Source organism: Beauveria bassiana, assembly GCF_000280675.1.
Source record: "Beauveria bassiana ARSEF 2860 unplaced genomic scaffold BBA_S00018, whole genome shotgun sequence".
Lineage (NCBI taxonomy): Eukaryota > Fungi > Ascomycota > Sordariomycetes > Hypocreales > Cordycipitaceae > Beauveria > Beauveria bassiana.
Genome location: NW_007930853.1, coordinates 109,992 through 245,791, shown reverse-complemented (window position 1 = coordinate 245,791; position 135,800 = coordinate 109,992). Strand labels below are relative to the sequence as shown.

Sequence of the window (135,800 nt, the reverse complement as noted above, 5' to 3'; positions counted from 1 at the left end):
ACCCCTCCATCGTTTCTGTGGGCTTCGAATAGACCGACATTTGTCGACATTTGTAGACTCCGATAGAACGTTCATCTTACGCTCTCGAGTCTTTTTCTTATACCCTCGGTCCTCCAGACTCGAAATATTCCGCCAACCTTAATCCCGAAATCCACAATCATGTCTGAGAACGCTCAGTCTGTCAAGGTGCTCGACGAGCTCTTCCAGAAGCTCACCGTCTCCAAGGAGGCGGCTGAGATCAAGGAGTCCTCCGCTGAGCTTGCCTCTTTCATCAACGGCCGTATCGAGGACCAGGCTGTCCCTACCAAGTGAGTAATCTATCATTTCTTTTAAGTTTTGGCCTATTGTTGGAGCGCGGCGCTTGCAGAGCAGCTCAATGCTCAATGCCCCGCCACATGCCACTGCGGGCACAAAATTTTTCGCTCTTTTGCGCCCACCGTGGCCACTTGGCCAGGCAACCCCGCCACATCTTGTTGCAACAGTGCGCGATAGCTCCAACGCCTGCTGCCACGAGGCTGTCTGAGAATTGTCTCTCCGCTTGTGTCATGCAGAATATTTTGTTCTCTGAGATTCATGTATTTCTCTCGGTGCGCATAGCTAACAGACACTTTACAGGGTCATTGACGACATCACCAAGAGCCTCACCAACAAAAAGGATGCTGCCGCCCGTGAAAAGGCTGCCGTTGCCATTCAGGCCATTGCCTCTCACTCCGAGGTTTCCGCTCACGTCGAGCCCTACCTTGTTGTCCTTCTCCCTACCCTTCTTGCCGCCGTCGGTGACAAGACCCCCGCTGTCAAGAACGCCGCCAGCGCTGCTGTTCTTGCCATTGCTGGTGCCATCAACGCCAACGCTGTCAAGTCCGCCCTTGTCCCCATCATGGAGTCTATCCGCAACGCCCAGAAGTGGGCTGAGAAGATGGCCGCTCTCGACTTCATTGACGCTCTCGTGACCGGCTCTCCCGCTCAGCTCGCCGTCCGCGTCCCTGAGCTCATTCCCGTCATTTCCGAGGCCATGTGGGACACCAAGAAGGAGGTCAAGGATCGCGCCTACAAGGCCATGGAGCAGCTCTGCCAGCTCATCGTCAACAAGGATATTGAGCGCTTCATTCCCGAGCTCATCAAGTGTATCGCCAAGCCTGAAAATGTCCCTGAGACTGTTCACTTGCTCGGTGCCACCACCTTTGTCACCGAGGTCCAGGAACCTACTCTTGCCCTTATGGTTCCCCTTCTCGACCGTGGTCTTGCCGAGCGTGAGACTGCCATCAAGCGTAAATCCGCCGTCATTGTCGACAACATGTGCAAGCTCGTCGACGACCCCAACATTGTTGCTCCCTTCTTGCCCAAGATGATGCCCGGTCTCCAGAAGAACTACGACAACCTGGCTGACCCCGAGGCCCGTGAAAAGACCAAGCAGGCGCTCGACACCCTTACCCGTGTCGGTAACATCCAGAACGGTGTCATCCCCGAGGCCAAGAATGACGGTGCCCTCAACGTCGTCCTTCCCAAGGTCAAGGACGTCTTCACTCCCAAATACGGCAACTACCTTGCCAAGATGGGCCCCGTTGCCGAGCATATTGCCGCTATCGCTGGCCAGCTCATCGATGAGAAGGAGTTTGAGCTCAGCATCTGGGTCGAGAACCTCAAGGCCTACGTTGCCGTCATCACCGGCATTGACAATGCCGAGGCCATTGTCGACACCATCCGCAAGAAGACCTCTCCCGCTGCCGCTACCGAGGCCGAGGGTGAGCCAGATGATGACGAGGGTGAGGATCTCTGCAACTGCACCTTCTCTCTTGCCTACGGTGCCAAGATTCTGCTCAACCAGACTCACCTCCGTCTCAAGCGTGGTCAGCGCTACGGTCTTTGCGGTCCCAATGGTTCTGGCAAGTCTACCCTCATGCGTGCCATCAACAACGAGCAAGTTGAGGGTTTCCCCAAGCAGAGCGAAGTCAAGACCGTCTTCGTCGAGCACGACCTGGACTCGGAGGATACTGAAATGACTACCATTGACTGGACCATGAAGAAGCTTGCCGAAGCCGGTGTCAAGACCGGCCAGGCTGAAGTCGAGGCCCGTCTCAACGAGTTTGGCTTCACCGAGCAGATGGTCAAGGGTGAGATCTCTGCCCTTTCCGGTGGTTGGAAGATGAAGCTCGCCCTGTGTCGTGCCGTTTTCGAAGCTCCCGATATTCTCCTGCTTGACGAGCCAACCAACCATTTGGATGTCAAGAATGTCAAGTGGCTCGAGGAGTACCTGATTAACTCCCCTTGCACTTCCATCATTGTCTCCCACGACTCTAGCTTCCTTGACAACGTCTGCCAGCACATTGTCCACTACGAGCGCTACAAGCTCAAGCGCTACAGGGGCAACCTGATGGAGTTTGTCAAGCGTGTTCCCTCTGCCAAGTCCTACTACGAGCTCGGTGCCTCCGAGATTGAGTTCTCTTTCCCCGAGCCCGGTTTCCTTGAGGGTGTCAAGACCAAGGCCAAGGCTATTCTCCGTGCCACCAAGATGTCCTTCCAGTACCCCGGAACCTCCAAGCCCCAGATCGCCGACATCACATTCCAGTGCTCTCTCGGCTCACGTATTGCCGTCATTGGTCCCAACGGTGCTGGCAAGTCTACCCTGATCAATGTTCTTACCGGTGAACTTATTCCCACCCAGGGTGAGATCTACCAGCACGAGAACATCCGCATTGCCTACATCAAGCAGCACGCTTTCGCCCACATTGATAATCACCTGGACAAGACTCCTTCCGAGTATATCCAGTGGCGTTTCCAGACTGGCGAGGATCGTGAGACCATGGACCGTGCCAACAAGGTCATCACCGAGGATGATGAGAAGGCCATGGACAAGATTTTCAGAGTTGAGGGCACTCAGCGTCGCGTCATTGGCATCAACAGCCGCAGAAAGTTCAAGAACTCGTACGAGTATGAGTGCTCTTTCGCCCTTGGTGAGAACATTGGCATGAAGAACGAGCGTTGGGTTCCCATGATGTCTGCTGACAACGCCTGGCTGCCCCGTAACGAGCTTCTGGCCTCTCACCAGAAGATGGTTGCCGACGTTGATATGAAGGAGGCTCTTGCCTCTGGTCAGTTCCGCCCTCTCGTCCGCAAGGAGATTGAGTCTCACTGCGCCAACTTTGGTCTCGACGCCGAGCTGGTTTCTCACTCTCGCATGCGTGGTCTGTCTGGTGGCCAGCGTGTCAAGACTGTCCTTGCCGCTTGCTCGTGGCAGCGTCCTCATTTGATCGTCCTCGACGAGCCTACCAACTACCTCGATCGTGACTCACTCGGTGCTCTGTCCAAGGCTCTGAAGAAGTTCGAGGGAGGTGTCATCATCATTACCCACTCTGCCGAGTTCACCAAGGACTTGACCGAGGAGGTCTGGGCCGTCATGGACGGCAAGATGACTCCTTCCGGCCACAACTGGGTTCAGGGCCAGGGTGCCGGTCCCCGTCTCAAGGGCGATGACGACGATGAGGAGGAGAAGTTTGACGCCATGGGTAACAAGATTGTCACCACCAAGAAGAAGGTCAAGCTGTCTTCCTCTGAGGCCCGCAAGAAGAAGAAGGATCGTATGGCTCGCCGCAAGCGTGGTGAGGAGGTCTTCTCTGATGAGGACGACTAAACAATTCGCCCAAAAATTTACAGCGCGAGTTTGTTTTTGTTGTTTTTGCTTTTGCCCTCGTCATTCACCCCCTCTTTCATGCTTTTGAGCACATACACCCTTACATAACTCTTGATTTTTTTCCCTTTTGTTTTGTTATTTCACGCGGGTCATGGTAAAAGAAAAGTTGCAATGATTATTTGATGGTCTGGTTATTTGCATATCGCAGGCTACATCTATATAGACACGAAGTGACGGGAGACAAGAACACCAAGGTGCAAGGAAGAAACGATAGGGGCAAAAATGTCTGGTTTCATTGTTTATGAGAAAGGAATTGTTTGTTTGATTTCTTTCCGTCTTGATTCTGGTGGGAGTTGATGGACTTGTCAGCTCAGTTCTTTTTGATCTGCAAAGTGGTTGGAGGACCTCTTTGTGGATGAATAAAGCGAGGGACTGGGCACGCCGAGTGCGTCCTCCCATGGGATGTCAACGGAGGTAGACAGGAAAATAGGAAAGGAAAAAAATATATACATTCTGAAATAACTATGGGTGTCTAAGTTATTAGTGCATGAAATTTTTTGAGCTCAAGTCTTGGGCATTGAATCAAGTAGACAAGTCCGGAAAGGTCTCACATGAAAGGTACCAAACGCTATTTGGCCTACGGGATCTTGGGTGGCATCGGTCAGTGGCAATAGTTATTGTCCGCAAAGGTCAAAAGGTTGAGTGAGAGCTTGAGAGATCAAGAGTGAAGGGAGGTGAAGGGAGTAAACTGTAAACTGAATTGCATAATAATTTCATTCGTCATATATTTGGGTATAGTAAACAAGTAATAAACAAAACCTCAAGTCTTGATAGCCAAGACTTGATGCACGAGCAGGCTCTTCTTGTCCTCCACTGTTTCATGTCACTGCTCGCTCGTGCCGTCTTTCCAATGAAATATTTTCAGTTTGTAACCCCAAATCCAAGATTTGATACTTCAAGAGAGAGAGAGAGACAAATGCCATGCAAGATATATGCAAGTCGCTGCTGGCCTTGTCTTTACGCCAAGCGCGCAGCAATAAAGTAATGTGATGCCGTAAAAGGTACAATGAATCAAGATTTGAGACGAGCATCATGGGAGCCTCCAGATATGGCAGATTGAAAGAGAAATCTAAACACGCAGACAAGTCTTTTGAGATGAATTACCCCTCAATCTGTTGCACCTTGCTTTTTTTGTAGCCAAATAGGGCCAGCATCTCGGTCCAGAAGCCGACGGGGGGCTCGGTGAAGCGGCTTTCATAGGCATCGATGGTGGGGCGCTCCCAGACGAGGTCAACCTCGGCAGGGTTCTTGAGCTTGGTGCGCTTGATCAGCTTCCAGCCAAAGAACAGAATAGGAGCGAGACACTGCATGGTGTAGTTTTTGAAGAAATTTTCGGCTGTGATGGGGCGGGCAAACGCAGTATAGCCATAGAAGAGGATAATCAGCAGCTGGATGAAAATGGCGATGTAGGCACCGTAGGGTTGGAAACGGCCGTAGTAAGGGAGAGTTTTACGATCGAGACCCTGTGCCTTGCAGGCGCGGTAATAGAAGATGAAGGTGATGGACATGCCAATGTAGTCAATGATGCCGCCGGCGGTGATGAGTTCAACGAACCAGGTGACGACGATAGCGGAGCCCGAGCCGACCTGGAGGAAGGAAAGGAAGGGGAAAGCCATGACGACTATGAAGCAGTAGATGGGAACGCCTCGGCTGTTGCACTTGCGGAGGAAGCGAGGGGCGCGACCCTCGAGGGCGAGACCGTAGAGGGAGCGGGTGGCGCAGTAGGTGTAGGTGTTGCCGGCGGAAAAGATGGAGGTGAGCATGAGGGCATTGACAATATGGGGGAGGACCTGGATACCCATGGCCTGCATGGCAATAACGTAGGGGGAGGAGCCGGCGTCGGAGCTGCCGCCGTCGCCGAGCTGGACGTTGACGAGGGTGGGGTTGTCGCAGGCGAGGACGATGCCGACAGCGAGGGCGCTGCCAAAGAAGAAAAGGAAGAAGCGCCAGTAGATGGTTTTGAAAGCGGTCTTGATATAGATTCGGGGGCGCTTGGCCTCGGCAGAGACCATGGAAATGTACTCGGGACCGACAACGGCGAAGCTAGCACTCCAGAGGGCGCCGAGAAAGCCCTCGAATCTGCCCTTGGCGCCTGTGGACTTGTACTCTTGGAAGGCAATGTGTTTCCAGTTACGGAAACCATAGGCATCGTGCTGGGGGTTACCGCCGACCATGGTGATGAAGGTGAAGGCGAAGAGGATGAAGAGCAGAATGACCTTGCCACCGGAGAGCCAGAATTCAGCTTCGCCGTAGCCGCGGACGGCGAGAAGATTGAGTGCACTAGATGTCTTGTTAGTACCTTGATTCTCCACGCATCTTGTTTCCCTATGGGCGGAAAAGATTCCGACAAGAAGGGGAAGGGCAGGCAGCTTACGCATAGCAGATGATGACGGCGGCGCAGATACCAGCGGTAGGGCCAGGTTCTTTGATGCGACTATCCCAGAAGCCAATAACGAGATTGAGGGCGGTAATTTCAAAAGGAATGAGCAGGGCCTCGTATATAAAGAAGTTCCAGCCAATCATGAAACCGAGGGCATCGTCGACAAAGTGACCGGCGAGACGGATGAAGCCACCAGAGACGGGATAGAGAACAGTCATTTCAGCAATCGAGTTGTTGACGAGGCCGAGAACCAGAGGGTAAAGGGTAAAGGCGATGAGAAGACTAGCGGGACCGCCTTTGGCGAGACCGGCACCGATGCTGACGAAGAGAGCGGTACCGATGGAGCCACCAATGGCGATGAGCTGGATCTGGCGATTGTTGAGGCGGCGCTGCAGGCCGTCAGAGTTGTCGGCCATGTGAATCTCGCTGTCGAGGCTCGGGGGAGAGCCAGGCACCTCCATCTTGGAGTGCTTGTCCTCGTCGGTGGTGGCCATGATTGCGATGCGAACGGGGTGCGGGTTTGGTGGGGGAGGAAGCACGCGGTCGAGGTAAGTTGGGGACAAAATGGGACGGGATTGGAGGCGCAAAGCGAATTGCGCCAACAAGTCAACGGTGCGAAGAATGTCAAGACAAAAGTCACTTCATAAATATAAAATAAAGCAGAACTTTGTCTAGAGTGGAAAGAAAATGGATGGAGGGGGAGAGGGGAGGGGGAGAGGGGAGGGGGAGAAAGAGGTTGAGGATAAGAAGAAGCGAGATGGGAAAATGGGAAAATAAATTGGGGGTGGGAAGGTTTTAGTTCATATAAGGCAAGAGGCCAGCCAGTACAAGCAACAGACGCAGAGAGACGAGGAAATGAGTGAGAGAAAGAGAGACGGATGAGGTGTCTGTACACGGTCAAGCCGAGTGTGGAGCCGGCACGGCGTGGGATGCAAAGCCGGCCGTTATTTAGCATCCAGTGGCATTTTGTGCCGTCTACTCTTCAGTCATGGGCTTGTTCTAGTCTACTTTTTACTGGTAGGCAGGTGGGCAAAGAGAGGGACAAGGAAGAAGAAAAATCAGCACAAGAGCAGCCAGAACAACCAAGAGATGGTGCCGCAGATGGAATAGGATTGGCGGGCAACACCTGGGATTGCCTGATGCGGCTTAGCGTTGGTACAAGAGCAGCACCGTACCTTGCAATTACTTATCTGCAGAGCAGACTCGAATAACCATAGTAGATGTGTCTCTAAAGCATGAGTTGGCTGGAGAAAGGTGCAAGAGAAAATGATTATGAAAGGAAAAAAAAACTTTCTTCATTGTCGAGTTCCTCTAGAGTGAGTATTTTGGACGCCGAGGTACATGATAAGTTTACCTTTTGCCCTCACTCCCCCCCCCCCCCCAGGCGACGCCTTCGGGCGGTGGGCCGCATGCGCATATGGCTTGGCGTCGCTAGAGGCTGCTCATATTTAGGCAGTGGGCAGTAGCAGGCTGAGGATAAGGCCAGGGCTGCTAGTGGTTTGTGTGAGTGGGCTTTGTTTATTCCTTTTTATCTCTCTCTCTTTTCTTTCGTCCGCCAGCAAACTATCGCTGCTTTTAGTTCTAGGCATCTGTGTACTTTATATGCAGGCTAGTGAAGGTCCCTCCCCCATGCGTGGGGCGCGAAGAACTACCTGTTGGCAGCGCTGCCCGCGGAAACATGTTCTGTCACCTCTTGTCGGTCAAATTTGGCGGCTTTAATTTTTTTTTAAATCATATTTATTAAACTTTAGACTTGGTGAATCGGAACACTGCAGATCCATGTCGGTAGTGCGCTGTCTGAACTCACCGTACGTTACGCTCATCAAGTTGGCACATCCAAGTATAATACAGCAGTGAGGCTGTGGTGAGCAGAACAGACCCTTTTCTCTTCAGTCGAAACCCTGAATTCAATAGACGGGCTACACACAGTATGTAGATCTTGCTGACCATGGCGCTTTGAGCTCCAAGGTCGCTCGGTCGCCTCCCTCTCTCCCTCACAGCCTCACCACACAATCATCGCTAGGCGTGCTAAGCTAGTTGGATAGCCACCAAGCGCGCGCAACACTTGGTGGGTAAAAGCAGCTGGCCCTCCGATCACAGCCCGTCGAGATTGTCAAAAGGGCCGCCTTACAACTAATAAACCATAATATGCCCCCCGTAAGCACGACTACGCCTTACCTATCCGTAGTAGTACCTACCTGTCCAACAGCTACAACGCTTACAGGCAAGCATCAACAGGGCGGGTTTCAGCGATCCAAGCCTGTAAACCAGCCAACATCTCCCATCAAGCACTAATTGTCATTCACTTGCAGACATTCATCATCCGTAGTTACGAGCCAGGACAAGGTAAATAGACGACGAGCTGCTTCTCATCGCGCGGCAGACCACAACGTACCCTGCTTCCGGCCTCCTTCGTCTCCCCGTTCTCCCGCCTTACCTTAACATCGCTAGGGCAAAAGCTTAGCAGCGCCTAGCCAATCCGCAGAAACCTGTCATTACCAGTACAAGCAGTTGGCTAGATGCCAATTGGTTCTACGAAAACGAAAAGTCCATTTTCGCGATTCGCGCTTTAGCTTTGTGCAGTTCCTATCGGTTCTTGGCCGCCGGGAGCATTTGCATCGGTTGGCGACCTGTAACGCCGCGGCCAAAAAGTGTAAAACCGAATAAAGAGACGAGAAGGATAAAAGAAACAATCTCTCCTCATTCAAAAATGCCTATATATACACATTCACCCGTAGATTTACTCTGATTCCCCTTTCCGGGATGAGGCTTCTCTTGTCCCGGCGCGGCAGGCGATCGCATGCATTGGCGTCTTGTTCGACTCGAACAATAAATACATTTGTCATGCTGCTGGAACATGTTCACCATGCACCAGTGCTACACCAGCCAAGTCTCAACACTGTTGACTGGTAATGATGGCGCTACTAGTCAGGGCCAAGACAAAGGCTACCTTGCTGCTAGTTAGCTTATCCCGCAACAGCGCCCCTCGGCCTCTTGTTACAAATAACACTGTCCAACACAATAAAACTAAAACGACGCAAAAGCTGTCGCGCTGTCTCTCTCTCATTGTCCGTCTCCAACACTGCGACCCTTTTCCCCCAATACAGACCCTGAATTGCGAGTCCAGATTTAAGACGCCATGCCCACGCCATTCTCCAAGATTTCAATCTATGGTAGCATGGTGCCATGGAGATTATTAGTGGGCATGCCCTATATTCGTAATAAGAAAGAAACAAAGACGGTCTGGTCTCTCTGCCCACTGACCACTGACCAGTCCCTGCTCACCAACACCGTAATGCCGCATGGCCCCCCTGCCCTGTGAGAATTACGAGGCGGCTTGCGAGAGGAGTGGGTTATTGTCCAAACCAACCAAACAGAATATCATTAGGTGAAGAAAACAGCTGAGCGAAGAGGGCTGGGCTCCGCTTACGACTACATGGCTCCAGCCTCCAGGGATCCCCGCTGTGGGCAGGGTGGCAAGCTGATTGTCGAGATGACTCGCTGCTTTATTCATTTACGCAGTCTGTCATTCGCCTCTACCAGTAACATGATGAAGACCGACAGCATGTTGTGAAAGGCGGCTAATAGAACAACTCCGTCTCGTCCTTGTCCGAGCTAGATGCCACAGAGGAGCGGGTGATGACGCGGCTATCGAGAAACGGGGTGCGACCTTTTGACCATGACGATCTTCTGAGAGTGCGGCGACCAACTCGGGGCTGTAGTGTACTTGGAATTGTGCGCTAATTTGGACTGGTTTGAAAGAAAGAAATTAACAGGCCATTGTCACTTGTGGCGCGGTTTTTGCCTACTTTCCTGGTCTAAATCGGCATCCTGTCGCGTGCCTAGGCTCTCTATCCGTCCGTACCTTGACTAAGATCAAGGCGTTTTTTTTGACGGCGGTGGTATTTATGGGCGACCAACCCAAAATGGTATGCATGCCTCTGGACCAACGCGCCAGGAGATTGCCTTTTTCGAAAGTCCCGCCGTTTTGACAAGCGCAAAGGTTGTCGCTACGCGAATCTTCTGCTAGTCAGTCTATAAAGTAGCAAGGTTCCCCCCCGCAGTCGCGACAGCAGCCTGCAGAACGTGTTTTTGCTTGTGAAATGGACCACCAACATCCCTTTGTTTTCCCCAGAACCCTGGTTCAACGTTGACCAACCCACCTCTCTAAACTGAACCAGGGAAAGATGCGACGCTGTCTGAATACCACCGCCACTTTGGGGGTTTGGAACGAAGGAAAAAGAGCAAGTCACCACTCTCAGAATAATGCCTCGTCGTGCTTGGTCTCGAAAAAGCGGCGTCCCTTTTTTTTTTTTCTGTGCTCCACTCATGGCTGAGCTGCGGCTTTCTTTCTCTGCCATGACGTCACTATAGTTTCTAAACCCGCAAATCGCACATCGTCTTGCCCCATGCCAAGTCAAGTTGCATCCACAACTCCACACGTTTCTAACAAGAGGCGAGCGAGGGAGAAGAAAAAAGAGTACGGCATGGCCAAGTATTGACCGATAGCGTCGTTTGAAGTAACCTTGCAAGCGTCTTTTTCTTCTTTTCACCGGGCTGGCCTTCTAGAGGAGGGTCTGTTCCCTTGCAAACATCACATGGACTGCTGCTACCCTGCGCCAGGCCCCTGCGTCATCATGCCTCGAATCTCCAGCAAAATTCCATTGCAAGCGAATCAGCTGGCAATTCATCTTTGCAGCTAGTGATTCTTGGCAGATTTTACAAAGAAAAATTAAATAAAAGGTTAGTCCTGTCGAGTGAGCGGGAATAACCCCACTGAAGCGCAAAACTTTGTACATGTGATGATGCGTCGCGGCCCTGTTTGCTGTTCAATCATCATGGCTCTAACATTCTCGTAGTTTGTCACAACTCCAACGAACAGTCCATCGCACAGCACCGGGCCCGACTCGGCTTCAGCGACCATATGCCTTTTGCTTGACCTCCAATGCCATTCTTTCAGCTCAATTGGGCCTCGCGAAGCGCAACCGCGACAGACGCGTTGCCATCCTGATGATGCAAACACGCAACGCTATTACCGCATCGCTCTCGCTTCCTCTGCTTCCTATAGGTCAAACCCTGCATAATAGGGCTGCTTTAGCCACTCGATCGGAATCCTTTTCATCTATTTTGGACCTGCTTGCCGTTTCCCAGATCGCCACGCCCTTGTCTTGACATTCCCGCCTGCCACCCTACCTGCGCGGCCCGCGTCTCAAGCGCCAGTTCTTATTGGCTGCCAGGACGAGGCGGCAGATCCGTGATTGTTCTGAGGAAAGATTTGACGACATGAATAGAATAATAGTTGGCCATCTTCAGAACGATAGTTGTGGAAATGTTGAAGCAGAGCCGGTCAGTTTCGCAAACAGTTGCACCCCCAAAGTCCCTTTGCGCTGCACTCTCACAATTGTCTCCAGCCCGCCCCGCGTCGTATGGCATTATTTCCCCATTCAGCTGCATCAGTTGCAAGGGTCGCCGCGCGGTTAAGGCCATGGTTGATTAAGAATAGGTGGTGGGCAAAAACGCCATGGCGGTCAACTACACACGTTGACATGCACGACCACACCACTCTCGCTCAAATGTCACTACGGAGTACCCTTGTCTCATTCTGCAGCCACCACCAGGCAGCAGCTATTCAGCCGGCTGTATCCTTCAAAGCAAGATTCAACCCGGCCCTCAGCCTGATCTGCAATTGCCTGGGCAGAGATGAAAAGCAACGCCATGCTAATTAGATTGTCTTGCCCCGACTCACCCAACAGAGGCCCAAGCTTGCATATGCACATGCACAAGACTTGCATCAAGTTAAAGGCCCCGGATGCAATGCTAGACATTCAATGTTTCTGGAAAAGAAAAAGAAAAAAGAATTGCGGCCGGCTTTTCCTCTAACGTCAAGATGGGGGAGCATGCTTTGACGGCCGCCCACGCGACCAACCGGGAATGCATCCAAAGTCGCGCTACTTGTAAGCAAGTCATTGTCCTCTTCTCGTACACCACAATACACTTTTTCTCAGTCTAGTACTTTTTTATTTCTCAAGCAAGGGTCGACTGTTTCGAGCGCGCCCAGTTGCACTATCCATTTCTCGCAATCTACAAACAAGAATCTCCCAGAACGGAACATGGCCTATTAACGCCAGGCTAGTTTGGGAAAGATGTTGGAACAACTAGCGCAGCCATGTTTGTTAAACCCGTTCGTTCCCAGTGCCCGGCAAAGAGAGAAGGTGTCGCGTGCGACGGGCAGCGGGACACTACGTAATCTGGCTTCAGCCGCTCATCTGCTTCGGTTGACAACGGGGTACTCAGGCTGGTTGGCTGGTCATAACGACAAGTCCAGCCGCTCATTGGGCCACAGTCCCACACGCAGACGGACCGTCGTATCGACAACGCATTGGTATTCAACTGAGCAAGCCTCGTTTCTTTTTGCTGGGAAGTCCATCTGCTAGCGCTGTGTGGCTGGCTAGTTGGTTGTTAGTGTGCAATGCCCAATCACGCAGGTCTCTCAATCATATTGCCACGACTGGTTTCCTCAACACGACTCAAGCATGGGAAAGACTGGGTCTCTGGAGTTTTTTACGGCGTTGGGTGAAATGCTCATACTGAACGGGGGACCCATTGAAATGCTCACCAAACTAGTTGGCATCTCTCCAATCACATGTCTTCTGGTGCTGTGGACTCGAGACGTCCATACCCGGTCATCAGCTCCGTGCTCCGTCCTGAACTGGCCCGCCCGTCAGCAACCTGCCCTGGTTGCCTGGCTCCGGTGGCGCTAGCAGAAACGAAAACGCTGGCTTCATCAGAGGAGCCCAGCGACCCGTTTTTCATTTTGCAGAAACGCCGTATTCAAATGCCGTGGTCTTTTTTTGTGTGGGAACGAGGGCAGTGGTAGGGACTCGGGCCATTGGCCCAGGTCGGGTCAGTTTGCGGGACGGATTGCCCTGCCTTTGTGTTGCCCCGTCCACTCTTCTTGAAAACGTTTGCGACGGAAGGGTGCCAGTCTGGGTAAAACTCTATCACGCTGGCCGGCACGTGGACGGTTCGTCGGTACGGGGCACGGAGGACAAGACGCCGTACATGCCTAGCGGCGAAGCTTGTGAAGGGCATAGGAGAATGAGTTTATGTATCGCCACACATTACAGAGAGCTGCGACATATCAAAGGCAAACAGGCTTCGGCTGCGAGGAAGCTATATAATAGCCGACAGTCGACTGGGGCGAGCATGAAGATGTGGGTGGATGTACTGGCAGAACATTTGATGCGAACATTGTAATCATGTATGATTCACCTCAGTACGACGAGCAGTGAACTTGTGACTCTGTCGCTTGTCCCTCCTCTCTAATCATGAAAACGTCCATGATCCATTTCCGAAAAGACACTTCAATCTAGTCCGCCAACTCACGCAACACCGCAACGATGGTATACAGTCCATCAAGTGTAGACGTCTCCCCAATAGACATGTCTTCTAAAATTTCTAGGCTATCTCTATCGATCGCTGGCAAACAAGAGCTTCCCATACATTACCCAGAATCAAGATCATAGGCAGGGTAATGAGCTTCGATCCCACTCGGCGAGGGGGTAGACGCCCACAGCAAACTGGCTACTGCTATCCTGGCGCTTGCTCCAGCTTGCTCTTCATCAGCGAGGCCATGCGGCGGTGCCACGCCAAAAGTCCAGATACCTAGCCGCAGCTTGCCTTGTGCAAGCCCGCCGCCGCCGCCGACCTTGATATGCTGATGGCAATGGGCCGGAACATGACAGGAGTGTATGCGGTCTGGCTGACAGTCTGAGAACTCGAGCGGCTCCCCACGCAGGAAGGACTTGAGTTTGAATCGCCCGTAGCAGGCTTTCGTCGGAAGCAGTGTCGCGCTTGCCGCCTTTAGAAGGTCTTCTCACGGCGCGAGACCCGTCTTGCGCGGGTGTTGACACGAGCGCCTAATCGACCATTTTGCCCTCTGTAACCCTTTTATCCTTTCCTCTAATATCCGCTAGTGGTGGCATAAATGGCGTGCATATCCGGGCTGACTGTATCAGCTCCTTGTCCACGTAATGATGATTCTTGCATCGCGAGGGCCAGGCTTCTGGCCAGCAAGAGTGACGCTATCTCGGAACGAGTTATGGCATGGCGTATGAAAATGCAAACAAGACAAAGACGGTGAAGAATTTCGATGTTAGGCTGTGAATCCAAGATACTGGGTCCTCCAGCGCCAGCTGAAGCAGTGTCGCTGATAATTAATAAACGTAGGTAGATGGATTTGGCGGCCGATGGGGATCACATCACAACAAGGTCCTGCCTGCCGGGTAGATAGATGAATTACCTATTTCACTAGGTTCTAAGCAATGCCCAGCTCTCCTCCTATCACGTCCAGCGCTTCCCTCAGCAATTCCAAAACCTCTTCATCATCTCCTGCTACCAGTCCCTTGACCAAAAGCGGATACAGCCGCAACAAATGCTTCCTGCTCGTACTCTGCGCTCCTTGCAGGGCCGGGATAGCATCGGCTTCGCTGTGCAGGTCGACGAGCTTCTGCAGCGTCCACAGCAGCTCTCGTCTCTGGCTCAACGGCTGCGGCATCTTTCCTCGCAGCGGCTGATCCGCCACGTACGCTCGCAAAGTGAGAGCGCACCGTATAATGAAAAACAGCGCCACGGCAGAAGCGATCCGGGCTCTCAAGGACGATGCAGCCGCATCATTCTTTGCCGCACCCTTCCGCGTTTGCTTTGGTTTGCGGAGCTCATGGACCTGCTCTTGAGCCACGAGGGCAAATAACTCTTCAAACGCGACATATGCAATCTTGGTCCGGCGTGTTGGGGGCACGAATATAGTTCGGCCAGTCCGTGTCTTATATAGTGCAGATAATCCATTGTCGCTTTCTCCGTTGATAATTTCGTAATCGGTGTCGGTGGGTGCATGGATGATGGACGTCTTGAACAGGCTTGAGGCAAGGTTTTTTCTGGCCTCGCCAGGAACATCTTCTGCGCCGAGATCCGGTATTATTAGATTCCGTAGTCGCTTGAAAGACGCAATGTCAAACTCCTCGTCAGCAGCAAAATTGGTGCTGTCCAAGGCATCGTCACAGTCGGCACTGAGGATGCTGTCAGCTAGGCTTACAACATTGAGCCAAACATGCTGTGCAATCTCTTTTGGGACCTTTAGATCCTTCATTTGCGGCAAAGCAGCCTCCAAAACGGCCAGAGCAGATAATGTTGCTGTTCTCCATGGCTGGGCCGCTTTTGTTGTCAGTGGGAAGCTGTACTTTAATGTGATCGGCTTGCAAAGAGCCGCAAGGGTCGTCGCCAATGATCCACTGGTGTAAATGTCCTTGTCTGCAGCGTGCTTCAGTGCCACTGTTTCTAAAAAAGAGATGCTTGCTCTGGAAAGTGCAACAAACGTGCGCTTAGGCTTCTTGTCCCGACTCGTCTCTTGCTCGAAGGCTAGTGTGGCAAGTTTCGAGGCGTGCGACAGCATTGCAGACGGAACCCCATCCACGTCGGTTCTTATCATCTTGACCGCTTCCATAATCTTCGATTGAAGCTGTGTCAAGTTGTCCAGGTCCGTTGCAAACGAACCGAGCGAAGCCTCCTGGGCCGATGCATGAAGCAGAGTCAGCATTCTCTCAACTCTTTTAACCGCGAGCTTCTCTTGCATTAGCTGATATAGCTCTGCCAAAGCCCCGACATATGCCAGCAGACAACTTTGGTTGTCTTCTCCCTTTGCTTCACTCGTAGATGGAACGCCACGCGCCCACAGTTGCCATGCCATGTCAACGGCATCATCATTGAGCTTTGCTTTCTGCTCCTGGTTTGCTTGTGACAAGATATGAGCCAGTGCCTTAAAGGCTGCAGTATTAATGACAAGAACTTTGTGATCAAGCAATTTCGCAAAATGTTCCAATAGCTCTTTCCACAGCTCGTTGAAAGACGGATGCGCTGTCAGTGCATCGAGGTAGTTGGCCAAGAGAGTAGAAATGCCATTCAGAACGACGACCGAGGTATCATGCCATTCATGGGCATCATCGGCTCCGTCTTCGCTTGTGGCCTCTAGTTCATCTTGAAGTGACGAAAGAAGTCTGAAAAGGACGGATTTGATACACATAGACCACGCCTCTGGAGTAAGGCGGTCCCCGTACGCATCAAATATGCGAAGTAATGTCTGTATGGCACTGTTACGAAGCTCGAGCCTCATATCAGAGCTTACGGCCGTGAGCCGTTGCAGTAAAAGCAGCCAGAGCGCCGCCGAGGAATTCCTATTCTCACTATCTGCAGCGAGCTTCGCTAAGCTTGTGGAATCAACATCTTTCATCAGCTCTTCGGTAATTTCTAGCGACTTTGAGCGACTAGATAAAAAGTCGGAGAGTATCCAGAAAAAGGTCACAGTCTGGATTGTCGTAAGCGCAATTCGAGTCATCCAATCTGTAGGTCATCTTACCGTCAAGGCAATATTCAAATCATCATCTTGCGAGCTGAAATTGTACAGCGCATCTACAAGGATTAAGAAACAGCTATTGGGAAGCGAGGCCAGGAAGTCTGAGCAGATGAGTTGCAGCGAGCCAAATGCAGAGCGCACCAGCTTCGATGATCGGGTTCCGATTGGCTTGCTTGAGTCTCTGCTGTTCTCTGCGATCGCATCGCTAGCCACAAACACACTGTTGATGATGTCAAAGGCAACATCCCAGCCCTCCACTAGGCTCTCGCCATAATTCTCAAGAATTTGGCGCAATCCTTCGAGGATGACCCGATGTATTTCTAGGTCCGTCGTGCTCCCAGAAACAGAGTCGTCTCGTTTCTTTCTTTGTAACGCAGCTAGTGAATCACGCAACCCTCCAAGAAGACGCACCTGTATAGGGCCACGTAGTTCCTCGGGGAGATTTGCAGCTATACTACCAGATTCAAGCATGAATCTTGCTAGTACTTCAGCCGCCCTTGTCCGAACGGGCGCGCTCATTGTACCTGAGTTCAACGTAGAACCTAGTTGAGTGACCAGCAAATCCCAGCCGGATTTATCAGGATCGCTTCTAAGAAGTCTTTCCGAATTGATGGATGCGATTTCACCAAGCTTGGCTAAAGCAAACAGCAGCTCTTGATTGGTGTCCGTGACTGTGGGTTTGGAGAAGCTAAGTACACGCCTGTGGTGGCCTTGGCCAGGCTGCAGTGGTACCTTTGTTTGCGGCTGCGCTGAAGTGCTGTCGGTAGAAGGTTGCACTGTCAACAATCCGCAAATTGCTTCAATCACCTGGGCAAACTGTTCGTCAGGAAAGTCGATTGTACTCTCGAACAGTCTAGACGCAGCAGTTTCGACAGAGCGAACCTCGTTGCTGAAATTTGTCATCAGAGAATTGTGTTCATTCTCGCTTCCCTGCTCGGGAGCTCTGCTCACAGACGGAGATCTGATCGAACCTTTGCTTGCAGAGAAAAGGACAAGGTCGGCCTGCTGCAGTGTCTCAAGGATGATGCTCCATGATGTGCCGAGCGTCGGGCCGAGCGCAATACCAAGATTCAAAAGTGCACGCAGACAGAGCAAGTTGCGGGTGTTCAACGATGCACCGGTCGTATCTGCGCTCATTTGACGCTGCTTTTCTGTTGTTTGAGAGCTCTGGAGTGTCTCGACGCTCAAAAGACCTCTCGCATTGTTCAAGATGGAAGAGGCAGGATTATCAGGGGTTGTGCTAGGTGCGACTGACCGTGATTGGCCAGCGTTGAGACAGGCTTTTAGAACATTGGGTGGCACGGCTGACTTTCCGAGTGTTGTCAGAAACGCATCTCTTGGGGTTGTGAGCTGAAGCAGACCGGCGACGTGAGCAAAGCGTTGAAAGGCTCGAACAAGTCCATGATAGTACTCCGAATCCAGCGAAGCATAGAGGAAATTGGAGCATGTAGCCAGGATGGCGGGCCAGCACTCATCCACCATCGACGAACATATCACAATCTCGGAGTGTAGAGGATGACTTTCGAGCTTGAGTGGATTGACAGGGATCGGATTCTTCTTAAAAGATGAAGATCGCTCTTGCCTGGTTCGTAATGCTGGTTTTTCAGCCTGCAGGTGTTGCGGTGCTGGCGAATCCCTCTCTGTTTCTTGTGGAGAGACCTTGCGGCGACCTTTGCTTTCGTTGGAGACTGTTAGCGGAAGAATAAACTTGGCAAGACCATCTGAGAGAGAGGAGATGCACGCCAAGATTAAGCTGTATACATATGTTTCTGGGATAGGAGGCGGTTCGGTCTTGTCCAGCTGGTCGATGCAAGGAACACGGATGGTACTCCATTTGGTGCTGATGCCAACGTGTGACAATTCAGCGCCAGAAGTGCCACTCATGATGCCACCAACGCCACTGGCTTCCAAAACGGCCTGGTCAGAGGCATCCTGATCGTCACGGCTATCAGAAGCTGGAATTGTAGACTGGTGACTAAGTCCTATGACGGCAGGCTTCTCTGTGCCGAGTCGAACAAAGATGGCAACAAGTTCCTTAAAGACGTCTTTCTGCCCCTCTTTGGCATCGTACAATGCATATATTTCTCGTATCAGCGCGTGCTCGGCAAAGAGACCGCGAAATACCTCCATGCACAAAGCTCTTTTCCAAAGCAGCGAGTCATGATCCATCAAATGAGTCAAGATGTCGAGCGCCTCGCCACACTCTTCCGACAAGAGACTAATATGGCGGCGTAGCAAGGTGTACAAGATGCGAACGAGTCTGACTGATGTGGAAAAGGAAGGCTTTCCTTTCAGAGCACTTACGAGCAGAGGCATGACACGTACTCTCAGCACTTGTACCTGTTCAGGATGCGCAGCCAACAAGTTGCCATGATTGGTAATGACGGATTCAATGAGTTCAAGTCCAAAAGTTTGGGGCAGGCCGGCGAAGCGCATATATTCAGGTCTTTGGTTCTCGGTAAGAAGACAAAGGTCATTGAATATCTATCAACGGTCAGCACAGGCTTCGAGTTGGGCATATTGGTGCGACGCACTCTGTAAGCGTCGAGGGCGGCGGCACGCAGTTCGACCTTGCCATTAGCAGTAGCTGCCTCGCCAACAAAGGGCTCATTGGAACTGATTTCTAGGGAGGTCAGTCGTTTCTTGCGGTAAGATCATAGGCCAACGTACTATCTTCCGTAGCAACCTTGTCAAAGACAGCTACTACAAGCTGCTGTAGTGTAGCCGCAGACGTGTTGTTGACGATTGCATTTTTGCTGCTCTGTAAAATGAAGCAAATATTAAGAGTGGTAACAAGTAGCTCGCCTTGAAGCTCCGCGGCGTAGTTTTGTAAAAGTGACGGCAGAGCTTGCAATATTTTGAGCTGGACATCTAGGGCCGCTGAGGAAGCTTGCATTAAGGCCTCGAGAACCTGATTGAGCTTGGATCGCGGTAGGGCACTAGCGACAATGAGCCTTTGCAGGCATACGATGGCAATGCTGGTGAACTTGGCATTTTTTGTACCACAAGCAATAATGAAAGGGTTGACGAAGTTGATCTTTTGCGACAACTCTTGGGGAGAACTTGTTAGTATGCACGCAACAGAGGGGTAGGATGCGGGCTCACGCTCAGAGACGGCACTCTCAGAAATGGGGCCAAGTTGCTTCAAATCTTCCAGGGACTTTTCAGCAGCCTAGGAGTCAAGATATTAGTCATATATTTGGTCTGTCTCTGAAAGAATTAAACTTCGTACCTGTCGCAAGTCATTGTGCTTCCGCTTGCTCTCCTGGATGAGGTTAGCTAGCTCGGTAGCGAGCAGCTGTGTCGTCATGTTTCCTCCGGCCCCGCAATCTGCTCCGGGTTGAGCAAGAGCTGATAAGCTATCATCCGTCTAAAGGAGAAGCCAGGAAGGAAGATTTTCTTAGATTTGGCTGACAATGGCGGCGAAGCGACAGTTGACGTTGAATTGGCCTTGAGCAGACACGTATGTTGTCAATCAACCGGTTCCTGCCACGGTACGTACCCATCCACCCCACTACAGGTCCAGGCAGAATGCTTCACCGCCCGCGCGTCTTCACGTGCATCTTCAATTAGTTTAGTACAGTCAAATAGCTCCGTGACATATCTCTTCCATTGACTAGATATTTGAAGCACTCAAGTCAAATATCCAGCGCTGGCTACCGCCTTGACTGTGCGGTCTGGCTAATATTGGAGCTTGCGTGAACTCCCAGATAAAGATGAGCGACGCATAATAAGTGACCGATACTACTGATAAGCTACTGTGATTGGCCTCGTTCAGCTGCGAACCTTACTCCTCCCAACAACAAAGAAGGCAGGTCCATGCAGCACCTCAAAGACGATTCTGAAGCCCCTTGTAGGAATATTGCAGATGCATTTGGATCATGGCACTCATCAGCGCGTCGCTTTCCGGTGGTAGCAAACAAAGGTTCGGCTGTGAGTCTAAGGAAAGTGCGAAAAAGCAGCACAGTATGGCAGGCCAAGTACACAAAGAAGCAGATTCGAGAGGGAGGAAGACAGGGAAAGGACGGACAAAAAGTATACAATGACTTTGGTGGAATTGAAGCCGAGCTCGAAAAAGAAGCAGGACCGGCTAGAACAGCTCTTACCCGAACCACTCGCACCGGGAGATGCAATGAGCGGCTGACCTGAACTAGCAGGTCAATCTGGGCACCAATTTGCTACCAAACATTGTTGCGCCTCATGCACGGCGGCTGATTCTTATACGAAAATAGCTATTCTCTTGTACGTAATAAGCCCTCCCTAAATGATGTCTCTCAGCAAACTAAGAAGGGGAGGAGCAGATTACCCCAGACATCGCAGCCCTGTCAGGTCCACATACCTCACTCGGGAAGCGTCCAGTGAGCAGGTGTGTGCGAGAAAATCTTGAGCTGCAACTAATGGTCTGCGCCTAGCTGCGGCCCTGTAATTGGTGTATCAACGCCGCATCTTGGGATCTGGTGATTCTGCGCCTCATATGAAGTGAATATTGAATTGCCCTCCCTCGCCTCGCTCCAAAAGATGACTGGTGGGACGTGGTTCCGAAGTTCCTATTCTCGCGACAATCAGACGAGGCGTCTATTCGAGTCCTTTTAGGCGGAACTTTTGATCGCGCCTCTTCAGCCACGAGATTACTAGTTTCTCCGCGATGAGCTCATGTACTCCGCCTCGTATGTATGAGCGGCGAAGAATAGTGAGAGCCTTCCTTGATCAGCCACCTCTCGCTAATTGAGCCGACTTATCCTCTCATTCCCGGAGGCGGACGCTCTTCATTGATGGCGTCTTGGCACGGATGTGGAGGACGGACCGCCAAGGCACCTGATTACCTACGACCTGTGACAGGCCTGCCGCATGCCAAGCGGTCCATGCTAATCAACTTGACAGCCTTCACGCGCAAAAGAACCATGGCTTCATTGCTTTCAGTGGCTTTTGACAGTCTATAAATGACGGTGTTTTCGGATTTCGTCGGCCGAAACATGAGTAGGTCCTTTTGCAAAGCGGGCAGCAAGCCAACAGCCGGACTCAAAATCGGGTAGTGAAAGTAATTGGTACAAGTTGAAGCGGCAAGTCGAAGCGGCGTAATGTAGACGTCAGGTTCCAAGCGACGAATCGCTTCGTGCTACCAGGCTGCTTCAGCCGCACTCATAGCTCAACGCACCCAACAGGGCGTCATGGCTGTCACATATCCGTACAATAGCCGCATATAACATGTAAAATTGGTCAAAACCTTGTCGCAGGATCAGTTTTACTTGCCGACTATAGTTGAGTTTCTGAACGTCTTGCACCTTTGCCAGTGGTAAATGGAACCCTTATTTTGCATCTCGGTAGCAGACAGTTTCCATGCGCACAGTTAGCTGATTAGCGGATAAATACGCTTTCATGTCTTGGAAAACGGTTCCAGCCAATGCCTATTTCCTTCATGGCCATTACGAGCACCCGCCACCTAGCCCGGACGCAAGGCTCGAAACAGGTTGCTCGTAATAAATATGCATCCACTCCGTACCACTGTTGCTCGTCAATAACTGTGTGCATCTTCTCCGTACCACTGGGGAAGAAAGAATTACCAACCCATTAATTACCATTAAACGACAGCGGTGATTTGTGGAAAAGCTGGCAGTTAGCGCATATGTAGCCTGTATGTATGCATGTGGGGAACTCAAAAAACGCCATCTGCTCTGGCGCCATTTTCGTTATCCGTTCGACAAAAGTTCCTACTTACTAGGTAGCCGAGGACAGGGGCTCAGAACAACACACGCACCACACGCTACCCCAGGAGCGCCTTCCCGTGCTTCCTTTAGACTTGTGGCTTGCCGAGCCGTCGCAGAAGCCTCAGATCTGGCCAAGCACACAGCGGCAAATCGCCATGCAATGGCCAAGCCGGCATCATGCAAGCGAGCACAGCTAACACGCAAGGTGAAAATCGTGCGAAAACCGAGCCACTGCGAATCTACTTTTCGACTTGAGAGCATCGTCTTCCCGCAAAACGACATCCGCAAGTTGAATTGAGTAGCTGAAACGAGATGAACTTTTGGGGGGGGGCGGGGAACGGGCAAGCCACAAGTCACCAACGAGATAATAAGCAGGGGACTCTGTCAATGGAAAGTTCTTTTGTCAGATTGCTCAAGAAAAGGATGAGCTGGTCCGCCTCGGCTGACGACTATCGCATTCACCGACTGTCAACTATTGTCTAGATTGTCTCTGCATCCTGGCTCAGGTAGCAATAGGGCGAGACTGCGACGTGGGGCTGACACAATCGTAGCGCGCAACCTTGCGGCAATCCTTCCAGCAGATAACATCACGAGCAACTTCTGACGGATCAGAAAGGCGCTACTAGTTAGTTACTTGTGCTGGTCCATGCAAAAGTCCCTGCAACAAACTAATCACTAGTTGAGCCGTTGCTCAGTTCTCCCCATCCACGGACCACATCACGGAGTCGCCACGTCCAAGGGCAGAGCATGACAACGCTAATTGATACCTTATCTGCCAAGCATAAATTGACTGGGGCACATGGCACTAGCGACTCTGAGAAGCCAATGATTGCATTGATTGGGCTAAGCGTGCTTCTAGTCCCGGGGCCGTCCATTTAGCACAGGTCCTCGAGCGCCCGGAGTTGGGTCCTAGATGCATCCCTCGGTCGGCTGGGCGTCTGAGAGAAATGGCGATATCCTATATCCTCAATGTCGAGGCCGGCGGCCTTGCCCCGTTACAGAAGGTCGGCTAAGAGGCGGATACTCTCAGAAAACGCCACTGCTCTGACTGCTTATACCTGTGGCAACATGTTCCTCGTACCTCTTGGCGTGTGCCTCTTGTCTCTCCAGATGTGGTTTCCCCCCAGCATGCCTTGAGAGAGATTGGGAGCCTCCTCCGCACGGCCAATTCCAGTCTTGTAGCCAACCATAAAGAGTCCAAGCTCCCCGCCTAAAAGACTAAGACATTCTGTATTATCCGCGTCTGGTCGATTTTGTCTCGAATTTCTACCATCCTGTATTGGCTTGTCGACTGACCATGGCTGACTTGCCTGAAAAGCGCAGCGAGCTCGCTGGCGACTTCGCCGAGGCTCACCACGAGCCTCGTGGCGGTGTCGTTAACGAAAAGCAGGTGAGTCTCTTTTAATTGTGACACTATCTTGAGTGAGAGGAAAAGGGGGCTAATAAATTCTCTCAAGGGTCTTCATGAGTCTGTGGGCATCGATGTCGCCATTGCCGCCGCTGACGATGAGCGTGCCGAGCACGACCTCAATGTCACGGAAGATGATTTGCTCGAGGCCAAGGAGCTGGCCGCCACCTTTGATCTCGAAGCCACGCGTACTGTAAGTATAATTGAGAATGAATTGTTGCCATTATTACCATGTCTTTCTCGTCTGACTTTGTTTTGCAGCTCATGCTCCAGGTGCACAAGCTCCACCACCGTGATCCCAACTTTCCTCAGAGTATTCTGGAACGGATTAAAGAGTTTCTGCGTAAGTTACTGCCGAATAATTCTCTTTTAAAGGCGTGTACAACCCCCGCTGACCTTGACACCGCGACCAGACAATGACGATGTGTTTGAGAATCCGGAAAAGCATGAGCAGCTGATTGCCGAGATGAAGATTGAGGCGGCCCTCATCACCAATAACTCGCCGTACGCCGAGGTGCGCGCCGTCGTCAGCAATCACGACGACCCAAATATGCCGTGCTCGACGATCCGCGCCTGGGTCATTGGCATCTTCTTCTCCGTCGCCGTCGCTTTTATCAACGGCTTCTTCGAGATCCGCCAGCCCGCCATCGCCGTGACTGCCAACGTACCCCAGCTGCTCGCCTTCCCTGTCGGCAAGCTGTTCGAAAAGGTGCTCCCTGACGTGGGCTTCACGCTATTTGGCGTCCGTCACAGCCTCAATCCAGGCCCCTTCAACCGCAAGGAGCATATGCTCATCACCATCATGGCTTCCATCTCAAAGTCGGTTCCCTACACAAACTACATCATCTGGATCCAGTACCTGCCGCATTTCTTCAACCAGAGCTGGGCGCTGAGCTTTCGTTACCAGATCCTCATTGCCCTTTCGACCAACTTCATCGGCTACAGCCTGGCGGGTATTTGTCGGCGGTTCCTCGTCTATCCGTCGTACTGCGTGTGGCCGCAGTCCCTCGTCACGATTGCCCTCAACTCGGCCTTTCATGGGGACACCAACCCTGCCGTGGCTGGTCCGTTCCGTACTTTTTGGCGCATGAGCCGTCTCAAGTTCTTCTGCATAGCCTTTACCGCCATGTTCGTGTGGTTCTGGTTCCCCAACTACATCTTCCAGGGTCTGGCATACTTTTCCTGGATGACCTGGATCGCGCCCGATAATGCCAAGCTGTCCGTCATTACGGGCGGCTTGAAGGGCCTTGGCCTCAACCCTCTACCGACCTTTGATTGGAACATTGTCATCTACCTGTGGGACCCTCTGATGCTGCCGTTTTTCAGCATTGCAAACAACTTTGGCGGAATGGCCATCACCATGCCCGTTATCGCCGCCATGTACTACAGCAACGTCTGGGGCGCTGCTTACCTGCCCGTCAACTCCAACAAGCCGTACGATCGCTTCGCCAAGAACTACAACGTCAGCAGTATCCTTGATGACCATGGTATCATGGACCTTGAAAAGTACAAAGCCTACTCTCCCCCATACCTCTCGGCCGCGAACACTGTCGTATATATGATCTTCTTTGCCGTTTATAGTGCTGTTGTCACCTACGCCGCTCTCTTCCACCGCACCGAGATCATGATGGGCTTTCGCGATCTGATCAACAGCTTCCGTCCGTCCAAGAAGCACGAGGTCGAAGAAGGGCGTGTTCTTGACGTCCACAACCGTCTGATGAAGGCCTACAAAGAGGTTCCTGAGTGGTGGTACTTTCTCACCCTCATCTTCGCCGTTGCCGTCGGCTGCGTTGCCATTGCCATCTACCCCACGTATACGTCTGTCGGTGTTGTTTTTTACGGCGTCATCATGTGTCTCATCTTTGTCGTTCCCGTCGGTATTGTCTACGCGATGACTGGCGTCGAAGTCACCCTCAACGTCCTCGCGGAATTCATCGGCGGCTCCTTCGTCGAGGGCAACGCTCTGGCCATGTGCTTCTTCAAGTCCTATGGCTACGTCACCTGTGCCCACGCCTTGGCCTTTAGCAACGACTTGAAGCTAGCTCATTATATCAAAATTGCACCGCGCTTCACCTTCTTTGCACAAATGGTTCCCAGTCTCGTCACCACCTTTGTCTACATTGGTATTATCCAATTCCAGGTCCGCCTCAAGGACGTTTGCACTGACGATGCTCCCTTCCGCTTCACCTGCCCTGGCATCAACACCTTCTTCACCGCTGCTGTTCTGTGGGGTACTGTTGGTCCCAAGCGTCTCTGGGGTGTCGGCGGCACCTACTCCGTCACCCTTCTCGGCTTCCCCCTTGGCGTTGTCATTGTGCTCCTCTTCTGGCTGGCCGGCAAGAAGTGGCCCAATAGCGCCTTTATCCGCAACATTCACCCTGTTGTCCTGATGAACGGTGGTCTGTCCTGGGCGCCGTACAACCTCTCCCAGATGTGGCCCGCCGTCCCCGTGGCGGCCTTTTCGTGGCTATTCCTCCGCAAGCGTTTCCTCGGCTTCTGGTCCAAGGTATGTTTTTGTCAGCCTATCACGCGTGAGACCGCGGTGCTAACTGAACTCTAGTATAACTTTGTGCTGTCCGCTGCCTTTTCCGCCGGCATCGCCATCTCGGGCCTGGTTCAGTTCTTTGGTCTGGCGTACAAAGGGACAGAATTCAACTGGTGGGGAAACACAGTTGTCGGTTCGGGCTGCGAGGATGGCGTATCGTGTCCTCATATGACGCTCGCCCCGGGCGAGTACTTTGGACCGGGACCGGGGGAGTTTTAACGGGCGCTGAGAGATGACGTCAATTGTGATTTCTTGTTTTCATGATCATAAATACCACCAGCAGATGATTTTAGCCTGTATATACATACACCAGACGGTGATTCTAATATCTCATCACTACTACAGCCTGAAAGAAGGCATTTTGGTGCACTGGGAGACTCAGCTTATCACAGTCTCGTATATGTCCCCCCCTCAGCCTCGATGACAGCCGCCATTCTCAGAGGCATGATACTAAGCCGGTTCTACAACAAGTCGTTTGTGAAGTCTCTCAGGTTTAATCAACGTATGTACGAAGCCACTGTTAGGTCCGATTTACATCTCAGCTGTAGCGATCCCTAAAACAATATTTCGTCCAAGTCCAGCAGGACCAAGGTCCGGGCTAAAAGGTGGCCAATCTACATACAGCTTGATACCTTTCGTCAAGGTTCAATGTGCAGAGCCGGGATACAATACTTTCGCACAGCACTTTGTAGATACAAAGTCTTACTCGAGAAGCTTGTTGCTGCAGGCTGCTAAAAATGCTACAACAGAAGGGATAGGCCAAGTTTGGTTGAATAGAATTGTCAAGAGATTTAAGCATCAAAAAGCATTGTTCGAACAAGTATAGTCAATAATATCACACTGATAAGAGGCAGAGTAGCCTATAGAAAAAAAAGACTCGAAAGAAAAGGTTCACGGGGATCTCCCAGCCGCCATGGCTAACTAAAATAAAATACAGAGACCTAAGGAATTGCAACAGGCAATCAAAACAACAAAAACAAGAAACTTTTAACACCAGAAGAGACTCTTTCTATCGGGAACCAGATTGAGACAAAGCAATGTTCTTCCAGTGGTCGCGCTCAGCTTCGAGCTTAGCAATCTTATCCTCAAGCTCGTCGAAACGCAGAGCCTTGCGCTCACGCGACTTTCGAGCAGCTAGAGTATTGCGAGCTCGCTTCATAGCGATAACGTCGTTGGGGTCTTCAACAATGATAGGAGGCAAGGGCTTATCACGCTTGCGCGCGTTGACGCCAGCAGCCGCAGCATGGCGGCCGCCACTGGAGGGCGAGCCGCTAGACTTGCGCTTGCTGTTGCCAGAAGCCTGGCCTACTGAATCAGAATCGGATCCCTGGTTGGGCGAGTCGTCGGCGTTGGTGGCCTCGGGGGCGCTAGACTCCGGAGGGAACAGGGAGTACCACGAGTCGCTTGGGTTACCAAAGTCGGCAGCCTCGAAGTTGGGAGAGACGTCATAGTTGTCAAAGTCGGGAGACTCATTGTAGATCGACGGAGAAGTCAAGGCAGTGAGAGCAGCCGAGTTGGGGGCGGACATGAAAGGCTCCTGGACCAAGAGATCCTGGGGCGAGACAGTTCCCAAGTTGGAAGCGGAGCTTGACATGCTGCCGTTGAAGTCAAAAGAGGCAAGCGCAGGCGAAGAGAAGGCAGTGTTGGAGACTTCACCATCATAGATGGGAAGGTCGTCCAAGTCGACATCTGCTGCATTCATCATCGTGGCGGATTGATCTATGTCACCGAGACTCTGATTGAAGAGAGGGACGGGGGGGCGAGCGCTTGAAGACCGTTGCTTCAAAGAAACAGTAGAGGACGGAGCCGAGGATGCGTAAAAGCGATTGTTGTTGGAGACACGTTTGGCGTTGACAGAATATGGAAGACGTCCCAAAGTCGGGAGGAGCTGAACCACGCCCGGGTTTTGAATAGCGGAAGCAGCTTTCTCTAGACGATGATGGTACGAGTGACGACGCTGGCTGAACAGCGAAACCGAAGATCGATTAGCGTTGTGAGACGGAGTGTTGTCGAACAAGACGAAGTCCTGCTGTGGGCTCTGTGCTGGGCTCAGATGTGGTGAATGCTCGGGTGGTGCCGGCAGGGCGGAAGCTGGTTGGGGAAGCCATGATGACTGGGAATCCGTGGTGAAGACTGGGAAGTCTTGGCCTGAAATGTTGGCGGTTGTAGGGGAACTGGAGCTGAAGCTGTTGCAAGCAGTGCTGAAGTTCAGGTCGACCAAAAGGTGAGCTGAACGGGGAGAAGAAGATTGAGTGGGGTGAATGTTGTAGTCTTGAGACTGAATTTTGACAGATTCAGGAGGGGAACTCTGGGGAAAGAGATGATTTATCGCATCTTGAAGGCAGCCTGAGGCGCTGTGTATCTTGTAATGTGTAGGTGTAATGTGCGTTTGGGGTGAGGAGAAAAGAAGAAAGCGAAGTGTGGGCGAAGAAAAAATCATGGGGACGTTATGTATTTCTCAGGCACCAAGTTTCGGGGCCAGTGGCAGTCCTAGAGGAGGTACCGACGGTTGAGAGGTGTTAAGACCTTACTACGCTTGCTTGTACCTTGATCCAGAATGGGTGGTGGAGTCGAAAAATGAGTCACAGGCAGAAGCCGCTAATCCTGTTCAGGCCTGGCCGCTGCTTCAGCCTGCGCCGGTTTTCAGCACAGCGGCACAGCCCCAGCCTGTTTGCAAGAGTGGAATGAATTTCTTCGTTCTCCTTGTCTCGTTGTTCTGTACAAGCAAGGGCTCGTCTGCTGCAAGACGCATCTGAAGCTATCGTTGTCGAATTCCTCAAAACTTTCCACGTCCGATTGCAGCTTTTACCGGTCCTTTTACGGCCCGGTAACTTGCTTGCGTGGCCTCGGTCTGCCGTCGTCCGCGCACCAGGACCACGACAACGGGTTGCTGACCCGCCCCAGCCCTAACTCTACGCGGCTTTCAACCGGGCGCGCCCAGTAAATTGTCTTTCCTGCAATCTGCCTTTCATAGGGCGCGACGTAAACGAGCCTTTTTGTTTTGGAACTAGCGACTCCACTCGCAGTTGTGGCCGGAATGGACGGGGCCTTTTCAAACCGCTCACACCCGTATTCGTAGGGCGTCGGCGTCTCTCGCCCTGCATTCTGCTTGTCTGCCACCTGCTTACTGACACGGACGACGGAGTCAGTCTCTCCGATGTATACCGAGCAAGCCTAAGACACACGTGTCCGGCTTGTCCACGACGATCATCACGGAGGAATAGCAGCAATTCGTCACAATGTCCAACTCGTCCACGACACTACTACTTCGTTAGACAGTACACGTGTACGGGTTTCAACGACAATATTTCAACAACGGTCAACGAATGAATTGCAACTGAGACGTCGTCAGCTTTCTTGAACAAAAATAACATTGGCACTGAAAATTACAACCACTTGATGTCGGATGTTCACATCCCTGCTTTCGTTAGAAAGAGCCTTGAGCAGCGCCGCTTTTGCACTGAGCTGTGGCTGAGCTGAACCTGAGCCGACCGTAAGGCCGGGACGTGCATTAACTCTACATAACCCCAATTTAGAACGGTAAGGAGGCCGTTTCCATCCGTCTAATCTATTACCGTTTGTCAGACTGTTTTGGGTACGGTTTCAGTACCAGGGCGCGGGAGGACGAGGATGGGTGCCTTAAAACAGGCTGTCGCCATCGCCAGCCAACCACGGCGGCGGTGATGATGGAGAACAGAAGCCGGCAGTTCAGTTTGTGCGCTGTGCTGGACGAGGACTTGCTTGCTTGCCTCCGGAGGTGTGCCAATGGCTCTCCTCGACGAGTACGCTCCTCCCCTCTCCCTCCCTGCTGCCGCTAGAGTCGCTAACATGGAAGATCCGGTGCGCCCCCCCCCCCCAATTGTTTCTCTAGCCACTGGCCCTCCTTCCATCCACTATGCCCTTTTGGCTTCGCCGTCGCTGTCAACTGTGAGACGGCCGGCCGGACAGGACAGTAGAGTACAGTAGCGAGGTAGGTATCTTACGTATCCCTCGTCTCGTCCATCTTCTCTCTATAAATCTATCCACCCATCTGCTGGTGGCGCTATAACTACAGCAGCAACATAGTTTCATATATTAAAAACGTTGGCGCAGCTGATGCCCCCGGGCAAAATGGTCTCACAGTCAGAAAGAGCATTAACTGAGAGTGCGTGCCATCCACTTTTTACCACTCTGAAACTCACCTCACGTCGTAAGTTCGAAACTCCAACGCGACCTTTTTTTTTCACTCACTTACAATTTAGAAGGCAAAGAAACGTATTCAGTAAATACTGTGCTATTGTGCAGATACTTCCGCTACATGTTCCGCAGTCCATAAAACGGGGCTCAAGCAGGCCCAAATCGGGCCCGCCAACACCAACACCTGCAATGTTTGCCCCTCCCCTTCCCGCTTCAAGCAGAGACACCCGTCCATCATCTATCCACCCATCCATCTGTTATTAAGCTTGCTAGCAAAGTCATTGCTTGCCCCGGGGCAGTAAATCGTAGCGCTAGCTGTCCTTCGGCCGTCGTAAGTCTCCATGATAACTCCCGGTCCTTAGAACCCGAGTGAGTGAGTCACTGCTCTGTCGGCCCGTCCGAGTCGGCCTGGCCTCCACCGCGACCGAACAAGAGATCAACGCGTTACTGGACGGGCGGCTGGGAAATTTCCCCCGTCCCTGTGATGATGACTCGTTATGCGTAATTGGCTAAAAGCTATGTTCGCCGCGCTCTAATTTAGTCATCTCTTGAACTTGCTCTTGACCTCCAAGTCATTCAAAACCTCTAACAGCTCACCCGCGACATTTGTACACACTTTTGCCAACCTTTTCAGCTCATCCTGGTCTCGGGCTTTTACCCGACCCCGATCTCGACAGTCTGCTCGCAGCTTCTCACTCAACTGGCGGAGAGTGTTGTTGATGACTTCGAGGTCGTAATTCTCTTCGGATGAACCTGTGACTGACTCATAGGTCTTCTGAGCTCCGGATATCACATTCCAGCTAGAATCAACAAATTGCACAATGTTGCCGGCAAGCCCGAGGGCGACAAACGGGTCGAGAACCATCTCCGCCAGCAATTTCTCGGACCAACTGTCTTTGGATATAGCCGAAGTATCTTGGTAGAAAAGTACATTTGAATTGAGAGAGTTGGGATAAGACTTCATTCTCAGCAATGCCGCCTTACAACAGCCAGTCGTTTAAGATATAGGCGCCAAACAGGGGAGCTGCGCCCGGGGCGGTGATGTGAAGCCTCAACAAGTAGGGTAGGATCTAGGCGATCTGGGCGAGACATCGACCCTGCTGGCCCCAATAGACACGCCTACAATACCACGCCACGTGTTGAACACATGCATACATGGAAAGAGGCACAAGAACGAGTTATACTTATAGGTGAATGAGATGGCGGGGGGTCCGTTTTCGTCACCCAGGTACAAGCTGCGCGGGACACAGAATTGGCTTCGGTAGGGATAGCCCACCGTTTCAGACAAGACTGGGCTGCAGCTGTCTACCGTTTTACCCCAACTCCCTCAAACCACCGTTTACTTGATCCTGTCACGGTTTTGCTTGCATACATTGCGCACACACGGTCAGATGCGTCACGTGACTGAACAGTGGGGCACGTTCTAGGTGAGGCGAAATTGAGCAAAAGCGGCGGACGCGCTAACCAAAAAATCGTGCATAACACCCCAGGTCGTACATCCCACAACCCCTATCGAGGAAGCAGCGGGAACCAAAGACGAAGTAACGTAATCTTGTACCGAGAGCCGAGTCTGTTCCCGAACCTACTCCTGCCACACAACAAACTTCCAGTTGGAAGCTGCCAAACTCAAGATCTGGGGTTGTTTTTAAAGCCTTTTGCCTCATTGGACAGAGCCTTGTCCGCAGTGTTCAAATACACAAAAGTCGTTATTGACGAAAAAAGGAATCAAGGGAAAAAAGGAATAAAGGGAAAAAAAGAAGGGAAAAAAGAAGGGAAAAAAGTAGGGAAAAATAAAAAGAACAAGAAGAAGAACAAGGGGAAATAAACAGTATTTATTCATCAAACTTTGAGAGGCGGTTGATTATAAAACGACCACAGGCGGCTTAAGCCTGCGAAGTGTTTGTTACCCTACTGGCATATCAATCTGTTTGCCTACTTGGTGAACAAAAACATGGCGGGTCTACACTGCTTTCCGCCATAATTAGTGGTGGTTTGAGGTAGAATGGTTGACTAGCAACTACTCCGTACTAAGTTATAGGTAAATAAGTTGGTCAGGTAGCGCCTTGGTTTTTGTCCAACACTTGGTACGTGCTGTGTTATTGGATCCGAGGCTTCCGCTTTTGTCGTCGGCTGTGTACCAAGTACCGATCGACCCCATGTGGCGCTCGACAGCTCAGTCTCCCACCGCACTTTCGTATTTCAGATCACCATCTTAAAAATCGTGCTTCTCCAGTACATCACAATGAGACGGCCAGAGCCCACCGCGGAGCCCCAGGTTACATACTCATCTGGCCGCGCCGACGGAGAGGGTGCGCCAGATCTCCGGATTTTGCACTACAACGATGTGTACCATGTCGATCCCTCAAGCGCCGAACCAGTCGGAGGATTCCCAAGGTTCATGACCATGTGCAAGGAGTACCGAAATGGTAGCCAATTTGCCGGCCAGCCCAGGCTCATCACCCTCTTCTCTGGTGACGCGTTCAACCCTAGTCTTGAAAGCAGCGTTACCAAAGGTACGTACCCCAATTGAATTGTGAGACCACATGTCTCCAATTATGATATATCTGACTTCCATCTTCAGGAAAGCACATGATTCCTGTTCTCAATGCCATCGGGACTGATGTGGCTTGTGTTGGGGTGAGTGAACCATAATTATGGCTCTGAGTGCGGCGGCAACAGAACTAATGTTGTCTATAGAATCATGATCTCGACTTTGGCGTGAAGCAGTTCGAGTCTCTCGCAGAAAAGTGCAATTTTCCTTGGCTTATTGCCAATGTTCTGGATCCTGCGCTTGGTAAAGACGTGCCCCTCGGAAATGCAAAGCCTACACACATGATGACCTCATCCAACGGCATCAAAATTGGTATCATCGGTCTTGGAGAGCGCGAGTGGCTCGCCACGATCAACATTTTGCCACCGGATTTGATCTACAAATCGGCGAGCGCCACTGCAAAGGAGCTCATTCCCAAGCTAAAGGCTGATGGCGCAGAAATTATCATTTGCCTAAGCCACATGCGCGAGCCCAACGATGTCAAGCTGGCGGAGCAAACAGACGGACTGATTGACATCATTTTAGGCGGACATGACCACTATTACAACCACCAGCTTATCAATGGCACGCATGTGCTTCGGTCTGGAACCGACTTCAAGAACCTCAGTTACATAGAGGCTCGTCGGAGAAAAGAGCATCCAGACAAGTGGGACTTTGATATCTGGAGGCGGGACATTACTTCCAAAGTCAAGGAACACTTTCCGTCCCAAAAGCTTGTCAAGAATCTGACAAGCGACTTAAAAAAGTCGCTAGCTAAACCTGTTGGGTGGACTGCAATGCCTCTCGATGCGCGTTTTAACACGGTTCGAATGAAGGAGTCGAATATTGGAAATTTTGTCTGTGACATTATGCGACAATACTATCATGCTGACTGCTGCATCATGGCCTCTGGAACAATTCGAGGTGACCAAATCTACCCCCCCGGAGCGTTTAGGATGAAAGACATAACAACTTGCTTTCCATTTGAGGACCCTGCCATCTTAATCCGCGTGACGGGCCAGGCAATTTGGGATGCGTTAGAGAACAGCGTTTCCACGTATCCCGCACTAGAAGGCAGATTCCCGCAAGTCTCGAACATTAAGTTCTCGTTTGACCCGTCGCGGGAAAGAAACAAACGAGTACTCTCGCTCGAAATCGGTGACAAGCCATGCGAGCCAGAAAAGAAGTATCTGCTCGCTACAAGAGGCTACATGGGGCGAGGTAAAGGTACGTTAACCAAGCTGTCCAGCGTACGGCATCGCAGGCCATTAACAAAGAAGAATAGATGGTTACGATAGCTTGCTCGTTCAGTCCGAAGGAGGCCAAGCGGAAGAAATTGTCGACGAGGAGAGTGGAATTCTCATCAGCACCATGCTGAGACAATATTTCATGGCCCTGCGAACTGTCGGAAAATGGCAAAAACTCTCCGAACAATGGATGACGGTAGCGTCAAAACTGAAGAGCAACACGGACGAGCACCTACAGGCGACGACTTCAGAGGACCTCGAAAAGAGCCTAACGCTGTCGCGAAAGAGCTCAGAGGAAGCGGGCACAGACCGGAGCAACAGCTGGCACAACTTTATTCGTTCTAGACTCGGCCACAACAAGCTACCGCACGATGACGGCGACGACGACGACAAGGCACTCCATGAAATTGCCGAAGAAGGAGTCGCAGACGAGTCCCGCGCCGAGACTTGTGCGGGCGCCGACCCGGACCACGAGATGGATATAGAGACGCTGCTTTTGCGCAAGTTTTGGGCGCGCTGGATCCGCAATGCTGGCATCAAGTCCAGCGTGTGCGAGCCGGCGGGCGATGGGGGCTGCATGGTCGACTGGACGCGCTTGATTGCGCCTGTAGTAGAAGGCAGAATTACAATGATTGAAAACAAGGCATAGGCGAGAGAAATGGAAAAGGTGGTCATTTACATATATAGAGTCTATGAGATGCTATGAAATGTACAGTTCGGATTCTTTATAAGCCCGCCACAGAACGGTCCCGAACACTTCCATAAAGGTGTTTGAAATTCTCGTCGGCGTCAGAAAATTAACCACGGGCACACTTGCCAGACTTGCAAACAAGGTCGTCAGAACAGTCGTTTTCGTTCTTGCAGCGAGCGCCTGTAAAAAAGAAAGAGGACATTGTCAGTGTACAATTCAGTCCAAGTCATCATCTCTGTACAAACCTTCACAATGGCCCTGCCATGAGCAGTCGCCGCCGGTCGGAGGGTTGCCGCCACCGCCGCCGCCGCCGATGCGCTGGATGAGCTTGTCGCCGAGGCCGGTGATGCTGCTCTCAAACTGGCTGTAGCTGCTGGCGTGCCACTTGGCGCCGTTTTTGCCGGGCACGGCGTCGGAGCCGGGAAAGGCAATAAAGAGCACGTCGTTGTCGTCGTGGCCGCTGTTGCCATTGACGGACTTGCCGTAGCAGGCGGTGGCCAGAGAAATGGAGGCCTCGCCGACCATGGCCTGAGAGCCGTCATCACCGTTGGTGTCACCCCAGATGCCGTAAATCTATGGATGCATGTTTGTTAGTTTCGTGAAAAACGTTGGGCGAGGGGGGGGGGGGGGAGGGGAGGTCGTGTTTCCTTACCAGCTTGTTGTTGCAGACGACGGCCATGACGGACAGCGGCTCAATGCCGTAGTCTTGCGGGTTGAAGTTGGGGTAGCCGCTTCGGGAGCCCTCGTTGCCAAAGACCACGTAGGGGTGGATAAAGGCATCGAGGTCCTTTTGGCCGGTACCGTAGCCCTGGACGATGCTCTGGAACGAGGTGACGGACTGGGTGTCGTCGGAGCTACCGCAGCGGCCGTCGTCGGCGGGGCCATGCTGGATGCCGTCGCAGTCAATGTCCATGTTGACAAAGTTGCCGTTCTTGCCCTGGAGGTACAGGACGCGGTAGTCGTCAAGGTGGTCACCGCAGTACGAGAATGCTGTGTTTGAAAAGAGCATCGGGTGTCAGTCTGAACATGCTGGACAGTTTGAAACATCACAGCCGGATTTGCACATGGTGCAACTTACAGCCATTGTCGCCGTCGATGCTGTGGAAGCCAGACTTGAGCTTGTTGCTGCACTGGCCCTTGCTCTTTAGGCTGTTGTAAAAGTCGCGGACGTTGGACGGTACGTCGCGGGCTGTCGCAAGCGCCGCCAGGGACAGGAGAAGAGTAGAGCGAAGAGAAGCCATTATGCAGAGGCTGTAGAATTGTGACAAAGTTGATTATCTGCTGGTGAAAGCAGAGAGAGATGTCAAGTCAAAGGATGCGATCAGAGCTTTATAGTCATGCAATTACACATGGCCAGAACCCAAAGCAGGCCATGCCACTCATCAAGCCATGACCCGACGAAATAAGATAGGTCGCATTCGTTGCCTACCCGTCCACGCTGTCTTGGACTTGGCCGCTCCCGCATCGTGCTAGTCCAGCAATCTAGTCATCAAGTTGGCCGAGAAATTCCACGAATAAGCAGCTGCGATTGTGATCGCGGCCGCCTGGTGGATCAACAATCTTACGCCAAGGACCGAAGGCTTGCTCCGACAAGCTGTCAATTCGTAAAAAACTGACGAGCGAACTGTTGTAGAAGCATATGAAGAAGTGTAGGGTGTGCATACAAGGTGCTACTGCAACCCCCGCGGAACTGCCAAAATTTTGCTGCAGTTGCCGGTAAGCCCTCAATGTAATAGTATCGTGTGGTTTCGAATGGGCGGTTAAGTTGTCAGATCGCACACATGCTGATTGGTGTACTGTGGAGAATTCGGAAGCTGTAAGATGCCAAGGAGACAGCCTTCCGGGCTGTCGCCGTGCTTTGCCGACCTCGCGTGCCTGTAGATCCCATTTGGGTGCGCTCCGAGGGACTCGGGGATTTCGAACTGACCGGTTTAATGCCAAACGGAATCTGCTATAGAAGCCCGCCATGGACAGTAACAGACCATCTATCCCAAGTACCACGGCCGTTGTCAAAGGCGCTATCAAAGACGCCGTTGATTGATAAATGCCATCAGTGCTGGCAATTCGATTGACGCTGTTGATTAATATCTTTCAAAAGAAGAAAATTGGCCGTACTTGCAAGCTCAGATATGGTGCTCGAAATAGTAGCCCTCGTGCGCTTCGACAGTCTCTAGTGGACGTCCGTACACCGACTTGAATAATTCTTCCAGTTGAACAAATCGTCCAATTTGGTATTTGCCTCGACGGATAAGACTCGCGACACAAGCTCTTGATGATCGCGGCCTGAATCGGACAGGGGCGAGAACCGGGTGTTGTCTTCAATCCCAAGGTTGGGCATGCGGGCGAGAAAGTCACGATCTTTGGGGTTTCAAGGCGCACAAGGCCATCAAGGACGGGAACTCGAGGTTGCTGCAGGAGATGCGATTTACATTCCAGTCTACGGCGCTAGTGAAGAGCTTCCATTGTAAAATGCTGCTCCAGGCTGACGCAAACTCACGATAACATCACGCATCGGTCAAGAAATATGAAAAGTGCAGACGGCGAATTGAGATATTTTGCAAGGTTCTCTGTGCGCCGTGACGCGCCGATTCGACCTCGCCCAAGACCAGGTTCTGCTGCTCGAATGCTCCAGGACGTCGATGAAGTAGTTATGAGTGGCCATTGCTTGCGATGGATGACAATTGTAGCTAAGCAATTGAGAGAATCAGGATGTGCTGAACCTTGATGCTGGATTTTGATGCTGGACCTTGGTGCTGTGTAAACTGGGGTACCTATGTGGGTATTTATCGATAACTGACCCCCTGACCAACCTAGCCTAGCACGCCTAGGCACGGTTAACGGGTTGACGGGCATGCGGGCTAGGCACGCAATGATACTAGTAAATAGGTAGTCCTGATGTCTGTAGTCTCTCTTGATAGGCTGATACCAACTTCCAAGGTACAGATCCCCCCACTGCCTCGTCTCCCTCCAATCGCCGCCCCTCTAATGATAACCCAACATTCTATTGCCAGTCTAAAGACGCCAAGCGCCTCCTCCCAGGCCTCCAAGCCGTTTCCTATCGTCTCATCCCCTAACAGTCGCTTTTCTATTCCCATCACCCTCTCTTTTACTGTATAGGAGGCTGCAATACTTCCCCGACAAGACACGCGAGATATCCCGCCACGCCCAAGGCTCCTGGTTTCGGTAAGTCGGCTCTGACGCAATGCAAGCTTCATCGTCATCCTCGGCCCTTTGAACGCCACGTCTACCGCATCTCTGGGTGCGCTGTTTTTGTCTCAATTGTTAGAATACCCGAAGAATCTGCGGATTCGGGCATCGTCAACTGTGCTCGCTGTGCAATTTCGGCCACACGTCCTCTTTCACTGCCGACAGCTACACGACGCTGCTATTGCCAGCTTTGAACCGGCCTCGCTCGCTAACGAGTCAACGCAGACCTAGCACATTACCTCATCGACAGCGCCCCCGCATTCGATCCTCGATCTAGTAATACTGAGCAGAAAACAATAAAACATGAGCGCTTCATCACCTCCCGTTGTGCCTGCGCGGCCCTCCAAGAGCCCTAGCACGGAATCCCAGCAAGCAGCCGAAGCGCCCAAGATCCCTACTCGACCTATTAAGAAGAGTAACGAGAAGTCTGTGCTCTCGAGTAGCGACCGCTTTGCCCAGTCGCCTTTGCACGGTGGCGTACAGCTCAAGGGTCAGCGCCCGACCAGCTCATCGTCTAGCCACGACCAATCAAGTACTCTAAACGAGCCCATCAATCGCCCTGCCAGCGTGTCCCTGCCCTCGCTTGGTGAGGAAGGCCTCGAATATGGAGCCTTAGATAAACCACACGAGGCCCAACTTGGCTCTGCGCACCAGACCCGAACCGTTGGTGACAACCTCAAGCTGCACGCTCCTAAACCTTCCCTGCCCCCCGACAGCGCCAAGCAGCAGATCATGGCCGTCACGAGGACCGACTCAGAAAAGGCTGCCTCTCTCGGTCTCGGACAGTTTACCCAGAGAAGAGATCGCACGCCTTCTCGCGACTCCAAGAATCGTCGTCCCAGCTCTACCCTCTCCACGCACAGTGACCACGGCAACCATACCGATGACGAGCATGGTATTCCCAAGATTGGACAGCGTGTGCCCATGAACAGTCATCTGGGCGACGTTCAAGCTCCTTCGCCAGCTCCTGAGGAGGGCAAGCGGCATCACAGCCGTAAGCACTCGGCTCGTAATCTGCCTCCTGGAAGTTACGGCTTACACGGCCACGGTGTTGATCCCCAGGATAAGCTGGAAAAGGCTTACTATGAAAAGCATCCCGAACTCGTTGGCAAGCACAAGAAGCATCAAATTCATGACCATCGTCAGAGCGACTATGCAATGAGCAGTAATGATCTCAACCGTATGGTTCGTGATACTGCCAGGCGTCGGCCCACATCTGGTAAGCGCCACAACACTTCACTACGACCTCTCGCAAACTAACAAGATCATCAAGGGCTCTATAATGAAGCTGCCTCTACACCTACCGAAGATGTCGGCTACCATGCTAGTGACCAATACGCACGTCGAGCTTCTACTCCACAAGACTCTTCGAAGGCTGAGAAAGGAAGCAGCTATTTTCCAGAAGATGGTCCGCTGTCCAAGGCCGCGGATGAAAAGTCGTCTGTGCATCACGCCATCCACGTTGACGATTCGAAACATCCCGAGCACTACTCGTATGGCACCGAGAACCCAGAGACAGAGGACTATCATGCCCCCATTCTGGCTGATGACGCAGTCGATGCTGATCTCGACGTAACGGCCCAGCATCCCGCCATACGTCCTGGATTTGATCGTTCGCGCTCTTACGATGCCGACGAGCCAAACAGGCCTTCTATTCGGCATCCTGCCATTGCTCTTGATGAACAGCCTGAGCGTGGCTTCAATTCAACACCGCTTGATGATGTCGAAGAGTATGAGCCACTTTTCGACGGAGAAAAGAAGGAGGAAGAAAGGAAACAATTAGCAACTGAGAAGAAGGCGAGCCGCCACTTCCCCAGTAAAGATATCTGGGAGGACGCGCCAAATAGTGCGCATCATTCTACCGAAGTTTCAACACCAGACGTTGAAGAACAAAACCATCGCCCCAGATCCAAAGCGTCCTTTTCCGAAAACAGATCCATCACTCCCGCGCAAGCTTTTGCGCAGTACCAAGAGGAGCTGGCTGAAAAAGAGGCCAACGGACGCTCTAACAACTTTTTGCCACTGTCTGCTGATGCGAAGCCAAAGTGGATTGATCATCAATCCCATCTCGCTGTGTCCAAGCCCTCTGGCGCCAAGCGCTTTCCAAGCAAAGACGTCTGGGAGGATGCGCCAGAGAGCCACATCCAGGAAACGACCTTGTCCGAGTCGGCTATAGAAGACGAAGGAGAGCCGGAGGACAACAAACCAAAGATCCCTGTGCGTCCCATCAAGAAGGCTGCTGAGGAGTCGCGAGCTCCGCCTGCAATTCCCAGCCGACCCAAGCCTACGCAAGCTCCTGGTGATGATGCCACCAAGCAGCCGCCACCAGTCTCAGAAAAACCCAAGCCTCAAATACCTTCCCGCCCTGTCAAGAAGCTCTCAGGCGACTCAAAGGATGGAGAGACTGTCAAGCCGCCCAAGCCACCGGTGCCCAGCCGTCCGGTCGGTGGCAAAATCGCGGCGTTGCAGGCAGGCTTCATGAGCGATTTGAATAAACGTCTCCAACTCGGACCCCAGGCCATGAAGAAGGACGAACCGGCACAAGAAGAAGAGGTTGTGGAGAAGGAAAAGGCGCCTCTGTCTGATGCCAGAAAAGGTCGCGCGCGAGGTCCTCAGCGCAGAGCCCCGGCAAAGGCGGCATCGCCTGCAAAGGAGTCACCTGCTTCCGTCTTGTCCGTTTTCCAGCCACAGACTATCTGGAGTATTGATCCAGAAGACAGGCTCGTTGTTAGTGAGGAGTCTCGCGAGGCCTCCGAGGAACCCAGAAAAACAGGCACAGAGCCTGCCGAGAACTTGGCCAAGACAATCAGCCACGAGTCCAGCAAAGAGGCCAGCAGCCCACTGACCAAGGCAATCAGCAATGAACCTGAACCTTTGGTACTGTATGAACCCAGTCACGATGTGACCAGTACCGCGCCTGCCCCTGCTGGTGATGTCGACGTTACCGCCCAGACCAACCCCGCGGAGCCTACGCCGGCCGCCCAGAACAGCTCACCGGGGGATCTGGAGCAGTCTGCCACCAAGCCGGCCATCCAGGCCGTCGACGAAGCGAGCCAGGACATTGCGAGCGCCAAGCTACCGTCCTCGGAGGCTCAGGAGAAATCTGTCTCGGAAACCCGCTACCACGACGCCGCGCATGAGTCGCCAGCCACGGAGCAGGATATTGGAGAAGTGCCTCTTGCACAGCCCGAGAAGAAGATGGCTTCTTATTAGGAGTGGCGAGCTTGATGTCTGTATGATTTTCTCGATTTGTTTACCTTGTAGTTTTTTTTTTTTTTTGATAGCACATTTCAGGACAATAGTATTTACCATGCATACTTTTCCGTCTTGCTGTTTCGTGCCTTGCCGTTGAACAAATGGAACCTCGTATGCATTGCTTATCCCGGAAATAATTTGAAAATCTTATTATACACTTGTTGTTTCTTTAATGGTTATCAAGACACGGCGCGCCTCTCCCCCCTCCCCCCAGGCCCAGCGACTTAGCGACTACTTCTGCCCTGACGGTCCCGTTCCACGAGCCTGTCAAAGTCCCTCTGCGCCTTTTCCTGGGCTGCGCGGTCCGCGCCATCGCCCGCATCGCCCCAATGCTGCTGTTGTACTTGCGGTTGTACTTGTTGTGGCTGCTGCTGTCGCTGCTGGGGATCGGCCCGTGCTTGCTGACGCAGACGCTCCCAGGTGGAACCGGAGGAGGCGCTGTTGCCAGAGCGAGAGCTGAGCTGGGCGGATGCGGCGACGGGCGAGGCGTCGTCAAAGTCGTCACTGTCCCAGCCGGCGCTGGAGGAGGATGGAGATGGTGACTGGCCGTAGCTGCTGCCCCAGCCAGCGCTGCCTTGTGACTGTGGGATTTGTCCGTACTGCCGTGGCTGCTGCTGCTGCAGCGGCGGGGACTGCTCCGTCTGCCTGGATGTGTCCCAGCCAGACTGCGCCGCCTCCTGTATCGATTGCCGCTGCCGCTGCCGCTGCCGCTGCTGCTGCTGTGCGTCCTCTCTCCCAGGCGACACGCTGTATGCCGAGCTCTCGCTTTCCCAGGCCGCGCCAGCCTTGCCCCATTCGCCGCCCGCCGCGCTGTCCTGCCCGTCGTCCCGCAGCCCGCGCAGCCTCTCGTCCGCCCGTATCTGTCTCGCCTCGCGCATGAGGTTCAACGCCATCAGCGGCGTCTTGACCGTCACGGTCAGCGCCGCCGAGTACGCCACGTACCTCGCCCCGTGCCACATGGCCATGCGCAGGTACGCTCCCGGCGGCGGCGGCACCACCAGCTGCGGCGTCCACAGGGGAAAACGCAGCGTGCGGCGCCCGCGCCACGTAAAGTACGCCGCGACGCCCGTGAGGGACCAGTCCATGAGCGCTATGCGGTCGGAGCTCCGGGCCGCGTGCTCCGTCAGGGCGCGCGCTTCGGCGTCGCTCAGCAGCCGGTCCCTTTGCATGCTTAAGCCGAGCACGCGGTTGGCCGCCACGGCCGCGTACATGGCGGGCGTGAAGAGCCGCAAGCGCGCGTACCATGCTGGCTGGGTGTCGCCAAAGACGCGCTCGATTTGCTGCTGGACGAGCGGCCAGTAGTGGCGCTGCTTCTCAATGTTGGCGCGGCGCTGCGCTTCGAGCTCGGCGCGGACGGCGCGGCTGCTGTCGCCGGGGTGAGGAGGAGGGGTGCGCAGCGGCGGCTGCTGCTGAGTCGGGGCGTTGCTGGCGTCGCCGCCGCCGCCGCCATTACTTCGATTGTTGCTGTTTGAGCCGTCCATCAGGCGGCGAGTGGTTCGGGATGCCGGAAAATGTTTTTGGAAGCAGCTGAACCGGTCGATCGGATGATGGAGGAAGCAAAGGGAGTGGGATGATGATGATGGATGGTGACGTAGTGGAGAAGGGGCAAGGTGTTTTGGCAGAGCTACATAGCTTCTAGGAAAGTGGAGAGCGGTTATCTCGGAACCCGGAAGCTGGCCAAGGCAGTTTGCACTTTTCGAAAGGGCTTCGGAAAAACAAGATTGAAGAATTGTTTCACTATAGTTAGTGGGAGCCAAGAATCCTTGAGTTGAAGGTCAAGTTTATTTTTCTCGTTTATTATTAGGAGGAGGTCGGGGTTCTGAGAGCTGAAGCTCCAAGATGACCAAGTTTGGCCTAATATTAGCAAAGTCCCGCCACTCTTGGCCTTTTTTTTTTTTCTTCTTCTTTTTCTTTTCAGTCCCACAATCCTTTCACAGCGGTTTTACCAGAAATGCAAAACCACTGGATTTTTTTGCCTTGTATTTATGCTCGAGATTATAATGTCCAATTGGCCGAGTTTATCGCTATACATCATATCGACATGTTGGACTTTATTGAATAGTGCTCAACAAAACAGCCCATACAGTGGGTGTACCTTGCGGAGCATCCCCATTCAAAGTACCCATGGAGTACCCATGGAGCACTATTTATTTATTCACTTAGGTAGGCACTTTTTCTTTTATTAAGCCGTCTGTGGCCATAGCTCAAAAGTGCACGGCAAGTGTAGTTACAGCCGGCCGCCGCTCAGCCAGCAGAGTTTATGCCTCGGGACTTGCAAAACCGCCCACTGCAGCCGCAATTCTCAGTCACATTGGCTTAATTGCATTGCCATGTCTGCCTGTTTGTAGAAAAGCGGCTGAAAAGAGAAAATTGACCGAGTCCCGTTATTATACCTTGTATCCAGAGCCCAGCACCCCCCGCCGTTCCAAGCGCCCGATCAATACAAACCCACCCAGGTTATAACTCACCAACGGATGGACTAATAATCCCACTTGTCCGGGGCCGTCCCAAATGCTCCAATGCGGAGTAGTCTGGCTTGTTGTATGTAGATTGGTTATATCCTTGAGAAAGATCTGACGCTACATGCATACAATTGCACAAGTCTGGCATGATGTTGTTCCCAACATACCGCTTAGCCGGAGCGGAGTATGCTCAACGGCTATATACTTTCGTAGATATATATACATGCTTCGCTGTACTATATTAGACCACAGTACACGCCCAATTTCTTCCTCGCCTACCAGTCTTTTTTTAAAAAAGGCAATTTTCCCTGCATCATGGATGTGCACTCGGACACGGATAAATATGATGTTATCATCATTGGTGCCGGCGTGTCTGGCATCAACGCCGCCTATCGCCTCCAGAGCCAGATGCCCGGCTGTCGCCTCGTCGTCCTGGAAGCCCGCGCTTCCATCGGCGGGACATGGGACCTTTTTCGCTACCCGGGCATCCGCTCCGACTCTGACATTTTCAGCTTTGGCTTCGCCTGGAGTCCGTGGTACCGGACCGAGCTGCTTGCCCACGGCGGCGACATTAAGCAATACATGATTGACGCCGCCAAGAGGACCGGCATCGACAAGTATATCCGCTACCACCACAAGGTCCTCTCGGCCGACTGGTTCTCCCAGGAGCAAACGTGGAAGCTCTCGGTGCAAGAGCCGGGCCAAACGTCAGCAGGGCCGCCCGTCGTATACAGCGGCCGGTTTCTGTTCGTGGGGACGGGATATTACGACTACGAGCAGCCGCGTCAGACAACCATTCCCGGTCTGGAAAACTTTGCAGGAAAAGTCATTCACCCGCAGTTTTGGCCAGAAGACTACGACTACCGCGGCAAGGAAATGGTCATCATTGGCAGCGGCGCCACCGCAGTCACCATTGTGCCCTCGGTCGCTGACAAGGTCAAGCGCGTGACGATGCTGCAGCGCAGCCCGACTTATATGCTCCCTCTCGCCAACCGCAGCAAGGTCCGCGAATTCCTCTTTGCCACCCTGCCAGGTACCGTCGTGCACAAGATCAACAGGGTAGTCCACATCCTCTTTACCTATTTGGTGACGGTGTGGTGCGCGTACTGCCCGGCGGCTGTCGCGCGCCATCTGCGCAAACAGGCTGTCAGGTTGCTGCCCGAGGGGTATGCGTGGGATCCGCACTTTGCGCCGCGGTATAAACCTTGGGACCAGCGACTGTGCGTCGTCCCCGACGGCGACATCTTTGCCGCGATCCGCTCGGCCAAGGCCGCCGTCGTGACGGACACGATTCAGACAGTGACGGCAGACTCGATTCAGCTGACTTCGGGAAGACAACTGCCCGCCGACGTCATTGTGACGGCTACTGGTCTCCAACTCCTTTTTGCCGGCGGCATCCAGTTTACCATTGACGGCGCTCCCTTTGACGCGCCCTCCAAATTCATGTGGAACGCCGCCATGATTCAGGACTTGCCCAACGCCGTCATCTCGATTGGCTATCTCAAGTCGGGTTCGTGGACTCTGGGGGCAGATTGCGCGGTGCAGCTGCTGATTCGGTTGATCAAGGAGACGCGCAAGAGGGGCGCTGGTGTTGTCTCGGCCCGACTCGACGACACACGCGACAAGATGGTGGCGCGGCCGTTGTTTGGACTTTTGAACTCGACATATATTCAGGGTTCCGAGGCTTTGTTTCCACAGACGGGCACGGGAATATGGTGCAATAGGGACAATCCCATCAAGGATATGTATGCAGCCAGATGGGGCAGTATCGACACTGGCTTATACTTTGAGTAATGGGTCTTCTGTATGTATATACATGACATAATCTGTTGCCAAGGAATGAGAAACGGCAGCTGTTCAAAAATGTATCATTCTATGCACTCAGTTTATATTCTGAAAATGCATACACTCTGAAGTCCTACGAGTGATTCTCACATAAAAGTCTTTTTGGAGAAAAATTCCATAACATGTACTCGTCCACGGTTTCTGGCTGTTTATGGACTGTATATCGTACCTCCGGAATAGCTGCTCTTGGTCAGTCACGTTCAAAAGACTCACGACAAAGCTAGTTGTGATTTCATTACACAGCTGGGACAAAGCTTACCTCTACCAACATCTTGTTGATATTCATCATGGCAATGGAAATGCCGAGACATCGTGTCATGCCATGACCAAAGATGAGCTCGTGCACCTTGGACATGGCCGCCAGACGCTGACCCCCATCATCATCATCATCATCATCATAGCTCTCCGGAAGCCATCGCTCGGGCCGAAACACATGGGCGTCGGCACCAAAGACGGGGTTCAACTGCGTGCCCCATGCATTGAGACCGACAAAGGTGCCGCCGGGGATGTGACGGCCGTCGGGCAGCTGAAGACCTTCGGGTGGCGCTTCTCTCTCACGGAGCTGGGTAACGGGCGGGAACCGACGGAGACCCTCACGAATGACGGCCTGCAAGTATGGCAGCTTCTGGGCTTCGCAGTTTCTAACGGGATGGGATAAGTGTCCTTTAGCTTCGGCAGCGTCAATCTCATTGATCAGGCGCTGATAAACCGTCGGCGTTGAAATGATTGAGAGCAATATCGCACGAAGAGCCGTGGCTGTGGTGTCGGAGCCGGCGATACTATCATACTTAGTATACTCGACTCAGAACTGGTATAACATCTCTTTATAATGAAGAATTCATCAAAAGGGCAGGGGAATGCGTGTATGCTCGTACAGTGTAATGGACATCTCCATCTCGGCTTCGTCAGGACCAAGTCCGTGCTTTAGAAATGAGCCCAACATGTCAGACTGAGGCTTCTCGCTCTCATTTAATCGATCGTCAATAACCTTTCGAGATATCTATGCGATTATCAGTAAAGTACTTTTTTCGCGAGGAGTGAGGCGCACTTGCCCTCATAATGGTACCGATGCCGCTCTTGTCTACCGAGGAGGGCACGACGAGCCTTTTTACCCAAGGCACCGCAGCAATCCATCTCAACACCGTGTTCAGTGTCAGTATAACCAGAAAATACTGTAGAAATGGTAATTGCTCTTCTAGGGTTGCAATAAAGTTGTGTTTATCCAGATCGGACTCAACGAAGCCCAGTGGCTTCCCGAAGCAGAGATGCGCGATTGTGTCTAGGGTGAAGAATTGAATTCTCTTTGCAATGTCAAAGAACTTTGTCATTCTTGCATTTGATACCCATTGCTCCTCTATACGGGATATAAACGCGCCGATCCGCTCGTCAACGGCATGCTCGAGACCCTGTATGTCTTTGCCTGCGTAGCCAGGCGCCATGCGGCGCCGCATGGCATTGTGCACGCGCGGGTCCCGCTCAGATACAATGTTGGACACGCGCGGATCGATGCGCAATGCGTCATACGACGGTGCGCGTCGCCATGTAGTCCCGACAGCGAGGATCTGTCGCGTCAAGTCTGGGTCGCTGGTGACAAGGTGGTTTGGCCCGACACGAGCAATGGATCCGTGCGTATGATTGATATTGACAAAGATTTGCGCCGAGTTGCCGGAAGCAAGCGTCTTGCAGAGCCAGAGGCGAGTGTATGCTGCCCAGAAGGGGCCGGGAAAGTCTCGCAGGTGGCATCGCGCAGTAAGCAGCTTGCGAGCAGCGAGGATCAGAGGTAGAGTCAGCAATGCTGTAATGGCAAGGACAAAACTGGTATTGAGAGGGCTTTCAATGACATTAAGCGGGAGTAACGATGTGCTCTGCAGCTTCCAGAACGTCTGGCGCTCGACGACACACCAACCGGGGCCAACGAGTGAGAGATTGTACATGGTGGGCTGCTTGACAGGAGACCATAGATGTCATGAGTGTAGCGTAATTCGGAGAATATACAGAAACTTATAGTTTTCAAGATCATCTGCTCTGTCAGCTCTTATAGAGCATCCGGGTCGTCCACCAGGCATACTCTAGTCTACCAAAGTCTACCAATGACTGATACTACCAAGAAAGGCTCTGAGCCGTGCACAATTATATGCCGCAACGTGCTCTATGTACATCTTTTGTTCAATGGAATATTGCCACGCTACTCTCCATGAGCGCCTCTGGGGCCCAATCTACCGGTCGATTTACCAAACCTCATTTGGCGTGCGTTGAGGCTCCGTACACGTACATACTCTGCATTGCCTGCGGCCAATACAGCTCAATGTTACGACGGCGCCAACTTGTCCGCGGAATTTGCAACAGACTGAATATCACGGAGATGCCGAGCCTGAAGAACTCGAGCCGCACAAATCACAAATTTACATACGCCCTCGTGGTCGCCCGTTGAAAAATGGCGACGCTATCGAGGGACTGGCATGGGGTGGCGCAGCTGCATCTATGCAGCCTAGTAGTGACAACTGATAAGGCTCTTGAGGAAGTCTTTCCCGGCCACATGAATAACAGAAAAGCTTGGGAATACATGAATACATTGCTTCCAATGGGCTGTGATGCCAATGATGTGCTCTGACGTGAGCCTTGTGTCTGTAGTAGGATGTTGCCGGTTGGTGTCACGAGGCTCAAAGGATTTGGTGTGCATGCGGGTGAGAGCCACGTCAGTTACATGAGGCGCCAATGTCCAACGCAAAAACTTGCATTAAAGGAATCATTATAGTAGTTGAATATTGAAACAGGACGGATGAACGTGGGATCAACCCGGCCTCACCTTTTGTAGCAATAGTTGGCTCCACGCTACAGACCAGAGCCTGATATTCCCGACTTTTGCTTCCTACTACTTACATGTCGATATTTGTCTGCATGCAGGGCCCCCAATGAGTCAGTGACAGTCTATGAATCCTCCGAAGCAGGCCCTGATCTTCTCCATGACATGGAGAAAGTCGTTATACTAAAAGGTGCCCCGTGACTTTTGCACAAGAACCCACGCCCAGGCATGTCAAACGGCCTCGACGTAAGCAGATAAAATCCACTTTCATGTCTTTTTTGTTTTTACGGCGTATTAGGCTCTCAGCTCAACAATTCAACTATCGGCGTAGCGGAAAATGGGGCTGCAGCCATAGATGAAGAACCGGGTTCCCGATGCCCAGAAAGAACCTCCTAGTTTTGTACCAGGACCCCTACAATTGCAGAATCGCAACAGCTCTGAATACCTGACCGTCGACTGCGTACTGTGTGTGTGTGAGGCCATGCGTGAAGTCTGCGAGCGGGCCCGCATGAATGTGACTACATTTTGCAAAGGCGGTAAGCGGACGAAGCATATATTCCATTCATATTCGACACCATATATGGCGGGGTAGAGAGTGCGGCGCATTCTTCAATGGATGGGACTTTTGCGCCGCGAAACCTTGATGGTTCTCAAGCCATGATGGATCAAAGGCTTGACAATCTTGTCGTCTTGACATTGCATTCTTTACCTGACCCGTTCACCCTCTATTCTTCGCCACCCTCATTACTCAGCTTTACGACCAATCCTCAGTCACATGAGGTCTCGATAGCTTTTCTCGTGCACCCGGCAACGAGGCAGTCCAGCATGGACCAAGCTGTCGCGCCGTCTCTTCCTTGTTCCCTTGCCGGAGGGGGGCGAGTCGTAGCCAGTTTCCCACCAGCGCCGGCCAAGTTGTAGGCAGTGGTGCGGGCGGGCCCCCAGCTTACTCATGCGCACGATTGTAAAAGGATGACTCTGGCTGCGCTTGGATATACTTGATCTCGCCAGATAGAGGCCAAGTACCGGGGGAGAGAAATGACCCGAGTGCGTTGGGGCGCAAGTCCTCGTGTCGTGAAAAAAAGTTGGAAAGGCCCGCCGCCTTGATAGCGTCTAGTGCTTTCCGACGACACCCTTTGCACATGTTTTGCGATTTCGTCGCCCTGCTCGATTTTTTTTTAAGGCCAACTTGACAATGTCGGAGATGATGATGATGTTTCGTGGCGAGCAATGGCTTAAACGGAACGTCTCACCGTAGGCGGAATCGAGGGCAGTGGAAAGACTGCCCCTACATGGCTATGTGGTTTTCCCGCCTTGCAAAGAGGTATACGGATTGCAGTGAGTACTTGGTATCACAAAATCATATTTTTTTTCTTCTTCTCCAGTTGCCACCGTAGCACAACATATTGTCCAACGTCATACCAATTGGAGACGCGTGTAGACGGGCCAAAGGGCGAGGGGGCGACCTTGAATCAAAAAATAAATAAAATTAAAAATTAAATAAAAAAAAAGGGAAAAAGGGAAAACCCCCGAAGAAAAAAGGGAAAAAAGGAGGGAAAAAATAGCGTTTTAGGAAGATTTTCCATTATGTACTCGTGAAATGTTGTTGTTAATGAAAAGAGACATTGTGCCAAATAGAAAACGACACCTGATTGATTCAGGGATTAGTTACATGGGAATCTGCCAGTATTGAGTGCAAGAGTCTTTGCATTGACTTTCATCTTGCAGAAGCTTCACGCTTGGTAAAAATAATTTGAAAAAGGTACTTTAAATGTGCTGAACCTTTCATTTTCAACCATGTATCAATCAATAATTCACTTCATCGTGACTTACCCCATGTTGGCATGTTGCTCATGTGGGGTGCGCGTCGTGGTTGCTAGGCTAGTCGCGGTGCAGGTCGCCTTTTTACGCGTCCTAAATACTAGGTACCTAGGTACATACACCTACTTTGTTTCTCTACTCCAGATGCTTCTGCCAATCTATTCTTGCCATGACATCTATCCATACACCAGCTTAACATCTGTTGCTCTTCTCCTCTACCGCATGGTCATGACTCAAATTGATCATGCCGCTTCAAAAATCCTACTCCGATAGTCGAGGAATAGCAAAGGCAAGTCTGGTCTGGTCCCTCTGCCAGTCACGTCCACGCTCTCTAACGTCACGCTCAGCAGCATAACCGGTCAACATGGCAAAGATCACATAGCCACCCAAACGGATACCACACTCCGAAGCCTCCACCACCGATTCCTGCATCCGAGGTAACAAAAACAAAACTCAACAAATTTCGTTACGAAGCCCAGGCCGACGGCCAATCTCCACAACCTCACCACGATGCCGACCAGCCGCAATCCAAGCCTGACCTCAGCGGCCTAGCCACACCCGTCACGAGATTGAATTGGCGCGATTTGGAGCCCCTGGCGAATGTCAGCGAATCTGACAAGGACGCATCTCCCAATGACCGGATTTTGTGGGACAACAAGCAAACCAGTAACTATGGCTCCGGTTTGTCGCCAATGCTCAGCCGCAAGGGCAAGAAACGTGCCAGAAGCTCGTCTCCGATTTCGTCTCCATCTGCCGAAAAGCCGAAAGCCCCTGCTGTCAACATCCAGAGGCTGACGAAAGCCTTGCGCTCCCCGCACCCCGACCCGACGCTGGACCTCTGGGACAGATTCTCCCTCACCAGCCCTGTCAGCCAAGAGACTCCCATTGCCCACCCAGCCCTCGCACAACTCATGGTCTCTTCTTCTCCACAGCCAAACAAGCAAGCAGTCTCGCAGCCAGTAAACATCCACTTGCGGCGTGCTACCAGTTGCGGGCTCAATTGGCCAAAGCGCAGGAAGCTCGAAAAGTCCAAATCAGGAAGCCAACTCGGCATGGGCCAACGCGACCTCGAATCGGCTTCCAAATCATCCCTTGTTTCTGCACTCTTGAGTACAGTTACGAGCAGTATGCAACAAGGTAGCCCCGATCATGTCCGCCAACCCATTGAGTCGCCCTCACCGAAAAGGAAGAAGCAAGTCCCTGTAGCGACATCTTCCGCTTACGTCGATTGCAAAGCAAAGGGCACAGGGGATTCTGGCAATTCCTCCGACTATGGCGATGATGAATTCGACGATGATGCGCTCATCGAGCTCGAATTGACTACAGCCACGGCCCCCGCGACCCAGGAAACTCCCACAACACCCAGAATGCAAAAGTCAGCTGTAATTGTCCCAGAGAAACAAATATCGGACGATTTCGACGACATGGACGATGACCTGTTTGACAATGAAGAGTTGATTCAGTTATCACAGAGACTAGTCTCAACTGACAAGACCAAGAGCGAGGCTTTACAACAGAACTCCACAGCGGCTCTTGACCATCTTGATGACGAGTTCGATGATGACTTTGCGGAAGATATAGATTTTGAGGCTGTTGAGCTAGCAGCGACACTATCTATTCAACAGGCCAAAGCTGGCGCGGGCGTAAGTACAGCCCTTTGTCGTCTTCATCCTTGTCACTAAGTGAAAGAGTAGCGTGCCAACAAGGACAAGACTATTCAGCGATATCTCATCACAAACGTACTGGACGGTGAATATATCGACCAGTATAATGCTGTTCGGCCTGAAAAAGTAAGTGTACTCATAGTCGTGCCATCTCTTGCTGCTAAAGTTTGCGGCTAACACTGATAGATACTTTTAATCATGGCCGACAACTCCAAAATCACACGCCAAGTTCATCTCCGAGGCGCGTGGTACGACACGCCTGCTCACACAAAGTCTTATGTACATGTGATTGGCAAGTTTTCTCTCAAAGGGCAGTGCATTGTGGACGACGCACAAAACCTGCTCATTCTTCACCCCGACCAGCTTGTCTCCGCTACAGTGGTCGCCGACTCGTTTGGCTGCATGCGTCGTGCCGTTTTACAAGACCGGGTCAAAGCCACTTCCGAGGCATCAGCGCCCTTGGTATACGGAACAATGCTCCATGAAATCTTTCAAGATGCTCTACTCGCGAATCGATGGGATCTTCCTTTCCTCGCGCAGTTGATTGACAAGATCTCGGAGAAGCACATTGAAGAGCTCTACACCATCAAGGTCGGGCTGCCTAGCGCCCGCGAACACCTGCAGTCCAAGATGATGGAATTAAGCTACTGGGCCAAGTCATTTGTGTCTCCGCAACCCAACGTATGTATGCTGCTACCGATCGATTTCTAATGCTAACACATTGTAGAATGATGCAGTTGTGGAGGATCGAAACGGCAAAAAGGCCACCATGGCTGTCACTAAACTACTCGATGTCGAGGAGCACGTCTGGTCGCCCATGTATGGCCTCAAAGGCAACATTGACGCAACTGTCGAAGTGAAAATGACGGATGGCGAGCAATCGCGAACATTGACAGTTCCATTCGAGGTCAAGACAGGTCGCAATGCGAGCAGCAGTCACATGGCACAGACCGCGCTATACACCTTGCTTCTTTCGGATCGTTATGATATCGACATTGCCTATGGTGTTCTCTACTACATGGAGACGTCAAAAACGATGCGTATCCCCGCCGTCCGACATGAACTTCGCCACATGATTATGCAGCGAAACCAGCTCGCCTGTTACATTCGCGAGCGGAGTGTTCAGCTACCACCAATGCTAAAGAGCAAGCACATGTGCGGACGGTGCTACGCCAAGCCGGCCTGCTTTATATATCATCGCCTGGCAGATAACGGTGACGGTGATTCCAGCGGAATGGACGAAAAATTCGATGAGCTTGTGAAGCATCTCACCCCACGCCACCAAGAGTTTTTTGTCAAGTGGGAGAATCTACTCACCGTGGAGGAAAAGGAAGGTCAAAAGACGAAACGGGAATTATGGACAATGACTAGCAATGAGCGACAGAAGAAGTCACGATGCTTTGCCGACGTCATTATCGAGGAGGGTTCTGCTTCCGTCGACTCTGACATGCCCCGTATCAATCGTTTTCATTACACGTTTATCAAGCGAAAGCCTGAACCTGGATTCTCGTTTTTGGAATCCCAGATTGGTGTCGGCGAGCCGATTGTGGTTTCTGATGAAGAGGGCCATTTTGCCTTGGCAATTGGCTACGTCACGGCGGCGCGCAAACAGAGAATCAGCGTCGCTGTTGACAGAAGACTCCACAACAGTCGGATTCGCCAGCCTGGCTTTGACGAGCTTGAGAACCAGGTATTTGCCAGCATAATGGAAGTTGCTCCCGAAGGCGCCTCTCCCGAGCAGAGCCAAGGCCGAATCAAAGAAGCGCCAATCCGATATCGCCTTGATCAAGACGAATTCAGCAATGGCATGGCTACTGTGAGAAACAACATTGTACAGATGATGAGCAATCAATTTCCCGAATCAAGACGCATTCGAGAGCTCATTGTTGACCTCGAAGCCCCTCGATTCAAGTACGTGCCGACACAGTACACCATCTCCGAACAAGACAGCTTGAACGTCGACCAGAAGAGAGCGATTGAAAAGGTAATGAGTGCCCAAGACTATGCGTTGGTCTTGGGTATGCCAGGAACAGGAAAGACCACGACAATTGCGCACATTATTCGAGCCCTCACTTCACAGGGCAAAACCGTACTTCTTACATCACACACCCACACTGCTGTGGATAACATCTTGTTGAAGCTCAAATCCGACAAGATGAAAATTCTGCGCCTGGGAGCACCAGCCAAGGTTCACCCCGACGTGCAAGAATTTGCAACTCTCGCAGGTCACCCAATGAAGACATTTGAGGAGATTGAGGAAGCTTGGCATGGTACGCCAGTCGTGGCCACGACCTGCCTAGGCATCAATCATCCCGTTTTTCAGGAGCGCGCGTTCGATTACTGCATCGTCGACGAAGCTTCTCAAATTACTCTTCCCATTTGCGCAGGACCAATTCGCATGGCCAAGACATTTGTACTTGTTGGGGACCACAACCAGCTTCCGCCTGTCGTCAAGAATGAAACAGCGCGCCAAGGTGGTCTCGACGTGAGCTTATTCAAATTGCTCTCGGACAGCCATCCCGATTCTGTCGTAAACCTAGCACACCAATACCGAATGTGCGAAGACATTATGACGCTGAGCAACACATTGATCTACGATGGCAAGCTTGTTTGTGGAACGGAACAGCTGCGCAAGAAGAAGCTGCATGTGCCAAATATGAGGGCCCTCACACAACGACACCATAATGCTTCGACCGTGCTTCTTCCTGGAACACCTCGGTCAATTTGCAAAGGTCCCGCGCCGTCACAATGCTGGCTGTACGATCTTCTGGAAAGCGAATCCCGCGTTCGCTTCGTCAACACTGATACTATCCAACCCATTGTCCGTGAAGAGGCACATGGAAAACGTATCGTCAACTCGGCAGAGATTCGCATCGTCTCCCAGTTGGTTGAGAGTTTCTTGACTGTGGGCGTTCCCGCGAGCGAGATCGGAGTCATGACGCACTACCGATCGCAATTGTCCCTCTTAAAGGACAAGTTGAAAGGCTACCCCGGCGTGGAGATGCACACGACCGATCGCTTCCAAGGCCGAGATAAAGAGGTCATTGTGCTCAGCTTGGTGCGCAGCAACGATGCATGCAATATCGGCGATTTGCTACGTGACTGGAGGCGAATCAATGTTGCTTTCACCCGTGCAAAGACCAAACTCCTTGTGATTGGAAGCAAGAGTACACTCAGCGGCAGCAACGTCAACAGCAAGGACAATATGCTGAGTCGCTTCGTTGCACTGATGGAGCAGCGCGACTGGATCTACGATCTGCCTGCCGACGCTCTCGACAGCCACTATTTTGATGAGTCCGGCACGCAGGCGACGAGCGTTGGTGGTACGCAAGCTCTGTCGCCACAAAGCCACAAGAAGAAAACTATTGGGCCCAAGAAACCACAGACGGCGGCGCCTGGAAAAGAGAACCGGCGACCATCGCCCAGGACGGCGCGCATTGGCGAGAGAGCACTGCTCAAGGATAAGCTAATTACGAGGGACATCCTCAATGAGATGACGAATGGGGCGTATTGATGCATATAAGTACCGGTGTTTTCATGGCTCGTTTTCATGAGGCTTTGTAATTTGCACTTTGAGAAACATTTGGTATATTGTTTTCGTACAGAAGGGGAATCAGCACAGTATTGGAGTTTTCAATTTTGGGCATATATATTTTGGTTTGTCGGGGTATCATTTGGAATATCAAAACATTGATGGAGTATAAATCGCAAAAGACGAGGCAATTCTTCTTTTGCCTCCTTTTTTTTTTTTTCAGATTGCTGCTTTGGCTCTTTGTGTGTTGCGTTGTTATATGCTAAATTGGTCGTCAAATCTGTGCGGCTGTCAGTAACCCATCTTTAACGTAAAGCAGTCACCGCGCAGATTGCTTACCCTTGCTCGCCCACAATGAGCTTGGTGTATTTTTCCATCTCCTCGAGCTGCACGATGCATCCGGTCAGGCTCTGGTTATACGAGAAGCGGTAAGTGTCGCTCCATTTTCGGCGCGTGTCGACCTCGCGCAGCGCCGCCCCCTCCCCGCCCCCGCCTCGGCCTCGGCGGCTTCTTGCGCCTCCTGTGCCGTGAGTTCCGCCTCGACCTCGTCCGACCGCACCAGCAGGGCCTTGCGCGCGGCGGCTGCGCTAGGCAGGTACCTCGGGACCCTGCGGCGGGCGCGCAGCGCGCCGGCGAGCACGTACAAGTTGGCGAGGACCGTGGCGACGGCGTCGCGGCGGTGCGGCAGCAGGCGCTCGGCGGCGGCGGGGCTGGCGCGGAGGCAGCCCGCGTCGTAGAAGAGGGCGGCCTGTCGGACAGCGATGGTGTGCTCAAAGAAGCGCTCACAAGCCTCGGTGAGCGCGGCCCAGCATCGCGGGTCGTGGTGGTCGGCGGCGGCGGCGCCGCCACCGCCGCCACCGCGCAGCCGCAGCTCGTGCCGAGTCAGCACGAGGAGCTGGCGGATGCGGACGAAGCCCTCGCGGAGGCGACCCTCGAGGAGCTCGGAGCGGCGAATGTCGGTGGGTGTGGGCGGCGCGTCAAAATAGACGTAGGTGGCGACAGTGCTGCGGTAGGTGACGCTCATGAAGAAGAGCATCGAGGACAGCGCGGAGCGGAGCTCGTGGCGCGCGACAAAGGGCCACAGCACCCAGTTGACAAGGATGGGCGCCGCGGTGCCGACCAAGAAGACGAGGCCCTGGCGGGCGGCAAGCACGGCGGGTGTCGTCGTCGCGGCTCCACGGTGCTCGGCTTCCAGCAGCCCGAGCGACACAACGGTGAAGGAGAGGCTGCCGACGAGGCCGGATCGCGGATGGGTGCTCAGCGTGTAGCGGTACAGCATCGGGAGCATGTAGACGCCGGCAAAGACGGCCATGACGTACGGGTTGCCGTCGCCTGCGGCGTAGCCGGCGCCCGCCCACACGGCGCCCAAGACGGCGAGGCACGACCGGTTGAGCAGGTCCTGGAGGTTGCCGCCGACGCGGGGGTGCATGACGACCCAGCTCATGGCGACGGCCCACCACGCCTGGTACTGATCCCACCACCACTTGCTCTGCTCGAGGTACGACGGCACGGCCAGGAGGCACGTCACCAGGCACGCCTTGAGCGCGTACTTGCTCTCGTAGCCCTGCAGCCGGTACAGGCCGCGCCAGATCTTGTATCTGGTTGCGGTGCTGCTCTTGGGCCTTGTGTCGTCGCTGCCGGTTCGCGGGGCGGACGTCTCAGGCTTGAGGTGTGCATCGCCCGCGGCATCGGTTTGGGTGCGTCCCGTGGGTTCGTGCACGCGGGACGTAATCCTGTCTAGGATCCTCGCAATGTCACCAAAGGTGATCTGGTAGGACCCCGCGACAACCCCGCCCCTGTCGTGCCGAATCTGCGCATTGGTTCGGTAAACAGACTTGGAAACCGGGTAGGACGGCAGCCAAAGACGCGGTCGCTTGGACACGGTCTGCATCTCGCTCACGTGGTGCAGGAGATGCTGCACGGTGGCGGCGGTCTCGCGGACGTGGCGCGCAGACACAAACAGCTGCACGATTTCGAAATCATGGATCGCGGAGTCGGGGAGTCTGCCTGACTGCAGGAGCAAGGACTCAACGCTGTCGAAATCAGATATGGTCTGTCTGAGGCGAGTCTTTGAGACGGCGGTGTCAGATGAGAAATCTGTGGACGGGCCGATGAATTTACGGTAGCCTGAGATGCCCATGAGCGCGATATCACATGTGCGAATCCCCTCACACATGGATAGAAGAAGATCCCTTGTAGGCGTCGCGAGAGCCTCCGCCACATCTTTCACGTGTCCATTTTGGCCGTTATCGCCGCCTTCCTGTTTTACCTCGCCGTTGTTGGCCTCGCTGTCATCTGGTCTACCCAATAGAGTAGTCTCAGTGTCCATTGATAGAAGAGCCCGTAAGACAGCTTGCATCAAGTTTCGCAGCTCAAGCACGTCTTCCGGCCGAAAACGGGATATTGTGCTATCAATGGCCATGTCACGATATGCTTCGGACAAGTCAACAAAGCTTTTGAGCAACTGCCTGCGAAGCCTGGCATCCCTTGTATGCGGAGCTTTCAGAGCTTGTAGCATGAGATTAAACGATTGGTGCAATGTCGTGGCAAGTGGTCTAGCCCCGGCATCGGGACAGATCAAGACATTGACGGCCAGCGCTATCGCTTGGCCAAACAGAAAAGCTACAGCGTAGCCGCGAAGTTTGCTCCACGGGATTGTTGCGTCGTGCGTTTCGGAGAGTGTCGCGTAAATGACGGCAATGCCAGCCGTTAGCACTGCTTGGTAGAATCGGACAAAGAATGCGCGGATCGAAGCAATAGAGGCAACGAAGACGACGAGAAATAGCGCCAAGATCCCGCCATATCCAACTCTGGCTGCCAGTGTCGATGTAGATAGAAGCAGTGCCAGAGCGCCCCAGGCTATTCCAATGGCAGTGCCAAGGACGGTTAAAACGACGCCGTCGACTTGAGCACCGACGGTTCGGGCAGGGTGGTTGAGGATGACGGATACTGCCATGATATAGTATTGAGGGCCCAGCCAGTGGCGTACTACTGGCACGAGGCAGAGGACATATGCCATAAAATAAGCCACAAACGGTTTGAGCAGTGTAATGCCTGTTTGTGTTGTAAACACACGGCGAACGACAGATTTTAGCTTGCGCCATTGATTCGGAAGGAAATGCTTGATGGTCAGAGGATTGTGCTGGTCGAATGCAGCGGGTAGGTTGGCTTTGAGCGCCTCCAGACCATCTTTCGACGGTAGACGCGGCGGTTTGAGAAAGACGGCATCAAAGAACCCATCGCGCACCTCGCGAACGCCATATGTGTCTGTGCCGTGGTCCTCCGGCCTGGGCAGCAGGTGATTCAGCTTGAGAAGACTAGTGGTGGAGCTTGTTCTGCTTCCGAGACCAGGAGCGCCGCCGCGAAATCCTGGTCTTTGAGGTTTTATGGGAGAGGCAGATGACGATTCTCGCGAGCCGTAATGTTGGTCCAAACTCGACAGGCTCACAGGGCTCAGCTGGCCAGTCGAGGTCGCGCCAGGGCTGGGGCCGCTGTGCCGCTTACCAACGTCATCTTGGTACTGTGAAGAAAGCCCAGGCATTCTATAGATTCTGCGTGCCTGGCAAGCAAGATAGTCTAATACCAATGCACGCAACTCATTGTGATAGGTTTTCAGACCACGGCGATAGTCCTGATCCGGACTAGGGATAATCTCAATTAGGCCGTTGTAAGACCGGAAATGTGCGGGAGTCTCTACTCCATTTTAAAAGCCCTGGATCAGCACATTATGCAGCAGTGAGTAAAGATGGTCAGCGTCCCGGCATGCCTTATCTACAATGCAACACTCTGAATAATTTTGACGTCAGAAAGCAAAAGGTAAAGGGCGGGTCTTCAACCCGAATTCGTGGCGAGTGATTGGTTGGCGCCGCTACACGTGACTTGATGGACCCAGTATCTCCCCCGAGCCGCCGTGATGACCCAGCCAGGTCGAGCATCAAACCAAATTCGCATCCCAGCTACAAGCCATTGGCGCCCCAAATCGACGTCTCCGGATCGCCAGCGACGCCGAGCAACTCATCCCTCCCGAATCACAGGCCCTCCCGAAAAAAGCGATGGCCATCTTCCGTCACTCGATAGCGCCGCTCCGCGCGGTGCGATGCGCCCGCCAGCCCGCCGCCGCCGCCGCACGCAGCTTCTCTGTCAGCGCCAACCGACGTGGCGGCGGTCACGGCAGTGAGTCCCAGTTCGAGCCCCCCAGCGGCTGGCTCTGGGGCATTAAGCCTGGCGAGAAGCCCGAGCCCGAGGGCTGGGAGTGGCCAATGTATTTCTTTTGCGGCAGTTTTGTCGTTGCCGGCGTGGCCCTTGCTTTCAAGCCCGACACGAGGTGAGTTTCCAGAGGGGAGGGGACAAGCAAGAACAAATTCACACCGCGTTGTTGGATTCGAACATAACCCAATTTGGGACATTTCGTGCCAATTTCGGGCGCGATGTCGATGACAGGGCGCGGTGTGGATGCACGACGAACCCTGCGTTTTTTTTTTGACCAGACATGTATAATGTATGCTGACTGTCTGCATAGCGTCTCGACCTGGGCTCTTGAGGAGGCTCGCAGAAGATTAGAAGCTGAGGGTGTCTTGCCCGACCCCACGGCGTCCCAAGAGAAGAAGTGAGAGTTTTACGAGGGTTAGAGGGGGACACGGCATTCAGTTGTGAGATAGAGGTTGCTTCGGTCTGGAATTGATTTTGAGCCCGCCGCAGCCATAAGCACTGTACATGATTTCAAGCTTTTTGTTTTCCTTGTGTTGCAAAGACAATTCCATCAATGGTTTCAGATAGAATCATAATCTTTTCGCGCACCTACGTCTACATTTCTGAAGCGCATGTTCCAGTCTATTGCTAATAACCAAAGTCTATGTATTTGTTTGCTTCTTCTTCTCGGTTTCATCTTTCTTGTCTTTTACTGAGGAGTAACGTAGCTCCACTCGTGTTGGTCGTCGCCATACTGAATCTTTTCGATCCAGTCCTTCATCTTGAGCGCAATCTCACCAGACTCCTCTGTGTCCTTGAGACCGCAGTTGACCATCTTTCCCTTCCAGGAAATCTTGCGGACAGGGCTGACAATAGCAGCCGTGCCAGCACCGAAAGCCTCGATAAGGCGACCCTCCTGGTCAGCGTCATACAGCTCCTGCATGGTGTACTTGCGCTCGCTAATCTTCCAGCCGGCGGGAGCGAGATGCTCCCTGGCAAGGCCGAGGATGGAGTCACGCGTGACGCCCTCGAGGATGGTGCCGTCGAGCGGAGCGGTGATGAGCTCGTTTTGACCGGTGGCCTTGTCCTTGATGGCGACAAACATGTTCATGGTGCCAACCTCGGTGACATACTCCTCCTCTCCAAAGAGCCAGAGATTCTGCTGGAAGCCGCGACTGGCGGCCTCCTGCTGGGGCACGATGCAGGGCGCGTAGTTTGCGCCGAGCTTCTTGTCGCCGACGCCGCCGGGCCAGGCGCGGACGGCATAGTCGGTGGCCTCCAGGGAGACGGCCTTGAAGCCGGTGGGGTAGTAGGGGCCGACAGGGGAGGCAATGACGAAGAGCAGGGCGGAGCCGGGGGTGCCGACGCCGAGCGTCTTTTGGGTGCCAATCATGGTCGGGCGGAGGTAGAGCGAGTAGCCGCGCTGGTCAGGGATGAAGCGCGACTCGAGCTGCGCAAACTTGGAGATGAGGGCAATCAAGTTCTCGGAGTCAAAGGTGGGCAGGGCGATGCGGGCCGAAGACTTGTTGAAGCGCTCCATATTCTTGTCGGGACGGAAGAGGCGGACGCGGCCATTCTTGTCCTTGTAGGCCTTCATGCCCTCGAAGCACTCAAAGGCGTAGTGCAGGACGCACGAGCTGGGGTCGAGCGATAGGTTCTGATAAGGTGTAATCTTGGGCTCCAGCCATCCTTGCTCCTTGTTCCATTCGATGGCAAGCATGTGGTCTGTTGGAGGGTTGTAAGCTGTTGGTCACACTGTGACAGGTCGGGGTGGAGGCGCCGTACCTGTGAATTCCTTGCCAAAGACGAGATCCTCGGGCTTGGACAAAGCCTTGGGGCTCTTCGTCTTGGTAATGCTGAGCTTCGAGGCATCAAGGCCATTCAGCTTTGTGGCCTGGCTGTAGAAGCGGGCGATGGGCATGGCGCGCTGCATGCGAGCAGCACCCAGCAGGGCAGATCGCATTCTCAGAGCGGACCGCATCGTGAAGTGTTTATGTCGTCGCGAAATCGTGCGGAGGGGGGGCTGATTGTTTACCAAAACGTCCGTATCGGCAGCGACACAGCGATTGATGTGGTGTGACGTCCGCAAAACGGGTCTGGGAATGTGCAAGAAAGAAAATAGTCAAGGTGGAGGAGGATCGCGGTTTGAGGTCTCGCAATGGCAAGATGCGGTACCGGAGCCGATTTCCCAGGGCGTGTCGCTTCACGCTCTCCAGGCGACTCCAGGGCGTACAAGACAAGCAACCCACTGCCAGTCAGTGACTCGTTTCAGCAGACGACGTGCTAAAGACCCGCCGCTACCCGCTGGAATCCTATCTCGGCGGTCTACGGTGTCTGCAGTCGGCTTAGCGCCTCAGGCTCGGTCTAATAAATAGGTACCTAGGTAATAAATACAACAGCTCCAGGGTCCGCCAGGCCTCCCCGTTATGGACGGTATCAAGTCTAACTAGATGCGCTGAATAGATCTCGTCATGTTAATGGCATAATTATTCATTATTCGCTTAATCCTGCCTACTCCTAGTGTTTCTGCGTCTTCGTAGTTAACCTGTTGGTGAATAGACTGACACATATCAAGGCCGAGCCCGCACGGCCTGCGCCACACGTGGCACCAACAGCCCGCGCGCCTTGCTTGTCTTGGTGCAATGAACCACTGCCACCAAGCTAGACACCCATGCTCAAGCTATCGTCATCGTCGCAAGTTGAACATCCCATCCTACATGACCACGGCGGGGTTTGTCGTGGTGCTGGTGTCATTCTCTTCGAGCTCTCAAGTCTTGCATTCGCCCTGGTAATTACCCAGTTGTCATCGTGCGCACCACTCTTATCAACCCTGGCGGCGTCCTCCCCTGAGCGAGGCTCGTGATTACGACCCGAACCGACATGCCGTAATCTTCTACCCAGCCAGCGCCCGAACCAAGCATACAACACAATGTTTTCCAACGCGCTGAAATCCATCTCCGCTACCAACATCACGGGCAACTACACAATCTCCCCCAACGCGACCTCAGCAGCTGGTCCGTGGCGCATCTACGATGCCAAGAAGAAGTCGACTGGCAAGCCCTACAGCGTCTTCGTATTTGACAAGAAGTCACTTGATAGCCACGGCAACTCACTTGGTCGCTCCAGCGCCTCTTCCTTCAAAAAGACGGTCGAGGAGGTCGTCGAGCGATTAAAAAAGGAAGCATCGAGCCTGGCCAAGTTGCGACATCCCAACATCCTCGAGCTCGTGGAGCCGGTAGAAGAGACGAGGGGCGGCGGCCTGCAATTTGTCACGGAACCTGTCACGGCCTCACTGTCAAGTCTGCTGCAAGAAAAGGATGAACAAGAACGAGCCGGTGGCCCTGGCGGCCGCTCGAGCCGCTACGTAACGGAAGACGCCGACGGTGTGCGACGCAGGAGGGAACTAGAGATTGATGAACTCGAGATTCAAAAAGGACTCTTGCAAATTAGCAAGGCTCTGGAATTCTTCCACGAAAACGCCGGCCTCGTTCATGGCAATCTCACGCCTGATGCCATTCTCGTCAATTCCAAGGTAGCCAGACTCTTGGTCATCACGCTGCCACAGCTAACAGTCGACAGTCTGATTGGAAAATAAGCGGTCTTTCCTTCTGCAGCCCGGCAGACGGCTCCAACAAGCCAACTTCAATACAGGGCATCAGCCTCCATGAAGTACTCAACCTCGATCCTCGGTTACCCAAACATGTTCAACTAAATCTCGACTACACATCCCCCGACTTTGTCATAGACAACAACCTAACATGCTCCGCTGACATGTTCTCCCTGGGCTTGTTAGCTGTGGCTCTATACAACTCCCCGCACCGATCACCCCTCGAGAGTCATGGCAGCATCTCAACTTACAAGCGCCTCTTTTCGTCCTCGTCGACTGTCCCGTCTGGCTCCAATAACTTTCTCAGCTCACGGCCGCTGCCCAAGGAGCTCGCTAACCATGTGCTGCCGCGCCTCATCACGCGACGCCCTGCGCAGCGAATGACGGCCCGCGAATTCCAAGAGAGCGAATACTTTGACAATATCCTTGTGTCAACAATTCGATTTCTTGACTCTTTTCCAGCCAAAACGCCAAACGAAAAGTCGCAGTTCTTGCGCGGTCTCAACAAGGTGCTGCCGTCGTTTCCTAAATCCGTCATGGAGAAAAAGATTTTGCCAGCCCTATTGGATGAGCTAAAAGACAAGGACCTGCTTTCCCTGATTCTTCAAAATGTCTTCAAGATTGTTGACCTTCTCCCCTCGGCTCGACGAGCTTTTAGCGAGCGAGTTCGTCCAGCACTCAAACAAATTTTTGTCCTCAATGCAAAGCAATCACAAGAAAAGGACGCCGCCAGAGACGCTGGCCTCATGGTATTTCTAGAAAACCTGGCTGCCGCAGCCAACAACTGCAATGGTCGAGAATTCAAAGAAGGTCAGTAATGAATTACCTTTTCAATAATCTCCGCTAATAAGCCGAGTCAGATATTCTACCGGTTGTCGTTGCTGCTATTGAATGTCCCACCCCGTCAATTGTTGACGCGGCTTTGCGCAGTCTTCCAGTCGTTCTACCTGCCCTCGACTTTAGCACCATCAAAAATGAGCTGTTCCCCATTGTCGCTGCCGTTTTCAGCAAAACCAACAGCTTGGCCATCAAGGTCCGTGGCCTGCAGTCCTTTGTTATTTTGTGCGGCGGCTCCAATGACGCCTCCGCTGGCGACGATGGTCTCAGCGGCCTCACGCAGGAAAAGAAGAAGACGTCTTCCTCCACCGCGCTGGACAAGTACACCATGCAGGAAAAGATTGTTCCCCTCATCAAGGTCATAAAAACCAAGGAGCCCGCCGTCATGATGGCGTCTTTAAACGTCCTCGGCATTGTCGGCGATATTGTCGATGCCGACTTTGTCGCCATGGACATTCTGCCGATCCTGTGGAGCATGAGCCTCGGCCCGCTGCTCGACCTCAAGCAGTTTCAGGCTTTCATGGCTCTCATCAAGACGCTCTCGCGCCGCGTCGAGGACGAGCAGACGCGCAAGCTGCAGGAGCTAGCCGGTACAACCAGCGGCGCCACCGCGGCGCCCAACGAAGACTTCCTCGCCTTTGGCGGCGTCACCGGCACCGCGTTTGACAGCGGCGCCAACGGCGCCTCCGCCGACGACTTTGAGGCCCTCATCAAGGGCAAGCCCGCGGCGAGCAGCAGCCCCAACCCAGCCGGTAGCAACGGCTTCGCCAGCTGGGACGCGCCCCAGGCCAACCCCGTCGCAGCTGCCAAATCTCCAGTTAGCCCGCAAGCACCGGCCTTTGCCTGGTCCACGCAGACTCCGGTCAGCCCCGCCGCGTCCGCCGGTCGCTCGTCGTTTACGCAGCAGCAAGCCGGTTTCCGCACCGTCACACCGGACCTTGCGCGCTTCGAACCCATGGCGCCGTCCTCGACGCAGTACAGTCAGCCGCTGCAGCCGTCGCCGGCCTCGTTTGCACAGCCCGGCAGCACAACGACGACAACAGCAACAATACCTTCCACCTCGACTTCAGTCAACTGGGGCGCTGCGGCGGCCGCCGCGTCCAACCCTTGGTCATCGGCTAGCGGCCCCAGCACGCCCAATTACAGCGGCGTTGGCGCCGGCAGCATGGCGTCGTCCATGGCCAGCCTGTCCATGGGCGGCGGCGGCGGACAGCGCCCATCTCTGCCGAGCCAGACCTCGTCATTTTCTCTGCCGCCGCCGCCAGGAGTCGGAGCGAGCCAACCAGCGACGACGTTTGGGGGCAGCAGTGCGTCGGCGTGGGCCAGCAGCCCGAGTGGCATGGGCGGCATGATGGCGCAGCAGCAGCAGAGGGCGACGAGCGGCAGCGGATCAGGCATGATGAATGCAAGTAGAGGAAGCGCAAATACCAATACTAATACGGCAGGGCAGTCCAAGAGCGGACTGGACAAGTATCAGAGTCTGATATAAAGAGGGAAAGAGAAACCGGAGGGTTGGTGCGTAAAGCTGATGATAGCCTTGCATATAACGGTGACCAAAAAGACTCGAAATTACGTTTGGAGCATTCTGCTAGAATACTAGAAACATCTTGACAGAATACTATAAAACATCCCGACATGTTGATGAATGACAGCAGTGGCATACATGTAAATGAATTTGTCTTTTTATTTTTCTTCCTTCATGGTAGTTTCTACATAATGTCCATTACAAAATCCAATCCCGCTTCACTTCAATTATAAAAATAGCCCAAAGATTGTATCCATCGTTCTCTTGTCTCGGCAGAGATGTGAGCAAAATGTAGTTGAACAAAAGAAAACGAGATAAACAGGAAATAAGAAAAGATGAACAGAATGGTGTATGCCAACAGGCCAAAAAAACAATGAAAATGAAAATGAAGAGTGCATTGCTTACACAACAACAGATGACAAGAAATCTTTTAGTTTTTGCAAAGAAAAAAAGAAAGAAAGAAAGAAGAAACTCCAAAGAAGAAAAAAACAGACAAGATAGCCGAATTAATGAAATGATTTCTTAGACGGATAATGGCGTGGCGGGTTTGCCATTTTCCTTCTCCTCTCCATTCTCCGTCTCCTTTTCATCATCATGAGCAGCAGCAGCAGCAGCAGCATCGAGGCCAACGGGCCTGCGCACCTCAAACACATGCTGGCTCTGAAAGCCCGTCTCGGTGCGAACGTCAATAATTTGTCCGGGCGGCACCATTTCGTGCCGGAGCGGCCAGCCGAGACGGCGGCAGAGCTCGGCGACGACGACGTCGCAGTCGCCGAGCAAATCAATGTCAAAGTTGATGTGGTTGACGGGTTGGCGCGAGACGTAAATTTGCGGAATGTGCGAGGGCAGCCAGCTGACAATCTCCGATACGGGCGTGACCTTGAGCGAGGTGCCAATGACGATGACGAGGTCGACCTTGTCGCGGTCATTCTCCGTCAGGCGCCGCGAAAACTCGTCGGGGAGGGCCTCGCCGAAAAAGGTAATGTCGGGCTTCATGACGCCCGCGCTGGACGCGTCGTAGTACGCTGTGGATGCGCCGTGGTGGGCGGCGGCGGCGTCGTCGTCGGAGCTGTCGTCGGCGGACCACCGGCGGCGCTTCTTCTCGGAGGCGGCGCGGCGACGCTTAGATGAAGAAGCGCGGTTGGTCGAGGCCGCAGCAGCTTGGGTGCACTTCGGGCACCGAGGGATGATGCCGGCACGAATGTCGGGAAAGATGAATTCGCCAGCGATTCGGTGGCCGCACTGGACGCACGAGGCGGTGCCAAAGGATCCATGACACTGGATGAGCTTATCTCTGGGTACGCCGGCCTTGATCTCGAGGTTGTCAATGTTTTGCGAGTAGTTTGTGAGGAGCTTGCCGCGCTGGTGCAGCATGGCGATGAACTTGTGCGTGGGCGTGTAACGCTCCGTGGCGGGGATAATGTCCTTGGCGACCGAGTAGAAGATGGACGGGTCCTCCTTAAAGACGTCAATGTCAAACACCTCCTGCGGGTCGCTGAGGCCCAAATGGGCGAGCTTCGAGTACAGGCCGGTGCCCTTGGAGCGGAAATCCGGGATGCCCAGCGAGGTGGAGATGCCGGCGCCGGTGATGAGGACAATGTTGGAGCTCTTGGCAATTAAGTCGACGGCGTCGTCGACGCTATTATAGCGGGCAATCTTGGCGCGCTTGGAGAGTTCGCGGGTAATGGCCAGCGACAGCAGGCTGTAGTACGACTCATCAGGCTCGCCTTCAAGAAAGCCGGGCGCCTTGAAGCCAAAGGCCGAGAGTAGCTTCTTGGCCGTGTAGCGGCCGGCATCTACGGTGCGCTGACAAAAGACGGCAGGGCCCTGCTCGCGAAGTTCTCTGCGAAGGCGGTTGGCCTCGTCTGGTGTGCAAGCTTCAGTGCTGTCTGCAGGGGGGGTGTGTCGGTCAGCGGGGTCGAGTGGCAAGAAGGGTGGTGATGACCAGGTATGTGACACTGCCATGCCTGCATGGTTTGCAACAAGACAGAATAAAGGGGAAACACAAAAGACCTAAAAGGTAGATTTCAGAGGGGCGAAACTCACGGCTAGAGGTTGACGATGAAGCTGAACTCTCCTCGGCGATGGCTTCAAAGGCATCTTCAAAGAGCGAGTCCGTCTCCCACGAGTCGCGCACGTCGGCCACGCGTTCTTCCAGATCGGCGAGAGAAACCTCAATGGCGGCATTTTTGAGTTGGGCTGCCGTCGGCTCGGAGCGTGAAGCATTGAGCGCGTTGGCATGGGCTTTGCGATAAGGCAGCTTGACGCCTCTCGCGGCGCCACGCTTAGTGCTCATGGGAGCTGAGGAGCTGAGGTTGCTGAGGCTGAAGGGCAGCGTTGACCAGGAGCGGCAGTTGTGAAAGATGAGGTGGACGATTCGGTGCAAATGCAAACAGAGGTGCAGAAACTCGGTTGCTGAAACTGCGGCTGCGGAATGTGGTGAATGGGCAAAAAACACAAAGCGAATGCCTGATAGGGTTTTATGCCAGATAGTCTCAGGCCGTGATAAAAGTGGCCGGGTGAAGAAGGGATGAGACGATGGGCTACTAAGCGCTTGGGTCCTTTGATGTGGGCGGCAGGCGAAGGCAAGGTTGTGATGGGAAAGACGGCGACAAGTCGGTTCCTGTCAGATGTTTTTGGTCTGGGCGGGAGAGATGAGATAGAACGTGGCTTGGTATTGAGGATGAGAAGGGCAGGCTGGGAAGACGAGTTGCTGGTGGACTGAAAAGGGTATCGCCTTGGCTGAGGATGAATGGCCTTGTTATAAAGCCGGCTCTCTTGTGATTGTGAGAGAAAGAAGGAGCCGCGTTGGGCGAACGGGAAATGGAGACGGGGGGGGTGGCTTCGCACTCAGTCAACTGGAAAGCGAGGAGAAATTGGACAAGTCGGGTATTATAGCCCAGGTGAGGGTTGGTATTTGTCTCACCACAGGCGGATGGGCCAGGTTGCCAGCTCGTTGTGCCTCGTCTTGTTTCTCGCTGCTCTGTGGGCAAACAAAAATTTGGTCAGATTGATTGCGGACAAGGCGAAGAGAAGGAGAAGAAGAAGAAGCGAGACGGAGAAAGAAGAGAGAGAGAGAAGAGGCGAGAGGTCGAGGATTACTTTTTCTAGCTCTGGTTGTGCGTGTGTGTGTGCCTGTGTTACGGCCTTTTGCCATCCACTTAGTAATTTTAACTCGCCAACGTAGATGAGATGTGATGTGTGTGATGGGATGTGCGAGCCTGTTGCCTCGTTCTGTGAGGCGCGCTATCGACAAAATCAAAAGAGAGAGAGAGAGAGAGAGAAAAGAGAGAGGGTTTTGAAATCCGGCCTTGGCAAACTTGGCCCCGTTTGATAGCGCTCTTGACGTTTGGCTTGTTTTCTGAATTGTCCGAGGAGAGCAAACGTCGTTTGCTTCAATTTTTCTTCTCCCCCCTTCTCTGTGCTATGCCGTTGAAGAGCGTCTATGGCATGCAGACCAAGAAGGGAACAAACCCCCCTCCGCCGGGCCGAGATGGGGGTATCACGGATAATCCGTTGTCTTTCGAAACGAACAATCGAGAGAATGAGTTGACAACGACAGATGTAGAAGAGATGCAAAAAAAATAAAATGGAGTAATCGCTGGCAACAAAAGTTGCTTGCTAGCCAGCGTGGTCAAAGGATGTGCAAACGGCAGGAATAGATAGGCCGTAGCGGCAACCTTGGAAAATTATAAAAGAGAACAAGATACATGCGGCCATAGACCACCGCCGGCGCGCCCCAAATAAAACTTGCAGGTGGCGGTGGCCTGGTCTAGACTGGTCACTGGTCACTGGCCATTAGGCCACCATGACGGGCTCATCAGGCGTCAGCATGATTGATAGGTAGGTACCTACTCTTCTAGTTATCCACGGCGCCGATTACCTTGGACACTGACGGGGTTTTTGTTGTTTATTAAAAACAGTCAATTCGTGGATACGAGTCCTTCCACCCGAGTTTACGACAGCACTCTAATGCCGACCATCACACATCCCCCCCCCCCCACTCGGTGCACACGTTATATACACTCTTCACTCTGATAACTTTTGCGCAAAAGCACAAATCGTCTGTATCTCGCTTCAACTTGATGCTTTTACTCGATAAATCTAGGGCGATATGTGCACTGCGGAGACCACCCACAAAGTCACCCGTTGCCACCCTACTAAGACATGCCCATTCAGCGTCATATTGCGCAGGAAAGCCATGTTTACAACATATCAAGCCCAAACCAAGAAAAGAAAAAAAATACGTGCAAACCGGCTCTTTGCTAGACACATGCATAATGTAGTTGAAGCATGCCAGAACCAAGCATGGACAAGTCGGACGCTTTCCTCAACGTCGTCACTAGCACTCTATTACACGACACAAGCCCAAACACTCGGAGACTCCCTTTCATCCACCACATAAAGACAGCGACAAGTCAATTCAAGACGATCGCTGTTATGTAATGGCAAACCTCCACCACTGCAGCAGACTCGCCGCCACCGCCATTGCCGCCGTAAAACCGTCACGCTCTCTCGCCCTTCCCCCCAACAACACCGGCCCGAACCACGCCCACACACACAGACACACACAAAACAAACACAATGGCCGGCCGTACAACGTACCACCACATCGCCAGCAACTATCCCGATCCATCGCACCGCCTCCCCATGTCTGATGCCATCAGCGCCCGTGGGTCGGGCCAAGGATTGCCGCGGGGGGGGGCGGCTGAACGAATGCTGTCGCGAGAGTGCATGAGAGACACACAAAAGAATAAAGTAAGAAAACAGTTTGCCGGTAGAAAGCAGCAGAGCAACCCCCTTTTCGTGGTAGATCTTCGAGTGGGTCAGGGATGCATCGCACAGCAGGAAGAGTTTGTCCTTGGGATCCTTTCTCGCCGCCAGCCAAACGTTGTTGCCCGCGTTTGAACGGTTAACTGGACTGCCGAGTCTGCGCAAAAACCACATTCGCCGCCTTGAACACGGGACTGCTTTCCGAATAAAAAAAAAGGCGTCTTGTTTTCTCATGTGCTGTTGAATACCTCGTCTTTCTTGCCCTGCAATTCTTGGACCAAGTCTCCGAAATCTAGAGGGAAAGGGAAAAGGGTCTCGTCCACGTCCACATCCACAACACGAACTCTACTTACTGCACCCAACTTCGTTTCGCGCTGTGTTTTTCGTTATCCCGTTCATCATGTCTCCTTTGGAGACGAGCTCAACCACAAGATCTGAGCTGTGCGAGACTCTACCAACTGTGGCTGGGAAACAAGAAAGGCATATATGTGAGAGACAGCTTGCATCACGTAGCGGGCGTCTCGCCCAAAATACGATGCAACAAAAGACTTCCCAGTAATTACTTACTCGCATTCACATTCCGTCGAGCGATATTCAAGGCATTAAAAAATGGTATTCTTTGTTTTTTTCTGTCTATCAAGTAAATATGTGACCCATGGGAAAAAAGGAAAAAGACAAAAGAGACTGATGCTGGGCTAATTCGACCAGTCTTTCCAACTCCGTACGCAACAAGACAGGTGATAATGGTCCCTTCCAAAGACGTATACGTCTGTGAGACTGTAAAGATGAGTGATGAAAACGAGCGCCTGATTCTCCGTTGTTTTTGGTGTAGTGGTCCCGTTCAAGTATTATTCGATTCATTTTTCGCATTGCCTTCTGCTTCCTCTCGCTCATCGACAGATCGTCTGCCCATGGGCTGCCATCCCGCAGCAACACCGGCTGCCACAATACCCGCCATGACAGTAGGTGCGCCCAACGCCGAGTTTGATCGCGACCTGTTGGACCTTGATCTGTTTCTCGACTCGGGTGTCGCCGGGTACGGGAAGCTGTCTTCGCGTACAGGTGTCTGCGGGGCATTCACAGAGTTGGAACGTGAATGTGACGGGCTGCGCGAGCGAGTCAGCATCTCTTTGGGATGCTGCATGGCGAATTTGAGGTTGTTCAGGCGGCCGCCCTTCATGCGACGGATAAAGTTGAGCTCGTCACGGACATCAGCCAAAGGTTCCGGGTACATATCCATCTCTTCGTCAGAAATAGTCACACCGGGAACCTTGCTGGAGCGGTTCTTCAGGAAGTTCGGAACCAGAGCTATTACCAACGAGTCGGGGATCAAGCGGATAATGATGCCGACGGGAATGGAGATGGCGCCCAGAACAATGGCAATGGCCCACATGGTCGGCGACTGGTGCTTGGCAATTTGGAATGCGGCACCGCCGAAGAAGACGATGAGGACCTGACCGCCGCACATAATGGCACTGATGGCAATAAAGAACCAATTCTTAGTCAGGCCCTCAAAGATGTTGAAATTGTTGTCCAAGCGGCGATTGTTCCACTGGTTGAAGATTTGCATCCAAACGAAAGTGTTGAAGACCAGTGTTGCCTGCTCTTCTACAGGAGGTACGTCGTTTGGCCCAGGCAGGGGAAGAATGCCCTTGGGGCTTCCATAGTACAGCAAAAAGGTAATAATGAGCTGGTAGATGGCCTGCCCAATGATCATTTTCCACATAGTCGGAGAGAGGATGGATGAACCCTTGCGCTCCGGCTTGCGATCGAGGACGCTCTCCTGAGGTGGGTCAGTGGCCAAAGCGAGAGCAGCAAGCGTATCCATGATAAGATTGACCCAAAGCAATTGCACAGCCGTCAAGACAGACTTTCCTTGACGGCTGGAAACGGCCGAGACAAAGGTGAGAACGACGGCGGTAATATTGACGGTGAGCTGGAATTGCAGGAAGCGCTTCACAGCATCATTGACAGCGCGACCCCATTTGAGAGCCTTGACGATACTAGTAAAATTGTCGTCCATCAGAATGATAGCAGAGGCCTCCTTGGCGACCTCGGTACCTGCAATTCCCATGGAGAAACCAACGTCGGCAGTCTTGAGAGCAGGTGCGTCATTGGTACCATCACCGGTGACGGCGACAGTCTCGCCCTTTTCCTTGAGGCGCTTGACGAGGATTCGCTTGTCCTCAGGGCTAGATCTAGCAAGGACATGGAGTCTAGGAATGATTTCAGCCTGCTCCATCTTGCTGAGATTGCGGAAGTCTGGTCCCTCCATCACCAGGCTGTTAGGCTGAAGGATACCACATTCCTTAGCGATAGCTTGAGCAGTCAGCTTGTTGTCTCCAGTGACCATGCGGACCACGACACCAGCGTGCTGACACTTCTTGACGGCTTCATAAACGCCTTCACGAAGAGGGTCCTGAATACCGACAACACCAAGCAGGGTCATTTCCTTGAAGATGTCTTCAAAGTTGATATCGTTGCCATCACCGCGGCGAGCAGCCTTGGGAGGCCAGGCATCAAAGTCGCGATAGCAGAGGCCGATGGTGCGGAGAGACCTGTTGGCGTAACTCTCAATAACGCGACTAACGGTTTGGACGTTGCTCTTTGTCATGTCCGTAACGGAGTCATCCTTGGCGGGGTCACGTAGGGTAGTAGTGCACTGAGCCAGGAGTATCTCCGAGGCACCCTTGACGTAGAGCCTGAACTTGCCCTTCGGTAGCTGGACAACAATGCCCATGCATTTGCGACCAGAGTCAAATGGGATCATCTGCATAACGGTGGCACTTTCGCGAACCTCAGCAACCGGCCCCATGGCTAAAAAGTCTCTAGCAAAGAGCAGGAGAGCGGATTCGGTCTTTGAACCGATGTACGTCTTTTCGCCCTCGACTTCTCCTTCAAAGGCTGTCGAGTTGAGCGCTACAGACTTGAGCAGCAGCTCCTTGACAGGTTCGCTAAGCATTCCAACAAAGTGAGAGGGAGTAATGTCGGAGCTCGAGTCCTGGAACGATTCGACAGGGGAATCAGGGTTGCTATCAGGACGCTGCTTGGCTCCACCGAATCGGTTAGTAGTGCCAATCGTTCCGGAAACAACCTGCATTTTGTTTTGCGTCAAGGTGCCGGTCTTGTCGGAGCAAATCGTGGTAGCGTTTCCCATGACCTCGCATGCCTTGAGGTGGCGAACGAGGTTTGCATCCTTCAGCATTCGAGTGGTGGCAAAGGCGAGCGCTAGAGTGACTGCCAGTGGAAGGCCCTCGGGTACGGCAACAACAATGATGGTGACGACGACGATGAAGATTTCAAGAAACATCTGACCTTTTTGGGCGGCAGTGACATTTGCGTCAAGGCGAGGCAGGCGGACAAGGAACTGAATGAAGAGGACGATGAAAAGTAGTAGACCAGCGGCACCACCGAGCTTAGCAATGTAAGTGGCGATGACGTTGAGCTTGGCTTGCAGTGGAGTCATTTCGGGATCTTCGTTGAGAGCCATGAGTGTCTTGCCGTACGAAGAGTAGATGCCGACTGAGGTAGCCATGTACGTGCCCACACCCTCCATAATGCGCGCGCCGGACTGAATGAAGGGGTCCATCTTCTTGAGGCTCTCATGGGCCTCAATAGCGTTGTATACTTCATCACCAGAACGCTTGGTGATGATGTCGGATTCACCGGTTGTCTGAGACTCATCGCACTTGACATTGAACCCCTCAATAAGGACGCCATCGACAGGAACGAGATCACCAGGCTCGAGGTGAATAACCTCACCAGCCATGACATCAAAGACGGAGATTTCGGTAGTTTTTCCGGCGCGCACCACTTTGACGAGACGATCTTGTTTCTTCTTGTTCAATTTGGCGAATTGGCGTTCCTTGGAGTAATCGTTGAGAGAGCCGACAATGACAACTATGGCAATGGCGACGATGATGGCGACACCCTCGACCCATTCAACCTGAGGTTCGCCTGGTTCATGCGCCTGACCAAATGTTTGGTAAAGGCCAACACCAAGCGAGATGACAGCAGCGATAGACAGCAAAATCAGAACCTTGTCGTTGTAAGTTATCCACATGAGTTGAAGAAGCGATTTGCCCTTCTTGACGGGAAGACGGTTGTCGCGAAATACGCGGTAGCGATCGGCGAACTGCTCGTCGGCCTTGCTGGCCCTGCTGGCACGAGAATCCGTTCGTTCCACGGCGACAGGGGTAGAACCCTCGCTGTGAACCTTGACACTTTTGCCGGTAGCGGTGGCTTGATCAAAAGAGACGTGGCCTGATAGATGGGTCTCATCAGGGCTGAGTCCGGATTTGCGATCGGTACGTAGGCCCTTTTCGAGGCCGCCGAGGCCGCCGAGCTGGTAGAAAGCTGTGAGGCTCTTGGGGTTGAACATTTTGTTCAATTGACCAGGAGTAAAGGCAAATGGATTGTTGTCGACTTCGAAATCCTTTTCGGTGCCGACATCGGGTTTCAAGGCGGTATCATCCTTCATGATCTTCTCGTTGCTCAGCGATGAGGACTTGTATTTGTCAGTCTGGGTCGAATTGGAAGCGACTACCGTTGTTTCGCCATATGAATGAATTGATCTGGCGGCGTCATCAGATTCAAGTGAGTTTTGACGGGGCCTAGCGTCACCGGAAGGGACCGAAAGGAAGCCAGCGCCTCGCTCGCCGAAGCCGAGGACAGGGCTGGAGACATTGTGCGGACTCGTAGGCCGACTGTCTCTGCTTTCAAACGAGGTGTCGGTACGGACATCGGGACGCCCGACACGGTGGGTAAAGGAAGCGTTTGGTTCGCCGGCCAAAGTAGTCGGAGAAATGGTATCGTCGTCAGGAGGAGATGTTACGATTGGCGCGGGTTGGTTTTCAGGGCCTTGAGGCATGTCGACGGCACTGGCGGTAGGACTGACGGCCGTGGTGTCGATTGTGATGGTAGGGCTGCAACAAGAGTCATGTTAGCAAAGGAGAGAATGGCGAAGGCAGTGGCTGGAATTTATATCGAAAGCCAGCGGGAGGTAGCCAGTGTGGCGAGTCGAGAAGGTACGCACGCTCGTCGCCTACCACCAGGCGGTGGTGGTGGCTCATTGTCGGTAGAGTCGGGCATGGTGCCACTAGGTTTGTTGGAAAGAGGCTATGCAACTGGGCTGTCGGTTGGCGACTTTTTGGTGGCGAGGGTCATTGGTTGAGAAGACGGCAAGAGACAGAAAGAAGGGAAACACGAAGCAGAGACGACAAGGAGTGAGATGGTGTTGAAGGCCTGAGGAGAGGATACCGACGGCAGGGCAGGTCCTAGGCAATCATGATGACCAAGGCGGATACGGAGAGGGTAGCACGAGACGATGGCTGATGGCAGTGGTGAGTCGGGAGAACAGGGACAGAGGCTGAGTTGAGGTACGCGGGAGGGCGAGTGTTGAAATGCACAAGCCAAGAGTCGTAGCTTGGATTGTCTGTGGAGATGGGGCTCCGAGAAGAAAGCCAGCGGTAGGAGATGTGAGCCGGGGGCGTGCGCGATGTGGAGTGCGAGGGTGGCTCGGTGTTGAGGATATTTTGGTTTAACGAGAGGCGCTGTTGAAAAGACAAGTACGGATAGCGGCTTATGAATTGCAAAAGGACGAGGGCAAGAGAAGGCGTCCTCCGGGAAACTTTGTTGATCGTTGCCGCGAGTAAGTACAAAAGGTGTACGTGGGAAGAGGGCGGCCGGTGGTGAGGGTGATGATGGGATTGTGTGTTTGTGGTTTGGTGTGGCTTGATGTGATTTGGGTGCGAATTGGTGGTGTGCACAAACGACGGAGCAACCTAGAGCCTGGAGTGTCCCTATTGCTTCGATGCTACCTAAGCCTAGAGGCACTATACCTAATAAAGCTAGCTCCCTTCTTGGCGTGTGGCAGTGCTCAAGTTTATTTGTGATTGGTGGCTTGAATGTCTGTGGTTCACAAGAGACCAGGGCCCAGGATCATCAAAGAGTTCTGGTGCAGAAGCAAGAGGATGATGTTTAATTATAAAAGTCGTTGCCTGCGTTGCATGTATTCAGCCTTTTGATACGAGCAATCATGTAGGACAAGTCGTCATTCATAATGTGACTCCAAGTCGGCAATGGGACAACAGGTAGGGAGTAAACTGTAAATGCTAATCTGCACACTTTGTTTGTGGCTTTGCCTTGTTTATTACAGTGCCTCTCCCGTGTCCCACCCACTGTCCCTTCCACTAACTATCCCAGCTATCCCTCCCCTTCCCCTGTCCCACTCCACTGAAATCGCCCACTATCTAACACCGTTGAATACATGCTTGCCACTCATTCCCTTGATATTCTAATTGCAAGCTCCATATCGTGGAACAATCAAGATATTCGGCTTCCTTTTTTTTTATACTGGTATGTTGCTCCATATTGCATCACCCATCATCAGTACTTTCTTTCGCCTCGATCTTGTTGCCTTCTGCTTACACGGGCCACGACCCGCCCATCTTTCGAACATGGCCACATCAATGACGGTGTCTTTGTTTGTCTTCACATGGCTATTCTCGGCACTTTGGCTGCATGCCATGACCGTTGTGGCATTGCTCATCCGCTCATAGCAGGCCCGAATCATGCACAGCGCCATCAGGCACCGCTCTTCGTAGTCAGGGTGTGCGTCCCTCAGCATTCCACACGCCTTGGGGCCGCTTTGTTGGCATCGCGGCACCAACCCGTGCATCCAACGAAAGCCCAATCATCGCTCTTCCCGTCGCCCCATTTCCTCATGTCGTGGCTCGCTAAAACAAGTCACTTGTTATTAGTTCTTACTATTTATCAATCACTGCACTGCCAGCGGCAAACCTGCTTTCTTGCCATGACTGCGGCCCAACCTGCAAAAGCACGACTGGGCTTGATCTCGCATCGCATCTCAACATGGCCACGCTGTCCAAAGCTTGCTTTTTGCTTTCTTTTGAACCTATTAGCTAACATGGCCTCGATTCTTATTTTGCTCTTATTCGGGCCCTACCGATAGTCAGGGCCCAAGCGTGACCCTCGGCATTTCTCATCACCAAAATAATGCTGCCCGCCATGGCGATCGGCACTGGTACTTTTAGCGCCTGGCTTTATTGTCCTACATACGATCCTCCCAAAAGCGCCTCCAAGCCCATAAATACAAACGCAGCGTCGAGTACACATTGACAGCTCACCAACTCTGAACAAGGCACTTTTGTTTCTGGTGGTGTACTGTACCCGACGTGTGTACCTCATCTGCACTCATCTGCACCCCTCATCTACCTCATCTACAGGTAGATCCAGACCCAAATCTAGACTCGTGTTAACTAAAGACTTGCCTGCAGTCAAGCAGTCTGGTTTTGCCCGTAACGCCAAGTATTTAACACGCTTTCTTTTTCCTCAGAGATGCTGTGCTGCCTTTAAAGTCTCGCTGACTTTTGACCCGCGACACCTGACTAGCACGCAGTGGCTGTGCGTCCCCCGATCACATCAATTACGAATGTGTTGCGTCTGTGTTATTATGTCTTTCGTGTTCATTTCGGCGACCTCCAACACATGATATTGACGCCCTCTTATAATAGCTTGGCTTGCCCTCGCGCCAGAATGTGCCCTATCGAAATTCATCAGTGACTCTCCCATCCCACTCGCTCTGATTCATTTCTCCGGTGTAAGTCTTCTGTGTTTGGCCGGGGCCAGCTCACACACTTGCGCGCCTATCACGTCCCACAGGCTCACGGCGCTGTCCATTCAGCTTCCCCGGTATTGAGGCGGAGCAACTAGACTATTGCCACAGGGAAACGGGATTTCCGTGCTGTTAGCGGCTGGCTCTCGTGTGTCGCGACGTCGCGAATACACTTTGCACCAGCGGCCTCGACGAAGTAAAATTCAGACGATCGCGGGATGGCGGGTTCCCCTGCCAAGTTGGGAAGGTGGCTAAAGAATACTTAGCGTCCCAAGCCACCAATGGTCAGGAGCAAAAACGGCTCAGACAGGCACTCTGAACTGACTTTTCCGTATTGTCATGTTTGTTTCTTGGTTGAGGAAATATGGCAAGATGCTGCACCGGCTGTGGCTTGTCGTGCATCCAGGGTCATCTCTTGAGCTGCAAGTCATATCTGCCGGCAAAGACCAGAAATCACATCTTTTGGCAGTGCTACATGGGTGAGCCATTGCCGGGCAACCTGGTCAGCGCGCGTTAATACCATGTGCTCACCGTCACCTTATCTCCTGGTCTGAGCCGCAGCCAACCCCGCCAACCCGCGAGCTGTAAATCAGCTTGTCCGGCAGCGAAAAGGCGGCAAGAAAATGTGAAACCAGTGGCAAATCAAATCAAAATTTAAGCATTTTCCCGTCAGTGCGACTAAACCCTGCATTTTCCAATCCTTTGTGTGGAACTGCAAAACGCCTCCAACTCTCCTGGTTTGTCACAGGTTTTTCGATGGAGCATTCTGCGGCGGCAAGGCGGCGGCGGCTCCCTTTTTCTTGTTTCACAGTCTGCCTCGGACTTAGCAGGCAGGTAGTACACCGTACTGGGGGGAACATTCACCTGCCTCCGCTTCTGTTCCTTGGTTCTTCAACAAGATGCTGGCCCAACGCTGCAGAAGTATTCAGGTTTTCTGTGCGCCAGGTCGTGTCACTCTTGCTGCGATATCATCCCACGGGGCGGGGGGTTTACCTGATGATTGCAGACTATTGGGCCTTTTGCATCTACACAGCCCCCTTTGCAAGCCAGCTTTCCAGGGTCGCATCTGCAAGTAACTACCATTAACGCTGCTAGTTATCTGACGGTCTGAGTCTGTCCGTTACCGTTGCGGCAGAATGGCAGGAATGGCCACACCCTTGCAGATATCATCAAGAAAAGTACCATGTCTATTCGCTTAATCAGCCGTAGTCAGATCACGGCAGGAATCTACTGTTGGAACGCATGGCCGGTTTGAGCTGTCTTTGCTTGTTTCAGAATCGCGGTTCGCCTAGTGGTTGCTGCCAACAACCGAACTACCCTATGCACACAGTTTTAATTTTCTCATATCACGATTTCATGTCGTGATTTCTTGCAATAATAAGAGTATCATGTGTGATCTTTTTATTCATGGTCACAGCGTAGAATCGCCGTCTCATTCTCCTTTTTAGTTCTGTTATTAGTTATATTGTTCGCAGCCTGTCTTCTCAGTATGCTCGCGAAATCGCAATGCGTAAATGACCAACGCAGCCGTTTCCCACGTAACAGACTCACATTCCTCTGGCCAAGATCAGTCACCAACTCACCTGAAAAGCACATGTAAACAAAAAGAACAATTCAAGTCTGTGTGGGAAGATTAACCGAAAGAAGCCGTCCAATGACAAACCCGCCGTCGGTGCAACTAGTCGCTTGCCATTGCGAGTTACTCAGATATAAGTGAGCAAGCAGCAGATTAAACAGCGCACAAGACGAGTCAACGCCACAAAAAGACGCCAATGTTTTGCGACAATCACCACATTTTGTAATGATAAAGCACATACCATCTCTGAATTTTTAACATGGCAAAGTCGATGAAATCGCATTGAGTCGCGCGCCAACGCCCGCTAATAATAGAGAGCTATGGTGGGGTCGGACAGGCACATATTGACACCCCACCAGATATTTTTTTCTTTTGGTGTGGTGCAGGATCGCGCGACTCACCGCGAAGAGCCTTCACTCAATCCTTTTCATTTTTCTTGGATCAATATATCATATCTTACCTCATACATATACCCTCTACAACTCACCCTCCATATAACCGCCACCATGGAAGACTCTAGCCAACAACAACAGCAGGAGAGCGTCGCCACCTCGAAGCGCATCTACCTTGGTACGAGACCTCGCGCAACATGAGCTATTGGTACGACCCCCCGTTGCTGACTCTCGACGCATTAGGAAACCTTCTGTACTCGGTCAAGCCCGGCACGATTGAGGAGATGCTGCACGAGGGCGGCTTCGGCAACTTTGAAAAGATTCACATCTCGGTCGACCCCGTCAGCGGCCGCAACCCTGGCTACTGCTTCGTCGACTTTCCCGACAAGGCCTCGGCCGACCGCGCCCTCGAAACGCTCGACGTGTCGATTGGCGGCCGCCCGCTCAAGGTCCGCCCCTGCGAGCCCAAGAAGCCGCGCGCCTCGGCCGGCGGCGCGCGCTGGGGCCGTGAGGGCGGCGCTGATTCTGCCTCTTCCTCGCCTGCCCGCAGTGGCAACAACAACAACAATAACGGCAGCGACGGCCAAGGATTCAACCGCTGGGGCGACTGGAACTCGAGCCGCGACCGCGATTCGCATCAGCAGCAGCAGTCACGGCGCGGCGGCGACAGGCAGGGTCCCGGCGCGGCCCTCGACCACTTTGATGAGAATATGCAGGTGGATGGCCGCAGGCTGTTTGTCGGTGGCTTGGGCAAGATGATTGACCAGGAGCACAATCGTGTCGAGATGGAGGCTATTTTTGCAGACTTTAAGCCGTACGTTTATATCCCTTCACTCTCTTAACCCCCAAGCATCCCTACATATGACTCTGTTGAAGAGAGCAACAACACAATGCCATTGGAAGAAGAGGGAGAAGCAACAGGCAAGGAAAAGAGAGAGAAAAAAAAAGCATCAAACAAGCACAGAAAATTTGCAAAATCCAGAGAAATAATTTCCAAAAGCTGACAAGAGCATCATGCAGTGCCGCCATTGGCAAGCGCATCACCGCCCGCCCCGACGAGAGCAAGCCCGCCAGCGGCAACCGCAACTTTTGCTTCGTCGACTTTGACACACGCGACGAGGCCGAGGCCGCGCGCCTGGCCCTCGACGGCATCGAGCTCAACGGGAGCCCCATTACCGTGCGCACCGCCCGCCGTCAGCGCGAGCAGATGCAGCCCAGCAGCTTCCGCCACGACATTCAGCGCAACGGCAACGGCAACGGCAATGGCAGCGGCGCAGAGTCGCCCGCGGGCGGCGCCAGGGCCTTTGCCTCGCGTGACTGGCGTCGTCGCGTAGACTAAATGTCTAACCTATTCTTTCCATGGAGTGGAAGAGGAAGAAAATCAAATGACTAAAAGAGCTGGTGATTAGAAAGGGGAAAACAAAAAAAGAGAAGTGAAAGTTTGTGCGGGCAAAAAAAAAAAAAAGGAGAGGCAGTCCACGGAGACATTATGAGTATGAACTAACTACCTGTCTCCTTCTCAGCGACAGACATCGTCATGATGATTTTTTTTACTTTGGTTTTGATTTCATCTGTGCTGCTAATGATGTAATGAAAAAACGGATGGGAAAAGAGACGCCACAAGTTGGGATTGCATGGGATACGAGAGGAACCTTTTTTTTTTTTTTCTGTTCGGGTAGGATTTGGTCGACACGCACGTGGCGAACTGGACAGAAAGAAAACCACTGATACCAATACAGAGGCTTGGCTTTCATTTGGTCAACAAACTTGGCATTAGTAGTCCAAACATGCTCTGGGCAACGGATTCCTTCATCAACCTGTCAATGTTTGCAGCCTTGACCGCGCCACCTACTGAATAAACCCACCTCGCTTCATCAGAGACAATACTTCAAATGCCCTGATGACAGTTTCTTGTCATTATCCACATGTCAGAGAACTGCTCCTCACAAGGCACTGCCTCATCGTGACTTTTATACATACACACCCTCACCAGTGACAAGGGCTTCTCTACAAGAAAGAATTTCCCAAGTCACAGCATCGGCGTCGTCTTACCATCCGGTCGGTGTCATGTCGAGAAATACACGCCTCAGCACCCACCAGCAACTTTGTCCTTGACCTCACTTTCCTCATCCGTACTCTCGTACTGCGCTGTTAGTAACTCCCCCTCTAACTAACTACTCTGCACAGCCTCGTTCAACGAGCTAGTCGCCAAGTGGAGCTCAATTTGTCAAACCGGCATCATTACTAACAACTAACTCTTTGTTACCTGTAACTGTAAGATTCAAAGCGAGAGAAGAAGAAGAAAAAGCAGACAAAAGGGGCGTATTTCTTTAGGTGTTTTTTTTTTTTTTTTCGGACTTGAACTGTAATACTCTTTTGCCTGCCCTGTGTGTTGCCATTTCGGAATTATGCCCTTGGCTCCGTCTGCTATTGGGTATAATTGCCCAAACGACGACGACGACCACCACCACCACCAGACTTTGAAAGCGGCATTAGGCTTGTGATCGCGCGCGGCTACTATTTTAATTGGGCCCACGGAGATGTGTTCTTTTGTCGAGGCTGTGCAACACAAGGATTTGTTCCTGCACAGAGGTTGGCGGGATGAGTGACGATGATGCAGCGTTCTTAATGACCCCCCAAATTTTCCATTATAACTAACTCGGCAGTGCCCTTTATTGGATAAAATACGAATGCTTCGCCTCCGTTCCTGTAAGCCTTTGTTTGAATGCCATGTGCCGAGTTTGCCTGCACACCGAAATGCATTGTCAGCTTCGATTCCCCACATGCAAACAATTAAGCTTGTTTTTGAACTATTACACTAGTTGGGGGCCGGCAAACTCATTTCTCCCCCCAAAGACTACAAACAAATCTACTGGAAAATCAAACAATTATTATTTAGATGAAAAACGCCACCATGTAACTTACCCCTTTTGGAGGTCTCCCGTTCTCGAAAGCGTTGTACCAGTTGTAATCATGTCACTGAGCCGGTCAAATCAGGGGAAATGACACCCTCGGGCCTTTGTTGTCAATTTTACCGCAGCGGGTCGCGGATCGACAATCGCAAGATTAAGTTATTTGGTTATCAACAAGGCAACCCTCCCCCTTGATAACTTGCGTCACTGCCAAGATACCTCTGGATGGACACTGGGCGCTCGGTTTAGAGGTCCGAGTCCTCTCTCATTTGATGCATGCGAGACCCGGCCTACTTGCGCTCCCATACCAGCCTTTGCACAATGTCCCAAAGTCATGTAAAGCGCCCTGCGGCCGAGTGACGATACACTCAGACAGTTTATATGTGATTAGCTATCAAAGCCGCGGACTCCAACTCGGCCAGCGCACCTTTGCTCCATTCAAAGTTTTCTTGTTCGACCATAGCAAAACACACTCCCTAGTCATCGAAACTTAGTTCCTCAGCTAGATTTAATAAAACTTAACCAGCGTTTTTGACAGCAACTAAGCAAATAGTAGTATAGTAAACAAGTATTTGCTAGTGTGATTTAGGCACCGTAACGGCACAAAAGCTACTCATTAAGAATGCAAACACACAAGACTCGTATAGACCGGCTTTATATTCTAGTCCCTCAACTTTAGAAATGACTAGGCTGCAGACGCAGACTCATATAGCAAGAATTTACACGAACAAAAAAACTTGCGCGTACCTAGCGCCATGCCCATCTTGCTCACCAACAAGACCTGCATCACCGCCGGCCCAAGTCTACATCCCGCACACACACCATATCCCCGCGCTCCTCCCTACTACCGCCACCTCCCAGCAGCTTCTTCTTCTTCTCATCGATTCCGAAAAACGGCACGACCGCCTCGCGCACCACACCTCTCCAGAAGCCCGCCACGATGCCCTCCAAGTCGGCGCCCGTCTGCTTGAAATCCGGAAACGCATTCACCTCGAGCAGCCACGCCCGCCCCCGCGCATCCACCAAAAAGTCGAGCCCGAACACCTCAAACGCGTTGGGCAGCGGCTGGAAGTGGACGGGCATCGCGCGCGCCGCGCCCTCAAACACGTCGCCCGTCACGGCGCACACCTGCGCAAAGACGTCCTCCCTCCTCGCCGCGGGCACCTCGTCGAGCGACCAGAAGCGCCGCACCGTCGCGGCGGATTCCGCGTCCTGCTGCAGGCACGTGTTGGTCAGAAAGGTGTCTGGGTCGTCGGGCGCCTCCCACGGCGCGCGGTACGGCTTGCCCGCAAAGAGGGCGAGCATCGGCCGGTAGACAAAGACGCGGAGGCTGCCGACACAGAGGACGTAGGTGCGGATGTGAAACTTGTGGCCGCCGTCGCGGAGCAGCAGCGGCGGGTGGATGTACGGTTGAGCGACAAAGTGCCGCAAGTGCGAGGTGGTAATGTAGTCCTTTTCGTCATCATCGTTGACCTGATCCGCCGTCGCCGCGACTGCCTCCTCCTCCTCCTCCTCCTCCTCATCGGTGTCGGGCTGGTCCTCCTCCCACCCGTCAAAAATGGCCTGCAGCTCGTCCATTGTGCTAAACAGGCGGATGCCCTGCCCTCTGTCGCTCATGCCGGGCTTCAATATCCACCACTCCCTGTCCTGCGGCGCCGCCGGCGCCGCCGGGTCCGAATCCAGCGCATCGTTTCGAGCAAGGCTTTCACGAAGATCAAATGCTTCAACGAGGGCGTCGTCCAGGAACTCGGCATAGTCAACCTCGAACGCCTCGCTGCGCTTCACGTGCGTCTTGAGCACCGAATCCGGCTTCTTGGCGACCCAGTGCTCGACCGTCGTCGAGAGATAGTGCTTGCGGATCAGCGCCTTGCGAATCATGTAGCTGTTGATCATGTAGGAATCAGGGTGGGCAGAGGCGTGGTCAAAGTCGAGAGTCTCGTATGGCATGATTTGCAGCGCCCGGCCACGGGGCGACGAAAGCGCGCGTGACGCAGAAAACGCGCCGTCGTCGGAGCTCGTCACAGCAGTGATTAAGTCCATCACGTCGTCTGGCAGGAGTGACTTGAGCGCAGATACGATGAGTGGTTGCACATAGTCGTCTTCGTATGCGACAAACGCTTGAATCTTGCCGGAATCGGTGCTATCCTTTTGCTTCTCTCTCATGACTAGTACGCTGCTTTCTTCCTGCACAGCAGGCTCTGAACTGTAAAAGAATCATGGTGAGAATTGAGTCTATCGAAGTAACGTATGGCTTACACGCCACGTAATGTATGCATGCCGTCTTTATCTATTCCTACTGACCCAGGAAGAACCAGACTTCAAACCAGCCCAAGCAAAAAACGAGGCACACTGCAATCGTAAAATATCAAACATGACTAGATCAACTCACAAATTCAGCTCTTGTTGGCCGTCTCCTACATCAGCCTGGGCAAAGTTTGCCTTGAGAGGTGTCACACTAAAGTGGCATATTAGCGGTGAAGCATCGAAACATTAGAACAAGAAAGCTTACCTGGTGTGACCTTCTTTGACTACCCATCCGTCGGATCCAGGTCCAGCCTCCTCCACACTGGTGTAGACGTCGGTGAATCTCGGAGCCCATTTGAAGTGCTTATGCTTGTGTCCTGTGCCACTAGCCTTCTTGTCCGGAGCTGCTGACGAATCTTCCTCTCGGATCTTGGCCTCTTCCTGGTTGGGGTCCGCAGCGCTGGGGTCGTCAATCTCCTCGAAGCAGCCACCGGCCTGCCAGTAATTTTGCAACATTTTAGTCAGATAAATCTTGCGCGTGTCCACGGCCTCTACAAGAGGCACGTTGACGCTATACAGATCCACGCTGCCGTCGGTCGGCCATTGCTTGTACAGCCCGTTGATGACCTTGACGCTCTGACGGCACGCCGCGTCGATGATGACGGGGTCGTGGTTGCGCGAGAAAAAGGCAAAGCTGACGGCAATCGCGTTGACCTTGCAGACGGCCGCCTCGAGCGCGCCGCCGAGAGTGCCGGAGCTGAGCGCGAAAATAGCCGTCGTGTTGCGGCCGTAGTTGGGCCCGCTGACGACGAGGTCGACCGGCCCCTTGTGGTGGAAGAAGTGGTTCAGGCCAATCTGCACGCACGACGCGGGCGTGCCGTCTACCAGAATCCATTCCTCGTCGTCGTCGCCCGCCGCGCCGGATGTGTCCGGGCGTGTGTTGGTGGTGCCCTCGGTGTCGTCGCCGTAGACGCTAGCCGACGGGCGAAAGTACAGCGGCTTTAGCGTCTGGCCAATCATGTGCGCCTTGCCAATCCACGAGCGCTGCGTGTTGGGCAGGCAGACGGATACATCGTGGCCGGCGGCCTTGAGGTGGTTGACAAAGGAGTGGATGTAGGGCGACGCCTTGCTCGACGGCGGGCCGTCGTCGTTGGTGACCAGGATGTGCATGGCGGCGCGGTCCCTCAGTCCGGGGAATTTCTATATCTCAAACGACTTCAAGACGGCTTCGACCGGGTTTTACAGCAGTCCCGTTTCGCGACTGTACACTTGCCGGCAAAACAGAATCAACAAAGGCTCGTGATGGAGGGGTTACTTTTTTACCCGCTCAATGCCACCGGGTATGGCGGTCAAGGTGGGGCAACAAAGCCAGTGACGGCCTAATGACCAGTTTGACTAGGACTGGATTCTTCTGTCACTTGGGGTATAGTATGCCGCTCAAAGAACAGTTATACTCGAAAGGAAAAGATTGATTGTTGCGATAAGGCGCATATCTCAATTGATCAATTTACAACGTAGAGTAAAACAGATAGGTAGTTGAACAAATTGCACTCCTTCAAACGCCAGAATATCCCAATGTGCTTCCTCTTCTTTCCACCGCTGAGCTTTCTATACTAGGTAACAGACTTGTGATCAAATTAAAGAATTTGCAGAAAAGAAGAAAGACTGGCTGAGCAGCATATGAGCCTCTGCAGCAGCACGAAACATTATAAAGAGTAATGCTGATGATGCAAAACGGTCGAATTCTTCGCCATGGCTATTAAGCGCGAGTGCGCTTTGCAGGGGCAGAGGCAAGGCCGTCACCAGCTCGCTTGGTGGGTACCGCCTTGTGCTCCTTTGTACGTGGCCATGTATCAAACAAGGTTGATTGGCGTCTAGGCTTCTTGATAGGCGTCCCCTCACTTAAGAGCTTGTTGGCTGATCTCGTCGTTCTTCTGGTTTCAGGCGGAGAGACGGGAGCAAATCTCGGGGCGTCGGGCGTCTTTGCAGTCTCTTTGCGGCTTTTGACAGGCGTTTGGGGAATTTGGGCGGCCTTGCTTTCCATGACCTCGTCTTCAACATCAGTGGGGGCCTCCTCGTCTTCTAGGTCCATCTCGGACTGCTCCGGTTGCTTGGGAGGGAAGAGTAGTCGCGGCTTGACGGAAGAGCGAGTAAGTGGCTGCGCAAGGCGGGCTTCCTGATCAAGTTCTTGGAGTTCTTGGTCCTCATCATCGGAAAATTTGCGCCAAAACTTCTTCCCACGGAAGACGTATACCATGCCGTCCTCGCGCTGGGTCGCCTCATCGAGCGACTGGGAGCCCTCACCGGGAATGACTACCTTTCGACGGCTGCGACGGGGGCTCATCTGGGCTACTTGCTTGAAGGGTCCGGTATAGAAGGGGTTGGCCTCGCTGGTGTCGACTTCGGGAATCGAGTCCTTGGTGTCGGTGAAGATTTCAATAGTCCCTTCTTCCTGCTGGGCGGTAAAGCTGTCCATGCCGAGACCGTTATAGGACTTGGGCCTGCGTCTCGAGCTTGAGCTGCTGCTAGGGAAGAGGTCGCGGGCGATGGCTGAAATTTCGGCGGTCTTCTTCTCAGTGGCAGGCTTTGCTGGCGTTTTTGAAGGAGTAGGTAGCATGCCGCCGGCGCGAGAGGAAGAGGAATGAAGAGTGGGATTTACTGGGTTGCAAGGGCCAAGGGCGGCGGCGGCGTTTGCAATCTGTTTGGCCGTGAGTGAGCCGGAGACACTACGGTTGCTGGTGTTGACGGGAGGCTGGCGCTTCTTGCGCGGGGAAGGAATTGGAGAGACCATGGCGGTGTTGCTCTGGCTATTGGCTCTTCTGGCACCGCGCGGTGAGGCAAGAGGCCTTTGACGGAGGGAGTGTGGTGAAGGTGTGCGGTTGCGCTGAGCTGAGCTTCGTGTGGAACGACGGGCATTGGGGTAGGGTTGCCAATCGTCTTGGTAGCCGTGTCGAGGCGCCGAAGGAGCTTGTATTTCCTCGGCGGGCGGCGGGGATGGGGTTCTGACAGTCATTCTGGAGGCCATTGTAGGTTGTGCCAGTGTGAGCGTATAACGACGCAGAAGCAATGGGGCGTAGCTGCAAGGCGATGTGCAAGGTACTAAAGGCCTCTCGTGTGGTTGTCTTTGTGGTGAAATCGCCGACTCTATCCGAGGATCAAAAGGTAGAAAAACAACGATAATACACAACAAGCGGTGACAGGCTAAATAGCGCAGGTAAAATGCTCGAGACTAAAAAAGACTGTAACTTCTGATGGTTGTCAAAGATGCATTAAGTTGTCGTCGAGTGGTAAACTTCTGTAAACGCTGTTGTGGTAAATGATGCAGGGTAGAAAAGCTGATGGGAATAGAGGGAGAAGGAGGTTGATGTTCTAGTGCGACGACACAAGGAGGAGGCTGGGACAGACGGATGAGGTGCATGGTGCCAGACCAGCCCCCTCTTGCTGCGCCAGAGGTGGACCCACAGAAGGAAAAAAAGCTGCTGGCCTTCCGCGACGCGTCCACTATTGGGGGGTAGGACGCGTTATTTTCGTGTAACAAGGGCGGCCGGCCCATTAAAGTGGCCTGCGGGGGTTGAAGCAACAGCGCATGACAGCAATGCCTTGACCGTTGTAGTGACTGTTATAGTGCTGCCTCACCATTGACGTCGCCCAGGGTCCAAAGGCCAAACATCATTGACGCCTGCCAGAGCTTGTCCTGTCGCAGACGTTTGCACTGTCACGCCTTTACCGGTGCACATCACAACCTTTCCCCTCAAAGCCGCCCGACAAGGATTGCACCGCACATCCCCGCTGACCTATTCAACCGTTGTCCTCTTTGTGACTATTCTTGTCGTCCTGGTCCCTGCATTTGTCTCTCCAACCACCCTCGCCCAGCCATCATGGCCGACGACTCCGAGTACACCGAATCCGACATCTGGGCCTCACCCCAGCAAACCCTCCATCCAAAAACACCCAAAACGCCAAAGACGCCCAGAACCCCGCGTACGCCAGCATCTGAAGGCCCGGACCGCGATACGCTGCTGCGCAAGGAGCTCGAGGGGGTCAAAAATGTCAACCAGGCCATAGAGGGTCTGATTGGCACCCTACAACGAGCTGGGGGAAACATGAATGTATGCCAGACCTGAGCGCATCCCTGCCCACCCATTCATCACATGGCTGACGAATTCGGCATCTAGGTTGTCACGCAGACTGTGAATAACGCCTCTTCTCTCCTCAACTCATGGACCCGAATTCTTTCCCAGACAGAACACAACCAGCGCCTGATTCTCGATCCCAGGTGGAAAGGCACCACAGAGGACCTCGCCGAACAAGAGGCCGAAGCTCTCCAGCGACAACAAGAGGCTGAGCGCAGGGCGCGCGAAGAAGAACAGCGACGCGAGGAGCTGCGCCGCCGCAGAGAAGAAGAGGAAACAAAACGCAGGCTGGCGCCGGGCTCCAGATCCATCCGTGCACCAGCCAGCTCTCGCGGGTCAGTATCGCGTGCTCGCGCAAGAGCGGGATCGCGCATCGGTACTGCCTCCAGCTACTCATCATATAATACATCGAGCTCCAGCTCTCGCGGGACCTCGGGCCTCGGAAGAGGTGTAGGAAGAGGTGCAGGAACTGCCAGAGGCACCCGGTCACGAGGCGCACGATAGGCATGTTGACCGGGAGCATCTTCTTATCATATCATTTTTATTACAATAGATACCCGTGCCTCCGCGGCAGTTACTTTTTCGTGAAAAAAGCACTGAGCTTCTTCATTCCCGTCGTATTGACCTTTTTCAAGTCTCTGACGCCCCGGCTTTCATTGGCCTTGCGCTTCTTCTCTTCCTCCTGCTTTCTCTTCTTTTCCAGTCGCATTTCGTCTTCCTCCTCATCTCGCATGCGCTTTCTTGAGAAATCACCAGTCGGCCGCGTCGCTATGCTCTCCTTGCGCAGCTTCTCCAGCTCTGTCACGTACGTGTTGAGTGGCTCAAAGTCGGTCTTGCACGTCGCCTTGTCGCTGAGAGATTGCTTCAGTCGTTCGGAAATAATGCTCGGGACATAGCTCGCGCAAATGTAGTCAAATGCGACTCGAAGGCGTTGGAGCTGAACGACTTCAGCCGACGCCGTCATGGCGGTCGTGACAGCGACATCGTCTTCTGAGAACGAAGAAGCCGTGGTAGATGGTTGCGACGCCGCGCTAAAGGTAGACACCTCGGTCGAGGTACTGGACTGAGACTCGGCTGAATCCGTTTTTGGTGTACAAGTGCCAGACTCTGCGCCTTCGAGAGTCGCAGCGACGCCTGCAGGAGGGCAAGCGACGTTGCTCGCACTGCGCAACTGGATGGGCGCCTCTAGAGGCTTTTGTACAAACTTCTCTTCGACGCTCGCAGGCAAACCTCTAGAAGCGAGACGTGTAGCTTTGGACAGTATCACAGAAAACAGCTTCTCTTCGTTGACTCGAAACATGGACTCATCACCGGCGTCGACTGTATCGCATATCGCCACCAATCTGGATTCCAAGAGTGCCTTTGTCTTAGGCCATCGCGAAATCTCCCATGCATTCGACGAGTCTTGTGGAAGCTTGTCAATGTAGTCTTCAAACGATAGAAACAGGCGCTTGCGATCTGTTGAGGCGTTCGTTTCTTTGGCATCGATCAAAGCAGGCAACAACAGGAACAAGGGATCAATGTGTGTCGCCACGAATAGATTGACGCTGGTAGCAGTCTCTGCGTTCTCAACTTTGGCCTGAATATCTTTATTGCTGTTTGCAGATGCAATCAGCCAGCTGCGCGGCTCCATGTTTGGCGCGGCCACCTTTGTGAATTCGTAAAGGCCCGTTTCAGGACAGACCAGATATCGCGACGGTTGTCCGCTCTGGGGGTGTGGGAGGGTGACAACTCGCGCATCTGCCGTGGCGGAACTGGGCAAAACAAAAATCTTTGCAGGCAGTTCTGATTTTGAAGACAAGGTGAACCTTGATTTCGAGGCCGGAGTGTCTTTGGAGGCGTCTGCCGCGGCAGGTTTAGAGGATCGCGTGCCTCTCATCGTGGCAGATTTGTAGTGATTTCAATGTGGTATCCAAGCTAACAGGGGCCGCAAGGTCTGTGATAGAGACCCGAATCATATATCGCAAATGAAGAAAGAAAAAGACGCGGATTGCAACAAGAATAAGATGGTGAATAGCAGTGTAGGTTGCTTGTGCAGACCCATCAGCATTTAGAGACCCTTGAAAGCCAAAACGCGCTTTACGCGTCCCCAGACCATTTGGCCAGGAACAGCGGAGTCTGGCGCAGCAAACGAAAATCAGTGCCGGGAGCCATGTACCTAGCGATGGCGCTAAATTTATCTCTCAACGTCTTGTTGTTTCATCTTTCATGCACCTCTGTTTCTTTTGCGCCTTTGGCTATATTTCTATTATTTAGAGCCAGCCTTGTCATGGTTATCGCTTACAGTCTATGCCGCCAGTGCTGATCGGATACATCTGGCGATCGGTCTCGTAATCGAGCGCCGAAGACCACTGTACACGCGTGCCGTCATCATCATCATAACTAGTTGCGCCGCGCAGCCTACATGCAGCCCTGACATCAAACACCCTTGCCAGGGCACACCTCCACCGAGAAACATGGCTCCAGGTATGTTCACCACTGTCTGCATCTCCGAATTTACTCTCACCGGTGTAGGCGGCAAAGAATCTGAGCAACAATGGCCTCCACGATCCCCGCACGAAGCGCTTCTTAGCACACCCAAAGGCCGGGAACGATACCGCGAGATGCTTCAAACCTCTCCGAGCCCTTCGCCCTCCCGCAACGGTCGCTTCAATGCAAATCCCTTGGTGTCTGCGAGCAACGGACTCGGAATCCAAGACGCGAGCGACGACGACGAGGAAGACGAGGAGACTCTTCAGCTCAAGCTACAAGAGATACAAGCAAAGCTACGACTCAAGAAGCTACAAAATGCGAGAGTCAAAACAGATTCTGGGGTCAATGTGGGTGGAAGAATTGCGCTTTCAGCCTCGCCTTCCATCTCAGACCGTCGACAAGTGCCTAAGAGCCCAGGAGGCAATCAGAATGCCATTCAGATCCCAGCGTCGCCTGTACGAAAGCTTCAGGCCCCGCAAATACAGACGTCGCCTAGTAGAGTGCTCTTAGGTATTGACAAGGGGCTGACGGCCAAAGACGTATCGTTGAAGCGGGCTCCAAGTCACAAGCGTCTCAACAGCGCGCTGAGTCCACGGTCAGGTGCTGGCCCGCTCACGGCGTCTTCTACGGAAGCTGCTGCGCCAGCAAGCAGTTTCAGTGAGCGTCTTGCAGGACTCAGAACAGAAGCAGCATTCCGCAAAGAACGTCAGGCCAAGATCCAAAGCGTTCGTTCCAATGCTTTCGCGATCGGAAGGGCTGAGATGGATAACTACAAGAAGGATGCTGTCGAAGTCCCAGACGTCCCGTTGGCACCACCTCTGTTTACGAGAGAGCAAGTTCTGGGCAAGAAAAAGTCTACAGATGGTTTTCTGACGAGGAGTCGCACAGCTCCATCTGGCAAGCTTACATACGGCACCACCGAAGATTTAGCCAACAACGCCGGTACGACTTTATCCCTGGGCCCATCAACCGAGAAGGAGCAACCCTCCTACGAGCTCTACTCTAGCTTTCATCTCTCTCGACGTATTCTTCCGCACAATGTCCTGACTCGCGGTGTACTTGACAAGAAATCATACAGCATCAAAGACTTGCTGCGCGATGTTAAAGCACCCGATTTCAGCCTGCCCGATGTGGAACAGGATATTGTCGTGTTTGGCATCCTTGCGAAGAAATCAGAGCCTCGCTCACACAAGGCAGGGACAGGCAAGAACAAGGATGAAGACAGAGGCAAATATATGGTCATGACCCTAGTCGATCTGGAATTCGAGGTTGATCTGTTCCTTTTCAACAGCGGCTTTGAGCGCTTCTGGAAGTTGAGCGAACGCACCGTTGTTGCTATTCTGAATCCAAACATTATGCCTCCGCCGCCAGGAAGACAGGATACAGGGCGCTTTAGTCTCGTTATCAACTCTGACGAGGATACCATCTTGGAAATCGGCATTGCTCGTGATTTGGGATTCTGCAAGTCTGTGAAAAAAGATGGCAAACCTTGCGGCTCGTGGATCAACAAGAGGCGAACAGAATTCTGTGAATTTCACTCAAATGAAGCGGTCAAGAAGCAAAGGTCATCACGAATAGAAATGAACAACAGCGGATTCGGCGGGCAGACCCGCACCAAGATCCCGGGCTTTGGACACCGCGATTGGGTGCCGAAAAAGAACACGAATAACAGTTTTGACCGCGAGACGCAGACGCATTGGTTTGCGGCACGCTCGATGAGTTCAGCGGACTTGATAGATGGGAAAGATGTCAGTCTTGGGGATCGGAAAGAAAGGGCTGAATTTTTGAAGAGGAGCCTGGAGGCGAAAGAAAAGGAGAGAGAAATCATGAACAAGCTGGGGCAAATAGGGAGCGCTGCCGGCCGAGAGTATATGAAAATTTCCGGGGCCAAGGCTACGGCAGGTTCACAGCCCGGGAGTCTAGCCGAAGCTGCACTCAGTACAGCAGACTCAGAGTTGGAGGCCGCAAAACAGGACCTGTTGCGAGGAGGAGCTGATCGACATATTCATTTGAGCCCAGTCAAGCGGAAACGCAACGACAGCTCGCAGTCCAGCGTCGTGACCAGTGCTAGTAACAGGTCATCGGCTTACGGCTGGGGCAGTGACCTCAGAGAGAAGCTGTCGAACATGAAGTCAGCGAGTGCAGGGCAACCAAAACCCTCACGCTCGCCAGTCCGCAAGAAGACGCGCTTCGTCACGGAAAAGGGCATTCGTGAAGCTGGGAGGGAAAGCCTGGGCATGGATCTTTCTACGAGGCAGATTGCCATGGAAGATGACGATGATGAACTGGAAATCATCCACTGATGGCGATGTGGACAGAATATGGGACTTTGAACTGTTGAGGGTATTCGGAAGGGATGGGCGCCAACATCATGACTTTTTTTTTTAACCGGACATTGCATAAAGGGTATCGTTGGAGTAGTGCTTAACACTTGTCTTGTATGGCGTTTGAAGGAGCATGGCATTTGTCGTATGGTAATTTATGAATATCGCAATCAGGGACAACCGTTGCATCTTGTCACTAGCATCTTGACCGATCGAAGACCCTATGCAGACCAGCTGAATGACGCAAAAGGGCGGTCAGCTGTGATGGCCTGCCGCTTTTGAGTAGGCATGCTCATAAACCAGCGATGAGACTGTTGCACAGCGTCCTTTGGTGTTTGCACAACGTCGGACATAGCCACGATTTGCCAAGGCGTGCTCGAACCGTCGGCTGCCATCTGCCGCTCGGCAGGCAGCACTTCAGCGCATGCGGTGACATGACTACCTAGGTATGATGGAATATATCTGCCAAGAAGGAAGAGCCCTCCCGTTCTCGGTACCTCTCTGGGGAATGAAACACACGAGTCTTGTGCGGCTGCCAGTTGGTGGCCCTGCTGTCTGCGCATCACACATGGCAGGAGCAGGAGCCCATTTATACTCAGAAGGTACTCAGACTGGAATCTCTTTGTACATTCATCTTTTCTCGGTCATCAAAACAAACATTCTCTAGATCGACACATCAAAACATATTATGCAAGTATGTTACCGGATTATCAGTTATTCATTGCTGCAGGCACACTGCTGCTAACGCAAGTCACGCAAACGAGCGCCTCTGTCATTGTTACGGGACCCAGAGTCGACCCCAATGCACCATCAGTACCTCCCAGGCGAAGCATTGTCGACTTTTACGCGACAGGAGGACCGCAATGGTAACTATGCAATGGGAACCATGTCTGTCGAGTCGAACCTAACTTTCATTTGTAGGGATCTCTACATTCAGGCGCTCGGAGCTATGCAGTCTACAGATGCGACGGATCCCGAATCATACTTTCAGATTTCTGGTACTTTCTACTACACTTTTTCAACCTTGTTTTATGGCTGACCTGCTTCGCAGGAATACATGGGAAACCGTTTGCGGAATATGACGGAACAGGGCCAATGAACACAAGCGGATGGGCAGGCTACTGTCCGCACATGGTAAGCGAGCGCGTGCCTGAGGGAAGCTCTGTTAAACATGCTGACTTGTCCTAGGAGGCTCTATTTCTTCCGTGGCATAGACCATATGTGGCACTTTTTGAGGTACTGGCTGAAATTCCTTTCTTCTCGGAGACTTTGCTGACATGCGACAGCAAACACTCGTTAGTCATGCCAGAAAGATTGCCGTACAATATCCTGAAGAGCACCGCTCGAAATACATCGAGGCAGCTGATACTCTCCGATCGCCTTTCTGGGACTGGGCTACGGACCGAGCCGTGCCACAAGCTACAGTACCACAGACTTTGACCATCAACGTGTCGGAAGATGGTAGACTCGAAGCGAGGATTGTGGAAAATCCACTTTACACTTTCAAATTTCCCCAGGCAGTGCTAGAGGGACACTTCGGCGAATTCGATCATGAGAAAAGGACTCAGGTGTATCGATGTAATCAGCTGTTCATGAGCTACCCAGAAACAGCCAACGCAAACATAAGGTCCAAGAATTACAAACAATCGCTGGTATGTGGCCGAGTATTAATGGACGGAAACCGCCATCTGACTTGAAACAGTACGACTCGTTCACCAGGTCGACAGACTTTAGGCAGTTTGCGACGATGGACAGCACAGGAAACAGTCTGGAGGCCATTCATGGAAGCATACATTGGGATGCAGCATGTCAGGGACAGTTCTTGACTGTCGAATTCACGGGGTTTGACCCTCTATTGTACGTGAGGGGGACAATCTGTCTAACAGAATCACTGACAAGTCTTTAGTATGATGCATCATACCAATGTCGATCGCCTATGGGCATACTGGCAGGTTATGCATCCAGATCAGCAACTATTTAGCGGTGAATACCTTTCAAAACCTCGATGGGGAACGCCAGAAAATACGACGATTACGACAAAGTCGCCGCTGCAGCCGTTCCGACGGACGGAAACAGAGTTTCACACCTCAGAGACTGTTCAATCGATCCATGATCTTGGCTACTCGTATCCTGGCCTGGAGTTCAGAAGCAGAAACTGGGATGAAATGCGTGCAGAAGTGACGCGTATCATAAATGGCCTGCAGCCACAATTGTCTTCGCTAGGCACACGCCAAGCAAATGGCGAGCCAGATGATGGGCGCGTCATGTCGACGAGATACTTTGCGCATCTTACTGTAGAGCTATCTCAAGTTGAAAGGCCATGCTCGATTGAAGTATCAATGAATGGAAGCTACTCGGGCAATTTGGTATTGATGTCGATGCCTGAATTTGGAGTTGCTCATGGTGAAATTCCGCTGGACTCTGTACACAATCTCTTACAAGGCAAGAGCAGCAGCGTTGTTCTGGATACCTTGGAGTCCTGGCTAGATGTTGAAATTATGAAGGTTTGTAACGCTGACATTGTTGTGATTCTGGACTGGAGTTGTGCTAATTGAATTTTGCAGATTGACGGGTCGACGATGGCTCTGGCGGACGTTCCAAGCCTCGGTGTGCAAATTGAAGAAGTTCAAGTGGCAGCACCACGATCCGATACTGAGCTTCCACAATATTCGCACTCGAGAATTTTTGGCATCAGATTGGGGAGGAAAACCACGAACTGACGAGCCTACTGGACAATGGCAACTCAGGGTCATTTATCCGAGCTAGACTTGGCATTATGATTATCAAACAGAATTAAAATCATTTTTACATGAAAGCCGGCTTGAGACGTGAGATGGTGTAGTTGAAGGAAGCTCGTTGACGAAATGTGACAGAGGGCCGTTTTAAACGAGCCAAGAGTTACGCAACGAAAATGTGGCATGGGCGGGCACCTCGAATGAGCAAGAGCTGGGCTCGAAGGCGCCGCGGCGATATTAGTCAAGAAAAGCCGGTCTCTTAACTGTGGCGTGTGTGTGATGGTAAGATACCGAGATGGCATGAGGGCTGACTTGTAAGTGATGACAAGCTAATAACACAAATGGACTGGTGCGATGGTGTATGCGAAATATTGGTCTCTTGTACAAAGAATTTATGGTGGTGGAGGTGCAGAGTATCATGCATAAAATCTTTGTCAATCTTGAGTCAGGAGGTAGTCGGACGCATATTTTGATTGTTTGTTGCAGCTCAAGGGGTAGGATACGGTATGCACGAGGTTACATCAATCACGTAAAAGTCGGCTCAGTATTTATAGAGAAAAGATGCAAGCAAAGAGGTGGCTCGCGGATGGAGTTGCATGAAGGGGAGGGCGGCTCCGCGGATCCTCTCGGCTGCGGGAAAGCGAGTGTCGATGTTTGATGATAGCGAATGTCAGCAGACCGAAGCAGGTCCTTGGAAAGGACAAGGGAAAACACCGAGGGGATCGTTGGAGGTTGACCGAGGAAGGGGAGCTAGGTACATGTGTTTTTAGGTAATGGTGCGCGCGCGCGCACCGCGTGGAGGCGGAAATTCTCACCCCTTGCATTCTTTCAAGGATAATTACGAGAAGGGGTTGTTTCCGTTGATAACAACAAGTTACGGTTTTATTGAAAGAGGCGGGGCGCCTGTATTTTCGATTTGGTAATGTATGTGGCAGGAGAGCCAATGACTTGCGATGAGGCGTTGGAGGAGTTGAGAGAGAGAGTGTGTGTGTGGTGGGGGGGCCTCATATCGAGAGGGTGAGCTTTTTTTTTTATTTTTTTATATTTTTTTTATTGTTTTTAATAACCGAGCTTGCAGCTTGCAGCCTGCGGTTCTTTTGAAGATTATTTCTGTCGTGTTGCTATTCTTGGATGGTTGGTTGAGGGCGTAGTGTGGGGAGAGAGGCCCGCTGGAGCGGCACTTGGCGGGGGGGAGAGGTTGAATTGACGATGTCTCATCAAGCATGGGAACAAAGAGTGTCTGAAAAAATCTGTTCGTTCCGGAACGCTTGGGCATCATCAGATGCTCGAGGTGCGATGGGCCGTGGGAGGCAGAATGGAAAAGGTCTGCTCATCAAGGGCCCGACAAGTGTGACTGCACCCCACACCCTCGGCCGAGTCGCAGTAGGAGATCCGGGGATATATCATATCGAGGCAGGAAAAGGGTTTGCCTTCTTTTGGTTCTTGTCTGCAAGTATTAACCAAAGGTGTGGCGAAACAAGGACTGGCTAACAAGTCAACGCCAATGGTAAGTAGTAGATGCTGCCCCGTACTGGTGCATGTGGGAAAGGCCCAAGGTTTTGTGACAAGTGATATTCGTGGTAAAGAGTGCGGAAAGAAAGGCGAGATGGTGAGTCGGTGAAAAAGATACAAAATCATGCATCAAACACCATCAAAAACACTGACACATTTGAATCCAGGGTTGCCAGCATGTGCCTTGTAAATTGTACGTAATAAAGCCGCGCAGGCGTTGGACCACTTGTGTGTGTGTGGGAGTAGAAGGAGTTCGGCGGGTTGCGGGGGGAATGATGAGACTGGAGTCGCAGACGGGGAATAGTTGGAATTGGGGTGAAGACCAAAGGAAAGATTTGTTGATGACGATTAATAATGTATCAAGAAAACTTGCAAAAAAAGTTGGCGGTATGCAAAGAGGCTGCTGCAGGCTGATAAAAGACTGAGGCGCGAGTGGACGTAGATAAGGAACCTGGCTTGCTGGCTTGCCTTGGCGTGGGGGCTGATCTTTAGCCCTGAATATTGATGACCTTGGGATTTGTTGTATTGCCATGGGCTGGGATCGACTTGAAGTAATGAGTAGACAAATGATGATGGAACAACCGGGGGCGGGGGAGATGGCATCCCCAAAATAAAGTCAACTGTCAGTATTAGTTACAGGAGCGTCAGCAGCGGGAGCAGCCAAGATGCGCGGCTCATCGCTTCAAATAGCACGAGGTAGTTGACCAGCCGCTTCAACGCCACACACCAGCCACCTCTTCAACTGTTGCCTCGCCGCAGACTCACTACTTCGTCATGCTCCGTCCATGTACCAAGTATTGCCAGCTAGTCCAAAACTTGATCCAACCGACCAGAAATATGTTCATGTCTACACTCTATATAATACAAGACGCTGCCTAGCAATCCGAGCCAACAATGTGACCAGACTTTCCGCGCACCGCGCTACTCCACCAACACTACGACAGACGCGCAGGAAAACCACTCGGGCTGGCCCAGATGCCTGCCCATCAACCCCCGTTTCGCCCACTGCAAGTCTGCAGCCACTGCAGCCGGCCCTTTATCCTCTTTCTTATTTTGGCTGATTCCGCTGTTTTCTAAACCCCAACGGGGCACGATTGGCTCGTCAGCCATCAGGCGCAAAACGCGCTGCTGATTCGACATCCATCCACACTACGGATACGGAGTAGAGGTACTGGTGACTGGTAAGCGGTTTAACCCATCTCCCCTGTGCTTTTCCCCCCAAATCGATCCTGTCTGTCCCAGTTCGACGCACGAGCGTGTCCGCCCTTCACGCTCGTCTTTCAAGGTCAAGGTTATTTTCTGACTCACCATAATATTCTCGGTATTAGTACTAGTACTACTTTGATCCTTTCATCTGGGCAAGGCGACCACATGCCACGGCGCTATATCGGCATCAACACCCGAACCAAGCTGTTACTCTAGTCAGCAAACCACCATCCATCTTATACTGCTGCTCTGCCCAGGCCCATTACCCCCCTGGAATTGCTTTTACTTTGTCCCTCACTTCGTTCTCTCGAAAGGTTGATCCTTCAACTCTTTTCCTTCTGACCCTGGTAAGACCGTTGCTCTTTTTACCTGCCCGCTCCTGTTTCACTGGTCTCGCATCTTCAACGCTCGAGGGAAGAGACAGAAGGGAACAAGGAAAACAGGATTCCACGCATATAAAACCTCCAAACACACCGGCCGTCAATCTACCGCTGTAACTGCAGTTTCTGTGTGTCAATGCCTCTGAGTCCTCTGTCGCTGCCACATCTCACCTCGGGCCACTACGCCCGTCGAGCACATCCCTGCCGCAACTTCTCCCGTTCAGCCTTGTTCACACTCATGTCAAAGAATAACTTCATTCCCAACCGCTAGACAAGCTTGCACAAAATCAACAACTTTGTTCATTGGTCCAACCTTTGAAAGAGCTCTTCGCCTCTGTGCAAAGCGGTAGAGTCGCCTTGGCGTTTGGAGCCGCACTTTCAGCTCACCACACCGCATTTGCCTGTATACCCGCGCAAACGAACAGAAAAAAAGAAGATATTCTCAAGACGCCGCCGACCTGCTTGCTCAGCTGGCTTGCCCTCCATGTTGATCATGGCGCCCGGCAGCCCCAATAAGCCATCCGTGCCCATCGACATCAACCAAAGAATGCCGACGTCCCAGGCCGCGCCGTCTGGAAGCCACCGCGCGCATCAAAACCGCTTCGAGCTCGGCCCTCCCAGTCTGCACGACAGGTCCGGCTCCGAGGCCATCGCCGAATCCTCTTCGTCAGCAGCCATGCGCTGCCATGCATGCCAGCAGCTCGACTTTCGTTGCGTCACCCGTGACGACAATGACGGCTGCACGCCCTGCGTCGAGGCTGGCGCTGCGTGCTCCCTGATCGGACTAAGCCCCCGGTCGCGCAAGAGAAAGCTGCACGGCGAGTCGTTCAACGAACCCACCGTCAAGAGAGGGTAAGTTGATAAATAGGCAAGCGTGGCGATTCTAGTGTTCCATGGCACTCGGTGTATCCCATCAAGTATCTGTCCTGAGCTGACTACTTGTCCAGATTCTCCACGTCTGATTTGCACTCTAGACGGCATCCAAATAACGAATTGGCAAACACTTCCACCAGCTCCAGTCTTCTTGAAGACTTTGCCAACGTGGGTGGTCCTACGAGACTTGGTCGCACACTGGGTCTGCAGCTCGATCGCCACAGCCAGTACATTGGACACACGACTGACTTGGAGCCCTCGCTGCTCAATCTCTCCGATTATGATCCCGAAAATGAGAGCATGTCCCCGCGCGGCGTTCTGCGCAAGGTGAGCCAAGGCCAGAGCTTTCTTCTCGTCTCTGACGGTACCACCCGCGGCTACGAGCAGCAGCAGCAGGACATCATGGCCGTCGAGGCGCTCGTCGCCCCGCACGGCCGTACCCTCATTGACCTCTTCTTCTACCATGTGCACCCGGCGTTTCCCATTGTGCAAAAGCACGTCTTTCTCGAAAAGTACGAGCGTGACTACCGCGAGTTTACGCCGTCGCTCCTCGCCACCGTCTACCTCTTGGCCATCAATTGGTGGAACCACAGCCCTGCGCTGGCCGACTTGCCCAGACCCAACACTGACGAGCTGGAGAGCCTCGTTCGCAGCAGCCTCGCCGACTCCATGGGCCGCCCGAAGCTGTCGACCGTCGAGGCCGCGCTGCTGCTCGCCCAGATGCCCGGCACCTCCCAGTGGGCGTCCACGGCGCAGCTCGTTGCCGTCAGCCAGGACCTCGGCCTGCACCTCGACTGCTCGAGCTGGGATATTCCGCCGTGGGAAAAGGGCATGCGAAAGCGCCTCTCCTGGGGCGTCTACATGCAGGATAAATGGAGCGCCCTCATCCACGGCCGGCCCTCGCACATATCTCTCTCCAACTGGGCCGTTCGCAGCCTTACGGTGCACGACTTTCCTGATGTCGACTGGGACGAGGGCAATACAGATCAAAAGGAGGACGCCGAGACAGGACAGATCATCTTTATGCGCTTTATTCAGCTGACGGGCATCCTGACGGAGATTCTTGACACCTTTTACACGCTCGCCGCCATGCACAAGGTCGAACACGCGGGTGCCCAGGGCACGCAGATTGTGCTCGCTCTGGCCAAGCCCATACAGCTCAAGCTCAAGGACTGGTATGCCGACCTACCCGCCTGCGTGCGCCTCGAGTCGCTCTCGTCCGGCGGGCGCACGCTCTCGCGCCCATCGAGCGTGGGCTACCTACACCTGGCATACTTTGCCACCGAGACTTCGCTGCACAGACGCATCATCAGCACACTGAGCGCCTCGCCGACGACCGTCGACCCGTACCTGGAGCACATTTGCCGGAGCGCAGCCAAGGCACGCCTCATCTCGAGCATGGACTTTGTCAACCGGCTCTCGCCCAACCACCTGCATTCCTTTTGGTACTTTGCCTCCAAGACCAACTTTGCCCTCATTGGCACATTTGGATCACTGCTGTGGGCGACAAGCCCCGGCCGCGAAGAGGCCGACTGGTATCGCCGCCGCCTCGCCGAGTATCGCTGGACGCTGTCGATCAGCGCCAAGCCGGGCCAGCAGAACCGGTACCTGACGGCCTTTGCGATGGACATGCTGGACACGTCGACGGGGATGTTGCTGCGACAGCTGCCCGAGAAGCCGTCTCTGAGCCGGTGTACGAGCGCGGCGCTGGACTTTGCGGGTCGCTCCTTGCCGGGCTCATTTTCGGGCCTTGGAAGTGGCTTCTCGCTGCAGGGCAGCTTCAGCAACCTGGATAGCGCCCTGGACCGCAGCAGCTCGCACAGCTTGGAAAGCGACGACGAGAGCGTCAGCGATGAGGAGGATGACTTGGATGATGACTACAACACGACTGTGTAAATGTAAAGAGGGCTTCGGAGTATACTAGATGCATTCGTGGCGGGGCATATCTTGGATGTAGCGAATTGTGATGTAATGCATTATGAATACCCATTTGATTTCTGGATGACAACTCGATTTGAACAGTAATGTACACCCACCAAAATCTTGACGTGTGCATCATGGTACAGAGCGATGCCCGGTCGTTTCACGCATGCACGGATATGATGGGACATTGGCCGATAAGCCGGGAATAAAGAAGAATCACCGACTCTGCATAACACGTCATGATTGTCTTTTTTTTTCTCCTGGTCACTACACTGTGAGCCTCAGCCAACTGGAACTGGAACGATTCCCTCCTTGTGGGGAGCTTTCAGGGACCAGACCCCACCTTGGAGCTCGCAGCACATGAAACGTACGTTTCCCAAGACCCAAACATCAGAGCGTTCCGTTTTCTGTTTCTTTTAGCTCGCTCATCAACTTCTCCTTCTGCCATCAGATGCTGGACATTTGGCCGAACTTTCCATTCTACATTCCGTGTGTGTGATGCATACAGCTTCTGACTAATTTCTGATCAAAGTTTGTGCGCGGAAACCTCCGTCCCTTTGTCTGGCGCGTCTCGGAGAAAGCTCCCTGAGTCTCCCTCAAGCTCCCTGAGTCTCCCTCAAGCTCCCTGAGTCTCCCTCAAGCTCCCTGAGTCTCCCTCCGACCACACCACAATTACGATTCAACATAACGATGCCTCCTCGAAAAACCACCGCAGGTCGCTCCAAGACGGACGAGCCGACCGTCGCGTCCTCCAAGGCGCAGTATGAGCAGGAGCTGCGTGCCCTCGCCGGCAAGGCCCGGACCGACGGCAGCTCCGCGCTCGCACGCGTGACCGCGCAGCTCCGGCAGGTGCGCAACGCCATCACCTACCTTTTCTTTGCCGGCTTCTTCGCGCACGCGTCGCAGCTCGCGCTCGCGCCCGTCTACGGCAGCATCCCCGCGGCGACGCACCACCTGCGCGTGCTCGCCGTCGCTGCGTTTGCCGGCTGGGCGGGCAACCTGTTCCTCGCGCGCGCGCTGGCACCCCGCGGCCTCTCGGTAAACCGGCTGCTGCCCGTATTTGCGCTGTGCGCGCCGCTGGTGCAGACGCTGTTGGAGCCGCATAGTAGTACGCTCGGGCCCGGATGGGGACCGCTGGCGGCCGAGGCGCTGACGGTGGCGCCGGTCGTGCTTCTATCGGCGGCGTGCGCGGCGGACGCGCTCGAGGGCGTAAAGGTGCCGCTGCTGCCGAGGTTCATGGCGGATGCGCTCCCGGGAATGGGCTCGTGGGCGCTGCTGGTGGCGTTTGAGAACATGGCGCGCGAGTACGTGCTGCGCTTCGCCGGGCAGCCCGGGTCCGCCCCGGTGGTGACGTTTGCGCTGACGCGCGTCGGCATGCAGCTCTCGCTGGGCGGGCTCATGGCGGCCCTTGCGCCGTCGGCGTGGCTGCTGCTCGCGGCGCCGGCGCTGCTCCACACCGTCTGGCTCAACCCGCACATGCCGACGCGGCACGCGGCCATCTCGCTCAACGCCACCCTGCAGGCGCACGACTGGCTGCTTTTGGACCGCGCAGAGTCCAACACGGGCTACGTCTCGGTGCTGCAGAGCCTGCAGGGCGGGTTCCGCGTGCTGCGCTGCGACCACAGTCTGCTGGGCGGCGAGTACACCGACCCGTCCGTTGCGGGCGGCGTCGTCGCGGAGCCGATTTACGGCGTCTTTGCGATGCTCGAGGCTGTGCGGCTGATTGAGACGGAAAAGACTGTACCTGATACCGAGGCTACTGCGCTTGTCATGTAAGTTTGCAACATATATTATATACGCACACTGCGAGAGGGGAGGGGGGGGTCCAAACGCTAATGATACATCGTGTATTAGTGGCTTGGGAATCGGAACGACGCCCTCGGCGCTGGTGGCGCACGGCATCGACACCACCGTCGTCGAGATTGACCCCGTGGTGCACGCGTTTGCCAAGAAGTACTTTCAACTCGCCGAGAACAATGAGCCGGTGCTGGCGGATGCCGGACGGTACGCCAAGAAGCTGGCCGACACCGAAGACGGCGCGCGCTTCGACTACATTGTGCACGACGTCTTTACTGGCGGTGCGGAACCCGTCGACCTCTTTACGCTTGAGTTTTTGCAGCGCCTGCACACGCTTCTCAAGCCTCACGGTGCTATTGCTATTGTACGCCACCCCCATCTCCTCCAGACCCTGTTGGTTGCAGAACCTTTTTTGAAACGCTAACCCGCCTTGTCTGCGTAGAATTACGCCGGCGATCTCGCCCTGCCCGGCCCCCGCGCCATTGTGCGCACCGTCCGCACCGTGTTTCCCGCGTGCCGCATCTTTCGCGAGTTTCCCCCGGACGAGGCGGGCATCGCGGCCCATGGCGGCTCCGATTTCACCAACATGGTCATCTTTTGCAAAAAGGCCGGTCCTTCCGCCGCCGCGCTGACGTTTCGCGCGGCCACGGATGCAGATCGGCTGAATAGCTTTGCGCGGAGAGAGTTTTTGGAGCCGACGCACGAGATGCACGCAGAGGACTTTTTGGCGGCGGCGGCGGACGAGGGCGAGGATGGCGTGCTGCTGCTGCGCGCGAATGAGACCGAGGTGGTAACCAAGTCGCACAAGACGAGCGCGAGGGGCCACTGGTCGATTATGAGGACGGTGCTGCCGAGCGTAGTGTGGGAAAAGTGGTAGATGTGAATTGGTTAATTATCATATCCTTTACGGCTGTATATACTGCATGTGTGGAAATGGCACGTTGTCAACGACGGTGTTTAATACTACTATATGTGTGGAAATGGCACGTTGTAAACGACGGCCTGTAGATGCCAATTCCTTCTTTACATTTACTAATTTTACTTTTTCTGCGCTTTGATGGCATTGACTGCATACTCGGCATTCTCCCTCGTCTGCTCCTGCGCATACTCTGCAATATACGCCGGCGTCTCCTCGACCCTATTATACGACGACGCGACCGGGCTCCCAAATACCTGGTGCACCGGCACCACGCCCGTCCAGACCCGCCGCCTCACCTCCTCATTCTCCATGTCGTGCCTGTCGTCGCCCGTTTCCCCGTCCCTCGCCTTGAAGCTCCCCGACGCAATCTTGACCCTCAGCACGGCGGTGCTCTGCAGCTCCGCCCTTGTCGGGGGCAGGCGCGCGGCGTCCCAGCGTCCCGGCACGACGCTGTCGGTGAGCAGCTTGAGGGCGTATACCTTTTCGAGCTCGTCGGTGACGGGGGCGGCGTGGCCAAAGAGCACGACGGAGCGGTAGTTGTAGCTCGAGTTGAAGGCGGAGAGGGAGAGGACGAGGCCGTCGAGGTGCGTGGCGGAGACGCAGACGGGAATACTGTTGGTGGTGCTGGTGGTGGAGGAGGGGCTGGTGAAGAGGCGGGAGGAGATGTGGCCGTGGAGGTAGAGGTCGAGGGGGTCGCCGAGAGAGGCAGAGGGTCGCGAAAAGGAGCCCATTTGGCCAATCATGGGGAGGGTGACGGGAAAGGGTGACGAGGAGGAGGAGGGGGAAAGGGAAACGTGCACGAGGGGTGAGGAGTTGACGAGGGAGTGGATTTGTTCGAGAGCATAGACGCCTAGCACGGGGGTGTTAGTGTTGGACGGTGAGACGTAATAAAGAGACGGGAAACGGGAGACGGGTGATGAAAGGTAATTGAGATGTGAAAGAAATAAACAAAAATGAAAAAAAAAAAAAGTATCAAGAATGAAGGGGGTGGCTTGCCTCGCTCGCCGTGACGCTTGACCTTGTTGAGGGCCTCTTTGGGGTATTCAAGACTGTGACGACCCATTGTGAAAGGGACAATGACGAACGATTTGTGGTTGTAATTGTGTCAAAATCTGAGAGGTGTTGGGCTGAAGACTGGTTTAAATAAATGTTCAAGCCATCTATCTATCTAGCTTGATCCCCTCCAAATGTCACAAAACGCCCTTGCTGAAAGGAACAACTGGGCTGCCAGCTGTGGCTTACCAACTAAAGGGCCATGACTGGACAGCCCGTTCCCAATTTGGCAAGTTTATAGTGGCATATGTTTACTAGTCACAAGTCTTGCTCCGAACAAGGCTGTGATGGAGACTTTGAAATGACGTGGTTGTCACGCTTCGTCAGGTACAGTCGTTATGAGTCGCAATGAGTCTTTGTATAATACGGAGTAGAAAATGGGCGTTCCTCTACCCCCCGGCGTAGTTCGGCTGCACGGGCGGGCGGGGTCTGGGGGAGGGCGGCCTGAGTTGGCGGGGCATCGGCGCCGAGTCTACCGGCCGCCCTAGACTTTTTTTTTAAGGATATATAACATTGATGATATACTCTCGGGGTGCGAACAGGCGTCTGGTTGTAAATGTTGCTTGGGAACAATGTGCATGTCCGGTGCTCTCTTATTAGTTGGGGAGGAGGGGGTGCTGTTGAGGGGATTTCGGTGGAGAGTATCCTCAAAAGGTGTGGAGGGACGGCCTGGGACAGACATATGCTCAATAGAAGCTTTGAGATGATGAGCAAGGTGACGCACCGTGACTAGGTTGAATGGAGAATATAAAAGCTCAAGAATGGTGATGATTTTCATGATGAATACATCGATGAACTGAAACTAAACGTGCAGAGTCCTTGGGCATCGAATACAAAAGTACGTAGTGCTCACGAGGCCTTTTGTCTGCTTGCAGTGGTACCTAATCAATGTCATACAAAACATTGTTTATTCCGCCTGCACAAAGTACATGTCATGCCCTGCACTTTAGTAAACACTCACAACTAACTTTTTGTTGGGTGCGGTAGCTGCCGATATTGTATGTGCTACGTACGGGCGGTTCTTTGCGTCGGTTTGGGTTGGTTGGACAGGCGCGAGCTGCCACAGCAATGCAGGCACGCACACCCGCTACTCTATTATTCTTATTATTACGGCCGGCACTGTTGTATAAACAATGGCGCTTAGCTCGCCTTGGGGTATTACACCAGCCATTCTTCCAGGAACAAAAATGCCCTCGCCGTCCCATCTGTTGCGGCAAAATGTGCAAACGGTGCATCACGCCGGGATATGCAACGACGTGTACCCAGGAACCCTGCGCATGAAAATACAAGATTGGATGAATGCAAACATCTGGCTGACATATGCAGTGGAAATCTGTCATTCCTGCAGCCCCAAAAGCTCGCCTTCCAAGAACGGACAATGCTTGAAACGTAGGTAGGTACGAGTAGCAGCGAGACGGCTTGGCTGTCGGCTGGGGGTCCGACCGACGGTCGCAGGTGACTGGCATCCAGGAACAATGGATGTCCCTTGGCTCGTTGTATTTTTTTTTTTGTTCAAATAAACGTCTGATGCCGAGGCTACCATGTCAAATAACAGCGGTCAATCACTTTTACGACTGCAGAGTGGTCGCGTGCAGATGTGAGTAAAGTATGTAGTAAGACGACGAAAATAAAGCGGCTTGCACATGCTAGCGATCAAGGCGAGGGAGGATGAACATGTTAGTGCCCGACAGGCCACAAACCCCCCTTGTGGCCTGCCAGTTGTTCGCTGTTCGCCGCCAGCTGCCAACCCGGACCCCCTCCTTGCATTATCGTTTAACTCGACAATCTATTTCTCCTTCTTCATTATCAAGATTCATCGGATTCGCATCTCGGAACTGCCTCCTGCTCAACCACCGCAAATACATTGTTCGCACCATGTCCTCAGACACCAGCGCCCGTCCCAGGGGGTTCGACGCCCCTACAAACGCATGCCTCAGAAGCTCTCACCACGCCGCACCACACATGAGATCCCCCTACCCACCAAATTCAACTTTCTAAAACAAGCTCTCTGTGTTCCGACTCGGGTCTCCAAGACTTGCTATTTCCATTGTGTTGGCCAGACCACGTGGGTGGCGCACCTCAAAGATGGCCTGTCAGAACGACACCTTGTCGGTTCTCATGCCGAATGCAACACCCAAGTCAAACCAAAACCATGGGATTGCCAATTGCAAAGATATTTGCCACATCGACACATCCCCCATCTGCCTCGTCTCATTGAATGAATGGTGTCGCTGATTCATACCTCACCACAGACCACGCGTCGCAGATTTTTCTACTTGAAACGCTGCCTGATTGTTGGACACACACTCCTGATGCGTGGGGCGTCCACCATTGACTATGCGACACTGCTTGAGACGAAGCCTGCCCCGGCGTGACCCAACTCTGCGCTCTACTCAGTCTGCTTGCCTCTTTGGCGCCCACAGGCGGGAATTGGCAACTCTTCTTGGCTTTTGTCTTGCAGAGAGTACCTTTATGTGAAAATATGCGCCATATCCACTTTGTTTCTCGAGCCGTGGCTGGTCGCCTTGTTCTTGTTCTAGAATCCGTCCTCTCCCTCTTTCAACTACCAAGTATACCGGCGTTTGTGCACCAGCATCATTCACCATGATTCATTGAGCATTTTTCTATTCATCATGGCGCTTGACTGGACGGCTTTCTACTCCCGGCTACTAATTTTTGCCTCGTACTTGTTCTAATCTCTCCCTCTTTTACACCCCTCTACACGCTCGCTTCTCTGCTGCCTGCTTGCTCCGTATGGCCAGGTAGCCATGGCTGTCGCTGCCGGCACACAAGCCCTCATTGCAACATTTGCATTGTCAGTCTTCTCAGATTCTGCCATGTACGATCCCTACAATCTAACACCATCTAGTGGCCTTGTCGCTTTGGCATCTACCAGCACCGCATGTCTCTTCACCTTTGGCAACCGCCGCCTCAGAGGCAACGCCCCCATTCAGAATGGGCTGAGGCTGGTCCTCGTAACTTTTCTTCTCTCTGCCGCCCTTTGGAGCATCATGGATTTCGCGGCTACTTTAATCACCGGCGATGCCAACCCCTCCTGCCAAGTCCTCGTCTCCGTTGCCGCCGGCTTCGATCAGCTCGCACGTGTCGCCTTTGAGCAGTTTCTCCTCGTACGAATCAAGTCAAAGAGCATTTACAAGAGCATCTACGTTCTGCAGGCCTTCATTCCGGTGCGCTTCATATTAGGTGGTGTCTTGATCGCTGTCCAGCGCCCCCAGACCTATCCCGTCTGCATCGCCAAGAATATTCTACTTCCCCTCGGTATTGCGACGCTAGTCACGGACGCTGTGATTGTCTGTGTTTTTTTTGTGCTCATATGGATAAAGACCCGATCAAACTCAACTTCGAATTTACAGACTTCTAGCCTTGCGCCGGCCAGGATTGTTTGTTTCTTGACAGCCGGCTTTGCCGCCTGGCTAGCTGTAAGTCTTCGCTTCCCATCTCTCTAGTTTAGGCTAACAGTCTTTCAGACGAGCATTCCCATGATATTCGGTCTTGAAATTTTCTCACTTGCCTCTCGTACCGTTGTTCCCTCGGTTGGGCTGCTGATTCTGATAGGTTTGTGAACTACGAGACGAAGCAAATGTACCATGCTAACCCCGTCCAGGTCTCGTAGCGCTCTTTAGAAGACATGCTCTTATTGCAGACTCCGATTTACAGCTTTCGCCTTCCACAATCGATACTTCCAAAGCTTTGCCAAGCCGACCAACTGAAAATCGCAATACAGCCATGTCTCAGGAAGTCTTCAACAGGCCTTGGGGTGGCCCACCACCTAATGTTGCGCAGACACAAAGACCCAGCACCGGACCTCTTCCAATGCCCAAAGCAGGTTCTAGAGGAGTCGATAATGCCTTGCCAATCATCAATCGACCGGCTCCTGGCCAGACGGAACGAGGAGTTGGTGGAGTTCCTGTTCAAGGGCAGTTATTCCCACCTACACGCGCAAATACAGCTCCGGTTGTGCTCCAGAACCCACCAAAGAAACAACCAAAGGGAAAGTTGGCCATCTCAAACCCCATAATTCGCCAGAGTAGCGCTCTCAAGATTCAGGACAAGATTGCCACGGTAGATCTGGCCCTGGCTGCAAAAAATGAACAGCAAAGGAGAGGCGCGGCACCTGGAGCCGTTGTTTTGGATAGAGCTGGCCAAACTCAGTCTCTGACAAGGAAGAATCTGGATGCCAGTTTAAAACGAAAACAAGTTGGCAGCGCCGGTGCTGTGCCGACCTTTTCATCCGAGCGCTCCGTCCTACTGCCCAACTCTGCGACGACCGCTACGCAACTGTCGCCACGCGAAGATGAGCTTCGCCGCCGATCCCCTCGCCCACCACGCGACTCCTCTAAGATGCTCCTATCACCTCCCCCCCGATCTCCAAAAAGACCTTCCGGTTCAGCCTCGCAAAAACCAAATAATGCGCCTCCCCTGATACCACCTCAGAGCCCATTGAGAAGGAGTGCACCGGTCAAATCGGTTCTGCGCCCTACTTCTGCGATATTCATCGACTCTGGCAGGCCACCCGCGATTCCGATGAACCTCAGACAAAATAATAGCAACTGGTCAGACTCCAGTCCCGCGGTCAGTCCGCTTGTTCCTAGGGTTGAACCACTACCGATGCCATTGCCTCGAACGCGGTCTGATGCAGCGCCTTCCGCCGCCTACAAAAGTGCGGCCGCCGCTGCCGCTCGTGCATCCGTTCTAACTCGCGGTGGTACGGGATCTGTAAGAAGAGATATTCGGCCATCAAGACAGCGGCCCGAGTCGCCGAGTATCGACAAACAGGATCCTGCCCCGGCGAAAACTCCTGTGCAACTCCGGTCGGCCAATGGAATTCCAATGAATCCAAGGGCACGGCCAGCCAGAGATCCATCAGGCGATATAGGAGAGCGTACGCAAACAATCATGTTTCCTACTAAAATTGATCTTGGCGGAGCTGGACAACCAGTCTCGCGCCAGATCTTTGCTCTATCGTTAGCCAGCTCTTCTGCTTCTACAGATTCTATCGTCCATCGCCCAAGGCCAATACCTCGCAAATCTTCAATCTACAAGGCTGATTTCACCATAAAAGTCTCACCCACGGTCTATCGACATCGACTTTCGCGGTCCCTTGGCTCAATCGAGCTGCCGCGAGGAAGTATGGAGTCGGGTTCGGATTCCATTTTGCGTATTCCTTCTTTCCCACAGCCCCCCAAGAGCGCCTGTGCGGTTTTAGCACTAGGCAGTTATAAAAAGAGTTCTGACAGTGCAAGCAAGGCAGTCACTCCCGGCAGCATTAACGAATCTCATAATGACAGTGTTAGCTTTTCTGCTGACAGAACCCCATCCAAGGCCGCAGGCACTGTTCCCAAATCGGCATTTTCAGAATCTACAGAATTCGGTAGCAGATCCAACATGGAACCCGACTCTGCTTACGATAACCGGCGGCAGTCCTCTCCAGTACTTCCAGTCGAAGAGATGCCGCAAATTTCAGACGATAACGCGCGAGTGTCGCGGCCAAGCAGTGCACGGTCAGTCAGAAGCACTGCCTCACAGCACAACGACGAAGAGGAAATCGTTCCCATGGTTCTGGATACAGGATCAAGAGGTTCATTCAGCGGTCCCAGCTTCCAAAGAAACTCCTTGGCACAGCTGGATGGATGGCATCGTCGTCTGGGCGATGCGTTGCCGACATTTTCGGATCGCAAAGATGGTGGGCCATCACCCCGGCGTACGCTGGTACCAGCTCCCCTTCAGCTCGGCAAATCTAGCAACCCGACCAGGATTGTTGAGTCGCAGGCACCACCCCTGGAGTCTCCCCAGCATGCGCTCGACCTAATCCAGCAGCAACTGAAGGATCTAGATGAGGCTGACTCAGAAACCGGGGTTGAAGATAAGCAGCGTCGCAGGCTGCTGGAAAATCTGGAAGCAGAAATGGGTGCGCAAGAGACGCACTGGCAAGACATTCGTCGTAATTTAGCAGACCGATCGCCGTCGTCTACCAGATCCTCTCTTTCCCTTGTGCCGAGCGGAGATTTGCATCTCAGGTCGCCCCGTCCATCTCCAGCATTGAGGTCGCATAATCCGGCTGTACCAGTGATAGGTAGGGGAGCGGACCCTGTTAGCGCCCCCGGGAAGCACACCTTAACCCCGGCTGACGAGAAATCCAACCGTTCGCCCAGCGAGCTTACTCGTCGGAGCAACTCTGGTTTCACCGAACAGCGCTCGGCCCAGGATATCTCCGGTGGAGTGGAAAACCGAGCCAAATTCGGCAAGTCAGCGTCACGCAATACAGACGGTCTACCGTCTGTAACTATGACAAGTGCTATATCTACCCACCGCCAGCTCACGAACAACCCAACTTCGCCAGACTTTGATAAATTCGAACAACAAGTTGAAAACGACGAGCAACCGGACTTTGCATCTGCCAAACTAAATAATTACAGCGCCTGGACTCCTGGATCCGTCAATCTCGCGGCTGTCGAAAAAACTCCACTTCCGGTATCGCACTGGAGCATCGACTCAGATACCGCCGCTGTGTTGCTTTCTGAATCTTTGAAAGCCACTGTACAGGATCCCGGCCACCCGGCCAAAACGGTTGCAGGCACTTTGTCTGTGATTGGGGACGTGAAAGCAACGCAATCGCCACAAAGGATTGATCAAGTAATCGGATCACCCACCACCTCGTCACCCACCTTGCTGCATCAGGAAAGCCTTGTTTCACCTGCAGTTTCGGAGCAAACCACACAAAGTCCGCGCCGCCCAGTCACGCAAAAGCCGCCGCGAAGAAGCAAAAGGATTACCTTGCTTCCCGATATCCTTGAAAGCCCGCAACCTCTTGACAACAAACGCGGCACTCTTGGAATTTTCCAGTTTCCTTGGGGGGAAACTTCTGACATTGCGACACTCCAGCCGCAACTATCCTCGGTATATTCAGTACCACTTCCCGGTACGACACTGAACGAACTTGCTTTCAACCAAGGATATTATTCTTCTCAAGTGCCTAGTTTGCCCTCTCAAACCTACCCAGCCTCTTTCTTTGACCACTACTCCGACGACGACGACCTCCCCGCCGCAGACAGTGACGGTAGTACCGGTGGCTACTCTGACGACGAAGACGAGGCGTTTGATGAGACTACCTTGTGGGAAATCGCCAACCTCTTGCGCTCCAACGAAATTCCATCCCGCAATAGTCTGTTTCCAGGGTCTGAAGAAGATCGACCCCCTTCGCGCGCCGGATTTACTTCTGCCGACGAAGCAACCATCTCAGCAGTCGGACACCTTCCCATCGCCGACTTAGAGGAATCTACTCTCGGCAGCGAGGACAACGATCTCTCTCCTCCGCCACTTCTCGAAAACTCTCTTTGGAAACCCAAGACCATGTACACCACCGCCACGAGAAGCGTGGGCCTCACCCAGCCGGATGAGATGACGTGGGGACGATACCTCGGCAAACAAACTGAAACACTGCGTTCGGCACCCCGCAAGTCGGAGCCAGCCATCATCACCAGCACTTCTCTCTGGGCTCTCAAGCCTAATCAATCCGACGTGCATGCTGCGGCAAACGGTCTCTGGCGGCCGACTGTGGAGGCATCTATTACTCCCTCGTCGACCGCTCCCTCGACTCCTTTCCTCGCCTCGCCTTTGCCCACAGAGTCTAGCACCGGCGACATGTTTGCGCTGCCCAAGGTCACTACTCGGTCACATGAGCTCTGGACGCCTTCTGCGCCAGTAGCCGTCGTGTCTTTTGGTCTACCGCAGGATGAGCAGGAATGGGGCCGCTACACAGTCAAAAAGTTTTCGCCCTCACGTCACAAACCCAGGCCCTCGGCGCAAGATGCCATTTACAGCACCAGTCTATGGGTCAGCTCGAGGCCCGCCGCAGTTGCTCCCGTTCCCCCTCGCAAACCTGCATCATCGACCCAGCCGCTCTGGTCCAAGCCGGCCGCCTTCCCCGCCGAGCAAACCAAGGGCCTCTGGAATGCTTCACACATTCGACACCAGTACAGGACGACCGATCAGCGTCCCGCGGCCCTGTACACGGCTCGCAAGCTGCGTACTGACCGCCGTCCGCTTCCCGCGCTGCGCTCCGCCTCACTCTGGTCGACGACAACGCAGACGCCCGCGCGGCAGGTGCCCGATTGGCTGGCGCTCTCGACGACCCTGCGCCCCATCTCCCCCGGCGGCGCATCGTCGTCGGATCAGGACCAGGACGACGCCGCCTCGGCCTCGTTTGACTCGAACTCACTGCGCTCTGAGGTAACGGCCGCCAGCTCCGTCGCCACGTCGAAGCAGTCGGCCGCACACCGTAAGACGGCGTCCAAGCAGGCCGCGCAGGAGGAGCTCGACGCGGCATTTCGCGACGTAATGCAAGCGGGTAAGCCCTCTGTGGCGATGCCCGTGGCCGTTCCCGAGGAAGAGGACGCGGCGCAGGACAAGCAGGAGCTCGAGGAGGGGGGGCAGCCTGAGGAGAAAGAAGAGCCTCAGGAAAAGGGGGAGTCCGAGGAGGGGGGGCAGCCTGAGGAGAAAGAAGAGCCTCAGGAAAAGGGGGAGCCCGAGGAGAAGGAGGAGCTGTACTTTGACTCGAGCCGCTTGCATCCCGTCTTTGCAGTCGACGTACTTCATGCGATCGATGAGAATGTGCATCCTGCAGCGACAGGCTACCTACACTACGTGGTCAATGGCGCTCCCAAACCTCGACGTCGTTGAGCCATGTCCTCTTTGTCTTTCACTGTGAACATTTACATATTTGGACAGCTGGAACCTTGAACCAGGGAGCACACAGCATGCGCGATATGCAGCAAGCAACAATGTGGTTAAGCTCACCAAGCATGATGCGATATTGGCTTTTTTCGAGTTTAAACAGTCGGTGAACTGAAATTTATTGCATCTTTTCTTAGTATTACCTTGTCCATAGTAAGCGATATCTTGTCTTGAGAAAGTCAAGACAGATAGTGTACAAATATACACATAATCACATGAACTCTCTCTCTCTTGACACAATCTATCATTCATCGTTGTCCTACCTCCAATCTATCCTCCGGGGGAGACATACATGAGACGTGTGGCACGTTTCAACGCCCCCGCCCCAGTTCTTGTCCAGGAAACAACCTACCAGCCTACCAACCAACCTACCTAGTACAGTCGAGAAATCTCCCTCCCCCCCCCCCCCCCCCCCAAAAATTGATGATGATGTGAATACAAAGACCACACATGGCCATGGGCAGGTTGAGTAAGAGGGGTCAATTACGGCTCAGAAAGGGGACCTTGCACGCATTGGAGGAAAGAGTAGAAGAAAGGGATATATCGATATATCAATGCAACAATAATACAACACCAAAAGACAACGTGCTTCTTTCTGTGCCCACACACACACACACAGAGCAAAATGCCTCTTCTGTCACCATCTCTCGGTCTTTTTTCGATTCGCCCTAATTTTCCCCTTGAGCAGTCCCATTACATACACACGCACGAGTTTGTCAATCCCTCCGCCCTCTCTTTTCTATCAAAAGTCGCACGGATTCTGAAACATGATGTGCTGACCAACCTTTTTTTCCGTCATCGGGACATGTTCTTTTACTGATGCTTACTCAGACAGAGGTGAAGAAGGAAAAAGAAAGCAAAATCCAGCAAAAAAGGGGTCCGCCCAGGTAGGCAGGCGTAGCAAAGCCCTATTACACAAGCGTTACGCGAGCAAAGCAAAACCAAATACAAGAGCAACGCAATTGACGTATACCCTATGGCGTCAAAGAGTAAAACACATACTTCTAGTAGTAGCAAGCGTTCTTCGTGAAAAGAGATAAAGGAGGGAACAAAAAAGCATGTTAAAAGTAATACACCAAGGCCCAAAGCCATCGCTATGCAAAGATGACACAAAAGAAAACATTAGAAATCTTTATACACTGCCCCATGCCACGCATCGTAGACGTAAAGAGGCAGGTTCCAACATGAATGTGCATTTATGATGCTGTCATCGTACCGTTATCGTACCGTTATCGTACCGTCATCAACGGAAATCGCCGTTCCAATTGGGGGGGCGGCGAGCTGTCTGGTGAAGTAGTTTGTTTGAGAGAGGTATTACCACGGCTTCTCGTTGGACGACGTGGAGGACTGGAACCAGGGTCGTCGAAGACGCGAGTAAATGCTGGACTCGAATCGGGACCACGGTCTTTGTCGTGTCGCAGAGGTCGTGCTGGGCTCTGGGTGAGCTGATCTGTCCTGCGGATGATATCCGAGAGGGTATCACGGAGCTCGCCAGATCTCTTGACCAGCGCCCTGAGGCTATTTGTGTCAAACTGGACCTTTCTACTAGGTTTGCCAGTGTCGGGAATAGCGTCCGAGCCGTTGCGGTTCTGCATGGCCTCCATGACGGTTCGCACGACGCCATTAACGTCGGCGAGGCGTTCGGGCGTATGTGGCGGCTGCTGTCCCGCTTTCTTTGGTGATGTGCTTGCTTTGTTATCTGCTGCGCCCTCGGCGCCGCCAAAAATGTCATCGCCGGGAGAAAAGACGGATCGCCGGCGAGGAGAATGGCGCTCACGCATCACCGCAGTCTTTGAGATGGAGGGTTCGAGTTTGGGAGATCCCACATGGAGTTGCTGTTCACTCTGTGGCGTCCTAGGCCGTTGATCTCCTGGCTGCCTGGCCTTGCTATCAAATGCGTCGAGGTCGACTGAGGGATTGGAATCAACGTCGTCGTCCATGGTCTCGTCGTCTGGAGATGCAAGGGCAATGACACCTTCTGCTTCTTTCCAGAAAGCCTTTTGTGAACCTTCCAAAAGACCCATGTCTCGACCATGTCGGCATAGTCTCTTGAGGTCGTTAACGAGAAGCGATAGTTCTCGAATTTGCCCCGAGTGGGCCTTTACGCTGGGCTGGCTGGCTCGAATAGATTCGGGGACAGCAAACATGGGCTCGGCTTCGCGGCCGTCGCTGCTAGCGGCGGAGCCGAACTCAAAGTCCTCGTCCCAGTCCTCACTAACAGTTTTGGTGCCAAGACCCCAGGTTCCATATTTGGCGCCGGTTGTCTTATATTCGTCCGCGGCATCGTGAACTACCGGCACGCTTTGGCTTCTTACATGCGCAGGCGCAGGTCCACGTCGGTTGGCAGAGCGTCCGCCTCTAGGGTCTACTGCCTGCTTTGCGTAAGCAGTTTGCGGGCGACCAGAGCGTCGCTCGGCATCGTGCTTGTCTTGGGTCGAGGGTTCACTCCAGTCAAAGATGCTGCTGAGGGGACGCTCCGTGTTGTGGGCGGTTTCACTGACATGATTTTCATTGCCAATGTTGGCGAGGGCAAGACGAACATTAGGATTCATGCCTTTGGCGTTGAGAGAACTCTTGGAAGGGGCGGACAGAGGGCTGATGTGGGAGTCAGCCTCGTCGCCATAAAGGGCCCAATCATCGTCAAGATCATCTTCCAAGGAGATTCTTGCAAAGTCCCTGGCGGTAAATGAAGATTGAATGGGGGTTTGGGCAAGACGCAGATCTTGGGTGGAGGAGCCGTGGCGGGCGTCGGGGCGGGTGGGCGCTTTCACTTTAGTGGAGGGTGCACGGACGGGTGTCTGGGATGTTTCGTCCTCTTCGGTGATTCTGTCGTCAGCGTCCCAGGCCTTGTCGAGGATTTCATGAATAGAGAGGCGCCGTGATTTGCCGTTGCTGGCGGTGCTAGGAGGTGAATCATCGTAAACGGACTCGAGAGGTGTGTCAACGGCCCTGGCGCGGCTGGAGGCGACGGTGCGGAGAGAATCGTAAAGAGTATCGCTCTTGAAATCCGTGTCGTCGTCATCGCCAGAAATAAAACCTCTTCCATCGCTGTCAAAAGCCTCCATGTGCGGCGACGACTCATAATACGGAGACCTCTGGTGGGAGGTGGACATGGCCGAGCTGGCCGTGGAGCTGGTAGAGGGCTGATGAGGGCGGACCAAAGGCAGAGCAGTCGCGGCAGCAGCTACCCCGCCAGCAGGGCCGAATGCAGGCGCAGAAGAAGCAGAGCGAGGCAAGGAATGATCGAGATGAAAATTCAGAGCACGCTGGGGCGGAGGCGTCAGTGGGGAGGAGAGAAGTCGGTTATGGGAGCCATGAAACGACGAAGTGGTGCTAGAAGAGGATGTGGTGGGAGCAGCGATGGTCGCGGTAGCAGTGGTGGTGGGCGGCGGGACAGCGTGGGTAGAGGCGCTATAAAGATTGTGCTGGCGGTGCCGGGGAATCTGTAGAGGATTGGAGGGCTGACGACTCTCTTGTGGGTGTCGTGAGTGCTGAAACGAGTGCTGAGCCTGCTGATGAGTTCGACGACCATCTCGTGGCTGTTGTGGGTGCTCAAATGAGCGCTGAGGCTGCGTATTAGCCCGACGAGTCTGCAGAGTCGCATCGAGAGCAGCTGAAGGCGTAACCGTTCCTGGTAGCGGCCCTGGCGGGCCCCATTTTAGCGAGTCCATTGGTGGCCTCACGCCCATCCTTTCATGCTCCACGGCTGCTAGCACCGCACCAGAGCCGCTAATGGGCGCCGACGCATGTCGCCTACCCACGCTAGCCACACCACAAACAGGCTGGTCCTGGCCTCGTTTCGGACGCCTAATGCTGCCAGACGTCTTGGACACTAGATGACCCGTTACCGTTGCAAACGACGTTGATAGTGATCTCTTGATGCGCATTGAGGACGATGGACATTCCGTTGCATCATCACCACCATCGTCTGGCCGAATAGGCACACCGTTAGTCTGGCGTGGCATAGTCGCCGCCAAGTCTTGCCGTCTATGCTGTTTCCGCTCGTCCTGATTCTCTTTCTCAGCCTGTTCAGGCACAATTTCCGCAGCATCAGCCAGATGTGTTAGAGGTTCGCGGCGTAGAGGTGAGACAGGCGAGGAAGAAACCATCTTGGGTTTCACCAGATGCACAGTATTCTGGCACGCCGAAATCGCCTTTGCGGATATGCGTCGCACGGTGTTGGGTTTCGCACGGGGACTGCCGGTGCTAGGTCGGCCTTCTACAGCCAGGCTCGTTCGTCTAAGATGGAAAAATGACGACCAGTGCGTGTTTTCGGGCAATGTTTGGCTAGTCGTCGAGTTGGACCTGGTGCATGCGGACTCGGCGCTTGGACGTTGCTCAAACGAATACTTGAGCTCTCCGGACAGCTGGGGCTTTTGGTTTTCCTGCGCATTCAAACGAAGCTGCTCGAGTGTGGCGGTACGCTGGTGGCTCGTGGCTGGCCGGCGGAGGGTAGGCAAGTGCCCCTTTGATTTGGAACGGGACAGTGAATGGGAGTCGTGGGTTTGCGTCGAGGGAGATCTCTTGACGAGCTTGTTGGGAGGTAGATTGGGGGCGGCCGTTCTGGGACGTAGAATAGGCAGGGTTGAGCTCTGCGAGAGCGTAACGGACTGCCTGTCGACGACGATACTAGAGCGAGGACTGGAGCCGTGCTGTGAGAGAGGACGGAGCGAAAGCCTGCGCATCCATGAGCCGGTCGAGGAGAGGGAGTTGTGGCGGCTTTCTACCTGACTGACCGGAGTCGTCTGCAAGTCGTTTGCGAGAGTATTATTGGTTGTAGAGGGTCGACGGTTGGGGAACTGAGAGGACTGAGGTCGTTGATAGCGCGACAGCGGGGGCCGAGAGCGTGAGGAAGGTCGAGGCAGGGTCAAGTGATTGGTATTATCGGCGGCCATGGCCATTGGCTGTTGCGGGTGACTTGTAGCGGGACGAGACGGGGAAAGAGATGTCAAGCGATCATGGCGGGTGGGTGATGGATCGAGAGAAGCATTCCGTTTGTGAAGAACTCGGCGGGGAGTAGGTCTTTGGGAGTCGCTAGGTTGACCAAAAACCAGACCACTGGCAGCGGCAGCAATGGCAGTGCCGGTGCCAACAAGCTAGAGGAGAGCAAGGACGGGGTCAGCAATATTCGGGAATTCAAAGCACCACGATGTTGGATAAGAACGCGGACGAGGCATCAATGAGAGACGTTGTGGGGGTTTGGTAGGCTCAGGTATGCATTTGAGATGAAAGTTGGGGAAAGATGCAACGTTGTTGGCATGAAGAGACGAGGGAGGGAGGAGAGAGAAAGGGTAAAAAGGTGCAAGGCAAAAGAAAAGGCAAAAGAGGCCAAGAAAAGAGCCTTGATGATGGAGTTGAGGGGGGCTGACGAGGAGGCGTCGACAAAACTTACACTGGGAACCGTCTGCATGATGGCTGGCTTCTGGGCTGCTCAGCGGGAGAGACCGAGGACGAGCATTCTAAGATGGAGGGGAGCGGCAAGGTCGGGTGATGAGATGGGATGCTGGATGCATTGTCCGCCAGGCGACAGCGTTTGTGGTGATTCTCGACGGCCAAGGGTTGAGACGGCGGCCGGAATGCGCGTGGTGTTTTCTTTTTGTTGTGCCTGGCAGGTTGCAATGAAGAGAAGGGGAAAGGAATTGGAGAAGATTGGGATGTTGTTGTGTTTTGGGAGGTCAGCCAGCAAGGGAAAAAAAAGGGCAGGCAGGCAGGCGGGTGAGATGGGCTAGTTGATGGGCCCGATGAGATTAGCGTACCTTGTGCCTGGAAGCCCGCTGCAGCCAGCGCACCGAGCACCTGTAAAAGGCCTGTAATAAAATGTCTTGGACGGCCGGTGCGCTGCCGCCACTACTGCCACTGCAACGCCGCAACGCCGCAACAGCCGCTTTTGTCCACTGTAATTTACTGTCTTTCTACCGTCTATTTACAGTCGTTTTATCGTCTTTTCACTGGCTCTCACTGGCTTCAACTGGCTTCACTGGCTAACACCGGCTTCGGTCACTTCACTGACTTTCACCAGCTTCACTGGCTTTACTTACCTACTTGACTGGTTATCACTGGCTTCACTGGCTTCACTTGCTTCACTGACTTTACTGACTTTCCCTGAAAAACTTCACCTTGCAGGGAAGCCGGGCGGTCCCACTGGCTCAGACAGCACTGTGTTTGGGAGCCTGGCAACTCGCACAACCAGCCTTATTACTCCCTTCATCCACGGGGCGCTATCCCAGTACAATCGTAATTGACTTGACATCTGATGCCTAGAAATTAAGACGCAATAAACTTAAAATATCCAGTAAACAGGGACTACCTATGTAGAAGCCAACCTCGGAACGCGCTAGATTCGCAGGGAAGCACATGTCCAGAGTTGAGGTCAACCTAGAGCGAGTAATTCATACAGTACAGACATGCCATTTTATGCCAACCCGGATCAGAGACAAATGGACAAACGAGATTGAACATGCACGAATTGAATTGGTGATGCAGGCAGCCAGCGTGGGGCATGTGGTCGGGGGGGAGCGAGAGGGGAAGACCAAGCAAGACCAAGCAAGGAAGCCAGGGAAAAAAAAACAATGCATGTAAATAATAAATAATAAACAGACGGCAACTAAAGGCACTAGCCCGACGGCACAGGCACAAGACGGACGTTAGCTCAAAAATCATGATGCAACATGCAAAAGAACATTTTAATCAAAGTAAACAATGACGAGAAGAATGAGCAAAAGAATGCACAGCTTTCTCAGTACCACAGCCGCCGCCGCCGCCGCCATCTAAAATATGCTGTCCACCGTGGCGTTGTGTTTTCTATTGCGCCGCCCAACGGAATACTGATAGTTGCTAATTGATGAACAAACATTCAGGTGGGGGGAACAAGGGGGGGGGGCCGTCTTTGTCGTCCTTGTTCTCAAGTTCTGTACGGAGTACGGAGTATTTAGCGGGCGCCTGTTCAGGCTTTCCTATTCTGCACCTACCGGGCGTACTGATATGTGTGTTTGGAAAACAAAGTACAGATTAATAAGTGGTCACAACTAATTTTACCCAGCAAAAATAATAGACCATCACATCAACTGACCCTCTTGGTTATGCATCCGACGCTGCAAGCCACACTACCCACATCCAACTTCCCTAAGTTCCCTCTTTGTAACTAGGCAAGGAGCCTCACCCGGGTACTTGTGTACTGTCCACTGACCAGCGCCATGCACGCTCAACCCTCCCCCCGGCGCAACGGCCTCGAACAAGACAAAGTCTGGGATCAAAAGATGCCCTGCTCGTCAGAAAGAGACAGGCTCTTTTTTTTTTCGAGTCGTAATTACATGCCCATCGGCCGTTGACCGTCGACCGTCTTGTCCTGCCCCTTGCGTGCCTTTCTCGCACTCCATCCTTGGCCTTGTCATACAACTCCTTCTTGAGCATCATCTTGAGCTGTTGCCCCTGTGCGCCGGTCAATTTCTAGCCCATCACGATAATCCAATATAAACATCACTGTAACATATTCCTATCAATACACATATAAGCAATGTATTATGCAAATTGCTGTAATCATCCTTACATGCATCGGGTATACCGACCTGCCTACATGTACCTAGCCGAATAATAAAGCCCGTTGCATCTCGACCTACAACATCAGACAACCTCTTGTGTCTCAACGCCCGCGCAATACAGTCTGCATCCCCTTGGTAATTTACCAATGAATCAAATTAGCCATCTTGCTGCCCAGCGGCCCAGCTATCAGCAGTTTTAGAATTTCGTACCGTCCGCCATTCCTGCCTTCTTCTAGGTCCCGTCATCCCGTCTTGTTAGTGCCACCTCGACTATTTAGAAACTTAAACTTATCCAGTCTGTTTATCTTTTTTTGGAACCTGTACCGAGTACGTCTGCCTTGTTTTTTGTTCCCGAGCCCATTCTTTTGCATCGAAAAAAAAAGCCCGTCTTTCTGCCTTTCCAGCTCTGTGGGTTCGTTCAACGCCATGCAGTCAGCCTTTTCATACTGCTCACTGGCTGTGCTGTGCGAGAAAAGAAGCGCCTCATCTTAATGACTGTAATGACTGCAATCTGCCTGCTTATCAGTGTATCAGCGGATGACCAGATGGGGTCAATTACTGTATTCGTCTCGTGCAAGCGGCCACCACAATTCATGACTCGTCGTTCAGTTATTGAAACAAAATGCCATCTTTGCAATTCTCCGGTTTTCGGCTGTTCTTCCTGAATCTCGCCCCCAAGCCCCCTCTTCCTCAAGCAACAGGCCACTTCTTTTAATACAAGATGGATCTGCCTAACGTCAACGATTCAATCATACAGAACCAGGAGAGGCCCCAGCAGGCGCCGCCATACCTTCCGTACATGGCCATATGTTATAACTAACTAATAGCGCTGGTGGCGCTGCAATATTAGCCTCAATGCCTCCGTGGCACCACTTGTCGCTCAATGTTTCTCAACGACGCCTCTCCCAATGATCCCCTCCACTCCCGCCTAATGGGAATGCCCTCTTTTGGCCCCATTTTCCCTTGTTCAATATACAATGTGGATTCTTGGTCTCAATTGAGCAAAGACTTGCCTCGAACTTGCCTCGGCGCGCCCAATGGTTTTGCTGCCCTGCAGGCGGATCCTTGTGCTCCTGTGCGCATCCAGCTTTGCAAGTCCTGGTTGGACTCTTGGCCCAGTTCTTGTGTCATGCATGGCTTGCCAACATGCCCAATGCCATTTGCAGGTACGAACAAGAACAAAATATGCCAGTCATTCGACCTCTTATGCCAGATCCTTCCGGGGCATCCCGTACGCACCCAATACATGCATGCAATACACAACTAGACCAGCGTATATATTTACTTGGAAAATTCTCCTCGGTAAGCGGTACATGTATACATGGAGTCGTGCAAACTTGCGCGTGAGCCATTCCATTGGAACTATGTCTTCTTTTCCTCTTCTTATTATTTCTTCTTGCTTCTTTTTGACGTATTTCATCTCACACCGGCTTTTGTCCCCCTTCTTCTGACATCGCAAATTGCCATGTGCCACAAAGGGCTCCCCTCTCCTCCTCCCGCCCTTTGCCTATTCGCTACGCCCAGCTGCAAAAGTGCACAGGCTGGCTTCGGGCCATTGAGTCAAAGTTCTGACTCCTCGTGCATTGCATAATTTTAGTTGTTTAGTTTTTTTTTTTTCTCCCTTTCAGCGCGTCGGCCACTTTCCTTCTTTTTTGATTGCTCTGTAATTTAAACTTGCAGCATACGGGCGGCCAGTAAAAAACAGTAGAGGCTCAACTGCCCTTTTTGGCACTTCCCGCGCGTTTGTCGGTCTCTATTCCACCATATTCGTAGAGATACGTCGTAAATTTTAAAGCATCGACTGCATTTGAAAGATGCGCATTCCTTTATTCTGTATTTTTACTTTTATTTTTATTATAATCCTATTTTTTAAACTCGTCCGAGACATGCATCGACTTGGCGCCACACGCTAAATGATAGAAAACGACAGGCTGACAGCTAAACAAGATGTTGCGCGCCTATCCTTATAAAGACCAGCTTACTACAGTTTAAAAGTCCATGATGCGATGTCGAGTGCAGATAAGAATGGACTGACAGCGCAAAAGACAGCCCCGGTGGCCGTTTGCCACGTCATCTGCCGGCCCCGACATGACAACAACATCAACATCAACATCAACAAGTCTCAGGGGGTCGCATCGGGCGTCAGATCGAGACCCTCGTCCTGTCTCAATCGGCCTTGCCTAAAGGCTACAGCCGTATCTGGTTTCGGCATTTATCCTCGGACCTCACCGCAGCCTCGGCCGCCATCAACATGGACCCTCGCTGACAAAAGTCGAGGCGAACAAAAGGTCAAACATGCCTCAAGCTAGAGTGACTTGCATGCAGGCAGCCGCCATCACACCTTCCCAGGGCGCGACGTCTGGGGGAGGCGACACAGGAAGCTGACACCTTCATCAGCGCAAACGTGGAACGGGCTGCTTGTCAAAGAAACACTCATGCATGCACCTAGGCAGCTGACATCTTTTTTCAGCGGCCGAGTCTGTCTCTTCTTCCAGAGTCTTCGGCCGTGTCCTCTGATGGTACGTTTTCACAATCACGACTTCGGTAAAAGTCCCCCCTCTGAGCGCCAGCCGCTTCTCGTGAATGGAACTTCCAAACCATTTTGCTTGTTAGCTTGCTGAACTAACTAGTGCAATCTCTGTAGTGTGGCACACGGGCCAGCTCGCAGCGGGACACACATCTCATGTCCATAGAGCTCGACTGCCTGTTATGGTTTCTGAAACAATTCCAACTTGACCTGCCGCGAGCTGTCTGCACACTAAACTGACAGCAAAACACTAGTACCTACAAATATCAGTTCATGGCGCATATTTGAGTGAAACGACAAGCCACCCGAGAGCTCTATGAAGCATCACCAGGGCCTTGCTCACCATCTCGTAACAGTTCCCAAGAGCTTGAGAGAGAGATCCGAGTCTTGCTATAGCCTGTCTTATCTCGTCTCACGCATGGACGTCTGAAAAGTCTCAGCATTGGCAAGGATATGAAAAACATGTCAAAACGTGACAAGCCCAGCGTGGAGACGCATGATGCATTCTCACACACTGTGCATCGTTAGCCCGAAAGACGGGGAACCAAATTCCAGGTTTCTGGGATACGCATAAACAAGGCTGTCTGGCCTGGATCAAGGTCCATACGAACCTACAAAGTAGCAGACTCGTTGACCTTGGCGACTGGTACATACAAACGCAGCACGTGTGCAGGCTACATTCCATTACTTTCAGTCCATTCTCATCTTCTTCGGTCTACTCGCAAGGTGAGCACACGACTGATCTTTATCATTTGTCCCGGTCCACCTCTTTTGGCGGAGCTTTCTTTGTTCGGCCGACGGGACGGACAAGCAATAGAAAACTATCCCCGAAAGAGACAACATGATAAAATGTCTTCGGGAAGCCATGGCTCAAAAACAACCGCCGCGAATGGCCGATAACCTGGCAACCCAGTTGTTGTAGTGCCAAGCCCTTTTCGCTTTGCAAGTTCTAGCCCTGTATCGCCCATTTGTTGATGGAATAGCACCGAAAGTTTATTATGCCAGGTTTTCCGAAACGTGCCAGAACACGGGGCAAAGTCTCCATCCTTCCAGCTGCGCCTTTTTGGATCGGCGTCTCCCACAGGCTTCACGAGCCACTCGGCATGCGGAAGCAAGCTCGCGAGCTTTTTAGCGCTGCTCGAAAATCCACTCTCGCAAACGCCCCGGTGGTGTGATTCTGCTTGCCCTGCCTAGCTGAGAAGACGAGGAAGAATGGATGGACGAGAATAGCAAGAAGAGCGCCACTCAAACGAGAAATGAAAACCCCCGCAATCTCCATCAAAATCGAAGAATATGCCTCTAATCCGGATACTGCACGGGGCGGCACTGTATTTTTCGCAGACCCATGCCGCTCATCGCAGAATGGCCGTCGCCAAGCGAAGCTGTGGATGTTGGCGTGGGTTAGGCCAGTTGGTTTCTGCTAATCTGTAATTGTATGCTTCTTGACAACACTTTTTGGGAAGCGGGGGTCAAGACCAAATTGGTAGACGTCAAGAATCTTCGTTCTGCTTCCTTCTTGCTCTCTGTCCGTGCCCACAGCTAGGGTTGCAGATGCTACCAGTCGCCAGGTTGCATCAGAACTAGAGACATGTGCCTCTTCTCTTTGTGAGAGATCGCATCGCCCGAGCTCTCGGGATCGCACCATCCGCGGGGATTTCTTGCTAGCCAAGACATATATCAGAGTAACTGAATTGTCGTTTCTTTCTCGGCACATGGATTTGTCATACTTTTGTTCAGATGATATTGAATAGTTAATGAACCCAGAGCACCTGAAAACCCTCGGCGACTGGACCTTGTTCAACGTAGATTTTCTGGCCCCAAGCCAGCAGCTTATTAGATGACGCGAGCGCAGGCGCCCCACATAGAAAACGCGATCGTGACGCGCATATCGCGTTTTTATAACGCGTCCTCCATTGGGCCCGTCCAAGATCCCCAAAAGGCCCGCTCATGTTGATTGGCTCACGGCCGTTGACGCTCAGGACAATTTCTGACCAACGAGCGATGGCAGCGGATATGCGTAAAAAGAAGTGCGCACAATGGCAAAAAAAAAAAAAATTAAAGAAGTCATTTAAGTCGAGCGCGGCATGAATCAATCTGCTTGAACCGCCACATGTCGTACGAGCCTTCTTTAATTACTCTGCCTCGTGGCTTCATTTAGGAGCCAACGCCACCCCCACAGCCAGGACTAAAAACGCCGTAAATCGCCCGGATAGGTAAATCATCCGGATAGGGACGACGATGAGCTCTTCTAACCGTGTTGTCGGGTTGAACAAATTCGGTTGATGCGGACGGACCCCCGGGGAGTCGGGGTGCGCAACCATTTCGCCGGGTCCCTTTGGCTGGATGCGCATGAAAAGGTTGTTGCAGGGTAGCTTATGCAAAGTCACAGTGAGAGAGAGATTCTCACTTCTTCAGACGGAACAGTGTAGTTGCTGCTCACCGAAAATTTCTCGCAGTTTGAACATGGTGCTCTCAAGTATAGCTTCCTCGAGATACAATTATCGGGTGTAATGCGAAATTTCGGCCCAGGTTCTATACGTCTTATTGCTTTCACGATGGACGGGTATCAAACATGCTTTCTTAAGCCACCCGCTTGCTTGGTAGCAGCGCCTAAGCTAAGTGACTGCAACCTTTCGCCCCGATACAACAAAATCGCAGTCCAAAGAAAGAGAGGGCCCGTGAGCAGTGCGAGGCTCGCCTTGCCTCCAAATAACCGAGGCAATGGCGGCCCTTCACTACCAAGTCGGATGAGAATCACGGCCTCGGATAGACGGACGCTTCATCATTCGCACCAGTAAACATACCCCATCGACTGTAGCGGCTCAAGGCAACCTCTAGAAAAGGATGTGCGGCTGAGATTACGTGCCAAAATTGTACATACCATTTCTAAAACTGCGAGTTACGACAATGCCAAGTGTGCTGGCTGGTTACTGCGTAAACATATAACAACAGCACTGGATCACTTTCTGCGGCCAAGAGGCGTCTTATGGAAGTCGAAAGCATCAAATTAACACTGCATCACAACGCTGTTTTCGTAAAAAAGCTGCCCATCTATGCGTGTACGGCCAGACTTTATTCCACCACGGACTGACAATGTATCTTCGTCGAACATCTTCTCAAAGAATTGCCATCAATGCAGTCTGTCGAGGCCCGAATTCCGACTAGTACTTATCCGAATCACGACTAGGAAGTTTAGCCCGTGTATAAGTGCAGCCTGATGCAGGTCAGTGCATATGTGCTCGCGAGTCTGAAATTGATAATGTCGAGTGCGAAAGAATACTGTCGTCACCGCGCTCAGCCGTACCTCGTAACTGTATTCGCTGATGTGCCCTCACAACATCTCGGATGTTTCTATAAGTTCAAAAGCACTCCTGAACCACGACTGACACATGATCAACCTATCACGCGTGCTTCCTTCCGTACGGTCTAGGGGCTTCTCAAAGGGCAAACTCCGTGTAAACTGACGGGCGCGCGTCCCCCCAGAGACGTCGAACATTCGAGGAAAGACCCCGTACTCCATGAAGGAGAAGGTGTTCCACTTCATTAACATCTCTGTCGCGGGCAGCCGCCTTCCAAAACCTCCCAGGTACAGACTCTTCTGTCCCCAGATCCTGGTACGTCACTATGCGTAGCCAAGGTTGTTTTCCTCTTGCACCGCTGAGTTCGACTTCCGTGGCACAGAATTTACATTGGATAATGGTGGTTGTTTGGTTTCTGCACGTTTCCTAAAATGCCTTCTCAAATCCTGATAACCTCATCGCCGTATCGTAATGCACAGTTTTCGACATGTGCGCACAAGCCTGCACTTCTGCGAAAAGACTGTAAAATGGTTCGGGAACGTGAGGTCGAAAGAACAAGATGGCCTTTCGTAAATATCTGCCTCTGAACACACGAGGTGTCACGTGGAATGTGGCATCCATATGTGGCTCGGAAAAAGACGCGTGGAACGGTGCCAACAACAGCTCAAGGTATTGATACTGCACCATTGTTAATGATAGGCGACAAAGTTTCAAGGCTAGTTGTACGTGATGGTAGTCCACTTCGTAGGTACACCAGGACGGGCTGAAATGAAGATCTGGGAACGCACGGCGTGGACATGGCCGCATGACTTCACCAAAGAATTGTTGGGGTATGTCAGCGTAGAGGTATTTGTGTAGGCAAAGGCACGCTCCATAAGCCCATTGATCTGCCATATTGAATACAGAAGCGGTGAGACACTCGAGAATCTCTTCGTCTGATGCAAGCCGAGCTGCTGCGCAGAGATGTCTTTTGAGGGTTATCGCGAGACGTTTGCAGCAGATTCTAAGGTGATAGATAGCAGTAAACGGGAGATAATCTGCAATGTGTTCAATCAATTCGGTTGGAAGGATGTCTGCAAAAGAATTCGGCAAGATCCTCTGTGTGTCGTTGTTCACTGATCCGTGTGAGGGGTGTGGATTAAGCTCGACAAGATCCATATTGGTTGGGGATGTGTTCGGTCTGCTAGAGAATCAATATTCTGTGTGTTAACTGATAGAATGATGACCAAGAGGATCGTCAAAGTTTGGCGGATCATAGCACGATGTTCATGTTTCTTTGCGAAAGCACCGACGCACTTGTGTGGTGCCTCGCTCCTTACACTGCACTTGCAAGGCGAGTAGCTGCATTTTCGGTGCGCGAAGAGTAGGTACTGGCCGCATTTAACAACACGCGCACTCCCGCGCTGTCTCTTCGGATCGAGACTATCGATACCTACTATACCTTTCTTTCTCTATTGTTACTTACCAGCCTGGTTCGCGCTGGTGATTGACAATCTCGTGGTGGGGCGGCTTTGGCGGGGTGACTTTCTTCTGTACCGTAATAGTGGTGATGGCCCACAACTGTAAATCGCTTCAAAATTGGTGCGTCACATTGCCATCAGCTCGATTACCCATAATCCGACAAGCCAAAGCAGGGAGAAAGGCTCGAACCGCTCGAACCGCTCGAACCGTTTGATACGTACTATTCGTACACAATGGAGGCCGAGATTAAGGCCGCCATTCCCAACATTGACCCCGTGATCTCGGAGTACTCGGTGGGCTACTTGAACCATGCCTCTTTGGCGTGGTCCGACGAGAGTGGCGAAGGCGCAGAAGTCGTGTCGCCGCTTGCCGAAGCCGCACACACCGTCACCGAGCTGCTGATCTCGGCGTCTGATCAATCCGACAATAACCTGCAGGACAAGATCAAGGCGCTCGTTGAGAAATGGGTCGAAAAGTATGCCGTAGCCAACGGCGGCGAACGCCACGGGCCGCTGGCCATTCGTCGCCTGGACCAGACCATTCAGGTCAGCACGCAGCGCAACATGTCGTCTACGTTGGCCGTCGCCAGTGGTGGCGTCGATCTCGAGTCCGCCAACGCCCGCAAAGTCGAGTCCAAAGTCGATCGCAAGAAGCTCGAAAAGGCCGAGCGCAAGATTGCTGTCAAGCAGCAGAAGAAGCAGTACAAGAACGTTGAATACGAGGCATCCAAGCTGCTCGACCAGATCGACGACGCCCAGTCGTACGAGGAGTTCTACATGGCCGTCAACCCGCTCCAGATTGGCAACGCCGGCGCCAACAAGACCAAGGACATCAAGCTCGACAACATCGACGTCTCGATTGGAGCCCAGCGCATCCTTACCGAGACCACACTCACACTTGCTTACGGCCATCGTTATGGATTGGTTGGTAATAACGGTGTGGGTAAATCCACACTTCTGCGTGCCTTGTCAAGGCGTGAAGTTGCCATTCCCACACACATCTCTATTCTCCACGTCGAACAAGAAGTATGTACAAAACGATCATCCGTGCCAAGCAGAATCCAATCTAACAACGCAACAGCTTACCGGAGACGATACCTCCGCTATACAAGCCGTCCTTGATGCCGATGTTTGGCGCAAGGTGTTGATGAGAGAACAAGAAGAACTCACAGCTGCGCTGGCTGAGCTAGAAGTCAAGCGTGCGCCTCTTGCCGATACGTCGGCAGACGCTGCCAAGCTGGATCTCGAAAAGGAGACCATGGACACAAAGCTCGGTGACGTACAAGGCAAACTTGCCGAAATGGAATCTGACAAGGCCGAGTCTCGCGCTGCCAGTATTCTTGCTGGTCTCGGCTTCTCCCCCGAGCGCCAACAGTTTGCCACAAAGACCTTTTCTGGTGGTTGGCGTATGCGTCTGGCTCTCGCGCGAGCCTTGTTCTGCGAGCCTGACCTCCTACTACTCGACGAACCGTCCAACATGTTGGACGTCCCCTCTATTACCTTCCTTTCCGAATACCTTCAAGGCTACCCCAGCACAGTCCTCGTCGTCTCTCACGACAGAGCGTTCCTCAACGAGGTCGCCACCGACATTATCCATCAACACTCTGAGCGTCTTGACTACTACAGAGGAGCCAACTTTGACTCCTTTTACGCCACCCGAGAAGAGCGCAAGAAAATTGCCAAGAAAGAGTACGAGAACCAGATGGCGTACCGTGCGCATCTGCAGGCTTTCATCGACAAGTTTCGATACAACGCCGCCAAGTCATCTGAGGCGCAGTCTCGTATCAAGAAGCTTGAAAAGCTCCCCGTTCTGGAGGCGCCGGAGGCCGAATACAATGTCAAGTTTGTCTTTCCCGATGTGGAGAAGCTGTCGCCACCCATTATTCAAATGTCCGAAGTCACTTTCGGCTACTCTAAAGATCACATTCTGCTACGTAACGTGGACCTAGACGTTCAGCTTGACTCCCGTATCGGTATCGTTGGACCCAACGGTGCTGGTAAGACAACTGTCCTGAAATTGCTCATCGGTAAGCTGCAAGCGCTGAGTGGTATCATCTCGGCCAACTCGCGTCTACGCATTGGGTTTTTCGCGCAGCATCACATCGACGCTCTGGACCTCACGGTCAGCGCCGTGTCCTTCATGGCGAAGACCTACCCTGGGAAGTCGGACGAGGAATACCGCCGCCAGCTCGGTGCGTTTGGTATCACTGGCACGACTGGTCTGCAGAAGATGGCCCAGCTTTCCGGAGGTCAAAAGTCGAGAGTGGCGTTTGCATGCCTGGCTCTCACGAACCCGCACATCCTCGTTCTTGACGAGCCTTCCAATCATCTTGATATCGAGGCCATGGACGCACTGGCCGAGGCGCTCACTGCATTCCAGGGTGGTGTACTCATGGTTTCCCACGACGTGACGATGCTGCAAATGGTGTGCACGTCGCTATGGGTGTGCGATGGCGGCACGGTAGAGAAGTTTGACGGCGACGTGAACCAGTACAAGAAGAGGATTGCATCTCAGGCTGATGCCGCTGGAGTTGTGAAGCAGCACTGATGTGGCAGGCAAGCAGACAACGTATGCATTTAGAGGCGTCATATGGGGCATGATTACCATGATGTAGTAGATATGTTTATCATCTAAAATAGAGCCAATTCTAGTATTTTGTACTTTGTATATGCCATTACATTTTGCTTTTCTCGTCAGACAATGGTAGGCGATTGATGATACGAATATCTATAGAGTCGACGGGAACAGAGTACGACTCTCATCAAGCTCCTGCCTGAGGTTCTCGTTGCCTGATAACAAGTCGAGAGGTGCAACGGAGTGGGGCGGATTTCATCTCGGAAGTGAGCCCCGCCGGTCAATCTCCAGTGGTGCTGGGGCAGCTTGCAGGATGGTTGAGGGAGAAGGAAATCCGAAATCAGCAATATTTCTGTCAATGAACTGATGAACTTGAATTGGAGTCCACTGGAAGATGAAAATGCATACTCTAATAAAATATGCATTTTATCACCTAGAATTTTCTCAGAGCCGTTATTGAATTGCAGCACAACAAACTGTCCTGTTGAGATTAGCCTAGCCCGTTAGGGAAAGGCGTTGGCTAGGTGTAAACAGGCCATGAGTGGCCAGTGATCACTGGGGTCCCTGACTGCACTGAATTGCACCTTCCCTGGGGATCGTAGCGGTGAACCAATTTCCACCCCTCGCAGCAAAAAATCAACACCGCCCAGCTCCTCCCTGTCCTACTCTCTCTCGCGCATCCACATATCTTGAAGCCTTGCCCGGTCTCTTGATACCCGTTTAGCTCTTGCATCCTCCATCAACCCTTTTTTAGCTTCTTTCGACATTTCAAGTCGCCATCATGCGTGAGATTGTGAGTTCCTCTTCACGCCATTGCTCTTGTTGACCCCTCCTCGACGCGTCTCTGTGAGCTTGAGCAGCCCCTGAGTGGTACCCCGCCGTACACTCGGCCAGCACAAACGCCAGGATTGTCGAGTCTGAAATGGGTCCGAAGAGCTCAGTATGTCAAAATTTGTTGCTAACGAGTTTCTTTTTTGTCATTTATAGGTTCACCTCCAGACCGGCCAGTGCGTGAGTAGCTTCCGACGCCCAACCCGAAGGCAAAATTAGCGGTATCGGTCCTGACAGTGTTTGTTTTCGATAGGGTAACCAAATCGGTGCTGCTTTCTGGCAGACCATCTCTGGCGAGCACGGCCTCGACTCCAGCGGTGTTTACAATGGCACTTCTGAGCTTCAGCTCGAGCGCATGAATGTCTACTTCAACGAGGTTTGTTGTGCCCTCCCAACGCGTTGCTTGATTTCGTTGTGGATACTGACCGCGATTTTCCATAGGCCTCCGGCAACAAGTATGTCCCTCGCGCCGTCCTCGTCGATCTTGAGCCCGGTACCATGGATGCTGTCCGTGCCGGTCCCTTCGGTCAGCTCTTCCGTCCCGACAACTTCGTTTTCGGTCAGTCCGGTGCCGGCAACAACTGGGCCAAGGGTCATTACACTGAGGGTGCCGAGCTCGTTGACCAGGTCCTCGACGTTGTTCGTCGTGAGGCCGAAGGCTGCGACTGCCTCCAGGGTTTCCAGATCACCCACTCTCTCGGTGGTGGTACTGGTGCTGGTATGGGTACTCTGCTCATCTCCAAGATCCGCGAAGAGTTTCCCGACCGCATGATGGCCACCTTTTCCGTGGTTCCCTCTCCCGGCAACTCCGACACCGTTGTCGAGCCCTACAACGCTACTCTCTCCGTTCACCAGCTCGTTGAGAACTCTGACGAGACCTTCTGTATCGACAACCAGGCTCTGTACGATATCTGCATGCGTACCCTGAAGCTATCCAATCCTTCGTACGGTGACCTGAACCACCTCGTTTCCGTCGTCATGTCCGGCATCACCACCTGCCTGCGTTTCCCTGGTCAGCTTAACTCTGATCTTCGCAAGCTCGCCGTCAACATGGTTCCTTTCCCTCGTCTTCACTTTTTCATGGTCGGCTTTGCTCCGCTGACGAGCCGTGGTGCCCACTCCTTCCGCGCCGTCTCTGTTCCTGAGCTCACTCAGCAGATGTTCGACCCTAAGAACATGATGGCTGCTTCTGACTTCCGCAACGGTCGCTATCTGACCTGCTCTGCCATTTTGTAAGTTGATCCAAACATGTACTGATTGACGCATTAACTAACAACCCTTGAGCCGTGGTAAGGTTGCCATGAAGGAGGTTGAGGACCAGATGCGTAATGTGCAGACCAAGAACTCCAGCTACTTCGTCGAGTGGATCCCCAACAACATCCAGAACGCTCTCTGTGCCGTCCCCCCCCGCGGACTTAAGATGTCGTCTACCTTCATTGGTAACTCGACCTCTATCCAGGATCTCTTTAAGCGTGTCGGTGAGCAGTTCTCCGCCATGTTCCGTCGCAAGGCTTTCCTTCATTGGTACACTGGTGAAGGTATGGACGAGATGGAGTTCACTGAGGCTGAGTCCAACATGAACGATCTTATCTCCGAATACCAGCAGTACCAGGACGCTGGCATTGATGATGAGGAAGAGGAATACGAGGAGGAGCTCCCTGTCGAGGGCGAGGAGCCTTTGTAAATTTCTAAACTTGAAATCTGGCCAAGGGCGTTTCTCAACCAGAAGGAGAGAATATCGCCCCCTTGTCTATTCACTTCGAGGCAGTGGAAGTAATTATTCGTCAGGGGTTTAGATATCCTCGACTCTGCGTACAATGCATGTAGCAATTGTACACAACCAGTCTAAAATACGAGTACCATAGTACCATTTAATCATCCATTCGAGTATAAGACCATGAATCAAATCTCGTAATGATGCGTACTGCAGAGTCCGATGTAAGCGGTTGGCGCAGTTGGCTAGTGTTGTTCAGGCCAGCCTCTGGTTACACGTGACGCGATGAATAAGCAGCCGAAAAAGTCGAGGCGCTGCTAGTCACAGCGCTTTGCATGACCATAGGAGAGGCAGGACGGAGTTTGCGACAGCAGACAATTCAATGACAGCAATGTTTACGCCGGCGAAAAAGGCGGCGCTGGGGCCAGCAATGCGCGTGGCATTGTCCCCAGTCACCTCGCTGCCCGGTTTCCTGGTACCGGCGTGGCAATCGACTGCTGCGGCCACAGTCGCGCGACAGTTTTCGACAACTGGGCCACGACCCTCGAAGCTCGGCCGCACGCCCATTTCTATACCCCCGGGCGTGGAATTGATCATAGGCGAGCCAAGAATGGTCAACAATATGACCTCATATAAGCCCAAGGTCGTGAAGACGATAAAGATCAAGGGACCTCTGGGTTAGTGCACGCCCTATTGCCGAGGAGGATAACTACGTGCCGTC

The 135,800-nt window shown here is 53.0% G+C and overlaps 34 protein-coding genes across 34 annotated transcripts in view; 19 read left to right on the top strand and 15 right to left on the bottom strand.

The window, feature by feature from the left end:
• Positions 1–159: 159 nt before the first annotated feature.
• On the top strand, positions 160–3,628 carry BBA_06276 (ABC transporter; the record flags this gene model as incomplete). Its single annotated transcript, XM_008601373.1, has 2 exons — positions 160–308; positions 616–3,628. 2 exons carry the CDS (start codon positions 160–162, stop codon positions 3,626–3,628), a joined length of 3,162 nt encoding a protein of 1,053 aa, XP_008599595.1.
• A 1,160-nt stretch (positions 3,629–4,788) lies between these two features.
• On the bottom strand, positions 4,789–6,562 carry BBA_06275 (general amino acid permease AGP2; the record flags this gene model as incomplete). Its single annotated transcript, XM_008601372.1, has 2 exons — positions 4,789–5,968; positions 6,063–6,562. 2 exons carry the CDS (start codon positions 6,560–6,562, stop codon positions 4,789–4,791), a joined length of 1,680 nt encoding a protein of 559 aa, XP_008599594.1.
• Positions 6,563–14,385: 7,823 nt separating this feature from the next.
• Positions 14,386–19,786, bottom strand: BBA_06274 (endosomal peripheral membrane protein; the record flags this gene model as incomplete). Its single annotated transcript, XM_008601371.1, has 5 exons — positions 14,386–16,428; positions 16,480–18,960; positions 19,011–19,099; positions 19,147–19,648; positions 19,709–19,786. 5 exons carry the CDS (start codon positions 19,784–19,786, stop codon positions 14,386–14,388), a joined length of 5,193 nt encoding a protein of 1,730 aa, XP_008599593.1.
• A 3,692-nt stretch (positions 19,787–23,478) lies between these two features.
• BBA_06273 (OPT oligopeptide transporter) lies at positions 23,479–26,353 on the top strand (the record flags this gene model as incomplete). The annotated part of the gene is made up of 5 exons (XM_008601370.1): positions 23,479–23,571; positions 23,639–23,782; positions 23,851–23,932; positions 24,003–26,095; positions 26,150–26,353. The coding sequence occupies 5 exons, from the start codon at positions 23,479–23,481 to the stop codon at positions 26,351–26,353; spliced, it is 2,616 nt and encodes an 871-aa protein (XP_008599592.1).
• Positions 26,354–27,143: 790 nt separating this feature from the next.
• BBA_06272 (bZIP transcription factor) lies at positions 27,144–28,574 on the bottom strand (the record flags this gene model as incomplete). The annotated part of the gene is made up of 1 exon (XM_008601369.1): positions 27,144–28,574. One exon carries the CDS (start codon positions 28,572–28,574, stop codon positions 27,144–27,146), a length of 1,431 nt encoding a protein of 476 aa, XP_008599591.1.
• Positions 28,575–32,552: 3,978 nt separating this feature from the next.
• BBA_06271 (5'-nucleotidase domain-containing protein) lies at positions 32,553–34,736 on the top strand (the record flags this gene model as incomplete). The annotated part of the gene is made up of 4 exons (XM_008601368.1): positions 32,553–32,823; positions 32,892–32,947; positions 33,008–34,067; positions 34,126–34,736. 4 exons carry the CDS (start codon positions 32,553–32,555, stop codon positions 34,734–34,736), a joined length of 1,998 nt encoding a protein of 665 aa, XP_008599590.1.
• Positions 34,737–34,884: 148 nt separating this feature from the next.
• On the bottom strand, positions 34,885–36,019 carry BBA_06270 (chitosanase precursor; the record flags this gene model as incomplete). Its single annotated transcript, XM_008601367.1, has 4 exons — positions 34,885–34,958; positions 35,024–35,351; positions 35,431–35,768; positions 35,857–36,019. 4 exons carry the CDS (start codon positions 36,017–36,019, stop codon positions 34,885–34,887), a joined length of 903 nt encoding a protein of 300 aa, XP_008599589.1.
• Positions 36,020–38,288: 2,269 nt separating this feature from the next.
• On the top strand, positions 38,289–41,198 carry BBA_06269 (uncharacterized protein; the record flags this gene model as incomplete). The annotated part of the gene is made up of 2 exons (XM_008601366.1): positions 38,289–39,204; positions 39,259–41,198. 2 exons carry the CDS (start codon positions 38,289–38,291, stop codon positions 41,196–41,198), a joined length of 2,856 nt encoding a protein of 951 aa, XP_008599588.1.
• A 266-nt stretch (positions 41,199–41,464) lies between these two features.
• BBA_06268 (uncharacterized protein) lies at positions 41,465–42,721 on the bottom strand (the record flags this gene model as incomplete). The annotated part of the gene is made up of 1 exon (XM_008601365.1): positions 41,465–42,721. The coding sequence occupies one exon, from the start codon at positions 42,719–42,721 to the stop codon at positions 41,465–41,467; it is 1,257 nt and encodes a 418-aa protein (XP_008599587.1).
• A 1,296-nt stretch (positions 42,722–44,017) lies between these two features.
• Positions 44,018–45,496, top strand: BBA_06267 (flavin-binding monooxygenase, putative; the record flags this gene model as incomplete). Its single annotated transcript, XM_008601364.1, has 1 exon — positions 44,018–45,496. The coding sequence occupies one exon, from the start codon at positions 44,018–44,020 to the stop codon at positions 45,494–45,496; it is 1,479 nt and encodes a 492-aa protein (XP_008599586.1).
• Positions 45,497–45,782: 286 nt separating this feature from the next.
• Positions 45,783–47,481, bottom strand: BBA_06266 (Cytochrome P450 CYP570H1; the record flags this gene model as incomplete). The annotated part of the gene is made up of 3 exons (XM_008601363.1): positions 45,783–46,326; positions 46,423–46,547; positions 46,660–47,481. 3 exons carry the CDS (start codon positions 47,479–47,481, stop codon positions 45,783–45,785), a joined length of 1,491 nt encoding a protein of 496 aa, XP_008599585.1.
• A 2,931-nt stretch (positions 47,482–50,412) lies between these two features.
• Positions 50,413–55,346, top strand: BBA_06265 (DNA replication factor Dna2; the record flags this gene model as incomplete). The annotated part of the gene is made up of 5 exons (XM_008601362.1): positions 50,413–50,483; positions 50,551–51,811; positions 51,863–51,958; positions 52,019–52,513; positions 52,560–55,346. 5 exons carry the CDS (start codon positions 50,413–50,415, stop codon positions 55,344–55,346), a joined length of 4,710 nt encoding a protein of 1,569 aa, XP_008599584.1.
• A 421-nt stretch (positions 55,347–55,767) lies between these two features.
• BBA_06264 (Brefeldin A-sensitivity protein 4) lies at positions 55,768–58,905 on the bottom strand (the record flags this gene model as incomplete). The annotated part of the gene is made up of 1 exon (XM_008601361.1): positions 55,768–58,905. The coding sequence occupies one exon, from the start codon at positions 58,903–58,905 to the stop codon at positions 55,768–55,770; it is 3,138 nt and encodes a 1,045-aa protein (XP_008599583.1).
• Positions 58,906–59,043: 138 nt separating this feature from the next.
• BBA_06263 (NADH:ubiquinone oxidoreductase 11.6kD subunit) lies at positions 59,044–59,974 on the top strand (the record flags this gene model as incomplete). The annotated part of the gene is made up of 3 exons (XM_008601360.1): positions 59,044–59,099; positions 59,287–59,688; positions 59,884–59,974. The coding sequence occupies 3 exons, from the start codon at positions 59,044–59,046 to the stop codon at positions 59,972–59,974; spliced, it is 549 nt and encodes a 182-aa protein (XP_008599582.1).
• Positions 59,975–60,261: 287 nt separating this feature from the next.
• BBA_06262 (branched-chain amino acid aminotransferase) lies at positions 60,262–61,533 on the bottom strand (the record flags this gene model as incomplete). The annotated part of the gene is made up of 2 exons (XM_008601359.1): positions 60,262–61,277; positions 61,338–61,533. 2 exons carry the CDS (start codon positions 61,531–61,533, stop codon positions 60,262–60,264), a joined length of 1,212 nt encoding a protein of 403 aa, XP_008599581.1.
• A 948-nt stretch (positions 61,534–62,481) lies between these two features.
• BBA_06261 (clathrin-coated vesicle protein) lies at positions 62,482–65,485 on the top strand (the record flags this gene model as incomplete). The annotated part of the gene is made up of 3 exons (XM_008601358.1): positions 62,482–63,084; positions 63,132–63,969; positions 64,020–65,485. The coding sequence occupies 3 exons, from the start codon at positions 62,482–62,484 to the stop codon at positions 65,483–65,485; spliced, it is 2,907 nt and encodes a 968-aa protein (XP_008599580.1).
• A 558-nt stretch (positions 65,486–66,043) lies between these two features.
• Positions 66,044–67,817, bottom strand: BBA_06260 (Sir2 family protein; the record flags this gene model as incomplete). Its single annotated transcript, XM_008601357.1, has 2 exons — positions 66,044–67,488; positions 67,568–67,817. 2 exons carry the CDS (start codon positions 67,815–67,817, stop codon positions 66,044–66,046), a joined length of 1,695 nt encoding a protein of 564 aa, XP_008599579.1.
• A 2,288-nt stretch (positions 67,818–70,105) lies between these two features.
• BBA_06259 (uncharacterized protein) lies at positions 70,106–70,429 on the top strand (the record flags this gene model as incomplete). The annotated part of the gene is made up of 2 exons (XM_008601356.1): positions 70,106–70,193; positions 70,281–70,429. 2 exons carry the CDS (start codon positions 70,106–70,108, stop codon positions 70,427–70,429), a joined length of 237 nt encoding a protein of 78 aa, XP_008599578.1.
• Positions 70,430–71,135: 706 nt separating this feature from the next.
• On the bottom strand, positions 71,136–75,385 carry BBA_06258 (calcium-translocating P-type ATPase; the record flags this gene model as incomplete). The annotated part of the gene is made up of 2 exons (XM_008601355.1): positions 71,136–75,219; positions 75,330–75,385. The coding sequence occupies 2 exons, from the start codon at positions 75,383–75,385 to the stop codon at positions 71,136–71,138; spliced, it is 4,140 nt and encodes a 1,379-aa protein (XP_008599577.1).
• A 4,627-nt stretch (positions 75,386–80,012) lies between these two features.
• BBA_06257 (RNA recognition domain-containing protein) lies at positions 80,013–81,237 on the top strand (the record flags this gene model as incomplete). The annotated part of the gene is made up of 3 exons (XM_008601354.1): positions 80,013–80,076; positions 80,142–80,712; positions 80,919–81,237. The coding sequence occupies 3 exons, from the start codon at positions 80,013–80,015 to the stop codon at positions 81,235–81,237; spliced, it is 954 nt and encodes a 317-aa protein (XP_008599576.1).
• A 2,359-nt stretch (positions 81,238–83,596) lies between these two features.
• Positions 83,597–86,224, bottom strand: BBA_06256 (5'/3'-nucleotidase SurE; the record flags this gene model as incomplete). Its single annotated transcript, XM_008601353.1, has 3 exons — positions 83,597–85,013; positions 85,200–85,265; positions 85,320–86,224. The coding sequence occupies 3 exons, from the start codon at positions 86,222–86,224 to the stop codon at positions 83,597–83,599; spliced, it is 2,388 nt and encodes a 795-aa protein (XP_008599575.1).
• A 589-nt stretch (positions 86,225–86,813) lies between these two features.
• On the bottom strand, positions 86,814–88,079 carry BBA_06255 (uncharacterized protein; the record flags this gene model as incomplete). The annotated part of the gene is made up of 1 exon (XM_008601352.1): positions 86,814–88,079. One exon carries the CDS (start codon positions 88,077–88,079, stop codon positions 86,814–86,816), a length of 1,266 nt encoding a protein of 421 aa, XP_008599574.1.
• An 853-nt stretch (positions 88,080–88,932) lies between these two features.
• Positions 88,933–89,691, top strand: BBA_06254 (DASH complex subunit Duo1; the record flags this gene model as incomplete). The annotated part of the gene is made up of 2 exons (XM_008601351.1): positions 88,933–89,163; positions 89,230–89,691. The coding sequence occupies 2 exons, from the start codon at positions 88,933–88,935 to the stop codon at positions 89,689–89,691; spliced, it is 693 nt and encodes a 230-aa protein (XP_008599573.1).
• A 70-nt stretch (positions 89,692–89,761) lies between these two features.
• Positions 89,762–91,066, bottom strand: BBA_06253 (uncharacterized protein; the record flags this gene model as incomplete). Its single annotated transcript, XM_008601350.1, has 1 exon — positions 89,762–91,066. One exon carries the CDS (start codon positions 91,064–91,066, stop codon positions 89,762–89,764), a length of 1,305 nt encoding a protein of 434 aa, XP_008599572.1.
• A 577-nt stretch (positions 91,067–91,643) lies between these two features.
• On the top strand, positions 91,644–93,962 carry BBA_06252 (primase zinc finger protein; the record flags this gene model as incomplete). Its single annotated transcript, XM_008601349.1, has 1 exon — positions 91,644–93,962. One exon carries the CDS (start codon positions 91,644–91,646, stop codon positions 93,960–93,962), a length of 2,319 nt encoding a protein of 772 aa, XP_008599571.1.
• Positions 93,963–94,679: 717 nt separating this feature from the next.
• BBA_06251 (tyrosinase 2) lies at positions 94,680–96,703 on the top strand (the record flags this gene model as incomplete). The annotated part of the gene is made up of 8 exons (XM_008601348.1): positions 94,680–94,849; positions 94,905–94,981; positions 95,035–95,117; positions 95,172–95,219; positions 95,270–95,635; positions 95,686–95,840; positions 95,890–96,487; positions 96,548–96,703. The coding sequence occupies 8 exons, from the start codon at positions 94,680–94,682 to the stop codon at positions 96,701–96,703; spliced, it is 1,653 nt and encodes a 550-aa protein (XP_008599570.1).
• Positions 96,704–100,309: 3,606 nt separating this feature from the next.
• Positions 100,310–102,585, top strand: BBA_06250 (transcription factor TamA; the record flags this gene model as incomplete). The annotated part of the gene is made up of 2 exons (XM_008601347.1): positions 100,310–100,668; positions 100,764–102,585. The coding sequence occupies 2 exons, from the start codon at positions 100,310–100,312 to the stop codon at positions 102,583–102,585; spliced, it is 2,181 nt and encodes a 726-aa protein (XP_008599569.1).
• Positions 102,586–103,302: 717 nt separating this feature from the next.
• Positions 103,303–105,286, top strand: BBA_06249 (spermine/spermidine synthase; the record flags this gene model as incomplete). Its single annotated transcript, XM_008601346.1, has 3 exons — positions 103,303–104,384; positions 104,467–104,773; positions 104,852–105,286. 3 exons carry the CDS (start codon positions 103,303–103,305, stop codon positions 105,284–105,286), a joined length of 1,824 nt encoding a protein of 607 aa, XP_008599568.1.
• A 161-nt stretch (positions 105,287–105,447) lies between these two features.
• On the bottom strand, positions 105,448–106,391 carry BBA_06248 (flavin-nucleotide-binding protein; the record flags this gene model as incomplete). The annotated part of the gene is made up of 2 exons (XM_008601345.1): positions 105,448–106,178; positions 106,340–106,391. The coding sequence occupies 2 exons, from the start codon at positions 106,389–106,391 to the stop codon at positions 105,448–105,450; spliced, it is 783 nt and encodes a 260-aa protein (XP_008599567.1).
• A 2,758-nt stretch (positions 106,392–109,149) lies between these two features.
• Positions 109,150–115,081, top strand: BBA_06247 (uncharacterized protein; the record flags this gene model as incomplete). The annotated part of the gene is made up of 5 exons (XM_008601344.1): positions 109,150–109,196; positions 109,251–109,692; positions 109,756–109,821; positions 109,870–109,957; positions 110,007–115,081. The coding sequence occupies 5 exons, from the start codon at positions 109,150–109,152 to the stop codon at positions 115,079–115,081; spliced, it is 5,718 nt and encodes a 1,905-aa protein (XP_008599566.1).
• Positions 115,082–116,364: 1,283 nt separating this feature from the next.
• On the bottom strand, positions 116,365–120,545 carry BBA_06246 (uncharacterized protein; the record flags this gene model as incomplete). The annotated part of the gene is made up of 2 exons (XM_008601343.1): positions 116,365–120,231; positions 120,528–120,545. The coding sequence occupies 2 exons, from the start codon at positions 120,543–120,545 to the stop codon at positions 116,365–116,367; spliced, it is 3,885 nt and encodes a 1,294-aa protein (XP_008599565.1).
• A 9,648-nt stretch (positions 120,546–130,193) lies between these two features.
• Positions 130,194–132,507, top strand: BBA_06245 (ABC transporter; the record flags this gene model as incomplete). The annotated part of the gene is made up of 2 exons (XM_008601342.1): positions 130,194–130,985; positions 131,041–132,507. 2 exons carry the CDS (start codon positions 130,194–130,196, stop codon positions 132,505–132,507), a joined length of 2,259 nt encoding a protein of 752 aa, XP_008599564.1.
• An 808-nt stretch (positions 132,508–133,315) lies between these two features.
• BBA_06244 (beta tubulin) lies at positions 133,316–135,049 on the top strand (the record flags this gene model as incomplete). Its single annotated transcript, XM_008601341.1, has 5 exons — positions 133,316–133,327; positions 133,522–133,545; positions 133,619–133,741; positions 133,807–134,597; positions 134,650–135,049. 5 exons carry the CDS (start codon positions 133,316–133,318, stop codon positions 135,047–135,049), a joined length of 1,350 nt encoding a protein of 449 aa, XP_008599563.1.
• A 421-nt stretch (positions 135,050–135,470) lies between these two features.
• The window catches only part of BBA_06243 (3',5'-bisphosphate nucleotidase), a gene marked incomplete at both ends in the record, with an annotated part of 2,967 nt that continues 2,637 nt past the window's right edge, over positions 135,471–135,800 (top strand). Inside the window, one exon of the mRNA XM_008601340.1 lies at positions 135,471–135,756. Coding sequence (XP_008599562.1) covers positions 135,471–135,756 — 286 coding nt within the window. The remainder of the gene's footprint in view (positions 135,757–135,800) is intronic.